The sequence below is a fragment of the Panulirus ornatus genome, chromosome 18 (assembly GCF_036320965.1).
Source record: "Panulirus ornatus isolate Po-2019 chromosome 18, ASM3632096v1, whole genome shotgun sequence".
Classification (NCBI taxonomy): Eukaryota; Metazoa; Arthropoda; class Malacostraca; order Decapoda; family Palinuridae; genus Panulirus; species Panulirus ornatus.
Window position 1 is genome coordinate 289158 of NC_092241.1, and position 110355 is coordinate 399512.

General features: G+C 42.1%; 1 protein-coding gene across 2 annotated transcripts; it reads right to left on the reverse strand.

Moving 5' to 3' along the window:
* Positions 1–473: 473 nt before the first annotated feature.
* Positions 474–90987, reverse strand: LOC139754950 (zinc finger HIT domain-containing protein 1-like). Of its 2 annotated transcripts, none has more exons than XM_071672772.1 (4): positions 81424–81550; positions 51499–51592; positions 23244–23466; positions 474–1935 (listed from the first exon to the last, which is right to left on the reverse strand). In XM_071672772.1, the coding sequence occupies exons 2-4, from the start codon at positions 51515–51517 to the stop codon at positions 1707–1709; spliced, it is 471 nt and encodes a 156-aa protein (XP_071528873.1). In that variant the 5' UTR covers positions 51518–51592; positions 81424–81550; the 3' UTR covers positions 474–1706. The 2 variants fall into 2 exon arrangements, with proteins under 2 accessions (XP_071528873.1, XP_071528874.1); XM_071672773.1 differs by lacking the exon at positions 474–1935 and adding an exon at positions 90863–90987 and having other exon boundaries at positions 23328–23466.
* Between the last annotated feature and the right edge of the window lie 19368 nt (positions 90988–110355).

The window sequence follows — 110355 nt, forward strand, 5'->3', positions numbered from 1 at the left end:
ACAAGTACAATAAAGCACTACTCTTAAGAGCATAAACTCTTATAACATCTCAAAAGAGTAAATGATCAAATGAAGTTCCATTTAAAAACTAAAAAATGAATGGTGCCCCCAAAAATAGGAATCATTATAGCAGACCAATTTCAACAATTACAGCAACATTACACAGTTCTTTAGATATACATGAGTGTCACAAACAGATAATTAGGGACTTTATTTCATTAATCAAATTAAGTATGCCAGAGTTAATCCTACTTTTATATCAAAGATAACCTGTGTCCACAGTCAGAGCTACCGCTTGAGTGAAAGTTCAGTTGAGCTCTTGTAGTTCAGAATTTCAGAACCAGAGGGAAAGCCAAGGTCAAGCAGTTTAAAAACTTGTTCTAGAAAAGAAGTCTCTCAATCATGTAATGGTATTTTTGTTCATGATTGTACTGTACAAAAACTGTGGTCCTAGGAACAAGAGTTAAAAGGCATTTTGAATTAAATCAAATCTTTTATTTACTTTCATAATAGCAATAAACAGTTCTTTCTTTGCCCCTCTGCTTAAGGCATTAAAGTAAAAATTCTCACAAATGGTTTTATTCAATAGTATCTTAATCATCATAAAGCATATGCAGTATACTGTTACATATTACTGATGTCTGCCCTCATGACAAATCTTTTATGCAAATAAGAATAAAAAAGGCAATACATATACAAATCAAAACTCTTTGATCAGAAAATCCTTTACTTATAAGGGTGTAAATGTTAACTAATGACTCATATTCACTTGGGTAATAACTGAATCTACAATACATCCCTTTTTATATATAAAAAAAAAGGCAATGGCACACATGTGATGATCAGCATTCACAGTTCTTGAGATAAGATAAGGTTCCAGGCCCAAGAAATTAGTCTTCTTAATTTCCTACATCAAGTATGCCACTCCATGACTGTGGGAGATAATGTGAACCATTTTGAATTCTAGCTTAACTGCTAGGTTCTTTCTTCTTGGTGATGGAGAGTTCAGTGGTATTTCATATTTCAAAAAGTGAAAGAAGGCGCACTCTTGATGAAAACCTTTAAACAATCCAACAGTATTTATCACAATTGTGCACAGTCTAGCAAACCAAGTATTTCATAATTCAACTGCTTTATCATAATTTATGATTTAGCCCTTTAAGCAATGAAGATGTACTGGAATGTCCATAATTACTGAACCCAATAAACATAAAAATTTAAAATACATTTCTATCCCTGAACTGAAAAAAATGTAATGTTTCAGGCAGTCTACTCATGCATCAAAGAACTCACTTCTAAGAGGAATGAATTACAAAAGTAGTAATGATGTATTCTCAATGACAAAGATCTCAATATCAAAATTTCTAAACAACCAAAGAGGACCAGCAACATTTTTTTCATTTTACCATACATCTTTAAAAATGTCAAACAAACAGAGGTTACAACATGACTGAACAAAGTTCAAAAGTATGTCCAAATAAGGATAAGAACAGAGAAAAAGTAAACATAGTTGTTACAGTAAAGAATGCATTACTGAGATGCTTTTGAACATGGAGAGGATGGAAGGAAAACCAAGAGTTAGGCTTATTCGGATACAAATATGGAAGACTTCTTAGAACTGGGAAAGATGTATATGCATTAAGGGGAAACAGCCAGAATGACCCTAATGGAAAGTGGGAGATGGTATATCAGATATAGAGAAAGGATTAAGCAGTCCACTTCAGACATCTTGTATCTTCATGCGTAGAGAGACATTTCGTGGAGCAGTAACGTGCACCACATGGTATACAAGTGTAGGGTGCAGGAAAACCACACACTGAACACAAATGTCGCTCAGGTAGTTTGGAAGGTGGTGCCTGCACAGTAAGGTAGTTTGGTCCTTCTGGATAAAGAGCCTGTTCTTCTTCAAGTAGAATGGGAAAATTCTTTCGAAATCTGTAAAAAAGAAAGGATTATTTTATTTCCCATGTGGTTCTGTTCTTTGGCTGTACAGTATTCAAACTGCAGCACCATTTAACTGTCTGGTTTACAATTCAATACTGCACATCCAAGATCACTATTTTCTAATTTGTACCCTTCACTCATTCCCCTACTTTTTCTCTAAATTATCCCTACTTTCCTAATTCTCCCTTCCCCTTACCACATGTCTGTTAATATAAATTTCATTCATTTAAACATACTTTTAACTTCTAAGAGAGATGCTGACTGCTGTACCTATATGAGAGTGGAAACACAACTCTATCATCAGGAGTACAGTCTCTTCAAAGAGACCTTTTTCACTCCAAAAGAATTTATCATTTCCCTGCTATTAAAAGAGATGCAGCCTTGGAGGTGAAGGAGTTCCTGGAAAAGGGGTCCTTGGAAAATTATGAATGAAATCTTAATTATCCATTTATTTTATACAACTTCTCAAATTATTTATTATATTTTTTTTATAATTTGTCGCTCTCTCCAGCATTAGTGAGGTAGCGCAAGGATTTAGATGAAAGAATGGCCCAACCCACCCACATACACAAGTACATACATACAAATCCACACACGCACATATACATACCCATACATTTCAAAGTATACATGTATGTATATACATACACAGACATAAACATATATACACATGTACATAATTTCATACATGCTGCCTTTTTTCATTCCTGTCGCCACCCCACCACACATGAAATGACAACCCCTTCCCCCCGCATGCGTGCGAGGTAGCATTAAAAAAAGACAACAAAGGCCACATTCATTCACACTCAGTCTCTAGCTGTCATGTATAATGCACCGAAACCACAGCTTCCTTTCCACATTCAGGCCCCACAAAACCTTCCATGGTTTACTCCAAATGCTTCACATGCCCTGGTTCAATCCATTCACAGCACGTCAACCCTGATATACCACATCATTCTAATTCATTCTATTCCTTGCACATCTTTCACCCTCCTGCATGTTCAGGCCACGATCACTCAAAATCTTTTTCACTCCATCTTTCCACCTCGAATTTGGTCTCCCACTTCTCGTTCCCTCCACCTCTGACACATATATCCTCTTGGTCAATCTTTCCTCACTCATTCTCTCCATGTGACCAAACCATTTCAAAACACCCTCTTCTGCTCTCTCAACCACACTCTTTTTATTACCACACATTTCTCTCACCCTTTCATTACTTACTTGATCAAACCACCTCACACCACATATTGTCCTCAAACATCTCATTTCAAACACATCCACCCTCCTCTCCACAACTCTATCTGTAGCCCATGCCTCGCAACCATATAACATTGTTGAAACCACTATTCCTTCAAACATACTCATTTTTGCTTTCTAAGATAGCCTCCTCAACTTCCATACATTTTACAACACTCCCAGAACTTTCGCCCCCTCCCCCACCCTATGATTAACTTCCGCTTCCATGGTTCCATCCACTGCCAAATCCACTCCCAGATATCTAATACAATTCACTTCCTCCATGCTTTCTCCATTCAAACTAACCTCCCAATTGACTTGTCCCTCAAATCATTTACCAAATCATTCTCGCTAACCCTCTCACTTTGCACACCACCTCGACCAAAACACCCTATATCTGCCACTCTATCATCAAACATATTCAATAAACCTTCAAAATACTCACTCCATCTCCTTCTCACATCACCACTACTTGTTATCACCTCCCCATTAGCCCCATTCACTGATGTTCCCATTTGTTCCTTTGTCTTACACACTTTATTTACCTCCTTCCAAAACATCTTTTCATTCTCCCTAAAATTTAATGATACTCTCTCAGCCCAACTCTCATTTACCCTCTTGCACCTTTATATCTTGACCTCCTACCATTCTTTTATACAACTCCCACTCATTTGCATTATTTCCCTGCAAAAATTGTCAAAATGCCTCTCTCTTCTCTTTCACTAATAATCTTACTTCTTCATCCGACCTCTCACTACCCTTTCATATCTGCCCACCTCTCAAGTTTCTCATGCCACAAGCATCTTTGGCGCAAGCCAACACGGCTAGCCTAAATACATCCCATTCCTCCCTCACTCCCCTTACGTCCTTTGTTCTCACCATTTTCCATTCTGTACTCAGTCTCTCCTGGTACTTCCTCACACAAGTCTCCTTCCCAAGCTCACTTACTCTCACCACTCTCTTCACCTCAACATTCTCTCTTATTTTCTGAAAACCTCTACAAATCTTCACCTTCGCCTCCACAAGATAGTGATCAGGCATCCCTCCAGTTGCACCTCTCAGTACATTAACATCCAAAAGGCTCTCTTTCATGCGCCTATCAATTAACACGTAATCCAATAATGCTCTCTGGCCATCTCTCCTACTTACATACGTACACTTATGTATATCTCTCTTTTTAAACTAGGTATTCCCAATCACCAAGTCCTTTTTCAGCACACAAATCTACAAGCTCTTCACCATTTCCATTTACAACACTGAACACCCCATGTACACCAATTATTCCATCAACTGCCACATTACTCACCTTTGCATTCAAATCACCCATCACTGTAATCCGCATTCCTCACGTGTCGTAGAAGGCAACTAAAGGGGACAGGAGTGGAGGGGCTAGAAACCCTCCCCTCCTTGTATTTTAATTTTCTAAAAGGAGAAACAGAAGAAGGAGTCACACAGGGAGTGCTCATCCTCCTCAAAGGCTAAGATTGGGGTGTCTAAATGTGTGTGGATGTAACCAAGATGAGAATAAAGGAGAGATAGGTAGTATGTTTGAGGAAAGGAGCCTGGATGTTTTGGCTCTGAGTGAAACAAAGCTCAAGGGTAAAGGGGAAGAGTGGTTTGGGAATGTCTTGGGAGTAAAGTCAGGGGTTAATGAGAGGACAAGAGCAAGGGAAGGAGTAGCACTACTCCTGAAGCAGAAGTGGCGGGAGTATGTGATAGAGTCTAAGAAGGTATGGGTAAAATTGAAAGTGGATGAAGAGGGATGGGTAATTATTGGCGCATATGCACCTGGGCATGAGAAGAAAGATCATGAGAGGCAAGTGTTTTGGGAGCAACTGAAAGTGTGTGTATATATATTTATATACATATACATATATATATATATATATATATATATATATATATATATATATATATATATATATATAAGGTAAGGTTATTTAATGTATGTATGACTCATGGTGAGGTGCCTGAGGATTGGCGGAATGCGTGCATAGTGCCATTGTACAAAGGCAAAGGGGATAAGAGTGAGTGCTCAAATTATAGAGGTATAAGTCTGTTGAGTATTCCTGGTAAATTATATGGGAGGGTATTGATTGAGAGGGTGAAGGCATGTACAGAGCATCAGATTGGGGAAGAGCAGTGTGGTTTCAGAAGTGGTAGAGGATGTGTGGATCAGGTGTTTGCTTTGAAGAATGTATGTGAGAAATACTTAGAAAAGCAAATGGATTTGTATGTAGCATTTATGGATCTGGAGAAGGCATATGATAGAGTTGATAGAGATGCTCTGTGGAAGGTATTAAGAATATATGGTGTGGGAGGCAAGTTGTTAGAAGCAGTGAAAAGTTTTTATCGAGGATGTAAGGCATGTGTACGTGTAGGAAGAGAGGAAAGTGATTGGTTCTCAGTGAATGTAGGTTTGCGGCAGGGGTGTGTGATGTCTCCATGGTTGTTTAATTTGTTTATGGATGGGGTTGTTAGGGAGGTAAATGCAAGAGTTTTGGAAAGAGGGGCAAGTATGAAGTCTGTTGGGGATGAGAGAGCTTGGGAAGTGAGTCAGTTGTTGTTCGCTGATGATACAGCGCTGGTGGCTGATTCATGTGAGAAACTGCAGAAGCTGGTGACTGAGTTTGGTAAAGTGTGTGGAAGAAGAAAGTTAAGAGTAAATGTGAATAAGAGCAAGGTTATTAGGTACAGTAGGGTTGAGGGTCAAGTCAATTGGGAGGTGAGTTTGAATGGAGAAAAACTGGAGGAAGTGAAGTGTTTTAGATATCTGGGAGTGGATCTGGCAGCGGATGGAACCATGAAAGCGGAAGTGGATCATAGGGTGGGGGAGGGGGCGAAAATTCTGGGGGCCTTGAAGAATGTGTGGAAGTCGAGAACATTATCTCGGAAAGCAAAAATGGGTATGTTTGAAGGAATAGTGGTTCCAACAATGTTGTATGGTTGCGAGGCGTGGGCTATGGATAGAGTTGTGCGCAGGAGGATGGATGTGCTGGAAATGAGATGTTTGAGGACAATGTGTGGTGTGAGGTGGTTTGATCGAGTGAGTAACGTAAGGGTAAGAGAGATGTGTGGAAATAAAAAGAGCGTGGTTGAGAGAGCAGAAGAGGGTGTTTTGAAGTGGTTTGGGCACATGGAGAGGATGAGTGAGGAAAGATTGACCAAGAGGATATATGTGTCGGAGGTGGAGGGAGCAAGGAGAAGAGGGAGACCGAATTGGAGGTGGAAAGATGGAGTGAAAAAGATTTTGTGTGATCGGGGCCTGAACATGCAGGAGGGTGAAAGGAGGGCAAGGAATAGAGTGAATTGGAGCGATGTGGTATACCGGGGTTGACGTGCTGTCAGTGGATTGAATCAAGGCATGTGAAGCGTCTGGGGTAAACCATGGAAAGCTGTGTAGGTGTGTATATTTGCATGTGTGGACGTATGTATATACATGTGTATGGGGGGGGGGGGGGGGGGGGTTGGGCCATTTCTTTCGTCTGTTTCCTTGCGCTACCTCGCAAACGCGGGAGACAGCGACAAAGTATAAAAAAAAAAAATATATATATATATATATATATATATATATATATATATATATATATATATATCCCTGGGGATAGGGGAGAAAGAATACTTCCCACGTATTCCCTGCGTGTCATGGAAGGCGACTAAAAGGGGAGGGAGCGTGGAGCTGGAAATCCTCCCCTCTCTCTTTTTTTTTTTTAATTTTCCAAAAGAACGAACAGAGAAAGGGGCCAGGTGAGGATATTCCCTCAAAGGCCCAGTCCTCTGTTCTTAATGCTACCTCGCTAATACGAGAAATGGCAAATAGTTTGAAAGAAAAGACTGCGCTACCTCGCAGACGCGGGAGACAGCGACAAAGTATAAAAAAAAAAAAAAAAAAAATATATATATATATATATATATATATATATATATATTTTTTTTTTTTTTTTTTTTTTTTTTATACTTTGTCGCTGTCTCCCGCGTTTGCGAGGTAGCGCAAGGAAACAGACGAAAGAAATGGCCCCCCCCCCCCATACACATGTACATACACACGTCCACACACGCAAATATACATACCTACACAGCTTTCCATGGTTTACCCCAGACGCTTCACATGCCTTGATTCAATCCACTGACAGCACGTCAACCCCTGTATACCACATGACTCCAATTCACTCTATTCCTTGCCCTCCTTTCACCCTCCTGCATGTTCAGGCCCCGATCACACAAAATCTTTTTCACTCCATCTTTCCACCTCCAATTTGGTCTCCCTCTTCTCCTCGTTCCCTCCACCTCCGACACATATATCCTCTTGGTCAATCTCTCCTCACTCATTCTCTCCATGTGCCCAAACCATTTCAAAACACCCTCTTCTGCTCTCTCAACCACGCTCTTTTTATTTCCACACATCTCTCTTACCCTTACGTTACTTACTCGATCAAACCACCTCACACCACACATTGTCCTCAAACATCTCATTTCCAGCACATCCATCCTCCTGCGCACATCTCTATCCATAGCCCACGCCTCGCAACCATACAACATTGTTGGAACCACTATTCCTTCAAACATACCCATTTTTGCTTTCCGAGATAATGTTCTCGACTTCCACACATTCTTCAAGGCTCCTAGAATTTTCGCCCCCTCCCCCACCCTATGATCCACTTCCGCTTCCATGTTTCCATCCGCTGCCAGATCCACTCCCAGATATCTAAAACACTTCACTTCCTCCAGTTTTTCTCCATTCAAACTCACCTCCCAATTGACTTGACCCTCAACCCTACTGTACCTAATAACCTTGCTCTTTTTCACATTTACTCTTAACTTTCTTTTTTCACACACTTTACCAAACTCAGTCACCAGCTTCTGCAGTTTCTCACATGAATCAGCCACCAGCACTGTATCATCAGCGAACAACAACTGACTCACTTCCCAAGCTCTCTCATCCCCAACAGACTTCATACTTGCCCCTCTTTCCAAAACTCTTGCATTTACCTCCCTAACAACCCCATCCATAAACAAATTAAACAACTATGGAGACATCATACACCCCTGCCGCAAACATACATTCACTGTGAACCAATCACTTTCCTCTCTTCCTACACGTACACATGCCTTACATCCTCGATAAAACTTTTCACTGCTTCTAACAACTTGCCTCCCACACCATATATTCTTAATACCTTCCACAGAGCATCTCTATCAACTCTATCATATGCCTTCTCCAGATCCATAAATGCTACATACAAATCCATTTGCTTTTCTAAGTATTTCTCACATACATTCTTCAAAGCAAACACCTGATCCACACATCCTCTACCACTTCTGAAACCATACCGCTCTTCCCCAATCTGATGCTCTGTACATGCCTTCACCCTCTCAATCAATACCCTCCCATATAATTTGCCAGGAATACTCAACAAACTTATACCTCTGTAATTTGAGCACTCACTCTTATCCCCTTTGCCTTTGTACAATGGCACTATGAATGCATTCCGCCAATCCTCCGGCACCTCAACATGAGTCATACATACATTAAATAACCTTACAACCAGTCAACAATACAGTCACCCCCTTTTTTAATAAATTCCACTGCAATACCATCCAAACCTGCTGCCTTGCCGGCTTTCATCTTCCGCAAAGCTTTTACTACCTCTTCTCTGTTTACCAAATCATTTTCCCTAACCCTCGCACTTTGCACACCACCTCGAACAAAACACCCTATATCTGCCACTCTATCATCAAACACATTCAACAAACCTTCAAAATACTCACTCCATCTCCTTCTCACATCACCACTACTTGTTATCACCTCCCCATTTGCGCCCTTCACTGAAGTTCCCATTTGCTCCCTTGTCTTACGCACTTTATTTACCTCCTTCCAGAACATCTTTTTATTCTCCCTAAAATTTAATGATACTCTCTCACCCCAACTCTCATTTGCCCTTTTTTTCACCTCTTGCACCTTTCTCTTGACCTCCTGTCTCTTTCTTTTATACGTCTCCCACTCAATTTCATTTTTTCCCTGCAAAAATCGTCCAAATGCCTCTCTCTTCTCTTTCACTAATACTCTTACTTCTTCATCCCACCACTCACTACCCTTTCTAATCAACTCACCTCTCACTCTTCTCATGCCACAAGCATCTTTTGCGCAATCCATCACTGATTCCCTAAATACATCCATACATATATATATATTTTTTTTCATACTATTCGCCATTTCCCACGTTAGCAAGGTAGCGTTAAGAACAGAGGACTGGGCCCCTGAGGGAATATCCTCACCTGGCCTTGTTCTCTGTTCCTTCTTTTGGGAAAAAAAAAAAAAAGCGCAAGGAAACAGCCGAAAGAATGGCCCAATCCACCCACATACACATACATACACGTCCACACACGCAAATATACATACCTATACATCTCAATGTCCACATAAATATACACACACAGACATATACATATATACACATGTACAAAATTCATACTGTTTGCCTTTATTTATTCCCATCGCCACCTCGCCACACATGGAATAACAACCCCCTCCCCCTTCATGTGTGCGAGGTAGCGCTAGGAAAAGACAACAAAGGCCACATTCGTTCACACTCAATCTCTAGCTGTCATGTAATAATGCACCAAAACCACAGCTCCCTTTCAACATCCAGGCCCCACAGAACTTTCCATGGTTTACCCCAGATGCTTCACATGCCCTGGTTCAATCCATTGACAACACGTCGACCCCGGTATACCACATAGTTCCAACTCACTCTATTCCTTGCATGCCTTTCACCCTCCTGCATGCTCAGGCCCCGATCACTCAAAATCTTTTTCACTCCATCTTTCCACATCCAATTTGGTCTCCCACTTCTCCTCATTCCCTCCACCTCTGACACATATATCCTCTTGGTCAATCTTTCCTCACTCTTTCTCTCCATGTGACCAAACCATTTCAAAACAACTTTGCATTCAAATCACCCATCACTATAACCCGGTCTCGTGCATCAAAACCACTAACACACTCATTCAGCTGCCTCTCATGATCTTTCTTCTCATGCCCAGGTGCATATGCACCAATAATCACCCATCTCTCTCCATCAACTTTCAGTTTTACCCATATAAATCTAGAATTTACTTTCTTACACTCTATCACATACTCCCACAGCTCCTGTTTCAGGAGTAGTGCTACTCCTTCCCTTGCTCTTGTCCTCTCACTAACCCCTAACTTTACTCCCAAGACATTCCCAAACCACTCTTCCCCTTTACCCTTGAGTTTCGTTTCACTCAGGGCCAAAACATCCAGGTTCCTTTCCTCAAACATACTACCTACCTCTCCTTCTTTCTCATCTTGGTTACATCCACACACATTTAGACACCCCAATCTGAGCCTTCGAGGAGGATGAGCACTCCCCGCATGACTCCTCCTTCTGTTTCCCCTTTTAGAAAGTTAAAATAAAAGGAGGGGAGGGTTTCTGGCCCCCCGCTCCCGTCCCCTTTAGTCGCCTTCTACGACACGTGAGGAATGCATGGGAAGTATTCTTTCTCCCCTATCCCCTAACCTAACCTAACCTAATCTAACCTAACCTAATCTAACCTAACCTAATATGTGTGCGAGGTAGCGCTAAGAAAAGACAACAAAGGCCAAATTCATTCACACTCAGTCTCTAGCTGTCATGTATAATGCACCGAAACCACAGCTCCCTTTCCACATCCAGGCCCCATAAAACTTTCCATGGTGTACCCCAGATGCTTCACATGCCCTGGTTCAATCCACTGAAAGCACATCAACCTCGGTATACCACATCGTTCCAATTCACTCTAATCCTTGCAAGCCTTTCACCCTCCTGCATGTTAAGGAGCCGATCACTCAAAATCTTTTTCACTCCATCTTTCCACCTCCAATTTGGTCTTCCACTTCTCCTCATTCCCTCCACCTCTGACACATATATCCTCTTGGTTAGTCTTTCCACACTCATTGATTCCATATGACCAAACCATTTCAAAACACCATCTGCTCTCTCAACCACACTCTTTTTATTACCACACATCTCTCTTACCCTTTCATTACTTACTCGATCAAACTCCCTCACACCACATATTGTCCTCAAACATCTCATTTCCAACACATCCATCCTCCTCCGCACAACTCTATCTATAACCCACGCCTTGCAATCATATAACATTGTTGAAACCATTATTCCTTCAAGCATACCCTTTTTGCTTTCCGAGATAATGTTCTCGACTTCCACACATTCTTCAACGCTCCCAGAACTTTCGCCTCTTCCCCCATCCTATGATTCACTTCCGCTTCCATGGTTCCATCCACTGCCAAATCCACTCCCAGATATCTAAAACACTTCACTTCCTCTAGTTTTTCTCCATTCAAACTTACCTACCAATTGACTTGTCCCTCAATCCTACTTTACCAAATAACCATGCTCTTATTCACATTTACTCTCAGCTTTCTTCTTTCACACACTTTACCAACTCAGTCACCAGCTTCTGCAGTTTCTTACACGAATCAGCCACCAGCGCTGTATCATCAGCGAACGACAACTTACTCACTTCCCAAGCTCTCTCATCCATAACAGACTGCATACTTGCCCCTCTTTCTAAAACTCTTGCATTCACCTCCCTAACAACCCCATCCATAAACAAATTAAACAACCATGGAGACATCACGCACCCCTACCACAAACCAACATTCACTGAGAACCAATCACTTTCCTCTCTTCCTACACGTATACATGCCTTACATCCTCGATAAAAACTTTTCACTGCTTCTAACAACTTACCTCCCAAACCATATATTCTTAATACCTTCCACAGACCATCTCTGTCAACTCTATCATAGACCTTCTCCAGATCCATAAATGCTAAATACAAATCCATTTGCTTTCTAAGTATTTCTCACATACATTTTTCAAAGCAAACACCTGATCCACACATCCTCTACTATTTCTGAAACCACACTACTCTTCCCCAATCGGATGCTCTGTACATGCCTTCACCCTCTCAATCAATAGCCTCCCACATAATTTCCCAGGAATACTCAACAAACTTATACCTCTGTAATTTGAGCACTCACTCTTCTCCCCTTAACCTTTATATAATGGCACTATGCAAGCATTCCGCCAGTCCTCAGGCATTCACCATGAGTCATACATACATTACATAACCTTACCAACCAGTCAACAATACAGTCACCCCCATTTTTAATAAATTCCACTGCAATACCATCCAAACCCGCTGCCTTGCTGGCTTCCATCTTCCGTAAAGCTTTTACTACCTCTTCTCTATTAACCAAATCTTTCATATATCCATTATTACTCAACATGACAGAGTTAAATCATCATCATTTCAATCTATGTTCCTTAGGGCATTACGTATTTGCAGTCCAGAGTATATTGATCATGAATTTAAGAAGAAATATTCTATTAGATCTAAGTTAAAATACCTTAGATCTTTCACTGATAAATCCCTTAAGTTAGCAAAGGAATCATTTTATAGAGTTCAGCCCAAACCTCCCACTGACACCAAGAATCTTTTAGGTCTCCCTTTTGATCATAATTCCACTTAACTTCCCATGTTGCTTAAATCCTTTAATGTAAATGTTGCCTTCAGCAACAATACTACTATAAAGAATATTTTAATCAGGAAGTCACCGGAAAATTCTCCTGGGTGCATTCATCATGTCCCATGTAGAAATTGTGATAACTTTTATGTTGGGCAGACTGGTAAGGATCTTTCTGTTAGACTTAAGCGACATAAATATAGTATAAGAACAGGACAAGAATCAAATGCCTCGTTTAATCATTGTATTGACTGGAGTAATGCCATCTCAGTTATTAACTCCAGTACCATGAGAAATATCAGTATCATGAGAATTATCACTGAATCTTCTATTATTAAATACACAAAGAATTACAATCTTAATATTAGTGATGGTCTATACAAATTGGATACCTTTATTGTTGATAGAATTTGTAAACAATTCACCCTCTTGTCCATACAATAGGTTTATGATATGCTCGTTGTCTGTCTTGGACAATCAAATGTTTACCAAATGGCGTCCTAGCTATGTGTCTTCATGGTATATCAAATGACTGATATATTTCTCTCGTGTCTCCCCTGATGATGTCATTATCACAAGAAAGTGCACTTGGGAACTTATCGTGTTTCATTTTCCCCCTGGACTCATAGGAATGTACTTGATCACGCGCAAAATTGTGATCCTTTCCAATGTACATATATATATACATTTCAATGTTTTTTTTTTTTTTTTTGCTTTGTCGCTGTCTCCCGCGTTTACGAGGTAGCACAAGGAAACAGACGAAAGAAATGGCCCAACCCACCCCCATACACATGTATATACATACGTCCACACACGCAAATATACATACCTACACAGCTTTCCATGGTTTACCCCAGACGCTTCACATGCCCTGATTCAATCCACTGACAGCACGTCAACCCCGGTATACCACATCGCTCCAATTCACTCTATTCCTTGCCCTCCTTTCACCCTCCTGCATGTTCAGGCCCCGATCACACAAAATCTTTTTCACTCCATCTTTCCACCTCCAATTTGGTCTCCCTCTTCTCCTCGTTCCCTCCACCTCCAACACATATATCCTCTTGGTCAATCTTTCCTCACTCATTCTCTCCATGTGCCCAAACCATTTCAAAACACCCTCTTCTGCTCTCTCAACCACGCTCTTTTTATTTCCACACATCTCTCTTACCCTTACGTTACTTACTCGATCAAACCACCTCACACCACACATTGTCCTCAAACATCTCATTTCCAGCACATCCATCCTCCTGCGCACAACTCTATCCATAGTCCACGCCTCGCAACCATACAACATTGTTGGAACCACTATTCCTTCAAACATACCCATTTTTGCTTTCCGAGATAATGTTCTCGACTTCCACACATTCTTCAAGGCTCCCAGAATTTTCGCCCCCTCCCCCACCCTATGATCCACTTCCGCTTCCATGGTTCCATCCGCTGCCAGATCCACTCCCAGATATCTAAAACACTTCACTTCCTCCAGTTTTTCTCCATTCAAACTCACCTCCCAATTGACTTGACCCTCAACCCTACTGTACCTAATAACCTTGCTCTTATTCACATTTACTCTTAACTTTCTTCTTCCACACACTTTACCAAACTCAGTCACCAGCTTCTGCAGTTTCTCACATGAATCAGCCACCAGCGCTGTATCATCAGCGAACAACAACTGACTCACTTCCCAAGCTCTCTCATCCCCAACAGACTTCATACTTGCCCCTCTTTCCAAAACTCTTGCATTCACCTCCCTAACAACCCCATCCATAAACAAATTAAACAACCATGGAGACATCACACACCCCTGTATATATATATATACACAGACGTATACATTCATATTATTATTTTTTTTATTATACTTTGTCGCTGTCTCCCGCGTTTGCGAGGTAGCACAAGGAAACAGACGAAAGAAATGGCCCAATCCCCCCCCCCATACACATGTATATACATACGTCCACACACGCAAATATACATACCTACACAGCTTTCCATGGTTTACCCCAGTCGCTTCACATGCCTTGATTCAATCCACTGACAGCACGTCAACCCCGGTATACCACATCGCTCCAATTCACTCTATTCCTTGCCCTCCTTTCACCCTCCTGCATGTTCAGGCCCCGATCACACAAAATCTTTTTCACTCCATCTTTCCACCTCCAATTTGGTCTCCCTCTTCTCCTCGTTCCCTCCACCTCCGACACATATATCCTCTTGGTCAATCTTTCCTCTCTCATTCTCTCCATGTGCCCAAACCACTTCAAAACACCCTCTTCTGCTCTCTCAATCATGCTCTTTTTATTACCACACATCTCTCTTACCCTTACGTTACTCACTCGATCAAACCACCTCACACCACACATTGTCCTCAAACATCTCATTTCCAGCACATCCATCCTCCTGCGCACAACTCTATCCATAGCCCACGCCTCGCAACCATACAACATTGTAGGAACCACTATTCCTTCAAACATACCCATTTTTGCTTCCCGAGATAATGTTCTCGACTTCCACACATTCTTCAAGGCCCCCAGAATTTTCGCCCCCTCCCCCACCCTATGATCCACTTCCGCTTCCATGGTTCCATCCGCTGCCAGATCCACTCCCAGATATCTAAAACACTTCACTTCCTCCAGTTTTTCTCCATTCAAACTCACCTCCCAATTGACTTGACCCTCAACCCTACTGTACCTAATAACCTTGCTCTTATTCACATTTACTCTTAACTTTCTTCTTCCACACACTTTACCAAACTCAGTCACCAGCTTCTGCAGTTTCTCACATGAATCAGCCACCAGCGCTGTATCATCAGCGAACAACAACTGACTCACTTCCCAAGCTCTCTCATCCCCAACAGACTTCATACTTGCCCCTCTTTCCAAAACTCTTGCATTTACCTCCCTAACAACCCCATCCATAAACAAATTAAACAACCATGGAGACATCACACACCCCTGCCGCAAACCTACATTCACTGAGAACCAATCAGTTTCCTCTTTTCCTACACGTACACATGCCTTACATCCTCGATAAAAACTTTTCACTGCTTCTAACAACTTTCCTCCCACACCATATATTCTTAATACCTTCCACAGAGCATCTCTATCAACTCTATCATATGCCTTCTCCAGATCCATAAATGCTACATACAAATCCATTTGCTTTTCTAAGTATTTCTCACATACATTCTTCAAAGCAAACACCTGATCCACACATCCTCTACCACTTCTGAAACCACACTGCTCTTCCCCGATCTGATGCTCTGTACATGCCTTCACCCTCTCAATCAATACCATCCCATATAATTTACCAGGAATACTCAACAAACTTATACCTCTGTAATTTGAGCACTCACTCTTATCCCCTTTGCCTTTGTACAATGGCACTATGCACGCATTCCGCCAATCCTCAGGCACCTCACCATGAGTCATACATACATTAAATAACCTTACCAACCAGTCCACAATACAGTCACCCCCTTTTTTAATAAATTCCACTGCAATACCATCCAAACCTGCTGCCTTGCCGGCTTTCATCTTCCGCAAAGCTTTCACTACCTCTTCTCTGTTTACCAAATAATTTTCCCTAACCCTCTCACTTTGCACACCACCTCGACCAAAACACCCTATATCTGCCACTTTATCATCAAACACATTCAACAAACCTTCAAAATACTCACTCCATCTCCTTCTCACATCACCACTACTTGTTATCACCTCCCCATTTGCGCCCTTCACATTCATATACCTGTACATATTCATACTTGCTGCCTTCATCCTTTCCCGTCGCCACCCTGCCACACACAGCACCCATCCTCCACATTTGTGCGTGAACAATTGGTAGTGCTAGTAAAAGACAAAAATGGCCACATTCAATCACACTCAGTCTCTAGCTGTCATGTGTAATGCACCAAAACCACAACTCCCTTTCCACAACCATGCCACACAAAGCTTTCCATGGTTTACCCCAGATGCTTCACATGCCCTGTTTCAATCCATTAACAGCATATCGTTCCATTTCATTCTGTTCCTTGCATAACTTTTGCCCTCCTGTATGTTCAGGCCCCGATCACTCAAAATCTTTTTCACTCTATCTTTCCACCTCCAATTTGGTCTCCTGCTTCTCCTCGTTCCCTCTACCTCCAACACATATATCCTCTACGTCAATCTTTCCTGATTCATTCTCCCCATGTATCCAACCATTTTAACATAACCCTCTTCTGCTCTCTCAACCACACCCTTTTTAATAACACACATCTCTCTCACCCTTTCATTACTTATTTTCATTACATACTGTCCTCAAACATTTCATTTCCAACACATCCACCCTCTTCCACACGACCCTATCTATAGCCCATGCCTCGCAACCATATAACATTGTTGGAACCACTATTCCTGCAAGCATACCTATTTTTGCTCTCCAAGAAAATGTTCCCATCTTCCACACATTCTTCAACCCTGTGATTCACTTCCACTTTCATGGTTCCACCTGCTGCTAAGTCCACTCCCTGATATCTAAAACACTTCACTTCCTCCAGTTTTTCTCCATTCACACTTACCTCCTAACTAACTTGTCCCTCAACCCTACTGAACCTAGTAACCTTGCTCATATTCACATTTACTCTCAACTTTCTTCTTTCATACACTGGGAAATTATATGGGAGGGTATTGATTGAGAGGGTCACGGCATGTACAGAGCATCAGATTGGGGAAGAGCAGTGTGGTTTCAGAAGTGTTAGAGGATGTGTGGATCAAGTGTTTGCTTTGAAGAATGTATGTGAGAAATACTTACAAAAATACAAGGATTTTCATGTAGCATTTATGGATCTGGAGAAGGCATACAACAGGGTGGATAGAGATGCTTTGTGGAAGATTTTAGGAGTAAATGGTGTGGGATGTAAGTTGCTAGAAGCAGTGAAAAGTTTTTACCAAGGATGTAAGGCATGTGTACAAGTAGGAAGAGAGGAAAGTAATTGGTTCACAGTGAATGTTGGTTTGTGGCAAGGGTGCGTGATGTCTCCATGGTTGCGCTGTTTGTTTATGGATGGGGTTGTTAGGGAGGTGAATGCAAGAGTTTTGGAGAGAGGGGCAAGTATGCAGTCTGTTGAGGATGAGAGGGGTTGGGAAGTGAATCAGTTGTTGTTCGCTGATGAAACAGCGCTGGTAGCTGATTCGGGTGAGAAACTGCAGAAGCTGGTGACTGAGTCTTGTAAAATGTGTGAAAGAAGAAAGCTGAGAGTAAATGTGAATAAGAGCAAGGTTATCAGGTTCAGTATGGTTGACAGACAAGTCAATTGGGAGGTAAGTTTGAATGGAGAAAAACTGGAGGAAGTGAAGTGTTTTAGATACCTGGGAGTGGATTTAGCAGCGTATGGAACCATGGAAGCAGAATGAGTCACATGGTGGGGGAGGCAGCAAAGGTTCTGGGAGCGTTGAAGAATGTATGGAAGGCGAAAACGTTATCTCAGTGAGCAAAAATTGGTATGTTTGAAGGAATAGTGGTTCCAACAATGTTATATGGCTGCGAGGCATGGGCTATAGATAGGGCTGTGCAGAAAAGGAGAGATGTGTTGGAAATGAGATATTTGAGGATAATATGTGTGAGGTGGTTTGATCAAGTAAGTAATGATAGGGTAAGAGAGATCATTCATTATACTTTGCCACTGTCTCCCGCATTAGCGAGGTAGCGCAAGCAAACAGATGAAAGAATGGCCCAACCCACCCTCATACGCATGTATATGCATACAAATCCACACACATGCATATACATACCTATACATCTCAATGTATACATATATATATACACACACACAGACATATACATATATACACAAGTACAAAATTCACACTATCTGCCCTTATTCATTCTCGTCGCCACCCCAACACACATGAAATGACATCCCCCTCCCCCCACATGTGCGCAAGGTAGCACTAAGAAAAGACAACAAAGGCCACATTCGTTAACACTCAGTCTCTAGCTGTTATGTATAATGCACCGAAACAACAGCTCCCTTTCTACATCCAGGTCCCAAAGAACTTTCCATGGTTTACCCCAGACGCTTCACATGCCCTGGTTCAATCCACTGACAGCATGTCTACCCTGGTATACCACATCGTCCAAATTCACTCTATTCCTTGCACGCCTTTCACCCTCCTGCATGTTCAGGCCCCGATCACTCAAAATCCTTTTCACTCCATCTTTCCACCTCCAATTTGGTCTCCCACTTCTCCTTGTTCCCTCCACCTCTGACACATATCCCCTTTGTCAATCTTTCCTCACTCATTCTCGCCATGTGACCAAACCATTTCAAAACACCCTCTTCTGCTCTCTCAACCACACTTTTTTTATTGTCACACATCTCTCCTACCCTTTCATTACTTACTAGATTAAACCACCTCACACCATTTATTGCCCTCAAACATCTCATTTCCAACACATCCACCCTCCTCCACACAACTCTATCTATAGCCCATGCCTCACAACCATATAACACTGTTGGAACCACTATTCCTTCAAAACAGACCCATTTTTACTTTCTGAGATAACGTTTTCGCCTTCCACACATTTTTCAATGCTCCCAGAACGTTCACCTCCTCCCCCACCCTATGATTTACTTCCGCTTCCATGGTTTCATCCGCTGCCAAATCCACTCCCAGATATCTAAAACATTTCACTTCCTCCAGTTTTTCTCCATTCAAACGTACCTCCCAATTGACTTGTCCCTCAACCCTATTGTACCCAATAACCTTGCTCTTATTCACATTTACTCTTAGCTTTCTTCTTTCACACACTTTACTAAACTCAGTCACCAGTTTCTACAGTTTCTCACCCGAATCAGCCACCAGCGCTGTATCATCAGCAAACAACAATTGACTCACTTCCCAAGTTATCTCATCCACAACAGACTGCATACTTGCCCCTCTCTCCAAAACTCTTGCATTCACCTCCCTAACAACCCCATCCATAAACAAATTAAACAACCATGGAGACATCACGCACCCCTCCTGCAAACCGACATTCACTAAGAACCAATCACTTCCTTCCTACTCGTACACATGCCTTACATCCTCGATAAAAACTTTTCACTGCTTCTAACAACTTGCCTTCCACACCATACATTCTTAATACCTTCCATAGAGCATCTCTATCAACTCTATCATATACCTTCTCCAGATCCACAAATGCTACAAACAAATCCATTTGCTTTTCTAAGTATTTCTCACATACATTCTTCAAAGCAAACACCTGATCCACACATCCTCTACCACTTCTGAAACCACACTGCTCTTCCCCAATCTGATGCTCTGTACATGCCTTCACCCTCTCAATCGATATCCTCCCATATAATTAACCAGGAATACTCAACAAACTTATACCTCTCTAATTTGAGCACTCACTTTTATCCCCTTTGCCTTTGTACAATGGCACTATGCAAGCATTCCGCCAATCCTCAGGCACCTCCCCATGAGTCATACATACATTAAATAACCTTACCAACCAGTCAACAACACAGTCACCCCCTTTTTTAATAAATTCGACAGTAATGTCATCCAAACCCGCTGCCTTGCCAGCTTTCATCTTCCACAAAGCTTATACTACCTTGTCATTGTCTCCCACGTTAGTGAGGTAGCGCAAGGAAACAGACGAAAGAATGGCCCAACCCACCCACATACGCATGTATATACATACACATCCACATACGCACATATACATACCTATACATTCAATATATACATATATATACATTTTTTTTTTTTTTCCGCTGTCTCCCGCATTTGTGAGGTAGTGCAAGGAAACAGACGAAAGAAATGGCCCAACCCACCCCCATACACATGTATATACATACGTCCACACACTCAAATATACATACATACACAGACATATACATATATACACATGTACATAATTCATACTTGCTGCCTTTATTCATTCCCATCGCTACCCCGCCACACAGGAAATGACAACCCCCTCCCCCCATATGCGCGCATGGTAGCACAACGAAAAGACAACAAAGGCCACATTCATTCACACTCAGTCTCTACCTGTCATGTATAGTGCACCAAAACCACAGCTCCCTTTCCACATCCAGGCCCCACAAAACTTTCTGTGGCTTACCCAAGACACTTCCCATGCCCTGGTTCAATCCACTGACAGCACATCGACCATGGTATACCACATCGTTCCAATTCACTCTTTGTTGTACACCTTTCACCCTCCTGTATCACTCAAAATCTTTTTCACTCCATCCTTCCATCTCCAATGTGGTTTCCCGCTTCTCCTAGTTCCCTGTACCTCTGACATATATATCCTCTTTGTCAATCTTTCCTCATTCGTTCTCTCTATGTGACCAAACCACTTCAACACACCCTCTTCTGCTCTCTTAACCATACCCTTTCTATTACCACATATCTCTCTTACCCTTTCATTACTTACTCGATCAAACCACCTCACATCACATATTGTCCTCAAACATTTCATTTCCAATATATCCACCCTCCTCCACACAACCCTATCTAAAGCCCATGCCTCACAACCATATAACACTGCTGAAACCACTAATCCTTCAAAAATACCCTTTTTTGCTCTCGGAGATAACGTTCTTGCCTTCCACACATTCTTCATCGCTCAGAGAACCTTCATCCCCTATCCCACCTTGTGACACACTTCCACTTCCATGGTTCCATCTGCTGCTAAGTCCATTCCCAGATGTCTAAAACACTTCACTTCCTCCAGTTTTTCTCCATTCAAACTTACCTCCCAGCTAACATGTCTCCCAACCCTACTGTACCTAATAACCTTACTCTTATTCACATTTACCCTCAACTTTCTTCTTTTGACACACTTTGCCAAACTCAGTCACCAACTTCAGCAGTTTCTCACCCAAATCAGCCACCAGTGCTGTATCATCAGCAAACAACAAATGATTCACTTCCCAAGCCCTCTCATCCACAACAGACTGCATACTTGCCCCTCTCTCCAAATCTCTTACATTCATCTCCCTAACCACCCCATCCATAAACAAATTAAAACAACCATGGAAACATCACACATCCCTGCTGCAAATTGACATTCACTGATAACAAATCTTTTTCCTCTCTTCCTACTCGTACACATGCTTTACATGACCTCTATCCCTGGGGATAGGGGGAGAAAGAATACTTCCCATGTATTCCCTGCGTGTCGTAGAAGGCAACTAAAAGGGGAGGGAGCAGGGGGCTGGAAATCCTCCCCTTCTCATCTTTTTATTTTTCCAAGGAAGGAACAGAGAAAGGGGCCTAGGGAGGATATTCCCTCAAAAGCTCAGTCCTCTGTTCTTAATGCTACCTCGTAAACTCGGGTAATGGCGAATGGTATGATGATGATGACTCTCTCACCCCAACTCTCATTTGCCCTCTTTTTCACCTCTTGCACTTTTCTCTTGACCCTCTCCTGCTTTCTTTTATACATCTCCCAGTCATTTGCACTCCTTCCCTACAAAAATCATCCAAATGCGAGTCTCTTCTCTTTCACTTACAATCTTACTTCCGCATCCCACCATTCACTACCCTTTTTAATCTGCCCACCTCCTACCTTTCTCATGCCACATGCATCTTTTGCGCAAGCCATCACTGCTTCCCTAAATACATCCCATTCCTCCCCTACTCCCCTTATGCTATTTGCTCTCAATTTTTTGCCATTCTGCACTCAATCTCTCCTGGTCCTTCCTCAGCCAGGTACCCATATTACTGACCAATCCCTAGGGGTGGATGAACATCTGGGTTCACTGTGGACCCACTGCAACAACCACAATTCAACCTATGCTCTCTACTACTTCAGTACTTCTTTCCATTCTTTCAAACTACTCTTCATTTTCTTGTTCAACACCATATTTCATTATTCTATCATCTATACCTGTTTGACTTGTCCTACTCTAACATGGTAGCATAAGAACAGATATATGAATGTTCAAGGAGAAACCCTCACTTGGCTCCTCTTCCTGTTACCCCATCTAGGAAGTAAAAATGCAGGAGGGAAGGATTTCCAAAACCCCTGCTCCTACCTCTCTTAGATGTTTTCTACAACAAGCAGGAGAAAAAAGGGTAATAATCTTTCTCGCACCTGAGAAAACATCTATCTTACACTTGCACATACTGCCATAAACTTCACCACTCAGCAAAATACAAAACTGGAATACTAACATTTTCCTTCTTTTTAATGTTTCTATGATCTATTAAGAACCATCAACTGCTTTGCCAACCTAAAAAAACAGACGCATAAAGCTCAATTAATTCTTCCCCTTTTTTACACCATTACTCACAAGGGCAAGTGATCTCGGTAAGTGATTTCAGACTGTTAAATTATTCCCCCAGTCCAATGTAATTTTATTCTATCAGCTTTGATTATTCCCCCAGTCCAATGTAATTTTATTCTATCAGCTTTGAACTAATTTGTTTATGCTTTTCCCATCTTCTTCACACTAAAATTTCAAAACAGCAAGTTGTGCCTCAAACCACAATACTCCACATACCTTTGTTTAAAATATTCAGTGCTTCTTGTCTTCCTTTTACGATCCTTCTGCCTACTACCATCCAATGATTCTTCAAATTTTGGTGCTTTCTTACTCATAACAAGATTAGCATGGGGGTCATCGTGAAAGTTGTCCTGTTCCAGTGCCTCCAAAGCCTTGCGTGCTCGCCTTCTCCTTGCACTTTCATCCAAGATACGCCGTGATGAGGCATCTTTCTGCCTACCTACAAGAAAAGTGCAAAAAAATGACAAAACCCCTCATTCAAGGACTTTCACCTCATTAACCATCCAGATAAAAGGGCTCACAAAACAAGAGAAAAAGTCGTCTCATTTGTCCAAACATCACACATAAATTCTGATAAGGATAATTCTTCCCATTGTCAGAAAATTCTAATCTGCTGCAAATGTACAATTTTCATGGAAGTTAGAATAAATAAAAATATTGAAAGGCAATCTTTACAAATGTGTAATTCAAATCCTGTACAATTTTCTCAGTCTAATCAACAGCAGCTGTCTGGAATATCCATCTCCCCTCAATAAAAAATAATAATAATACACAAAGACTATGCAAAACAAAAAACTCCTCATTTCCTAATTCTGTATTTAATATATCCTTCCACTGAAAGGCAACATTACAGAACAATCATCATACAAGAGACCACCGAGAACATTTGATATCTTTTGAACGAAATCCTACCAGAATTTTGTTTCTACTAAATCTAAGGAATGACAGCAAGAAAGGTGTGGTAGTAAGCATAAACTGACTAAAAGAACCAACAAGGGTGTGATGAAATGGTTTGCACAATGGAAAGGTTGAATGAAGAATGACTAACTATGAGGATCTACATTGTAAAAATTGAAGGGAGGACACCGAGAAGGAAATGGAAGGATGGAACGAAAGATTCTATGGCATCCAAGCCAGAACATTCAAGAGGGTGAGCGGCAAACATGAGAGAGAATGAAGAGGATCAATGTTGGGTGACATGCTGTTAATGGGCTGAACCACGGCATATGAAATGGTTGAGGCAAACCATGTTGTAGCCAGTAGGGCTAGGGTGTAAATGGCATGCGATTGGTTTGGTACATTGTATACACAACAGATTGAAAGTGTTTTTGTGCACATAAGGCCATTATTCATCTGCTCTAGATGACTCATTAATGAGGGATACACAAATAAGTATCAAATCTAAACACTAACTGACATCAATTAATATTCTCAAAGGAAACAGTAGGCATAAACTGATGTGCTAAGTTCTAACATATGTTTTAATATCAAGTTAACATCATACCATGAGGAGCCTACAGCAGTCTGCTATCTTCAGTACCCCTAAAACAACTACCAAGTCCATGGCCATCCACCTGGAAGTCCTGTGTACATAGAGATACTGCAGGTAGACTGCAGGACGATCTAAGATACTAGGAAGAACATTTGTTGAGGAAAGTAAAAAAAGAATAACATGAGAAATATGAAGAAAGAATTGAGTTACAGGGTGATTTTAGCTGGATTACATGAGGAAGAAGGCCTACAAGGGAAATGTCCCCACTGCACTCTTGCTGTGGGAGAAATTATGTAACATATGCAACTAATTTTCTCTTTATGTAATCCTACGGTAATGGAGGACTTTAGTAACATAATATGAAAAGAGCGAGAATATTTCCAATGAACAAGTTCTCAGCATACTCACACTTATCTGTAAAGTAAAAGGTGTAACATTTCTACTTATATCCATGTTAACCCCCAGTAACATTGTGCATGTGTATGTAATAAGAGTGTGTTTGAAATCTGAGTAGAGCAATTCTGAAAAGAATCAAATTCTTTTATATCCTTTAAACATTTGCCAGCCAATCTCCCTCACCTGGAATGTTTGTGAGAAAGATGCACTGTTTCTAAATATATTCATGTTATTTACCACTAAAGCTGTGCCTGTGTTTGAAATTAAAGTGCAGTCAGAAAGCAAGCTCAGCAGGCATAAAGAAACATCATCTCTAGGTCTTCCTGTCATACCAGGAATTGTCAAACATGTCATTCACATCCCCATCTAGGCACTCATTTATTTAGGTAAAGCCAAGACAGAGCAATTAATATAACATTCTGTGTTATGGCACAGTGGCAATATCGTAACCAATGAGGTTAGAGGTGTGAATCGGCAAAAATTGGGGAAAATCAAGTTTCAGTACCTAAAGGGGATACTCTAGTTTTCTAGAATATTCAAGTCTTATCCCATCTTCTCAGGATGATCTCATTACTACACCCTTAGGGATGGAGCTAAGGGGGAGGCACTGCCCAACTCCAGGCCAATCTCTTTAAATATAGACAAACACCTGAGGTGTGTTGGGACTTTTTGTTTTTTGGACAATTTTGGAGCCTCGCTGCCTCTGGAAACACTGCATTGGAGTTGCCCTCTGCAAGTGGCCTGTCAAGGGTGAGGCACAAAAGGCTATGATGTGGCACTGAAGTCTTCCATTTATGCCGAAGAGTAAAAGAAATGAGTAAATGAAGGTGATGGCACTGAATGTAAATGTGATGATGGGTGAGAGTAAATGGAGGGAGCTCGATGGTCTGACAAGGAGGTGGAGCTCCTCGCCAGGGCTGAGGCCGGGATGGCAGCTGGTCCCTCACTGGTTGCCGGGCAGGGCCTGAACCAGCGGTTACGGGAAATTGTCCCTTCTAGGACGGTCGAAACGATCAAAGGTCTCCGACGCAAAAAGTTGTATAAGACCAGGGTTCAGGAACTGACCTTGAACCTTAACCTCCTCCAGGAAACTGGCAAAGGCGAGGTGATGGATGGTGTGCCGAGTGAGAAGCATGTCCCATCCACAAGGCGAAGCAATACACGGAGTGGCACCCCAGAGGAAGCACCACGTACAGGGATGTACATGTGTGCGGAACCCAGTGATGAGAATACTCCCACGGTTTTAACTGTCCCCACTGCTCTGCACGTCCCCAAATCCCAATCAATTGCTTCCTTTGTGGCGGAGACTGTCACTTACCTCAACACATTAGGAGCTGGCCCCACAAATCCATCATGGGGCGAGAACATCCTAAATGCAGCCCTTGACCACTTACATCAGGGTGACAGCCTTGCTGCGATCAGGGCAGCCGAAGAGCACACCACACACGTGATAAACTCCTGTGGTTTGCCTGAAGACTGCCAGAATCATGGTGGAGAGGATTCAAGGCAGTCAGCGAACTCTGGCCGCGTACGCCGAGTGGAGGAGGATCCTTTGCGTGGAAACTGCCTTAGAAGGGAGCAATACCAAAAAGTTCAGAGACTCTATCGAGAGAATAGGTCTTTGGCCACTGGACTGGTCCTAAAAGGCGACTGGGAGGTGCCGCCAACTTTGGTTGGGCTGGAACGCCTCAATCCCTTTTGGGGGGCTCTCTTCTCTCGACCGTCTGAGCCGGATGAACGTGCCATCACCGACTGCGACCCAGCATATGGACAATTAGCAGAGGTTGTCACCGTAGGTGAGGTAGCACACCACCTCAAAGCCACCCGAACATCTGCCCCTGGTCCTGATGGAATGTTGACTCGATTACTGAAGTCCATTCCTCCGAGGATCCTGGCCAAAATGTTTAACCTGAGGCTAGCTAAGTCTGCTTTGCCAGAACCACTGAAGGCAAATAGAACGGTGCTGATACCCAAGGTACCTAACCCTACTGAACCCAAGGACTATAGGCCAATTACCGTCTCTTGTGCCATAGTCCGCCTGCTCCACAAAATCTTGAGCACCCGCATCTTGAGCCTCATCCAGATCGATGAAGCTCAAAAGGCATCCATCCCAATAGACAGATGCCTTGAGAACCTCACGATCTTGGACGCAATAGTCGGTCATGCGCGGGCACACACCCACGGTGTGCTCCTGGCATTCCTCGACATGGCCAAAGCATTCGATAGTGTTAACCATAGCACTATCAAGCGGGCCATGTCGCGAAAGGGCATCCCAGCCCCCATCAGGGCAATTATGTCATCGTATGACTGAGCCTTCACTCACATTGAAGGCAGCGACGGGATGTCAGAGAGAATTACTATGACTCATGGGGTCAAACAGGGCAACCCTTTATCACCAATTCTCTTCAACCTTGTGATTGACAAGGGGATTGCAAAGGTGAAAGAAACTGGTGTAGGGGTTAGGTTGGGTGACCAAAAGGTATCAGCACAGGCGTTTGCCGATGATTTGGTTCTGGTAGCGCAGACGCCCACTGGCTTGCAGCAGGCAATGAACGTGATGGCTGAGACCCTCGTGGGGAGTGGACTTCAAGTCAATCCAGGGAAATGTCGCACCCTCAGCATGGAGGTCAATGGCGAGCAAAAGACTTGGTACGTCAATAAAAATAGGACGTTCCAAGTCTTGGGCAGCACTGTTGGATCCATGAGCCCTGAGGATGAGTATAAGAACCTTGGCGTTCTTGTCGGGCTGGGGGTCAGTGAAAATCCTACGGCACCCTGCTAGAAGATGGGCTCCGCAACATCACCAGAGCCCCTCTAAAACCTCAACAGCGGATTGCGCTGCTTGTGGGACATCTGGTGCCCGAGCTCACACATTGACTGGTGTTGGGGGAAGTGTATAAGACAGAGCTAGCACATATGGACAGGCAAGTGTGAGTGGCGGTTCGCCGCTGGCTGCGCCTAGCCCATGACGTGCCCTGTGCATACTTCCAATCGGCAGCTGGAGAATGTGGGCTGGGTATACCGAGGTTTGTCTCAACCATCCAACTAAATAAACAAGCACGGTTCGAGAAATTGCTCACCTCAACCAACCCGGTGATTCATGCGGCTGTCCGCAAGCCTGCAGTGATGAGCAAGCTGCAGTGCTGGTCTGGACCCATGTGCATTGCTAGTCCCCAGGCGGGCAAATAAACCTGAACGCCTACGCATATGGAGGGCCAATCAGTCAGCACCATTGACGGAGCAAGTCTCGCTCCATCTGCTGCTGTGCCTCAGGTTAGCAGATGGGTGAATAGCAGGAACCGCTTCCTGTCTGGTTCTGATTATGTGAAGGCCATCCAAGTGAGGATAGGCGCATTACCCACCCCTGCCAGGGCGTCCAGAGGCCGGCCCGAAATAAACGGCCTTTGTGACACCTGTCAGAAGCCGGGTACACTGGGGCACATCACCCAGATGTGCCCCCGTACACATGGCAGGAGGGTAAAGAGGCACGACAACATCAGTGCCTATTTGGCCAGACGATTGAGGCAGAGGGGTTACGAGGTGTCCTGCAAGCCACGCATTCCCGTTGTGGGGTCCTTTCGGAAGCCGGACATCGTGGCTTCCAAAGGTACAGAGACCTACATTATTGACACCCAGGTCTCTGGTGTCCATTTTGCGCTTTCAGCTGCACACCAGCATAAGTGCAGCTACTACGGTACCCCGGAAGTCTTGCAAGGTGTACGGGAATTCACCGGGAAAGGCACCGTGCATGTGACATCAGCCACTTTGAATTGGCGTGGCGCATGGTGCCAAGAAAGCGCGAGTGCTCTCCGGGGGTTAGGGCTGACATACCAGGACCTTGAGGTGTGCTCCGTCAAAGCCCTAACCTGGACCCATTCCCTTCACAGGATGTGGTCCAAGAGCACAGGCTAGCAATCGGACCTGCCTTGTACATCTGGTGTCGGCAACCAGGCAGGTTGAAGGTCATCTCCCCTTTGTTGGCTTGGGGTGTGCGGGATTCGGCTGTTCTCCCATGGCTCCAAGGGCAGGTACCAGTTCATGAGGTCGGGTTGTCGGACAGGCGGTGGACGCCTTGGCAGGGTTGCCCATTGCTTCCGTGCAACAGGCAGTACTAGAACGTTGAGCGGTGCTGGAGGGTCGTTATGTCTTTAGTTGGTAAGGTAATGGTATTCGAACCATCATCCTACTGCCACCTCTCAACTTACTTCTACCTATGCTATCAGCAGTCTGATCTTAAATTTTCCTCTTATTGTGTCCATATGGTCTTCCTTCAATTAACAACTTCTTTCACTATCTACACGTAGTTAGGCCGCCTACCGGCAACCACCCCTGTTGTTTGTAGAAATATAAAATAACAAAAAAAATTAACAAAAAAAAAAGAATGCACATTAGAAATAGTAGTTAGACCTTTCCTGCACGGCCCAATCACTAATTGGGAATCTGTGAAGAGTTATAGCTTTGATGTGCTGGGTATTAGGAAACCCATATCCTTGAGCAGGGTGTATAAAGTGAAAATGGAAATGATGCCTGCAAGCTATGGGAAGGCATGGAAGGAGGACTGGTATGAACAGGATTGAATGAAAATTATCAGGGAAGAGGGAAAGAAGGATGTGCAATTCTGCTATCACCAAGTGTGGGAGGGTGTCACAGAGCATGGATCAAATGGCTCAAGGATAGTGGTGGTGAAAGGAAAGATTGGAACTGTGAAGTATGTATGCACCTGTGAATAAGAAGACTGTGTGAGGTAAAGATGAAATGAAGCATTTCTGGAGAAATTTGAATATGCTTAAACGGTTTTGAGAATGAGAGAAGCGTAGTGGATGATATGAATGCGAAAGTGGGATGAGATGAAATTGACGAGATAGATGGTAAATGGGGAATGCCTGGAGCAAATGAAAATGGAAGATATCTTGTGGATGCTTGTGCTGAGAGGGGTTTATTCCATGCAAACACCTTTTTTCGTTAAAAGATGATCCATGGGTATACATAGATGAGGAATGATGGAGGAGAAAAGTAAAAGGCTTTGACTAACTATGTGCAGTGGATGAAAGATTGAAAAAGGCTGTGCTAGATGCTATAGTTGAGAGAGGATCCTTTGAAGAAACAGACCATTTTGCAGTTCTTGTGGGGTTGAGGATCAGGAAGAAGTGAGGTATGGTGTAAGGGAAAATGGAGACGTAAAAGTGATGGCAAGCAAGAAGATGAATCAGAAAAAATGCAGGGAGGAGTATGAAAGGAAGGTAACTGAAAGCTTAGATTGAAGTGCAGTACTAAGTAGGGTGCTGTCATGAGGTGTTTAAAATGTTTAGAGAAAACTTAAAGGTTGTCAAATTTGTAGTTGGATATAGGGTCATGAGATATAGAAATAAAAAGAGCAATGAATGGTGGACAGAAGAGATTAGAAATGCTGTGGAAGAGAAGAAAAAGGCATGTGGTAGATTGCTTGAAAGGAATGTAAGAGTGGAAGTTCAGCAAAGGAGGTGGAAAAAATAAAATGTGTATGTGGAATGTTAAGAAGCTGATAGAGGAAAGCAAAGGAAGAGTACATGAAGATTCTGGAAGAAAGTGAGTGAAAAGTATCAGGAAAATAAGAAACTATACTGAAAGGAGGTGAAAAAGGAAAAAGGTGGATGTAAGAGTGGAAAAGTTAACATGAAAAGCAAGGAAGGGAAGTTGCTGAATCAAAAGGAGGAAGTGAAAGGAAGATGGAAAGAGTACTATGATGAATGTGGAAGAGGGTGAGGCAGCATCAGAGCTGTTACATGCATGGGTATGGAGGATGGAAGAAAGAGGATACAAGTGTTAGGGCCTATATCAAAAAGGGTGGTAAGAAGGGCATTAATAAGCCTAAGGGTAAGAAAGGAACCTGGAGTGGATGGGACTACAGCTGAAATGCTGAAGTATGGAGGAGAAAGTGTGATAGAGTAAGTGCATCTGATACATAATTCGGCATGGAAACAGAAGGTTCTGTCTAAGGATTGGATGAAAAGTATTATTGTTCTTTCATTCAAAGGAAAAGATGCAATAGGTGTATGTAGAAATTATAGGGGAATAAGTCTGTTAACTATACCAGGAAAAGTGTATGCAAGAATGATAATTGGTAGAGTGATGGAAGTGATTGAAATAAGAGGGGAGCAAGAGGGTTATAGGAGTAGAGGATGTGTGTATTATATCTTTGTGGTAAAGATGACCATAGAAAAGTATCTAGCAAAAGGTAAGAAGACATATGCAACTTTTATGGATCTGGAGAAGTCGTATGACAGAGTCAAGTTGAATGCTTTACGGGCCTGTGTTATGGATATATGGGGTAGGGGGACAACTGTTAGATGGTGTGAAAACCTTATAAAGAGGAGCAAATATATATGTACATGTGGATGGCAAGTTGAATGAAAGTTTCCGTACACATGTGGGTATGAGACAGGGCAGTGTGATGTCACCATACACTCTCATACATATTCCTCTTACTAACACACCTATATCTTACCCTTTCATTTCTTATCTGATCAATATTCCTCATACATCTTGTCCTCAAACATTTCATTTCCAACACATTCACCCTCTTCCATCTTTGCCATCTCTGACCCACACCTTACATCAATACAACACCACTGGGACTAATATATTAACAAAATCATACCCATCTTTGCTCTCACAGACAGTAGTGGCCAAGGGAAGGTTTGAGTTTAACTCTATAATTTCTTTGCCAATTTAAGTGACTTATATATGAAAGATCTAGGATCCTTTAACTTTGATCCAATAGAAAATATCTTTCCAAACTCATCATCAATAAATTCTGGATTCCATATACGATATGCCCTAAGGAACATCAACTAGAATGATGAAAGTTTAACTCAGTCATGTTAAGCTGAGTAATAATGAATATAAGAACAAACACTGGTGGGTTATCTGTATATGCTAAACTTAAACATGTATCTATCCCTAAGAATCATGCAATCTAAAAATGGCAACGTGCAATAATTTTCCATTTCCACAGCAAAGTTGATAGAAGGTACTCAATTGTTAAGTATGGGGAGAAATGTTTGTAATTTTTTGTTTCTTGACCAAACACAAAGAACATCATCTACATACCAAGGCCAGATTGCCTTAGAGGGTAAGATATCCCTTAATAATTTTATCCCATTTATACTTATTTATCATACTTAGCCGCTGTCTCCCGTGTAAGCGAGGTAGTGCAAGGAAGCAGACAAGAAATGGCCCAACTCACCCACATACATATGTATATACATAAACATCCACAGACACACACATACATACACATACATTTCAATGTATACATACATATACATACACAGACCATATATACACATGTACATGTCCATACTTGCTGCCTTTATCCATTCCCGTTGCCAGCCCTCCACACACGAAATAGCATCCCCCTTCTTCCAGAGAGGGCAGTGCCAGGAAAAGACAAAAAAAGCCTCATTCATTCACACTCAGTCTCAAGATGTCATGTGTAATGCACTGAAACCACAGCTCCCTTTCCACATCCAGGCCCAACAGACCTTTCCATGGTTTACCCCAGATGCTTCTCATGCCCTGGTTCAATCCATTGACAGCAAGTCGACCCTGATATACCACATTGTTCCAATTCACTCCATGCCTTGCACGAGTTTCACTTTGCTGTATGTTCAGACCACAATCACTCAAACTTTTTTTCACTCCATCCTTCCACCTCCAATTTGGTCTCCTGCTTCTCCTTTCCTCCACCTCTGACACATATATCCTCTTTGTCAATCTTTCCTCACTCATTCTCTCCATGTGTCCAAACCATTTCAACACACCCTCTTCTGCTCTCTCAACCACAATCTTTTCATTATCACACATCTCTCTTACCCTTTCATTACTTAATCAAAGCACCTCACACCACACATTGTCCTTAAACATTTCATCCCCAACATATCCACCCTCCTCCACACAACCCTATCTATAGCCCATACCTCACAACCATATAACATTGTTGGAATCATTATTCCTTCAAACATACCCATTTTTGCTCTCCACACATTCTTCAATTCTCCCAGAACCTTCACTCCTTCTCCCACCCTGTGACTCACTTCTGCTTCCATGGTTCCATCCGCTGCTAAGTCCACTCCTAGATATCTGGATTTTGTTCCAAAGAATGCAATGTAAAGATTACTTAATTGGTGAAAAATGGTTACCCAACACCATACCAAATTTTTGAGCATAATATTCTCAATTAAACTGAAATACACACTCTTCTATACACAATTTTAACAATGAGATAGACACAGTTCAAACTTTGAAACAGGTAAATCAGTATTATCCAAGACATCACCCAAATATTCTAAGAGGTCATCAACTGGAAACTTTTGTGAACAAGGATGAAACATGAGAACTTACCAGTTTGAAATCAAAATCAACATCGATATCATAAAGCTTGTTAGGTAAATCTACATTGTTCATGATATTAGAATTTGATATCTTACCTACTAGTGGGCTTATTAACGAAAGTAACCATTTTGATAATTTATATGTGATGGAGCCCACTGAACTCACTATGGATCTTTGCTGGAAAATGTTTTAATAAGTCCAAACATATACAACAATGAAGGCAACAATGATGAAAATCTTCTGATGCGAGAATAATTAACTTTCAACAACTTCAGTTCTTTATCAAAGTGAGAATTAACTGCTGCTAGGAGATTTCTAACGAGTCTAAAGTATGTTGTATCATCATATGAAAGGTCATTCAATTTTGATGAATTATTAACTTTATAGGAAAAGACAAAAAGGCCACATTTGTTCACACTCAGTCTCTACATGTATAAAGCAAATAAACCATAGCTCCCTTTCCACATCCAGGCCCCACAAAACTTTCCAATGGTTTACCCCAGACGCTTCACATGCCCTGGTTCAATCCATTGACAGCACGTCAACCCCCGGTATACCAAATCATTCCAATGCACTCTATTCCTTGCACGACTTTCATCCTCCTGCATGTTCAGGCCCAGATCACTCAAAATCTTTTTCACTCCATCTTTCCACCTCCAATTTGGTATCCCACTTCTCCTCGTTCCCTCCACCTCTGACTCATACATACTCTTGGTCAATCTTTCCTTACTCATTCTCTCCATCTAACCAAACCATTTCAAAACACCCTCTTCTGCTCTCTTAACCACAGTCTTTTTACCACCACACATCTCTCTTACCCTTTCATTACTTATTCGATCAAACCACCTAACACCACATATTGTCCTCATCAAACCACCTCACACCACATATTGTCCTCAAACATCTCATTTCCAGCACATCCACCCTCCTCCGCACAACCATACCCATTTTTGCTTTCCAAGATAACATTCTCGACTTCCAAACATTTTTTAAGGCTCCCAGAACTTTCTCCCCTTAAACCCCACCCTATGATTCACTCCCCCTTCCATGGTTCCATCCACTGCCAAATCCACTCCTAGATATCTAAACCACTTCACTTCCTCCAGTTTTTCTCCATTCAAAATTATCTTCCAATTGACTTGTCCCTCAACCCTACTGTATCTAATAACCTTGCTCTTTATTCACATTTGCTCAGCTTTCTTCTTTCACACAAACTCAGTCTCCAGCTTCTGCAGTTTCTCACCCGAATCAGCCACCAGCGCTGTATCACTGATGTTCCCGTTTATTCTCTTATCTTATACACATTATTTACCTCCTTCTAAAACATCTTTTTATTCTCCCTAAATTTCAAGGGTACGTTCTCACCCCAATTCTCATTTACTATCTTTTTCAATTCTTGCACCTTCCTCTTGACCTCCTGCCACTTTCTCTTATACATCTCCTGGTCATTTGCACTCCTTTCTTGCAAGTATTGTCCCAATGCCTCTCTTTTCTCTTTCACTAACAACTCTACTTCTTCATCCCACCACTCACTACCCTTTCTAATCTGCCCAACTCCCATCTTTCTCATGCTACATGCATCTCTTGCACATGCAATCACTGCTTCCCTAAATACTTCCCATTCTCTCTACCCACTCCCCTAACATCTTTTGCACTCACCTTTTGCCATTCTGCAATCAATCTCTCCTGGTATTTCCTCACACAAGTCTCCTTTCCAAGCTCAATTACTCTCACCATTCTCTTCTCCAATATTCTCTATTCTTTTTTGAAAACCTCTACAAATCTTAAATATCTATTTATCTACTATATTTGATCACTGTTTCCTACTTTAGTGCCAGGAAACAGACAAATAAAGACCCATCCACTCATATACATACACATATATATGTACACACACATATATCTATTTATTTTGCTTTGTCACTGCCTCCCGCGTTAGCCAGGTAGCACAAGGAAACATACAAAAGAATGGCCCAACCCACCCACATACACATGTATATACATACACGTCCACACACACAATATACATACCTATACATCTCAACATATACATGTACATACACACACAGACATATACATATATACACGTGTACATAATTCATACTGTCTGCCCTTATTCATTCACATCGCCACCTCGCCACACGTGCAATAACAACCCCCTCACCCCTCATGTGTGCGAGGTAGTGCTAGGAAAAGACAACAAAGGCCCCATTCGTTCACACTTAGTCTCTAGCTGTCATGCAATAATGCACCGAAACCACAGCTCCCTTTCCATATCCAAGCCCACAGAACCTTCCATGGTTTACCCAAGATGCTTCACATGCCCTGGTTCAATCCATTGACAGCACGTCGCCCCAGTATTCCACATCGTTCCAATTCACTCTATTCCTTGCACGCCTTTCACCCTCCTGCATGTTCAGGCCCCGATCACTCAAAATCTTTTTCACTCCATCTTTCCACCTCCAATTTGACCTCCCACTTCTCCTCGTTCCCTCCACCTCTGACACATATATCCCCTTGGTCAATCCTTCCTCACTCATTCTCTCCATGTGACCAAACCATTCCAAAACACCCTCATCTGCTCTCTTAACCACACTCTTTTTATTACCACACATATCTCTTACCCTACTATTACTTACTCGATCAAACCACCTCACACCACATATTGTCCTCAAACATCTCATTTCCAGCACATCTCTCCTCCTGCGAACAACTCTATCCACAGCCCACACCTTGCAACCATATAACATTAGTGGAACCACGATTCCTTCAAACATACCCATTTTTGCTTTCAGAGATAATGTTCTCGACTTCCACACATTCTTCAAGGCTCCCAGAATTTTCATCCCCTCCCCCATCCTATGGTTCACTTCCACTTCCATGGTTCCATCCGCTGTCAAATCCACTCCCAGATATCTAAAACACTTAACTTCCAGTTTTTCTCCTTTCAAACTTACCTCCCAATTGACTTGACCCTCAACCCTACTGTACCTAATAACCTTGCTCTTATACACATTTACTCTCAGCTTTCTTCTTTCACACAATTTAACAAACCCAGTCACCGGCTTCTGCAGTTTCTCACATGAATCAGCCACCAGCGCTGTATCATCAGCAAACAACAACTGACTCACTTCCCAAGCTCTCTCATCTACAACAGACTGCATACTTGCCCCTCTTTCCAAAACTCCTGCATTCACCTCCTTAACAACCCCATCCATAAACAAATCAAACAACCATGGAGACATCATGCACCCCTTCCGCAAACCTATATTCACTGAGAACCAATCACTTTCCTCTCTTCCTACACGTACACATGCCTCACATCTTTGATAAAAACTTTTCACTGCTTCTAACAACTTGCCTCCCACACCATATATTCTTAATACCTTGCACAGAGCATCTCTATCGACTCTATCATATGCCTTCTCCAGATCCATAAATGTTACATACAAATCCATTTGCTTTTCTAAGTATTTCCTACATACATTCTTCAAAGCAAACACCTGATCCACACATCATCTATCACTTCTGAAACCACACTGTTCTTCCCCAATCTGATGCTCTGTACATGCCTTCACCCTCTCAATCAATACCCTCCCATATAATTTACCACGAATACTCAACAAACTTATACCTCTATAATTTGAGCACTCACTTTTATCCCCTTTGCCTTGCCTTTATACAATGGCACTATGCAAACCTTCCGCCAATCCTCAGGGCACCTCATCATAAGTCATACATACATTAAATAACCTTACCAACAAGCCAACAATACAGTCACCCCCTTTTTTAATAAATTCCACTGCAATACCATCCAAACCTGCTGCCTTGCCGGCTTTCATCTTCCGCAAAGCTTATACTACCTCTTCTCTGTTTACCAAATCATTTTCCCTAACCCTCTCACTTTAAGCACCACCTCGACTAAAATACCCTATATCTTCCACTCTATCATCAAAGACATTCAACAAATCTTCAAAATACTCACTCCATTTCCTTCTCAGATCACCACTACTTGTTATCATCTCCCCATTAGCCCCTTTTACTGAACTTCCCATTTGTTCCCTCGATTTATGCACTTTATTTACCTCCTTTAAAAACATTTTTTTATCCTCCCTAAACTTTAATGATACTCTCTCACCCCAACTCTCATTTGCCCTCTTTTTCACCTCTTGCACCTTTCTCTTGACCTCCTGCCTCTTTCTTTTATACATCTCCCAGTCATTTGCATTATTTCCCTGAAAAAATCGTCCATATATATTATATATTTATCTATTCACTTTATTTTGCTTTGTCGCTGTCTCCCGCGTTAGCGAGGTAGTGCAAGGAAACAGACGAAAGAATGGCCCAACCCACCTACATACACATGTACATACACGTCCACACACGCAAATATACAAACCTATACATCTCAATGTACACACATATATATATACACACACAGACATATGCATAAATACAGATGTACATAATACATATTGTCTGCCTTTATTTATTCCCATCACCACCTCGCCACACATGGAATAACAACCCCCTCCCCCTCATGTGTGCGAGGTAGCGCTAGGAAAAGACAACAAAGGCCCCATTCTTTCACACTCAGTCTCTAGCTGTAATGTATTAATGCACCGAAACCACAGCTTCCTTTCCACATCCAGGCCCCACAGAACTTTCCAATGGTTTACCCCAAACGCTTCCCATGCCCTAGTTCAATCCATTGACAGCACGTCGACCCTGGTATACCACCACATCGTTCCAATTCACTCTATTCCTTGCATGCCTTTCACCCTCCTGCATGTTCAGGCCCCGATCACTCAAAATATTTTTGCACTCCATCTTTCCACCTCCAATTTGGTCTCCCAATTCACCTCGTTCCCTCCACCTCTGACACATATATCTTCTTGGTCAATCTTTCCTCACTCATTCTCTCCATGTGACCAAACCATATCAAAACACCCTCATCTGCTCTCTAAACCACACTCTTTTTATTACCACACATCTCTCTTACCCTATTATTACTTACTCGATCAAACACCCTCACACCACATATTGTCCTCAAACATCTAATTTTAAGCGCATCCACCCTCCTCTGCACAAGTCTATCTATAGCCCACACCTCACAACCATATAACATTGTTGGAACCACTATTCCTTAAAACATATCCATTTTTGCTTTCCGAGATAATGTTCTCGACGTCCACACATTCTTCAACGCTCCCAGAACTTTCGCCACCTCCCCCATCCTATGATTCACTTCCGATTCCATTGTTCCATCCACTGCCAAATCCACTCCCAGATATCTAAAAACACTTCACTTCCTCCAATTTTTTTCCACTCAAACTTACATCCAATTGACTTGTCCCTCAACCCTACTGTACCTAATAACCTTGCTCATATTCACATTTACTCTCAGCTTTCTTCTTTCACACACTTTACCAAACTCAGTCACCATCTTCTGCACTTTCTCACATAAATCAGCCACCAGTGCTGTATCATCAGCAAACAAAAACTGACTCACTTCCCAAGCTCTCTCACCCACAACACACTACATACTTGCCCCTCTTTCCAAAACTCTTGCATTCACCTCCCTAACAACTCTATCCATAAACAAATTAAACAACCATGGAAACATCAAACACCCCTGCCACAAACCTACATTCACTGAGAACCAATCACTTTCCTCTCTTCCTAAACGTACACATGCATTACATCCTCGATAAAAACTTTTCACTGCTTATGACAACTTGCCTCCCACACCATATATTCTTCATACCTTCCACATACCATCTCTATCATCTCTATCATATGCCTTCTCCAGATCCATAAATGTCACATAGAAATCCGTTTGCTTTTCTAAGTATTTCTCACATACATTCTTCAAAGCAAACACCTGATCCACACATCCTCTACCACTTCAGAAACCGCACTGCTCTTCCCCAATCTGATGCTCTGTACATGCCTTCACCCTCTCAATCAATACCCTCCCATATAATTTGCCAGGAATACTCAACAAACTTATACCTCTGTAATTTGAGCACTCACTCTTATCCCCTTTGCCTTTAAAAAAGTGCAATGGCACTATGCAAGCATTCTGCCAATCCTCAGGCACCTCACCGTGAGTCATACATACATTCAATAACCTTACCAACCAGTCAACAATACAGTCATCCCCTTTTTTAATAAATTCCACTGTAACACCATCCAAACCTGCTGCCTTGCCAGCTTTCATCTTCCACAAAGCTTTTACTACCTCTTCTCTCTTCACCAAATCATTCTCCCTAACCCTCTCACTTTACACACCAACTCAACCAAAACACCCAATATCTGCCACTCATCATCAAAAACATTCAACACAAACCTTCAAAATACTCACTCCATCTCCTTTTCACATCACCATTACTTGTTATCACTTCCCCATTAGCCCCCTTCACTCAAGTTCCCATTTGTTCCCTTGTCTTACACACTTCATTTACCTCCTTCCAAAACATCTTTTCTTTTCTTTTATTTTGCTTTGTCGCTGTCTCCCGTGTTTGCGAGGTAGCGCAAGGAAACAGATGAAAGAAATGGCCCAACCCACCCACATACACATGTAGATACATACACGTCCACACACGCAAATATACATACCTATACATCTCAATGTACACATATATATACACACACAGACATATACATATATACACATGTACATAATACATACTGTCTGCCTTTATTTATTCCCATTGCCACCTCGCCACACATGGAATAACATACCTCTCCCCCCTCGTGTGTGCGAGGTAGCTTTGTCGCTGTCTCCCGTGTTTGCGAGGTAGCGCAAGGAAACAGATGAAAGAAAGGGCCCAACCCACCCACATACACATGTAGATACATACACGTCCACACACGCAAATATATATACCTATACATCTCAATGTACACATATATATACACACACAGACATATACATATATACACATGTACATAATTCATACTGTCTGCCTTTATTTATTCCCATCGCCACCTCGCCACACATGGAATAACATACCTCTCCCCCCTCGTGTGTGCGAGGTAGCGCTAGGAAAAGACAACAAAGGCCCCATTCGTTCACACTCAGTCTCTAGCTGTCATGTAATAATGCCCGAAACCACAGCTCCCTTTCCACATCCAGGCCCCACACAACTTTCCATGGTTTACCCCAGACGCTTCACATGCCCTGATTCCATCCATTGACAGCACATCGACCCCGGTATACCACATTGATCCAATTCACCCCACTCCCTGCATGCCTTTCACCCTCCTGCATGTTCAGGCCCCGATCACTCAAAATCTTTTTCACTCCATCTTTCCACCTCCAATTTGGTCTCCCACTTCTCCTTGTTCCCTCCACCTCCGACACATATATCCTCTTGGTCAATCTTTCCTCACTCATTCTCTCCATGTGCCCAAATCATTTCAAAACACCCTCTCCTGCTCTCTCAACCTGCTCTCTTATTTCCACACATCTCTCTTACCCTTACATTACTTACTTGATCAAACCACCTCACACCACATATTGTCCTCAACATCTCATTTCCAGCACTTCCACCCTCCTGCACACAACTCTATCCATAGCCCATGCCTCGCAACCATACAACATTGTTGGAACCACTATTCCTTAAAACATACCCATTTTTGCTTTCCGAGATAATGTTCTTGACTTACAAACATTCTTCAAGGCTCCCAGGATTTTCGCCCCCTCCCCCACCCTATGGTTCACTTCCGCTTCCATGGTTCCATCCGCTGCCAGATCCACTCCCAGATATCTAAAACACTTTACTTCCTCCAGTTTTTCTCCATTCAAACTTACCTCCCAACTGACTTGACCCTCAACCCTACTGTACCTAATAACCTTGCTCTTATTCACATTTACTCTTAACTTTTGTCTTTCACACACTTTACCAAACTCAGTCACCAGCTTCTGCAGTTTCTCACATGAATCAGCCACCAGCGCTGTATCATCAGCAAACAACAACTGACTCACTTCCCAAGCTCTCTCATCCACAACAGACTTCATTTTTGCCCCTCTTTCCAAAACTCTTGCATTCACCTCCCTAACAACCCTATCCATAAACAAATTAAACAACCATGGAAACATCAAACACCCCTGCCACAAACCTACATTCACTGAGAACCAATCACTTTCCTCTCTTCCTAAACGTACACATGCATTACATCCTCGATAAAAACTTTTCACTGCTTATGACAACTTGCCTCCCACACCATATATTCTTCATACCTTCCACATACCATCTCTATCATCTCTATCATATGCCTTCTCCAGATCCATAAATGTCACATAGAAATCCGTTTGCTTTTCTAAGTATTTCTCACATACATTCTTCAAAGCAAACACCTGATCCACACATCCTCTACCACTTCAGAAACCGCACTGCTCTTCCCCAATCTGATGCTCTGTACATGCCTTCACCCTCTCAATCAATACCCTCCCATATAATTCCCCAGGAATACTCAACAAACTTATACCTCTGTAATTTGAGCACTCACTCTTATCCCCTTTGCCTTTAAAAAAGTGCAATGGCACTATGCAAGCATTCTGCCAATCCTCAGGCACCTCACCGTGAGTCATACATACATTCAATAACCTTACCAACCAGTCAACAATACAGTCATCCCCTTTTTTAATAAATTCCACTGTAACACCATCCAAACCTGCTGCCTTGCCGGCTTTCATCTTCCACAAAGCTTTTACTACCTCTTCTCTCTTCACCAAATCATTCTCCCTAACCCTCTCACTTTACACACCAACTCAACCAAAACACCCAATATCTGCCACTCATCATCAAAAACATTCAACACAAACCTTCAAAATACTCACTCCATCTCCTTTTCACATCACCATTACTTGTTATCACTTCCCCATTAGCCCCCTTCACTCAAGTTCCCATTTGTTCCCTTGTCTTACACACTTCATTTACCTCCTTCCAAAACATCTTTTCTTTTCTTTTATTTTGCTTTGTCGCTGTCTCCCGTGTTTGCGAGGTAGCGCAAGGAAACAGATGAAAGAAATGGCCCAACCCACCCACATACACATGTAGATACATACACGTCCACACACGCAAATATACATACCTATACATCTCAATGTACACATATATATACACACACAGACATATACATATATACACATGTACATAATACATACTGTCTGCCTTTATTTATTCCCATTGCCACCTCGCCACACATGGAATAACATACCTCTCCCCCCTCGTGTGTGCGAGGTAGCTTTGTCGCTGTCTCCCGTGTTTGCGAGGTAGCGCAAGGAAACAGATGAAAGAAATGGCCCAACCCACCCACATACACATGTAGATACATACACGTCCACACACGCAAATATATATACCTATACATCTCAATGTACACATATATATACACACACAGACATATACATATATACACATGTACATAATTCATACTGTCTGCCTTTATTTATTCCCATCGCCACCTCGCCACACATGGAATAACATACCTCTCCCCCCTCGTGTGTGCGAGGTAGCACTAGGAAAAGACAACAAAGGCCCCATTCGTTCACACTCAGTCTCTAGCTGTCATGTAATAATGCCCGAAACCACAGCTCCCTTTCCACATCCAGGCCCCACACAACTTTCCATGGTTTACCCCAGACGCTTCACATGCCCTGATTCCATCCATTGACAGCACATCGACCCCGGTATACCACATTGATCCAATTCACCCCACTCCCTGCATGCCTTTCACCCTCCTGCATGTTCAGGCCCCGATCACACAAAATCTTTTTCACTCCATCTTTCCACCTCCAATTTGATCTCCCACTTCTCCTTGTTCCCTCCACCTCCGACACATATATCCTCTTGGTCAATCTTTCCTCACTCATTCTCTCCATGTGCCCAAATCATTTCAAAACACCCTCTCCTGCTCTCTCAACCTGCTCTCTTATTTCCACACATCTCTCTTACCCTTACATTACTTACTTGATCAAACCACCTCACACCACATATTGTCCTCAACATCTCATTTCCAGCACTTCCACCCTCCTGCACACAACTCTATCCATAGCCCATGCCTCGCAACCATACAACATTGTTGGAACCACTATTCCTTAAAACATACCCATTTTTGCTTTCCGAGATAATGTTCTTGACTTACAAACATTCTTCAAGGCTCCCAGGATTTTCGCCCCCTCCCCCCACCCTATGGTTCACTTCCGCTTCCACGGTTCCATCCGCTGCCAGATCCACTCCCAGATATCTAAAACACTTTACTTCCTCCAGTTTTTCTCCATTCAAATTACCTCCCAACTGACTTGACCCTCAACCCTACTGTACCTAATAACCTTGCTCTTATTCACATTTACTCTTAACTTTTGTCTTTCACACACTTTACCAAACTCAGTCACCAGCTTCTGCAGTTTCTCACATGAATCGGCCACCAGCGCTTTATCATCAGCAAACAACAACTGACTCACTTCCCAAGCTCTCTCATCCACAACAGACTTCATTTTTGCCCCTCTTTCCAAAACTCTTGCATTCACCTCCCTAACAACCCCATCCATAAACAAATTAAACAACCATGGAGACATCACACACCCCTGCCGCAAACCTACATTCACTGAGAACCAATCACTTTCCTCTCTTCCTACACGTACACATGCCTTACATCCTCGATAAAAACTTTTCACTGCTTCTAACAACTTGCCTCCCACACCCTATATTGTTAGTACCTTCCACAGAGAATCTCTATCAACTCAATCATATGCCTGTCTCCAGATCCATAAATGCTACATACAAATCCATTTGCTTTTCTAAGTATTTCTCACATACATTCTTCAAAGCAAACACCTGATCCACACATCCTCTACCACTTCTGAAACCACACTGCTCTTCCCCGATCTGATGCTCTGTACATGCCTTCACCCTCTCAATCAATACCCTCCCTTATAATTTACCAGGAATACTCAAACTTATACCTCTGTAATTTGAGCACTCAATCTTATCCTCTCTGCCTTTGTACAATGGCACTATGCAAGCATTCCCCCAATCCTCAGGCACCTCCCCATGAATCATACTTACATTAAATAACCTTACCAACCAGTCAACAATACAGTCACCCCCTTTTTTAATAAATTCCACTGCAATACCATCCAAACCTTTTTATTCTCACTAAAATTTAATGATACTCTCTCACCCCAAATCTCATTTCCCCTCTTTTTCACCTCTTCCACCTTTCTCTTGACCTCCTGCCCCTTTCTCTTATAAATCTCCCACTCATTTGCATTATTTCCCTGCAAAAAACGTCCAAATGCCTCCCTCTTCTCTTTCGCTAATAATCTTACTTCTTCATCCCAACACTCACTACCCTTTCTAATCTGCCCACCTCCCACGCTTCTCATGCCACAAGCCATCACTGCTTCCCTAAATACATCCCATTCCTCCCCCACACCCCTTACCTCCTTTCTTTTCACCTTTTTCCATTCTGTACTCAGTCTCTCTTGGTACTTCTTCACACAAGTCTCCTTCCCAAGCTCACTTACTCTCAACAACTCTCTTCACCCCAACATTCTCTCTTCTTTTCTAAAAACCTCTACAAATCTTCACCTTCGCCTCCAAAAGATAATGATCAGACATCCCTCCAGTTGCACCTCTCAGCACATTAACATCTAAAAGTCTCTCGCGCGCCTATCAATTAACACATAATCCAATAACGTTCTCTGGCCATCTCTCCTACTTACATACGTATACTTTTATATATCTCTCTTTTTAAACCAGGTATTCCCAATCACCAGTCCTTTTTCAGCACATAAATCTACAAGCTCTTCACCATTTCCATTTACAACACTGAACACCCCATGTACACCAATTATTCCCTCAACTGCCACATTACTCACCTTTGCATTCAAATCACAATAACCCAGTCTCATGCATCAAAACTACAAACACACTCACTCAGCTGCTCCTAAAACAACTGCCTCTCATGATCTTTCTTCTCATACCCAGGTGCATATGCACCAATAATCACCCATCTCTCTCCATCCACTTACAGTTTTGCCCATATCAATCTAGAGTTTACTTTGTTACACTCTATCACACACACACACACACACACACACACACACACACACATTATATATATATATATATATATATATATATATATATATATATATATATATATATATATATATATATATATATATATATATTTTTTTGCTTTGTCGCTGTCTCCCACGTTTGCGAGGTAGCGCAAGGAAACAGACGAAAGAAATGGCCCATCCCACCCCCATACACATGTATATACATACGTCCACACACGCAAATATACATACCTACACAACTTTCCATGGTTTACCCCAGACACTTCACATGCCCTGATTCAATCCACTGACAGCACGTCAACCCCGGTATACCACATCGATCCAATTCACTCTATTCCTTGCCCTCCTTTCACCCTCCTGCATGTTCAGGCCCCGATCACACAAAATCTTTTTCACTCCATCTTTCCACCTCCAATTTGGTCTCCCACTTCTCCTCGTTCCCTCCACCCCTGACGCATATATCCTCTTGGTCAATTGTTCCTCACTCATTCTCTCCATGTGCCCAAACCATTTCAAAACACCCTCTTCTGCTCTCTCAACAATGCTCTTTTTATTTCCACACATCTCTCTTACCCTTACGTTACTTACTCGATCAAACCACCTCACACCACACATTGTCCTCAAACATCTCATTTCCAGCACATCCATCCTCCTGTGCACAACTCTATCCATAGCCCATGCCTCACAACCATACAACATTGTTGGAACCACTATTCCTTCAAACATACCCATTTTTGCTTTCCAAGATAATGTTCTTGACTTACAAACATTCTTCAAGGCTCCCAGGATTTTCGCCCCCTCCCCCACCCTATGATCCACTTCCGCTTCTATGGTTCCATCCGCTGCCAGATCCACTCCCAGATATCTAAAACACTTTACTTCCTCCAGTTTTTCTCCATTCAAACTTACCTCCCAATTGACTTGACCCTCAACCCTACTGTACCTAATAACCTTGCTCTTATTCACATTTACTCTCAACTTTCTTCTTTCACACACTTTACCAAACTCAGTCACCAGCTTCTGCAGTTTCTCACAAGAATCAGCCACCAGCGCTGTATAATCAGCGAACAACAACTGACTAACTTCCCAAGCTCTCTCATCCACAACAGACTTCATACTTGCCCCTTTTTCTAAAACTCTTGCATTCACCTCCCTAACAACCCCATCCACAAACAAATTAAACAGCCATGGAGACATCACACACCCCTGCCGCAAACCTACATTCACTGAGAACCAATCACTTTCCTCTCTTCCTACACGTACACATGCCTTACATCCTCGATAAAAACTTTTCACTGCTTCTAACAAATAAGGGAAATAAAGCGTTTTAGATATCTGGGAGTGGATCTGCTTGTGGCATGAGAAGAGTGGGAGGTGGGTTGATTAGAAAGGGTAGTGAGTGGTGGGATGAAGAAGTAAGAGTATTAGTGAAAGAGAAGAGAGAGGCATTTGGACGATTTTTGCAGGGAAAAAATGCAATTGAGTGGGAGATGTATAAAAGAAAGAGACAGGAGGTCAAGAGAAAGGTGCAAGAGGTGAAAAAAAGGGCAAATGAGAGTTGGGGTGAGAGAGTATCATTAAATTTTAGGGAGAATAAAAAGATATTCTGGAAGGAGGTAAATAAAGTGCGTAAGACAAGGGAGCAAATGGGAACTTCAGTAAAGGGCGCAAATGGGGAGGTGATAACAAGTAGTGGTGATGTGAGAAGGAGATGGAGTGAGTATTTTGAAGGTTTGTTGAATGTGTTTGATGATAGAGTGGCAGATATAGGGTGTTTTGGTCGAGGTGGTGTGCAAAGTGAGAGGGTTAGGGAAAATGATTTGGTAAACAGAGAAGAGGTAGTGAAAGCTTTGCGGAAGATGAAAGCCGGCAAGGCAGCAGGTTTGGATGGTATTGCAGTGGAATTTATTAAAAAAGGGGGTGCTGTATTGTGGACTGGTTGGTAAGGTTATTTAATGTATGTATGACTCATGGTGAGGTGCCTGAGGATTGGGGGAATGCTTGCATAGTGCCATTGTACAAAGGCAGAGAGGATAAGATTGAGTGCTCAAATTACAGAGGTATAAGTTTGAGTATTCCTGGTAAATTATAAGGGAGGGTATTGATTGAGAGGGTGAAGGCATGTACAGAGCATCAGATCGGGGAAGAGCAGTGTGGTTTCAGAAGTGGTAGAGGATGTGTGGATCAGGTGTTTGCTTTGAAGAATGTATGTGAGAAATACTTAGAAAAGCAAATGGATTTGTATGTAGCATTTATGGATCTGGAGACGGCATATGATTGAGTTGATAGAGATTCTCTGTGGAAGGTACTAACAATATAGGGTGTGGGAGGCAAGTTGTTAGAAGCAGTGAAAAGTTTTTATCGAGGATGTAAGGCATGTGTACGTGTAGGAAGAGAGGAAAGTGATTGGTTCTCAGTGAATGTAGGTTTGCGGCAGGGGTGTGTGATGTCTCCATGGTTGTTTAATTTGTGTATGGATGGGGTTGTTAGGGAGGTAAATGCAAGAGTTTTGGAAAGAGGGGCAAGTATGAAGTCTGTTGGGGATGAGAGAGCTTGGGAAGTGAGTCAGTTGTTGTTCGCTGATGATACAGCGCTGGTGGCTGATTCATGTGAGAAACTGCAGAAGCTGGTAACTGAGTTTGGTAAAGTGTGTGGAAGAAGAAAGTTAAGAGTAAATGTGAATAAGAGCAAGGTTATTAGGTACAGTAGGGTTGAGGGTCAAGTCAATTGGGAGGTGAGTTTGAATGGAGAAAAACTGGAGGAAGTGAAGTGTTTTAGATATCTGGGAGTGGATCTGGCAGCGGATGGAACCATGGAAGCGGAAGTGGATCATAGGGTGGGGGAGGGGGCGAAAATTCTGGGGGCCTTGAAGAATGTGTGGAAGTCGAGAACATTATCTCGGAAAGCAAAAATGGGTATGTTTGAAGGAATAGTGGTTCCAACAATGTTGTATGGTTGCGAGGCGTGGGCTATGGATAGAGTTGTGCGCAGGAGGATGGATGTGCTGGAAATGAGATGTTTGAGGACAATGTGTGGTGTGAGGTGGTTTGATCGAGTGAGTAACGTAAGGGTAAGAGAGATGTGTGGAAATAAAAAGAGCGTGGTTGAGAGAGCAGAAGAGGGTGTTTTGAAGTGGTTTGGGCACATGGAGAGGATGAGTGAGGAAAGATTGACCAAGAGGATATATGTGTCGGAGGTGGAGGGAGCAAGGAGAAGAGGGAGACCAAATTGGAGGTGGAAAGATGGAAAGAAAAAGATTTTGTGTGATCGGGGCCTGAACATGCAGGAGGGTGAAAGGAGGGCAAGGAATAGAGTGAATTGGAGCGATGTGGTATACCGGGGTTGATGTGCTGTCAGTGGATTGAATCAAGGCATGTGAAGCGTCTGGGGTAAACCATGGAAAGCTGTGTAGGTATGTATATTTGCGTGTGTGGACGTATGTATATACATGTGTATGGGGGGGTTGGGCCTTTTCTTTCGTCTGTTTCCTTGCGCTACCTCGCAAACGCGGGAGACAGCGACAAAGTATAAAAAAAAAAAAAAAAAAAATATATATATATATATGTGTGTGTGTGTGTGTGTGTGTGGGTTGGGGCTTTCCTTGTCTGCTTCCTTGCATTACCTCGCTAATGCGGAAGACAGTAATTAAGTATAATAAATAAAAATCAAATAAATAATTCATATTCTTACCTCCTCCTTTGTTGAGCTTTCCTTGGTACCTTACTGTCAAGAAATCGACCACATGCTTTTTTCTTCTCTTCTACAACATTTCTAATCTCTTCTGTCCACCACGTATTGCCTTTTAGTCCTATATCTCACGATCTTATATTCAACTACTGATTGTACATCCTTTAATAGTATTTTTCTAAACATTTTGAACATCTCATTCACACATGACTGCACCCTACATTCACTGCACTTCCATGTAAGCTTTTAGTTACCTCCCTTTCATACTCCCCCTGCATTTTTCCTGATTTATCTTCTTGCTTGCCAACACTTTTACCTTTCCATTCTTCATTACTCCATACTTCCACTTCTCTCCAACCCTCATTACTACAAGGACTGCAAAATATTCAGGTTCTCCAAAGAATCCTCTCACAACTCGAGAATCTAGCATGGCCTTTCTCAATCTTTCATCCAATGCCACAGTCAATCAGAGCCTTTTGTTCTTCTCTTCCATCATTCCTCATTCAAGTATGTCTGTGGACCATCTTGTGCTGAAAAAAGCATTTGCAAGGAATAAACCGCTCTCAACACAAATAATCACAATATAACTTCCATTCACATTTACTCCAGCCACCCCCTATTTATCAACTATCTCACCAAGTTCATTCCATTCCACTTTTTCACTCATATCACCCATTAAAACTATCTAAACATACATTCAAATTATTCCAGAGGTGCTTAATTTCATCCTTACTTCATTCAGTCTTCATATTCACTTCATGATTCCAGACTTTCGTTTCAACCACACTATTCTTGATCCATTCCATCCATGTTCAGCAAGACCCTCCCACACTCTTAATGACAGCAAAATTGTACATCCTTCTTTCCTTCTCCCCTGATAAATTTCACTCCTTCCTATCCATATCACTCCTCCTTCCATGCCCTCCCATAACTTGCATTGATCATTTCCATTTTCACTCCACACACACTGCCCAAGGATATGGGGTTCCCCAATCCCTAACACATCCAAGCTGTAACTTTTGAACTTCTCCACAAGCTCCATCCTTTTAGTTTCATCAGTCATCCCATTTACATTCAGTGCCATCTCCCTCAATCACTCATCTCTTTTATTTCTTGGCATAACTGGTAGACTCCAGTAACACTTCTTAGCCTTTTTTGCCTCAACCTAAACAGGCCACCGGCAGAGAGCAACTCCGGTGCAGTGTTTCCAGAGGCAGTGAGGCTCCAAAATTGTCCAAAAACTAAAAAAAAAACAGCAAACGTCAGGTGTTTGTCTGGTAGAGTTGGGCAACACCTTTAGTTCCTCCCCTAAGGGTGCATTAACAAGGTCACCACAAGAAGGCAAGTTGAAACCTGGATACTCTAGAAAACTAAAGTATCTCCTTGAGATACTGAAACTTGACAACTTTTCCCAATTTCAAGCCTATTCACAGTAGCAGCACCTCCTAAACTCATAGGTTACAATACTGACACTGCATGGTAAGACAGAAATAAATATTATAACAGTGGAAAAACTACAGTACTATCAAATAAAAAATACTATCAAACATATAGTGCAATGAATTCTATCAATAAGAACAGAAAATAACAAACTTTGAAGCCTGATGCAATTTTCTCTTCACAGGAAATATATGTTCTCAATGGCATTCTCTTCTAAAATAATCCAGTCTTGTCACAGTTAAAAATCTACTTAGGAATATAATTACATTCCTCAATGATGCTCTTGTGGGTTTCCAGGAAATTTTCAGGAGTAATATTACCAAATGCAGCCTTTCTGAGCCTTTGCATGTATCATAGACATGCTATCATGAACATTTTTATGAGTTTCACTACTAGCAATCTCCTAGTTCTTCTCTGCACTGTTCCACTCTTAGCACTCTCCTAGATCTCTGCACTATCACAAGTAGTTATAAAATAAATTCATTAAGAATAAGGCCACACTTAATATCAGCAGTTTATTCACCTCTCATAATGCTTTAGCAAATCCATCTTAACCTCAAGGGTGATAGCCTTATATTACTTAGAACTACTGGTACCAGAAGAACTTAAATGATGCTGTGGTGACATGATGCAAGGGCAAAACACATACAAATAAATTATGCTGCAGCACAAAATACTTTAGAACCCCATGACTACAGACTGTGTGTATGCCATGTGTATGTGCACTTCCTGCAAAGCACTGGCAATGCCATTCCACAGCATTGCTAAACCAATAATGATTGCATCATTCCATGTTCATGTCCGTGTGAAATGAAAAAAAAAGGTGTAAATGGACCATAAGCATTATTCTAAAAATGGGGTAAATAAAATATGCAGAAATCACAAAGTACCTGTATTCATGGAGCAACATAAGTCCTCATTTCATTTCAAACTTATCTTATATCAGCTGAAAAATTTTACAAATGTTGCAAAAAACGTCTCACCTGACTCACGTGACGTCATAATTAAATTAGTATATTATTCCAGGCTGCTCTTTTGATTGTAGTATACCTTCTCGTACTGCTCATCAATAAGGGTCTGAAAAAATAATAACAATCCTAAGAAACAGTCAACAGTAACAAAGTAATGATATTAATGATGATTACCTACACAGTTCACAAATTTGTATCGGAAGTTCTGACAGAAACTGATACTGAATAATTTTATTCCCCACTGCTGCTATGCACATACATCTAGCTGCTCAGCAAAAAACCTTGATTAATTTCACCAATACGTAAGAGGTGTTAGCCAAAGTAGCCTTGAAAATAAGCCTTTGGTACACCATGCTAGCTCATAAAGCCTGCTGGCAAACTTAGCCATTTCATTCAGTCACCTCCAACCACAACAACTATCCACCATCACAAACAATTAAACAGTTCTCTAAGTTCACTCCCAAAACTTTAACAGTGTTCAAGTGAACAACAGTCATCCATCTTATCAGTGGTCTTCCCTGGCTTTTAAATCTTTTCCAATTATATTTCTGTTATTAGCTACTTCTGATGTATCTACTACTATTGGCTTTGAGAACTTGAGACACCCACAATATCCACGCAAAATGAAGTAAGTTTGATACCAATGTACCAATGGTTGGACTTGTGCAGTCACAGACTTTTCTTTGCACAATCAAACCTTATATTGTGGCAGTCCTAATAACAATTATACCACCTGATATTCTCAAAAAAAATCCCCATAAGTTTATTAGTATGATCTTAAACATTATCAAATAAAATGATATACAACTCAAACCAGTGATGCAGTGTTTACATATGCTACATATGCTTTAACTTATGCTACTCCACCAACAGTGATGAGAAGTATGCCATGGGCACCTGTCAGGCATATGCAATGAGATGTATTAAGTTTTGGAAGTGTTTTGGTTGCAAATATAATTACTAAGGCTTATCATTACCAATATCTTGTACTTGATAAGTGTCACAGCTTCATAAATTACTATTAATCTATACCTATTATACTTTGTCGCAGTCTCCCGCGTTAACGAAGTAGCGCAAAGAAACAGACGACAGAATGGCCCTACCCACCCACATACACATGTATATACATACACGTCCACACACGCAAATATACATACCTATACATCTCAACGTAAACATACATATACACACAGACATATACATATATACACATGTATACAATTCATACTGTCTGCCCTTATTCATTCCCATCGTCACCTTGCCATACGTGAAACGAGAACCCCCTCCCCCGCATGTGCATGAGGTACCACTAGGAAAAGACAACAAAGGCCACATTCATTCACACTCAGTCTCTAGCTGTAATGTATAATGCACCAAAACTATAGCTCACTTTCCACATCCAGGTCCCACAAAACTTTCCATGGTTTTACCCAAGACAATTCACATGCCCTGGTTCAATCCACTGACAGCACGTCAACCCTGGTATACCACATCATTCCACTTCACTCTATTCCTTGCATGCCTTTCACCTTCCTGCATGTTCAGACCCTGATCACTCAAAATCTTTTTCACTCCATCTCTCCACCTCCAATTTGGTCTCCCACTTCTCCTTGTTTCCTCCACCTCTGACACATATATCTTCTTGGTCAATCGTTCCTCACTCATTCTCTACATGTGACCAAACCATTTCAAAACACCCTCTTCTGCTCTCTCAACCACACTCTTTTTATTACCACACATCTCTCTTACCCTTACATTACTTACTCGATCAAACCACCTCACACCAAATATTGTCCTCAAACATCTCATTTCCAGCGCATCCACCATCCTCTGCACAACTCTATCTATAGCCCACGCCTCGCAACCATATAACACTGTTGGAATCACTATTCCTTCAAACATATCCATTTTTGCTTTCCAAGATAATGTTCTCAACTTCCACACATTCTTCAAGGCTCCCAGAACTTTCACCCCCTCCCCCACCGTATGATTCACTTCTGCTTCCATGGTTCCATCTGCTGCCAAATCCACTCCCACATATCTAAAACACTTCACTTCCTCCAGTTTTTCTCCATTCAAACTTACCTCCCAATTGACTTGTCCCTCAACCCTACGGTACCTAATAACTTTGCTCTTATTCACATTTACTCTAAGCTTTCTTCTTTCACACACTTTACCAAAATCAGTCACCAGCTTATGCAGTTCCTCACACGAATCAGCCACCAGCGCTGTATCATCAGCGAACAACAACTGACTCACTTCCTAAGTTCTCTCATCTACAACAGACTGCACACATGACCCTCTTTCCAAAACTCTTGCATTCACCTCCCTAACAACCCCATCCATAAACAAACTGAAACAACAATGGAGACATCACAAACCCCTGCCACAAATCAACATTCATTGAGAACCAATAACTTTCCTCTCTTCCTACACGTACACATGCCTTACATCCTCGATAAAAACTTTTCACTGCTTCTAACAACTTGCCTCTCACACCATATATTCTTAATACCTTCCACACAACATCTCTATCAACTCTATCATATGCCTTCTCCAGACCCATAAATGCTACATACAAATCCACTTGCTTTTCTTAGTATTTCTCATATACATTCTTCAAAGCAAACACCTGATCCACACATCCTCTACCACTTCTGAAACCACACTGCTCTTCCCCAATCTGATGCTCTGTACATGCCTTCACCCTCTCAATCAATACCCTCTCATATCATTTCCCAGGAATACTCAGCAAACTTATACCTCTGTAATTTGAGCACTCACTTTTATCCCCTTTGCCTTTCTACAATGACACTATGCAAACATCCCGCCAATCCTTAGGCACCTCACCATGAGTCATACATACATCAAATAACCTCACCAAGCAGTCAACAATACAGTCACCCCCTTTTTTAATAAATTCCACTGCACTACCATTAAACCCGCTGCCTTGCCGGCTTTCATCTTCCGCAAAGCTTTTACTACCACTTCTCTGTTTACCAAATCATTCTCCCTAACCCTCTCACTTTGCACACCACCTCAACCAAAACACCCTATATCTGCCGCTCTATCATCAAACACATTCAACAAACCTTCAAAATACGCACTCCATCTCCTTTTCACATCACCACTACTTATCACCTCCCCATTAGCCCCCCTCAATGATGTTTCCATTTGTTTCCTTGTCTTACACACTTTATTTACCTCCTTCCAAAACATCTTTTTATTCTCCCAAAAATTTAATGATACTCTCTCACCCCAACTCTCATTTGCAGTCTTTTTTGCCTCTTGCACCTTTCTCTTGACCTCCTGCCTCTTCCTTTTATACATCTCCCAGTCATTTCCATAATTTCCCTTCAAAAATCGTCCAAATGCCTCTCACTTCTCTTTCACTAATAATCTTACTTCTTCATCCCACCACTCACTACCCTTTCTAATCTGCCCACTTCCCACGCTTCTCATGCCACAAGCATCCCTTGCGCAAGCCATCACTGCTTTCCTAAATAAATCCCATTCCTCCCCCACTCCCCTCACGTCCTTTGTTCTCACCTTTTTCCATTCTGTACTCAGTCTCTCCTGGTACTTCCTCACACAAGTCTCCTTCCCAAGCTCACTTACTCTCACCACTCTCTTCACCCCAAAATTCTCTCTTCTTTTCTGAAAACCTCTACAAATCTTCACCTTCGCCTCCACAAGATAATGATCAGACATCCCTCCAGTTGCACCTCTCAGCACATTAACATCCAAAAGTGTCTCTTTCGTGCGCCTATCAACACGTAATCCAACAACGCTCTCTAGCCATCTCTCCTACTTACATATGTATACTTTTGTATATTTCTCTTCTTAAACCAGGTATTCCCAATCACAAGTCCTTTTTCAGCACATCGACGTGCTGTCAATGGATTGAACCAGGGCATAAGAAGCGTCTGGGGTAAACCATGTAAAGTTCTGTGGGGCCTGGATGTGGAAAGGGAGCTGTGGTTTTGGTGCATTATTACATGACAGCTAGAGACTGAGTGTGAACGAATGGGGCCTTTGTTGTCTTCTCCTAGCGTTACCTCGCACACATGAGGGGGAGGGGGCTGTTATTCCATATGTGGCGAGGTGGCAATGGGAATAAATAAAGGCAGACAGTATGAATTATGTACTTATGTTTTTTTTTTCTTTGTCGCTGTCTCCTGCGTTTGCGAGGTAGCGCAAGGAAACAGACGAAAGAAATGGCCCAACCCACCCCCATACACATGTATATACATATGTCCACACACGCAAGTATACATACCTACACAGCTTTCCATGGTTTACCCAGGCGCTTCACATGCCCTGATTCAATCCAATGACAGCACGTCGACCCCGGTATACCACATAGTTCCAATTCACTCTATTCCTTGCCCTCCTTTCACCCTCCTGCATGTTCAGGCCCCGATCACTCAAAATCTTTTTCACTCCATCTTTCCACCTCCAATTTGGTCTCCCACTTCTCCTCGTTCCCTCCACCTCCGACACATATATCCTCTTGGTCAATCTTTCCTCACTCATTCTCTCCATGTGACCAAACCATTTCAAAACACCCTCTTCTCCTCTCTCAACGACACTCTTTTTATTTCCACACATCTCTCTTACCCTTCCACTACTTACTTGATCAAACCACCTCACACCAAATATTGTCCTCAAACATCTCATTTCCAGCACAGCCACCCTCCTGCACACAACTCTATCCATAGGCCATGACTCACAACCGTACAACATTGTTGGAACTACTATTCCTTCAAACATACCCATTTTTGCTTTCTGAGATAATGTTCTCGACTTCCAAACATTCTTCAAGGCTCCCAGAATTTTCGCCCCCTCCCCCACCCTATGATTCACTTCCGCTTCCATGGTTCCATCCGCTGCCAGATCCACTCCCATATATCTAAAACACTTTGCTTCCTCCAGTTTTTCTCCAATCAAACTTACCTCCCAGTTGACTTGACCCTAAACCCTACTGTACCAAATAACATTGCTCTTATTCACATTTACTCTCAGCTTTCTTCTTTCACACACTTTACCAAACTCAGTCACCAGCTTCTGCAGTTTCTCACATGAATCAGCCACCAGCGCTGTATCATCAGCGAACAACAAGTGATTCACTTCCCAAGCTCTCTCATCCACAACAGACTGCATACTTGCCCCTCTTTCCAAAACTCTTGCGTTCATCTCCCTAACAACCCCATCCATAAACAAATTAAACAACCATGGAGACTACACACCCCTGCCGCAAACCTACATTCACTGAGAACAATCACTTTCCTCTCTTCCTACACGTACACATGCCTAACATCCTCAATAAAAACTTTTCACTTCTTCTAACAACTTGCCTCCCACACCATATATTCTTAGTACCTTCCACAGAGCATCTCTATCAACTCTATCATATGCCTTCTCCAGATCCACAAATGCTACATACAAATCCATTTGCTTTTCTAAGTATTTCTCACATACATTGTTCAAAGCAAACACCTGATCCACACATCCTCTACCACTTCTGAAACCACACTGCTCTTACCCAATCTGATGCTCTGTACATGCCTTCACCCTCTCGATCAATACCCTCTCATACAATTTACCAGGAATACTCAACAAACTTATAATGCTGTAATTTGAGCACTCACTCTTATCCCCACTGCCTTTGTACAATGGCACTATGCAAGCATTCCACCAATCCTCAGGCACCTCACCATGAATCATACATACATTAAATAACCTTACCAACCAGTCAAGAATACAGTCACCCCCTTTTTTAATAAATTCCACCGCACTACCATACAAACCTGCTGCCCTGCCGGGTTTCATCTTCCGCAAAGCTTTTACTGCCTCTTCTCTGTTTACCAAATTTTGAAAGTTTGTTGAATGTGTTTGATGATAAAGTGGCATACATAGGGTGTTTTGGTCGATGTGGTGTGCGATGTGAGAGGGTTAGGGAGAATGATTTGGTAAACAGAGAAGAGGTAGTAAAAGCTTTGCGGAAGATGAAAGCTGACAAGGCAGTGGGGTTTGGATTGTATTGCAGTGGAATTCATTAAAAAAAAGGAGGTGACTGTGTTGTTGACTGGTTGGTAAGGACATTTAATGTATGTATGACTCATGCTGAGGTGCCTGAGGATTGGTGGAATGCTTGCATAGTACCACTGTACAAAGTCAAAGGGGATAAAAGTGGGTGCTCAAATTACAGAGATATAAGTTTGTTGAGTATTCCTGGGAAATTATATGGGAGGGTATCGATTGAGAGGGTGAAGGCATGTACAGAGGATCAGACTGGGGAAGAGCAGTGTAGTTTCAGAAGTGGTAGAGGATGTGTGGATCAGGTGTTTGCTTTGAATAATGTATGTGAGAAATACTTAGAAAAGGAAGTGGATTTGTATGTAGCATTTATGGATCTAGAGAAGGCATATGATAGAGTTGATAGAGATGCTCTGTGGAAGGTATTAAGAATATATGGTGTGGGAGGCAAGTTGTTAGAAGCAGTGAAAACTTTTTATCGAGGATGTAACGCATGTGTACATGGAGGAAGGGAGGAAAGTGATTGGTTCTCAGTGAATGTAGGTTTGTGGCAGGGGTGTGTGATGTCTCCATGGCTGTTTAATTTGTTTATGGATGGGGTTGTTAGGGAGGTGAATGCAAGAGTTTTGGAGAGAGGCGCAAGTAAGTATGCAGACTGTTGTGGATAAGAGAGCTTGGGAAGTGAGTCAGTTGTTGTTCGCTAATGATACAGTGCTGGTGGCTGATTCGTGTGAGAAACTGCAGAAGCTGGTGACTGAGTTTGGTAAAGAGTGTGAAAGAAGAAAGTTGAGAGTAAATGTGAATAAGAGCAAGGTCATTAGGTACAGTAGGGTTGAGGGTCAAGTAAATTGGGAGGTAAGTTTGAATGGAGAAAAACTGGAGGAAGTGAAGTGTTTTAGATATCTGGCAGTGGATTTGGCAGCAGATGGAACCATAGAAGCGGAAGTGAATCATAGGGTGGGGGAGTGGGCGAAAATTCTGGGAGCATTGAAAAATGTGTGGAAGTCGAGAACATTATCTCGGAAAGCAAAAATGGGTATGTTTGAAGGAATAGTGGTTCCAACAATGTTGTATGATTGCGAGGCGTGGGCTATGGATAGAGTTGCGCGGAGGAGGGTGGGTGTGCTGGAAATGAGATGTTTGAGGACAATATGTGGTGTGAGGTGGTTTGATCGAGTAAGTAATAGTAGGGTAAGAGAGATGTGTGGTAATAAAAAGAGTGTGGTTGAGAGAGCAGAAGAGGGTGTTTTGAAATGGTTTGGTCACATGGAGAGAATAAGTGAGGAAAGATTGACCAAAAGGATATATGTGTCAGAGGTGGAGGGAACGAGGAGAAGTGGGAGACCAAATTAGAGGTGGAAAGATGGAGTGAAAAAGATTTTGAGTGATCAGGGCCTGAACATGCAGGAGGGTGAAAGGCATGCAAGGAATAGAGTAAATTGGAACAATGTGGTATACCGGGTTCGACATGCTGTCACTGGATTGAAGCAGGGCATGTGAAGCGTCTGGGGTAAACCATGGAGAATTTTGTGGGGCCTGGATGTGGAAAGGAAGCTGTGGTTTCGGTGCATTATTACATGACAGCTAGAGACTGAGTGTGAACGAATGTGGCCTTTGTCATCTTTTCTTAGTGCTACCTCGCACACATTAGGGGGTGGGGGTTCTCATTTCATGTGTGGTGGGGTGGCGATGGGAATGAATAAAGGCAGACACTATGAATTATGTACATGTGTATATATGTATATGTCTGTGTGTGTATATGTATTTATACGTTGAGATTTATAGGTATGTATATTTGCGTGTGTGGACGTGTATGTATATATGTGTGTATGTGGGTGGGTTGGGCCATTCTTTCGTCTGTTTCCTTGCGCTACCTCGCTAATGCGGGAGTCAGCGACAAAGGAAAATAAATATATACATAGACTCATGGTGTCATTGAAGGTGACTAAAGGGGATGGGAGTGGGGGGCTAGAAACCCTCCCCTCTTTGTATTTTAACTTTCTAAAATGGGAAACAGAAGAAGGAGTCATGCGGGGAGAGCTTATCCTCCTTGAAGGCTTAGATTGGGGTGTCTAAATGTGTGTGGATCTAACCAAGATGAGAAAGAAGGAGAGATATGTAGTATGTTTGAAGAAAAGAACCTGGATGTTTTGGCTCTGAGCAAAACTAAGCTCAAGGGTAAAGGGGAAGAGTGGTTTGGGAATGTCTTGTGAGTAAAGTCAGGGGTTAGTGAGAGGACAAGAGCAAGAGAAGGAGTAGCACTACTCCAGAAACAGGAGTGGTGGGAGTATGTGATAGAGTGTAAGAAAGTAAACTCTAGATTGATATGGGTAAAACTGAAAGTGGATGGAGAGAGATTGGTGATTATTGGTGCATATGCACCTAGGGATGAGAAGAAAGATCATGAGAGGCAAGTGTTTTGGGAGCAGCTGAGTGGGTGTGTTAGTAGTTTTAATGCACGATACCAGGTTATAGTGATGGGTGATAAGAAAGATCATGAGAGGCAAGTGTTTTGGGAGCAGCTGAATGAGTGTGTTAGTAGTTTTGATGTACAAGACAGGGTTATAGTGATGAGTGATTTGAATGCAAAGGTAAGTAATGTGGCAGTTGAGGGAATAATTGGTGCACATGGGGTGTTCAGTGTTGCAAATGGAAATGGTGAAGAGCTTGTACATTATATGCTAAAAAATTACTGGTGATTGGGAATACCTGGTCTAGAAAGAGAGATATACATAAGTAATCATATGTAAGTAGGAGAGATGGCCAGAGAGCGTTATTGGATTACTTGTTAATTGATAGGCACGCGAAAGAGAGACTTTTGGATGTTAATGTGCTGAGAGGTGCAGCTGGAGGGATGTCTGCTCATTATCTTGTGGAGGCAAAGGTGAAGATTTGTAAAGGTTTTCAGTAAAGAAGAGAGAATGTTGGGGTGAAGAGAGTGGTGAGAGTAAGAGAGGTTGGGAAGGAGACTTGTGTGAGGAAGTACCAGGAGAGACTGAGTATAGAATGGAAAAAGGAGAACAAAGGACATAAGGGGAGTGGGGGAGGAATGGGATGTATCTAGGGAAGCAGTGACGGCTTGCACAAAAGATGCTTGTGGCATGAGAAGCATGGGAGGTGGGCAGATTAGAGAGGGTAGTGAGTCATGGGATGAAGAAGTAAGGTTATTAGTGAAAGAAAAGAGAGAGGCATTTGGGCGATTTTTGCACGGAAATAATGCGAATGACTGGGAGATGTATAAAAGAAAGAAGGAGGAGGTCAAGAGAAGGGTCCAAGAGGTGAAGAAGAGGGCAAATGAGAGTTGGGGTGAGAGAGTATCATTAAATTTTAGGGAGAATAAAAAGATGTTTTGGAAGGAAGTAAATAAAGTGCATAATGGGGAGGTGATAACAAGTAGTGGTTATGTGAGAAGGAGATGGAGTGAGTATTTTGAAGGTTTGTTGAATGTGTTTGATAACAGAGGAGCAGATATAGGGTGTTTTGGTTGAGGTAGTGTGTAAAGTGAGAGGGTTAGGGAGAATGATTTGGTAAACAGAGAAGATGAAAGCCGGCAAGGCAGCAGGTTTGGATGGTAATGCAGTGGAGTTTATTATAAAAGGGGGTGACTGTGTTGTTGACCTGGTTGGTAAGGTTATTCAATGTATGTATGACTCATGGTGAGGTGCCTGAGGATTGGCAGAATGTTTGCATAGTGCCATTGTACAAAGTCAAAGGGGATAAAAGTGAGTGCTCAAATTACAGAGGTATAAGTTTATTGAGTATTCCTGGGAAATTATATGGGAGGGTATTGATAGAGAGGGTGAAGACATGTACAGAGCATCAGACTGGGGAAGAGCAGTGTGGTTTCAGAGGTGGTAGATGATGTGTGGATCAGGTGTTTGCTTTGAAGAATGTATGTGAGAAATACTTAGAAAAGCAAATGGATTTGTATATAGCATTTGCAGATCTGGAGAAGGAATATGATAAGAATTGATAGAGATGCTCTGTGGAAGGTATTAAGAATATATGGTGTGGGAGGTAAGTTGTTAGAAGCAGTGAAAAGTTTCTATCGAGGATGTAAGGCATGTGTATGTGTAGGAAGAGAGAAAAGTAATTGGTTCTCAGTGAATGTTGGTTTGCGGAAAGGGTGCGTGACGTCTCCATGGTTGTTTAATTTGTTTATGGATGGGGTTGTTAGGGAGGTGAATGCAAAAGTCTTGGAAAGAGGGGCAGTATGCAATCTGTTGTGGATGAGAGAGCTTTAGAAGTGAGTCAGTTGTTGTTCGCTGATGATACAGCACTGGTGGCTGATTCGGGTGAGAAACTGCAGAAGCTGGTGACTGAGTTTGGTAAAGTGTGTGAAACAAGAAAGGTGAGAGTAAATGGGAATATGAGCAAGGTTATTAGGTACAGTAGGGTTGAGGGACAAGTCAATTGGGAGGTAAGTTTGAATGGAGAAAAACTGGAGGAAGTGAAGTGTTTTAGATATCTGGGAGTGGATTTGGCAGCAGATGGAACCATGGAAGCAGAAGTGAATCATAGGGTGGGGGAGGGGGCAAAAGTTCTGGGAGCGTTGAAAAATGTGTGGAAGTCGCGAACATTATCTTGGAAAGCAAAAATGGGTATGTTTGAAGGAATAGTGGTTCCAACAATGTTATATGGTTGCGAGGCGTGGGCTATAGAGAGAGTTGTGCGGAGGAGGGTGGATGTGCTGGAAATGAGATGTTTGAGGACAATATGTGGTGTGAGGTGGTTTGATCGAGTAAGGGTAAGAGAGATGTGTGGTAATAAAAAGATTGCCGTTGAGAAAGCTGAAGAGGGTATTTTGAAATGGTTTGGTCATATGGAGAGAATGACTGAGGAAAGATTGACCAAGAGGATATATGTGTCAGAGTTGGAGGGAAAGAGAAGTGGGAGACCAGATTGGAGGTGGAAAGATGGAGTGAAAAAGATTTTGAGCGATCGGAGCCTGAACATGCAGGAGGGTGAAAGTCATGCAAGGAATAAAGTTAATTGGAACGATGTCGTACACCCGGGTCGACGTGCTGTCAATGGATTGAGCCAGGGTATGTGAAGCGTCTTAAGTAAACCATGGAAAGTTTTGTGGGGCCTGGATGTGGAAAGGGAGGTGTGGTTTCGGTGCATTATACATGACAGCTAGAGACTGAGTGTGAACAAATGTGACCTTTGTTGTCTTTTCCTCGCGCTACCTCGGACACATGCCAGGGGAGGGGGTTTTCATTTCATGTGTGGTGGGGTGGCGACGGGAATGAATAAGGGCAGACAGTATGAATTATGTACATGTGTATATATGTATATGCCTGTGTGTGTATACATATGTATACGTTGAGATGTATAGATATGTATATGTGCTGTGTGTGGACGTGTATGTATATACATGTGTATGTGGGTGGGCTGCGCCATTCTTTCATCTGTTTACTTGCGCTACCTTGCTAACATGGGAGACAGCAACAAAGTATAATAATAAATATATATTATACTTAGTTGCTGTCTCCCACGTTAGCAAGGTAGTGCAAGGAAACAGATGAAAGAATGGCATAACCCACCCAAACACACATGTATATACATAACCACCCACACACGCACATATACATACCTATACATTTCAACGTATACATATATATACATACATAGATATATATATATATATATATATATATATATATATATATATATATATATATATATATATATACACACATGTACACATTCATACTTGCTGCCTTTACCCATTCCAATCACCACCCTGCCACAAATAAAAAACAGCACCCCCTCCCCTCATGTGTGCGAGGTAGCGCAAGGAAAAGACAACAAAGGCCACATTCATTCACACTCTGTCTCTAGCTGTCATGTGTAATGCACAGAAACCACAGCTCACTTTCCACAACTAGGCCCTACAAAACTTTCCATGGTTTACCCAAGACGCTTCACATACCCTGGTTCAATCTATTGACAGCATGTTAGCCCTGGTATACCACAACGTTCCAATTCACTCAATTCCTTGCACACCTTTCACCCTCCTGTATGTCCAGGCTCCAATCGCTCAAAATCTTTTACACTCCACCATTCCACCTCCAATTTGGTCTCCCACTTCTCAATCCCTCCACCTTTGACACATATATCCTCTTTGTCAATCTTTCCTCACTCATTCTCTCCATGTGACAAAACCATTTCATTAAACCCTATTCCGCTCTCTCAACCACACTCTTTTTATTACCGCACATCTCTCTTACCCTTTCATTACTTAATCAAACCACCTAACACTATATATTGTCCTCAAACATTTCATTTCCAGCACATCCACCCTCCTCCGTACAACCCTATCAATAACCCAGTCCTTGCAACCATATAACATTGTTGAAACCACTATTCCTTCAAACATACCCATTTTTGATCTCTGAGATAACGTTCTCGCCTTCCACACATTCTTCAATGCTACCAGAACCTTCATCCCCTCTCCCACCCTGGGACTCACCTCCACTTACATGGTTCCATCCACTGCCAAATCCACTCCCAGATATCTAAAACACTTCACTTCCTCCAGTTTTTCTCCATTCAAACTTACCTCCCAATCAACTTGTCCCTTAACCCTACTGAACCGAATTACCATGGTCTTATTCACATTTACTCTCAGCTTTCTTTTTTCACACACTTTACCAAAGTAAGTCACCATTTTCTACAGTTTCTCACCCAAATCAGCCACCAGTGCTGTATCATCAGCAAACACCAACTGACTAACTTCCCCAGCCCTCTCATCCAAAATGTGTTTGATGATAGAGTGGCAGATATAGGGTGTTTTGGTTGGGGTGGTGTGCAAAGTGAGAGGGTCAGGGAGAATGGTTTGGTAAACAGAGAAGAGGTAGTGAAAGCTTTGCGGAAGATGAAATCTGGAAAGGCGGTGGGTTTGGATGGTATTGCAGTGGAATTTATCAAAAAAGGGGTTGACTGTGTTGTTTATTGGTTGGTAAGGATATTTAATGTATGTACAGATCATGGTTAAGTGCCTGAGGATTGGCAGAGTGCATGTATAGTGCAAGTGTACAAAGGCAAAGGGGATAAAGTTGAGTGTACAGATTTCAGAGGTACAGGTTTCTTGAGTATTCCTGGGAAATCATATGGCAGTGTATTGATTAAGAAAGTGAAGGCATGTACTGGGGATGTGGTAGAAGGAAATGGTAGAGGAAGTGTGGATCAGGTGTTTCTTTTGAAGAATATATGTTTGAAATACTTAGAAAAACAGATGGATTTGCATGTAGCATTTATGGATCTGGAGAAGGAATATGATAAGGTTGATAAGAGATGCTTTGTGGAAGGTTTTAAGAGTATATAGTGTGGGACTTAAGTTGCTAGAGGCAGTGAAGAGTTTTTACCAAGGATGTAAGGCATGTGTATGAGTAGGAAGAGAGGAAAGTGATTGGCTCCCAGTGAATGTCGGTCTGCAGCAGGGGCGTGTGATGTCCCCATGGTTGTTTAATTTATTTATGGATGGGGTGGTTAGGAAGGTAAATGCAAGGGTTTTAGAGAGAAGGGCGAGTAAGCAGTCTGTTGTGGATGAGAGGGCCTGGGAAGTAAGCCAGTTGTTGTTTGCGATGATACAGCTCTAATTACTGATTCATGTGAGAAACTTCACCGGTTGGTGACTGAGTTTGGAAAAGTGTGTGAAAGAAGAAAGCTGAGAGTAAATGTGATTAAGAGCAAGGTTATCAGGTTCGCTGCAGTTCAGGGACAAGCTAACTGGGATGTAAGTTTGAATGGAGAAAAATTGGTGGAAGTAAAGCGTTTTAGATATCTGGGAGAGGACTTAGCAGCGGATGCAAGTGGGACTGGGTAACAGGGTGGGGGAGGGGGCGAAGGTTCTGGGAGTGATGAAGAATGTGTGGAAGGAGAGAATGTTATCTCTGAGAGCAAAATTGGGTATGTTTGAAGATACAGTCATTCCAACAAAGTTATATGGTTCTGAGGCATGGGATATAGACAAGGTTGTATGGAGGTGGGTGGATGTATTAGAAATGAAATGTTTGAGGATAATATGTAGTGTGAGGTTGTTTGACTAAGTAGTAAAAGGTTAGGAGAGATGTGTGGTGATAAAAAGAGTGTGGTTGAGAGAGCATTGGAGGGTGTGCTGAAATCATTTGGACACATGGAGAGAAAGAGTGAAGAAACATTGACAAAGAGGATAGATGTGTCAGAGGTAGAGTGAAAAAGGAGAAGTGAGAGACCAAACGGAAGGTGGAAGGATGGAGTGAGAAAGATTTTGAGCAATCAGGGCCTGGAAAGGTCTGTGGGGCATGGATGGGGATAGTGCATTAAACATGACAGCTAGAGACTGAGTGTGAACAAATGTGGCTGAAACCACAGGTCCCTATCCATATCTAGGCCTCACAGACCTTTCCACGGTTTACCCAAGAAGCTTCAAATGCCTTGATTCAGTCCACTGACAGCATGTCGACCTTAGTTTACCACTTTGTTCCAATTTACCCTATTCCTTGCATGCCTTTCAGTCTCATGTATGTTCAGGCCCCGATCACTCAAAATCTCTTTCACTCCATCCTTCCATCTCCAATTTGGTCTCCCACATCTTGATCTCTCCACCTCTGACATATATATCCTCTTTGTCAATCTTTCCACACTCATTCTCTTCATATGTCCAACCATTTCAACATACACTCTTCTGCTCTCAACAACACTTTTTTATTACATCTCTCTTACCCTTCCATTACTTACTCGATCAAACCACCTCACACCACATATTCTTCTAAAACATTTCATTTCTAACACATCCACCCTCCTCTGTAAAACCCTACCTACAGCCCATGCCTCACAACCATATAAATTTGTTGGAGCTAGTTATGCCTTCAAACATACCAATTTTTGCTCTCCGAGATAATGTTCTATCTGACCACAATTTCTTCATCGCTCCCAGAACCTTCACCCACTCTGCAATCTGTGACTCACTTCTGCTTCCATTCCCTGCTAAGTCCACTCCCAGATACCTAAAACACTTCACTTCCTCCAGTTTTTCTCCATTCAAACTTACATCCCAATTAACTTATCCCTTAACCCTATCAAACCTAATAATCTTGCTCTTATTCACATTTACTCTCAACCTTCTCCTTTGACACACTTTCCCAAACCTAGTCACCAACCTCTGTAGTTTCTCACCTGAGTCAGCCACTAGAGCTGTATCATCAGCAAACAACAACCGACAAACTTCCCAGGCCCTCTCATCCACAACAGAATGCATGCTTGCCCCTCTTTCCAAAACTCTTGCATTTACCTCCCTAACCACCCCATCCATAAACAAATTAAACAACCATGGAGACATCATGCACCCCTGCTGCAAACCAACATTCACTGAGAACCAATCACTTTCCTCTTTTCCTACATGTATACATGCCTTACATCCTCGATAAAAACTTCTCACTCCTTCTAGCAACTTACCTCCCACACAATATGTTCTTAAAACCTTCCACAAAGCATCTCTATCAACCCTATCATATGCCTTCTCCAGGACCATAAATGCTACATACAAATCCATCTGTTTTTCTAAGATATTCTCACATATATTCTTCAAAAAAACATCTGATCCACATATCCTCTACCACTTATGAAACCACACTGCTCTTCCTCAATCTGATGCTCTGTACATGCCTTTACCCTCTCAATCACTACCCTCTCATGTAATATCCCAGGAACACTCAACAAACTTATGCCTCTGTAGTTTGAACACTCACCTTTATCCCCTTTGCCTTTGTACAATGGCACTATGCATGCATTCCACTAATCTTCAGGCACTTCAAAATGATCCATACATACACTGAATATCCTCACCAACCCATCAACAACACAATCACTCCCTTTTTCAATAAATTCCACTGCAATACCATCTAAACACATCGCCTTTCCTGATTTCATCTTCTGCAAAGCTTTCACTATCTGTTCTCTCTTTACCAAGCCATTCTCCTGAACCCTCTCACTTTACACACCACCCAAACCAAAACATCCTATATCTGCCACTCTATCATCGAAGGCATTCAACAAACCTTCAAAATACTCACTCCATCTCCTTTTCACTTCATTAATACATGTTATAACCTCCCACTTGCCCCCTTCACTGTTGTTCCCACTTGTTCTCTTGTCTTACGCACGTTATTACCTCCTTCCAAAGCATCTTTTCATTCTCCCTAAAATTCAATGATACTCTCTCACCCCATCTCCCATTTGTCCTCTTTTTCAACCCTTGCATCTTTCCCTTGACCTCCTGCCACTCTCTTTTATACATCTCCCAGTCATTTGCACTACTTGCCTTTCTAATCTGCCCACCTCCCATTTTTCTCATGCCACATGCATCTTTTGCATAAGCTATCAATGCTTCTCTAAATACATCCCATTCCTCACCCACTTTTCATCACATCATTTGCTCTCACCTTTTGCCATTCTACACTCAATCTCTCCTGGTAATTCCTCACACAAGTCTCCTTTCCAAGATCACTTACTCTCACCACTGTCTTCTCCCAATAATTTTTGAAAACCTCAACAAATCTTCACCTTCATCTCCACAGGATAGTGATCAGACATCCCTCCAGCTGCCCCTCTCAACACTTTAACATCCAAAAGCCTCTCTTTTACTCGCCTATAAATTATCATGTAATCCAATAACGCCCTTTGACCACCTTTCTTACATACATATACTACATATATCTCTCCTTCTAAACCAAGTATTCCCAATCACCAGACTTTTTCCAGCATACAAATCCACAAACTCTTCACCATTTCCATTTACAACACTGAACATCCCATGAACACCAATTATACCCTCAACTGCCAAATTACTCACCTTCACATTTAAATCACCCATCACTATAACCCTGTCTCGTGCATTAAAGCTGCTAACACACTCACTCAGCGGCTCCCAAAACACTTGCCTTTCATGATCTTTCTTCTCATGACCAAGTGCACAGGCACCAATAATCACCCACCTCACTCTGTCCACTTTCAGTTTTACCAACATCAATCTAAAATTTACTTTCTTACACTCTATCACATTACTTTTAGTGTTACTCCTTCCTTAGCTCTTGTCCTCTCACCAAACCCTGACTTTACTTCCAAGACATTCCCAAGACACTCTTCCCCTTTACCCTTGAGTTTCATTTCACTCACAGCCAGAACATGCACGTTTCTTTCCTCAAGCATACTACCTATCTCTCCTTTCATCTCATCTTGGTTACATCCACACACATTCAGACACCCCAAATCTGAGCCTTCGAGGAAGATGAGCACTACCCGTTTGACTCTTATTCTGTTTCCTTTTTAAGAATTATAAACAGAAGCACTACTCCTGAAACAGGAGTGGTGGGAGTATGTGATAGAGTGTAAGAAAGTAAACTCTAGATTGATATGGGTAAAACTGAAAGTGGATGGAGAGAGATGGGTGATTATTGGTGCATATGCACCTGGGCATGAGAAGAAGGATCATGAGAGGCAGGTGTTTTGGGAGCAGCTGAGTGAGTGTGTTAATAGTTTTGATGCACAAGACCGGGTTATAGTGATGGGTGATTTGAATGCAAAGGTGAGTAATGTGGCAGTTGAGGGAATAATTGGTGTACATGGGGTGTTCAGTGTTGTAAATGGAAATGGCGAAGAGCTTGTAGATTTATGTGCTGAAAAAGGACTGGTGATTGGGAATACCTGGTTTAAAAAGAGAGATATACATAAGTATATGTATGTAAGTAGGAGAGATGGCCAAAGAACGTTATTGGATTTCGTGTTAATTGATAGGCGCGCGAAAGAGAGACTTTTGGATGTTAATGTGCTGAGAGGTGCAACTGGAGGGATGTCTGATCATTATCTTTGAGTCGCGTCGGATTATCACTCACTTTTATAAAGCCTTAAAGCGGAATAACTCGAGTGATTGCGCACTTTAAGCCCTAGCTCCATTGGTTGGTTATCCACTACATACCAGCCAACAGCTGAGAGTCGGAAGTTGTCCAGCTACATTTACTGGGATAGTAGGGCAACTACCATAGGGAAATCCCCAGGACTGAAGCACAGCGGCAGTGTCCATCGTCTGACTGCAGTCCTCTGCTTCCTTCAGGCGGCAGCACTGTGCGACCAAAGCCGAAGTGTCTACCCTTGTCATGAGTTTTCGCTATTCCTTAGGAACAGCGTACCAGCCTTTGTTGGTATGTCGGGTACCAGCAACAGCCACGAGGGAATGGCCGACAACCGTTTTCCCTCTTGCCCACATTGTGGGAAGACCTTCACCAGCTTTCGGGGCCATGGTGTCCACGAAAGGCAGGCACATGCTGGCTCCCTCCACCAGGAGCTGGCTACCAGGCACGTTATATCCAAGGCTCAGTAGTCTGATGAGGAGATTGAGCTCCTCGCCAGGGCTGAGGCTGGGATGGCAGCTGGTCCCTCACTAGTTGCCGGGCAGGACTTGAACCAGCATTTGCAGGAAATTGTCCCTTCTAGGACGGTCGAAGCAATCAAAGGTCTCCGACTCAAAGCGTCATATAAGACCATGGTTCAGGAACTGACCTTGAACTTAAACCTCCTCCAGGAAACTGGTGAGAGCGAGGTGCGGGATGGTGCGCTGATTGAGAGGCGTGTCCCAGCCACAACAAGAAGCAACACGCGGAGTGGCACCCCAGGGGAAGCACCACATACAGGGATGTACGCGTGTGCGGAACCCAGTGGTGAGACTACTCCCACGGTTTTATCTGTCCCAGCCACTCCGCGGGTCCCCCAATCCCAATCAATTGCTTCTTTTGTGGCGGAGACTGTCGCTTATTTCGACGCATTACTACTCATCCCCACAAGTCTATCGTGGGGTGAGGACGTCCTAAATGGAGCCCTTGACCATTTGCGTCGGGGTGACAGCCTCGCCGCAACCAGGGCAGTTGCAGAGCACGCATCACAAATGCTAAGCTCCTGTAACTTGCCCGAAGACCGCCCGAATCGTGGTGGAGGTGGTTCAAGGCAGTCAGTGAACTCTGGCCGCGTACGCTGTGTGGAGGAGGCTCCTTTGCGTGGAAACCAGCTTAGAAGAGAGCAATACCGCAAAGTACAGAGACTCTTATTGTGAGAATAGATCTTTGGCTGCTGGACAAGTCCTCAAAGGCGATTGGGAGGTACCGCCATCTTCAGTTGGGCCGGAACACCTCAATCCCTTCTGGGGGGCTCTCTTCTCTCGACCATCTGAGCCGAATGAACGTGCCATTACCAATTTTGACCAAACACGTGAACAACTAGCAGAGATCATAACTATAGACGAGGTAGCACACCACCTCAAAGCCTCTAGAACATCTGCTACTGGACCTGATGGAATGTCAACTCGTCTGCTGAAGTCCATTCCTCCGAGGGTTCTGGCCAAAATGTTCAACCTCTGGATAGCTACGTCTGCGTTACCAGAGCCATTGATGGCTAATAGAATGGTGCTGATACCTAAGGTACCCAATCCAACCAAACCCAAGGACTATAGGCCTATCACCATCTCCTGTGCCGTAGTCCGCCTGCTCCACAAAATCCTGAGCAGCCGCATCTCGAGCCTCGTCCAGATCGATGGAGCTCAAAAGGCATTCATTCCAGTGGATGGATGCCTTGAGAACCTCACAATCTTGGATGCGATCGTCAGTTATGCGCGGGCACATGCCCACGGTGTGCACCTGACATTCCTCGACATGGCCAAAACATTCGATAGTGTTAATCACAGCACTTTCGAGCAGGCCATATCGCAGAAGGGCATCCCAGCCCTCATCAGGACATACATTATGTCGACGTACGACGAGCCTTCACTAACATCGAAAGCAGCAACGGGATGTCGAACAAGATAGGTATGACTCGTGGGGTCAAACAGGGTGACCCATTATTACTGATTCTCTTCAACCGTGTGATTGACAAGGGAATCGCAAGGGTGAAGGAGACTGGTGTAAGGGTTAAGTTGTGTGACCAAAAAGTGTCAGCATTGGCTTTTGCCGATGATCTGGTCCTGGTTGTGCAGACGCCCACTGGCTTGCAGAAGGCAATGGACGTGATGGCTGCAACCCTCGCGGGGGGTGGGCTTCAGGTTAATCCAGGGAAGTGTCGTACCCTCAGCATGGAGGTCGATGGCAAGCGCAAGACTTGGTACGTCAATAAGAACAGGACGTTCCAAGTCTTGTGTAGCACTGTCGGATCCATGAGTGCTGAGGATGAATACAAGTACCTTGGGATTCTTGTCGGGGCCGGAGGTCGGTGTAAGTCCTAGCTCTGCTAGAAGAGGGGCTCCAAAACATCACCAGAGCCCCTCTAAAACCTCAACAGTGGATTGTGTTGCTTGTGGAGCATCTGATGCCCAAGCTCATGCATCGACTGGTGTTGGGGGAAGTATTTAAGACTCAGTTAGCACGCATGAACAGGCAAGTGTGAGTGGTGGTCCGCCGCTGGCTGCGCCTAGCCCATGACGTGCCATGTGCATTCTTCCACTGGGGAACTGGAGATGGTGGGCTGGGTATACCAGACTTTGTTTCAACTGTCCAGCTAAATAAACAAGCGCGGTTCGAAAAACTACTCACCTCGACCGATCCAGTGATTCAGGTGGCTGTCCGGGAGCCTGCAGTGTTGAGCAAGCTGCAGTGCTGGTCTGGACCCGCATGCATTGCTGATCGACAGGCGAGTAGTAAATCTGAACGCCAGCATGTATGGAGGGCCAACCTGGTCAGCACCATCAATGGTGCGGCTCTTGCTCCATCTGCCACTGTGCCTCAGGTGAGCAGATGGGTGAATAGTGGGAACCGTTTCCTGTCAGGCGCTGATTATGTGAAGGCTGTCCCAGTGCGGATAGGCGCATTACCCACCCCTGCCAGGGCGCCCAGAGGCCGGCCCGAGATCAACGGCCTCTGTGACACCTGTCAGAAGCCAGGTACGCTTGGGCACATTGCACAGATGTGCCCTAGTACACATGGTGGGAGGGTAAAAAGGCACGACAACATCTGTGCCTATTTGGCCGGGCGACTGAGACAGAGGGGTTATGAGGTGTCCTGCAGGCCGCGCATTCCGATTGTGGGATCCTTTCGGAAGCCGGACATCGTGGCTTACAAAGGCACAGAGGCCTATATCATTGACACGCAGGTCTCTGGGGTTCACTTCCCGCTTTCAGCTGCACACCATTACAAGTGCAGCTACTATGGTACCCCGAAATTCTTACAAGGAGTATAGGAATACACCGGGAAAGACACCGTGCACGTAACATCTGCCACCTTAAGTTGGCGTGGTGCATGGTGTCAAGAAAGCACGAGGGCTCTCAGAGGGTTAGGGCTGACATACCGGGACCTTGAGGTGTGCACGGTCAAAGCCCTAACCTGGACTCACTCACTTCACAGGATGTGGTCCAAGAGCACAGGTTAAAAATCGGAGCCTGCCTTGTACATCTGGTGTCAGCCACCAGGCAGGCATAAGGTCATCTCCCCTTTGTTGGCTTGGGGTGTGCGGGATTAGGCTGTTCTCCCGTGGCTCCCAATGGCAGGTACCAGTTCCTGAGGTCAGGTTGTCGGGCAGGGTGGTGGACGCCTTGGCAGGGTTGCCCATTGCTCCCGTGCGACAGGCCACACTGGAAGGTGAGCTGTGCTGGAAGGTCGCTGTGTCCAAGTGGGCAATCCAAATCAGAGATCCAATTATATCAGAAACATCATCTAACTGCCATCTCCTAACTTATTTCTAACTATGCTATCAGCAATCTGACCTTCAATCTTCCTCTTATAGTGTCCATACACTTTTTCCAATTAACAACTTCTTTCACTGTCAACATGTAGTTAGGTCGGTTTGCCGACAAATAAACATCCCAGCACAGCACATGTAGATAGACCTTCCCTCACTTCACACTACTAACTGGCAATAGTAATACAAAAAAAAAAAAGGTGGAGGTGAAGATTTGTAGAGGTTTTCAGAAAAGAAGAGAGAATGTTGGGTAGAAAAGAGTTGTGAGAGTAAGTGAGCTTGAGCTTGGGAAGGAGACTTGTGTGAGGAAGTACCACGAGAGACTGAGTACAGAATGGAAACAGGTGAGAACAAATGGCGTAAGGGGAGTGGGGGAGGAATAGGATGTATTCAGGGAAGCAGTGATGCTTGCGCAAAAGATGCTTGTGGCATGAGAAGCGTGGGACATGGGCAGATTAGAAAGGGTAGTGAGTGGTGGGATGAAGAAATACGATTATTAGTGAAAGAGAAGAGAGAGGCATTTGGACGATTTTTGCAGGAAAATAATGCAAATGACTGGGAGATGTATAAAAGAAAGAGGCAGGAGGTCAAGAGAAAGGTGCAAGAGGTGAAAAAGAGGGCAAATGAGAATTGGGGTGAGAGAGTATCATTAAATTTTAGAGGGTGTTTTGAAATGGTTTGGGCACATGGAGAGAATGAGTGAGGAAAGATTGACCAAGAAGATATACGTGTCGGAGGTGGAGGGAACGAGGAGAAGTGGGACACCAAATTGGAGGTGGAAAGATGGAGTGAAAAAGATTTTGTGTGATCGGGGCCTGAATATGCAGGAGGGTGAAAGGAGGGCAAGGAATAGAGTGAATTGGATCAATGTGGTATACCGGGGTTGACGTGCTGTCAGTGGATTGAATCAGGGCATGTGAAGCGTCTGGGGTAAACCATGGAAAGTTGTGTGGGGCCTGGATGTGGAAAGGGAGCTGTGGTTTCGGGCATTATTGCATGACAGCTAGAGACTGAGTGTGAACGAATGGGGCCTTTGTTGTCTTTTCTTAGTGCTACCTCGCACACATGAGGGGGGAGGGGGATGGTATTCCATGTGTGGCGATGGGAATGAATAAAGGCAGACAGTGTGAATTGTGTGCATGGGTATATATGTATGTGTCTGTGTGTGTATATGTATGTGTACATTTAGATGTGTAGGTGTGTATATTTGCGTGTGTGGACGTGTATGTATATACATTGTGTATGGGGCTGGGTTGGGCCATTTCTTTCGTCTCTTTCCTTGCGCTACCTCACAAATGCGGGAGACAGCGACAAAGCAAAATAAATAATGTTAATGGATGTTAATGTGTTGAGAGGTGCAACTGGAGGGATGTCTGATCATTATCTTGTGGAGGCTAAGGTGAAGATTTGTATGGGTTTTCAGAAAAGAAGAGTGAATGTTGGGGTGAAGAGGGTGGTGAGAGTAAGTGAGCCTGGGAAGGAGACTTGTGTGAGGAAGTACCAGGAGAGACTGAGTACAGAATGGAAGAAGGTGAGAACAATGGAATTAAGGGGAGTGGGGGAGGAATGGGATGTATTTAGGGAATCAGTGATGGAGTGCGCAAAAGATGCTTGTGGCATGAGAAGAGTGGGAGATGGGCAGATTAGAAAGGGTAGTGAGTGGTGGGATGAAGAAGTAAGATTATTAGTGAAAGAGAAGAGAGAGGCATTTGGACAATTTTTGCAGGGAAAAAATGCAATTGAGTGGGAGGTGTATAAAAGAAAGAGACAGGAGGTCAAGAGAAAGGTGCAAGAGGTGAAAAAGAGGGCAAATGAGAGTTGGGGTGAGAGAGTATCATTAAATTTTAGGGAGAATAAAAAGATGTTCTGGAAGGAGGTAAATAAAGTGCGTAAGACAAGGGAGCAAATGGGAACTTCAGTGAAGGGCGCAAATGGGGAGGTGATAACAAGTAGTGGTGATGTAAGAAGGAGATGGAGTGAGTATTTTGAAGGTTTGTTGAATGTGTTTGATGATAGAGTGGCAGATATAGGGTGTTTTGGTCGAGGTGGTGTGCAAAGTGAGAGGGTTAGGGAAAATGATTTGGTAAACAGAGAAGAGGTAGTAAAAGCTTTGCGGAAGATGAAAGCCGGCAAGGCAGCAGGTTTGGATGGTATTGCAGTGGAATTTATTAAAAAAGGGGGTGCTGTATTGTGGACTGGTTGGTAAGGTTATTTAATGTATGTATGACTCATGGTGAGGTGCCTGAGGATTGGTGGAATGCGTGCATAGTGCCATTGTACAAAGGCAAAGGGAATACAAGTGAGTCCTCAAGTTACAGAGGTATAAGTTTGTTGAGTATTCCTGGTAAATTATATGGGAGGGTATTGACTGAGAGGGTGAAGGCATGTACAGAGCATCAGATTGGGGAAGAGCAGTGTGGTTTCAGAAGTGGTAGAGGATGTGTGGATCAGGTGTTTGCTTTGAAGAATGTATGTGAGAAATACTTAGAAAAGCAAATGGATTTGTATGTAGCATTTATGGATCTGGAGAAGGCATATGATAGAGTTGATAGAGATGCTCTGTGGAAGGTATTAAGAATATATGGTGTGGGAGGCAAGTTGTTAGAAGCAGTGAAAAGTTTTTATCGAGGATGTAAGGCATGTGTACGTGTAGGAAGAGAGGAGAGTGATTGGTTCTCAGTGAATGTAGGTTTGCGGCAGGGTTGTGTGATGTCTCCATGGTTGTTTAATTTGTTTATGGATGGGGTTGTTAGGGAGGTGAATGCAAGAGTTTTGGAAAGAGAGGCAAGTTTGAAGTCTGTTGGGGATGAGAGAGCTTGGGAAGTGAGTCAGTTGTTGTTCGCTGATGATACAGCGCTGGTGGCTGATTCATGTGAGAAACTGCAGAAGCTGGTGACTGAGTTTGGTAAAGTGTGTGAAAGAAGAAAGTTAAGAGTAAATGTGAATAAGAGCAAGGTTATTAGGTACAGTAGGGTTGAGGGTCAAGTCAATTGGGAGGTAAGTTTGAATGGAGAAAAACTGGAGGAAGTGAAGTGTTTTAGATATCTGGGAGTGGATCTGGCAGCGGATGGAACCATGGAAGCGGAAGTGGATCATAGGGTGGGGGAGGGGGCGAAAATCCTGGAAGCCTTGAAGAATGTTTGGAAGTCGAGAACATTATCTCGGAAAACAAAAATGGGTATGTTTGAAGGAATAGTGGTTCCAACAATGTTGTATGGTTGCAAGGCGTGGGCTATGGATAGAGTTGTGTGCAGGAGGATGGATGTGCTGGAAATGAGATGTTTGAGAACAATGTGTGGTGTGAGGTGGTTTGATCGAGTAAGTAACGTAAGGGTAAGAGAGATGTGTGGAAATAAAAAGAGCGTGGTTGAGAGAGCAGAAGAGGGTGTTTTGAAATGGTTTGGGCACATGGAGAGAATGAGTGAGGAAAGATTGACCAAGAGGATATATGTGTCGGAGGTGGAGGGAACGAGGAGAAGTGGGAGACCAAATTGGAGGTGGAAAGATGGAGTGAAAAAGATTTTGTGTGATCGAGGCCTGAACATGCAGGAGTGTGAAAGGAGGGCAAGGAATAGAGTGAATTGGATCGATGTGGTATACCGGGGTTGACGTGCTGTCAGTGGATTGAATCAGGGCATGTGAAGCGTCTGGGGTAAACCATGGATGTGTAGGTATGTATATTTGCATGTGTGGACGTATGTATATACATGTGTATGGGGGTGGGTGGGGCCATTTCTTTCGTCTGTTTCCTTGCGCTACCTCGCAAACGCGGGAGACAGCGACAAAAAAAAAAAAGAAAAAAAAAAAAGGTTTTGGAAGGAGGTAAATAAAGTGCGTAAGACAAGGGAGCAAATGGGAACTTCAGTGAAGGGGGCTAATGGGGAGGTGATAACAAGCAGAGGTGATGTGAGAAGGAGATGGAGTGAGTATTTTGAAGGTTTGTTGAATGTGTTTGATTACAGAGTGGCAGATATAGGGTGTTTTGGTCAAGGTGGTGTGCAAAGTGAGGGTTAGGGAAAATGATTTGGTAAACAGAGAAGAGGTAGTAAAAGCTTTGCAGAAGATGAAAGCTGGCAAGGCATCGGTTTTGGATGGTATTGCAGTGGAATCTATTAAAAAAGGGGGTGACTGTATTGTTGACTGGTTGGTAAGGTTATTCAATGCATGTATGACTCATGGTGAGGTGCCTGAGGGTTGGCAGAATGCTTGCATAGTGCCATTGTACAAAGGAAAAGGGGATAAAAGTGAGTGCTCAAATTACAGAGGTATAAGTTTGTTGAGTAATCCTGGGAAATGATATGGGAGGGTATTGACTGAGAGGGCGAAGGCATGTACAAAGCATCAGATTGGGGAAGAGCAGTGTGGTTTCAGAAGTGGTAGAGGATGTGTGGATCAGGGGTTTGCTTTGAAGAATGTATGTGAGAAATACTTAGAAAAGCAAATGGATTTGAATGTAGCATTTATGGATCTGGAGAAGGCATATGATAGAGTTAACAGAGATGCTCTGTAGAAGGTATGAAGAATATATGGTGTGGGAGGCAAGTTGTTAGAAGCAGTGAAAACTTTTTATCAAGCATGTAAGGCATGTGTACGTGTAGGAAGAGAAGAAAGTGATTGGTTCTCAGTGAATGTAGGTTTGCGGCAGGGTTGTGTGATGTCTCCATGGTTGTTTAATTTGTTTATGGATGGGGTTGTTAGGGAGGTGAATGCAAGAGTTTTGGAAAGAGGGGCAAGTATGCAGTCTGTTGGAGATGAGAGAGCTTGGGAAGTGAGTCAGTTGTTGTTTGCTGATGACACAGCGCTAGTGGCTCATTCATGTGAGAAACTGCAGAAGCTGGAGACTGAGTTTGGTAAAGCATGTGAAAGGAGAAAGCTGAGAGTAAATGTGAATAAGAGCAAGGTTATTAGGTACAGTAGGGTTGAGGGTCAAGTTAACTGGGAGGTCAGTTTGAATGGAGAAAAACTGGAGGAAGTGAAGTGTTTTAGACATTTGGGAGTGGATCTGGCAGCAGATGGAACCATAGAAGCGGAAGTGAATCATAGGGTGGGGGAGGAGGCGGAAAGCAAAAACGGGTATGTTTGAAGGAATAGTGGTTCCAACAATGTTATATGGTTGTGAGGCGTACGCTATGGATAGAGTTGTGCAGAGGAGGGTGGATGTGCTGGAAATAAGATGTTTGAGGACAAAATGTGGTGTGAGGTGGTTTGATCGAGCAAGCAATAATAGGGTAAGAGAGATGTGTGGTAATAAAGAGAGTGTGGTTGAGAGAGCAGAAGAGGGTGTTTTGAAATAGTTTGGTCACATGGAGAGAATGAGTGAGGAAAGATTGACCAAGACGATATATGTGTCAGAGGTGGAGGGAAAGAGAAGTGGGAGACCAAATTGAAGGTGGAAAGATGGAGTGAAAAAGATTTAAGTGATCGGGGCCTAAACATACAGGAGGGTAAAAGGCATGCAAGGAATAGAGTGAACTGGAACGATGTGGTATACCAGGGTCGATGTGCTGTCAATGGATTGAATCAGGGCATGTGAAGCGTCTGGGGTAAACCATGGAAAGTTGTGTGGGGCCTGGATGTGGAAAGGGAGCTGTGGTTTCGGTGCATTATTACACAAAAGCTAGAGACTGAGTGTGAACGAATGTGGCCTTTGTTGTCTTTTCCTAGCGCTACCTCGCACACGAGGGGGGAGGGGGTTGTTATTGCATGTGTGGCGGAGTGGCGATGGGAATGAATAAAGGCAGACAGTATGAATTATGTACATGTGTATATATGTATATGTCTATGTGTGTATATGTGAATAAGAGCAAGGTTATTAGGTACAGTAGGGTTGAGGGTCAAGTCAATTGGGAGGTGAGTTTGAATGGAGAAAAACTGGAGGAAGTGAAGTGTTTTAGATATCTGGGAGTGGATCTGTCAGCGGATGGAACCATGGAAGCGGAAGTGGATCATAGGGTGGGGGAGGGGGCGAAAATTTTGGGAGCCTTGAAAAATGTGTGGAAGTCGAGAACATTATCTCGGAAAGCAAAAATGGGTATGTTTGAAGGAATAGTGGTTCCAACAATGCTGTATGGTTGCGAGGCGTGGGCTATGGATAGAGTTGTGCGCAGGAGGATGGATGTGCTGGAAATGAGATGTTTGAGGACAATGTGTGGTGTGAGGTGGTTTGATCGAGTAAGTAACGTAAGGGTAAGAGAGATGTGTGGAAATAAAAAGAGCGTGGTTGAGAGAGCAGAAGAGGGTGTTTTGAAATGGTTTGGGCACATGGAGAGAATGAGTGAGGAAAGATTGACCAAGAGGATATATGTGTCGGAGGTGGAGGGAACGAGGAGAAGAGGGAGACCAAATTGGAGGTGGAAAGATGGAGTGAAAAAGATTTTGTGTGATCGGGGCCTGAACATGCAGGAGGGTGAAAGGAGGGCAAGGAATAGAGTGAAATGGAGCGATGTGGTATACAGGGGTTGACGTGCTGTCAGTGGATTGAATCAAGGCATGTGAAGCGTCTGGGGTAAACCATGGAAAGCTGTGTAGGTATGTATATTTGCGTGTGTGGACGTGTGTATGTACATGTGTATGGGGGGGGGGGTTGGGCCATTTCTTTCGTCTGTTTCCTTGCGCTACCTCGCAAACGCGGGAGACAGCGACAAAGTATAAAAAAAAAAAAAAAAAAAAAAAAAAAAAAAAAAAATATATGTATACGTTAAGTTGTATAGGTAGGTATATTTGCATGTGTGGATGTGTATGTATATACATGTGTATGTAGGTAGGTTGGGCCATTCTTTTGTCTGTTTCCTTGCGCTACCTTACTAACGCAGGAGACAATGACAAAGCAAAATAAATAAATAAATAGATAAATAAATAGAAGGAGGAGGGGTTTCCAGCTCCCCCCAGCCCCCTTTAGTTGCCTTTTAGTATATTAATACTTGCTTGCTGCTTCTGGGGTTAATGAAGTAGCACAAGTAACAGACAAAGAAGAGGCTACATATGTTTACATCGATTCTCTATCTGTCAAGTGCAATTCACCACAACCGCAACCCACTATCCACAACCAAGTCCCATAGGCTTTTCCATGGTTTCCCCCAGCTGTTTCACATGCCTGGTCAGTTCACTGATAACACATCGAACCCTGTACATCATCTCATTCCAATTCACGCTATCCCATATATGTCTTTAGTCCTTCTGCATGATGACTGATTATTCAAAATCTTTTTCACGCTATCCTTTTGTCTCTGATGTGGTCACCCGTTTCTTGTCTCCTCCACTTCTGACACACATGTACATCCTCTTTCTCGACTTTTACTTACTCATTCTCTCCATTTGTCCATTTCAACACACCCTCTTCAGCTTTCTTAATCACACTCTTCTTTTACTCACAACTCTCTCTTACCCTTTTATTACTTGCTCAATTAAACCACCTCACACAAAACATTACCCTCAGACATGTCACTTCTAACATATCCACTCTCTCCCTCAAGTTTTCAACTGCAGCCTATACCTCACATCCATATAACATCATTGGGATTCCTAAAGCTTCAAACATACCCATTTTTTGCCCTGCTTCTGACAACCAGTTAACTTTTGAACAGCTTAAGAAATCTGCTCACCATTCACAGTAGATAAGTTACATATCAAATTTCCTTAAGGCAATGATCACTGTCATGGACAGTTGCAACAGGTTCAACAAGAATCATCAATTTATTGTACATTTTCCTTTGCCGAGGTATCTTGAGACTATTTTCAGAATGAATGGAGAGTTTTCTTTGCATTTTCAGACATAGTAGAAAAATCTGTTATTATTTCCCTGCTGTTTAGGACACATGAAACATCACCATAGATGTTTGCTGGGCCTTTTGTGAGATTCAATTGAAACCCCAGAAACCCATCTGGATACACCATATTCTTTTAGTGTATAGATGATGTTCCATGGGAGAAGATACAAGATATGTATGTGCATAACCATAAAACTATGCAGCTCTTGTGTATCATGCCTTAGATTAACTTAAAATATATTAAGAGTAATTAGTAACTATATTTTAGCTTTTCTTTCATATCCTTGATAAAAAAAAAATTCTGTTACTAATTTCTGAGTTTGTGGGAATTCTTGGTTAATCCAGGATCTGGAAATTCAATATTTTTCAACTTGCACTTCATGAACCCTGAAACTGTCTGAACAAACAATGCAGTTAATTCAATATCAACTTTTACCTTTAAACTGTTATATACTTCAGGTTGTACAAAAAGATGACATTCATCCAAGTCGACTAGCACAAACTTTGAGCCCAGTTTCATAGTCTCATCAAGGTGTAGAAGAAACTGCTTCATTACAGGATCACTGGAAAGGAAAAAAATATCAAATATCTTATGTGAATTATCTGCATGATAGGGCTGTCAGCTAATTCCAAATTATGATGGCACTAACTAAACTAGCTAACTGCCTATCTATCTATATCTCAGGCCCATCAAGGAGATGGCCAAAGCAAAAGAGTCTCCACTTATCCCTGTACTTACATGCCTCACTCACATACACCATTCCAAGCATACTTCTACCATTTCTCTCCCTTCAATATTCTTCCACTCTATTAGCCCATGTCATAAGTGCTCTTTCTCTCACACTAACACCTGCACTATATCATCATACATTCTCCTTGTAAACTCCCAGTCTTGCATTCTTTCCACATGTCCATAGCACCTCAAAGTATAATGTTTCATCCACTCTACAAGTCATTCCCTTTACATTCCCTTATATACTTCATTTCTTTCCTCATTCCACTCATACAACATGCTCCCCTCAAATAGCTCATTTCCAATGCCTGGATTCTTGACCTCTTTATCAACTTTTACTTACCCATTCTCTTTATCTGTCCATGTTCATGTTTCAGCTGCATAAGTAGGGATGGGAGGACTATGTTGTCCCTCAATCCACTCTTCATTTTCATTATTCTACTACAGGACCCAGTCCCTTCTCTACCCTGTACTGCTCTTTCCCTTATCTCCCTTTCCATAACACCTAACTTGCCCAAGACTGCTCCTAAATACTTAAATTCTCTCAACTCTTCCAGTCTTTCTCTGCCCATTTCCAAAACACAGTTTAGTACACGTTCTTTTTTCACTCTATATGGTTTTGCAGAATCTATACTTTCACACTGTTTCCTTTCAAACACCATTCCTTTATTTTCATTTGCATTTACTTTTAATCATCTATGCATACACACACGATAAAGTACACTTACAACCTTCTGCAACTCCTCTTCACTCAGCAAACAACAAGTATTTTCTGCAAACAGGATTGCCACTAGCCACCATACCTCACAGCCACACCCCATCTCTGCACCCCCATTCCCTAGTCTTGCTTTCATCTCCCTTATCACTCCATCCACATATACAGGTTGAGTATCCCTTATCCGAAATGCCTGGGACCAGAAGTGTTTCAGATTTTGGAATATTTGCATATACAACATAATGATTTATGGAAAACAGTATGGTATGGAGACAAATGGGTTAGAGCGGAGACATACCTCAATGTCTCATTCGTTCAACGGTCTTCCACTGGAGATACCGATTCCAGCATTGGGTAGGACCATATTCCCCAGCAAGTGATGGTTACCAGGTCATACGCCTTGGCGTGTTGCTTTATGATTGGATCGGTTGCCCTGCTACCTCAACTTGTTCACAGTGATCTCTGCTGCCTGATATAACCAGCGGATGAACCCAGACCTAGTGTTAACGTTGTCTTTGCAGTGATGAGTTTTGCTCTGTTTACAGCGTGCTGAGACTTGCACGACATAAAAAGAGCAGAATTTATCACTGTAAATCCATGTAGTGGGACAAGGCAAGAATACTGCACAAGTGCCTAAGCAAACAAATTAGTAAGACATTAGAAGCAACTTACATTGCTACCAAAGACAACAGTAACACAGGGTCTAGGTTCATCTGCTGGTCACATCAGGCAGCGGAGATCGCTGAGAATGAGTGGAGATAGCAGGACAAGTGTTCCAATCAGAGAGCGACATGCCAAGGTGCTGGGGAATGTGGTCCTACTGAAAGCTGGAATCAGTATCTCCTAAGGAAGACCATTGATTGGTTGAAACATTGAGGTATGTCTTGGCTCTAACCCATTTGTTTCCAAACCATCCTGTCCTAAACATTTGTCATGATGCATAATAGATAATGAGATATCTTGGAGATGGGAACTAAATCTAAATACAAAATCCATTTATGTTTCATACACACCCTATACACATAGCCTGAAGATAATTCTTACAATATCTTTAATGGTTTGCACATGAAACAAAGCTGTGTAATGCTGAACCACCAGAAAGCTAAGGTGTCACAACCTCAGCTGTTTTCAAATGGCTTTTCTAAATATTTTCTCCAGTTATCTGCCTCATTAACAATGGATTTTGTCTAGAAGTCTCTCTTTGATTTAGTAACTCACATGATTTCTTGTTCTGTTATGAATGCATGCTGCCCTAGTCCTTCAATAAGTCCACACATTTTTACCATGTTGTCTATAATCACTGTTTCTGTAGATTTAACAAAATCCTTCAACATCTCTTATCATGATCAACCCCGGTATACCATATCGCTCCAATTCACCCCACTCCCTGCACGCCTTTCACCCTCCTGCATGTTCAGGCCCCGATCACTCAAAATCTTTTTCACTCCATCTTTCCACCTCCAATTTGGTCTCCCACTTCTCCTCGTTCCCTCCACCTCCAACACATATATCCTCTTGGTCACTCTTTCCTCACTCATCTTCTCCTTGTGACCAAACCATTCAAAACACCCTCTTCTGCTCTCTCAACCACACTCTTTTTATTACCACACATCTCTCTTACCCTTACATTACTTACTCGATCAAACCACCTCACACCACATATTGTCCTCAAACATCTCATTTCCAGCACATCCATCCTCCTCTGCACAACTCTATCTATAGCCCATGCCTCGCAACCAAATAACATTGTTGGAACCACTATTCCTTCAAACATACCAATTTTTGCTTTCGGAGATAATGTTCAAGACTTCCACACATTCTTTAATGCTTCCAGAACTTTCGCCCCCTCCCCCACCCTATGATTCACTTCCGCTTCCAAGGTTCCATCCGCTGCCAAATCCACTCACAGATATCTAAAAATTGCACTTCCTCCAGTTTTTCTCCATTCAAACTTACCTCCCAGATGACTTGTCCCTCAACCCTACTGTACCTAATAACCTTGCTCTTATTCACATTTACTCTTAGCTTTCTTCTTTCACACACCTTATCAAACTCAGTCTCCAGCTTCTGCAGTTTCTCACATGAATCAGCCACCAGCGCTGTATCATCAGCGAACAACAACTGACTCACATCCCAAGCTCTCTCATCCACAACAGACTGCACACTAGCCCCTCTTTCCAAAATTCTTGCATTTATCTCCCTAACAACCCCATCCATAAATAAATTAAACAACCAAGGAGACGTCACACACCCCTGCCGCAAACCTACATTCACTGAGAACCATTCACTTTCCTCTCCTCCTACACATACACATGCCTTACATCCTTGATAAAAACTTTTCACTGCTTCTAGCAGCTTGCCTCCCACACCATATATTCTTAATACCTTACACAGAGCATCTCTATCAACTCTTTCATATGCTTTCTCCAGATCCATAAATGCTACATACAAATCCATTTGCTTTTCTAAGTATTTCGCACATAATTCTTCAAAGCAAACACCTGATTCACACATCCTCCACCACTTCTGAAACCACTCTGCTCTTCCCCAATCTGATGCTCTGTACATGCCTTCACCCTCTCAATCAATACCCTCCCATATGATTTACCATGAATACTCAACAAACTTATACCTCTGTAATTTGAGCACTCACTTGTATCCCCTTTGCCTTTGGACAATGGCACTATGCAAGCATTCCGCCAATCCTCAGGCACCTCACCATGAGTCATACATACATTAAATAACCTTACCAACCAGTCAACACTACAATCACCCCCTTTTTTAATAAATTCCACTGTAATACCATCCAAACCCACTGCCTTGCCAACTTTCATCTTCCGCAAAGCTTTTACTACCTCTTCTCTGTTTACAAAATCATTCTCCATAACCCTCTCACTTTGTACACCACCTCGACCAAAACACCCTATATCTGCCACTTTATCTTGAAACACATTCAAAAAACCTTCAAAATACTCATTCCATCTATTTCTCACATCACCACTACTTGTTCTCACCTCCCCATTTGCCCCCATTGACTTACTCTCACCATTCTCTTCACCCCAACATTCTCTCTTCTTTTCTGAAAACCTCTACAAATCTTCACTTTTGCCTCCACAAGATAATGATCAGACATCCCTCCAGTTGCACCTCTCAGCACATTAACATCCAAAAGTCTCTTTTTCGCACACCTATCAATTAACACATAATCCAATAACATATATACACACAAATACATACAAATGAACATATTCATATTTGCTTGGCTTCATCCATTCTCGGAGCCACCCCTCCCCATAGGAAACTTCAGCATCACCTATCCCCTGCGTCAGCGAGGTAGCTTCAAGAAATAGACAAGAAAAGGCCACATCCAAACACATCATGTGTAATGCACCGAAACCACAACTCCCTATGCCCCACAGATCTTTCCTACTGTAAGCCATGTTAATAATCTATCAACCTGCCTCTAATGCAGAAGCTGGTGACTGAGTTTGGTAAAGTGTGTGAAAGAAGAAAGTTAAGAGTAAATGTGAATAAGAGGAAGGTTATTAGGTACTGTAGGGTTGAGGGTCAAGTCAATTGGGAGGTAAGTTTGAGTGGAGAAAAACTGGAGGAAGTAAAGTGTTTTAGATATCTGGGAGTGGATCTGGCAGCGGATGGAACCATGGAAGCGGAAGTGAATCATAGGGTGGGGGAGGGGGCGAAAATCCTGGGAGCCTTGAAGAATGTGTGGAAGTCGAGAACATTATCTCGGAAAGCAAAAATGGCTATGTTTGAAGAAATAGTGGTTCCAACAATGTTGTATGGTTGCGAGGCGTGGGCTATGGATAGAGTTGTGCGCAGGAGGATGGATGTGCTGGAAATGAGATGTTTGAGGACAATGTGTGGTGTGAGGTGGTTTGATCGAGTAAGTAATGTAAGGGTAAGAGAGATGTGTGGAAATAAAAAGAGCGTGGTTGAGAGAGCAGAAGAGGGTGTTTTGAAATGGTTTGGGCACATGGAGAGGATGAGTGAGGAAAGATTGACCAAGAGGATATATGTGTCGGAGGTGGAGGGAACGAGGAGAAGTGGGAGACCAAATTGGAGGTGGAAAGATGGAGTGAAAAAGATTTTGAGTGATCGGGGCCTGAACATGCAGGAGGGTGAAAGGCGGGCAAGGAATAGAGTGAATTGGATCGATGTGGTATACCGGGGTTGACGTGCTGTCAGTGGATTGAATCAGGGCATGTGAAGCGTCTGGGGTAAACCATGGAAAGTTCTGTGGGGCCTGGATGTGGAAAGGGAGCTGTGGTTTCGGGCATTATTGCACGACAGCTAGAGACTGAGTGTGAACGAATGGGGCCTTTGTTGTCTTTTCCTAGCACTACCTCGCACACATGAGGGGGGAGGGGGATGGTATTCCATGTGTGGCGAGGTGGTGATGGGAATGAATAAAGGCAGACAGTGTGAATTGTGTGCATGGGTATATATGTGTGTCTGTGTGTGTATATATATGTATACATTGAGATGTACAGGTATGTATATTTGCGTGTGTGGACGTGTATGTATATACATGTGTATGGGGGTGGGTTGGGCCATTTCTTTCGTCTGTTTCCTTGCGCTACCTCGCAAACGCGGGAGAAAGCGACAAAGAAAAAAAAAAACCCTCTAATGGAGAAATGACTGAGGACAGACAGCTGCAACCAAAGTTCAAACACATAGAGGTTCCAACTGCTACTCCAAAGAGGTGTGTTTGTTACCTCTGTTACCTACTGGTAATGAGAGTAGGGGATGAGACTTTTGCTTGCAGTCCATGTGCTTAGAAATATTTTTGCTACTTCTTTTCAGGGTAATTCTTGCTTGTAAATAAGAAAATTGTCTACAAGTGAGATTTCAAGATGTACTGGCAGCATTGTTTACCATCTGGGCATGTTCTTTTTATCTTCCTTCTAACTTCATCTCTCCCTGAAATGCCGGTTTTAGTACCTAGGAAGATTAGTAAGGTGACAAAACCTAAAAGGGTTAGGTTTTTCAATAGCTCATGCTTCATTTGGTTATCATTTGCCTATGAGTCTTCCTAGTTTGACCAGACCCAGCTCTTAGGGGAGGGAATGCTGTTAGGAGGAAAAAGTGTCAATAATAGTTAACTTAGCCCAGCCAGTATGTTTTGAAATTTCACTTGAAGACTCATTTTCTTGCTTCCAGGTAAAAATACAGAAATTTTCTTCCTGGAACAACTTTTTTGGACCCATGGTTAGATACTGGTAGAAGACAAATCTCAGCCTTAACATAAACATCAAAAATATCACTGACTTAAGGACAGTGAGCTAAAGTTGAATCCTTCCTCTCTCAGTATCAAGTGGTAAATGACTTGGCAAATCATGTCATTTGACTTGAGACTGTACCATGATTCTCGACAAATGACATCCCTATAGTTAACTTAGCCCAGCCAGTATGTTTTGAAATTTCACTTGAAGACTCATTTTCTTGCTTCCAGGTAAAAATACAGAAATTTTCTTCCTGGAACAACTTTTTTGGACCCATGGTTAGATACTGGTAGAAGACAAATCTCAGCCTTAACATAAACATCAAAAATATCACTGACTTAAGGACAGTGAGCTAAAGTTGAATCCTTCCTCTCTCAGTATCAAGTGGTAAATGACTTGGCAAATCATGTCATTTGACTTGAGACTGTACCATGATTCTCGACAAATGACATCCCTATCACAAGCAAGTACAAGGATTTGTTCCACAAATAAAATCAATTGCATGAAAACTTTCCCACTAGGAATTGTTCCACAAATAAAATCAACTAAATGAAAACTTTCTTTTACATAGTTATAACAAATATTTTTGTGGAAACTGGATTTCAATGTGATTTTAAGAATATTACAAAATATAATTTGAAGCATCATTCTTTACTGAATAATGTCATTAATGACAGAAAGGGTTATATGTATTAAAGATACAGGTCAATTACTGGAAAAGTAGGTAATACACTTGTACAGTATCAAAAGAAACTCAACAAAATCACATAATCGCCAAAATGATGGTAGAAATATAGCTGCATTTGTCTGCCGCTGGAAAAGATGGTTGCTCACTGTTATGTGTTGACATCTAGCACCAAGTTAGAGGAATACTTTCATGTGTGACATATATTTCAACCATAATACTGAAAATGAAGATAAATCTTGACAGTCTAGGAGGTTTTTAGAGGACCTCAATTACCTACTTTTACGTGAATGTTGTCCAACACATACTACCGTTGCCTCATATATTGTTTAATAGTACAGTATGATTTAAAGTAAAAAACAACAAACCCCAAAAAACACTTTAAACATGTATCCAAGAAGAGGCATAAATGCTACCAGCAGCCCAGAAGACAGTTGCCACATAGGACAATTGTCCCACAACACAATACATAAAATGAAAACTCCTGGTCAATGTTTACCCTACCCTAACCTAACCCATCTCAAAATAACTTAAGGATGAATTTGAGGTGCAGTTTGGCTGTTAGCAAGCCGAAAGTTTTCATCATGTAAACTAAATGAACTAGAACAGATTTTTACAAAGTCCACTTTGGAGAGCATGATTAGGGATCTATATCTTATCAAGTGATATATAATGAGGCACTAATAGTGAGGGTTATGTATACCAGGAAAAATGGGGGGGAAATCAATGCATACCTAAAAAAACACTTTTAAAACATCAACAGAATCTATGAAAACCACCATAAGTCCCAAGTGCACAGCAGATATACAGAAACATTAAAAGCCAGTCTGCTGCCAGACTTCACGAACGCTGCATCAATCATCTGCTTGTTGATCTTTGATGGCATTCACACAATACTCAGTCATAGATGTAACACTAAGGAGGTCAGGTGAGGGCTTTCATAGGCTCTGTTGATTTCTTCTACAAGTGCGAGGTTTTCATAGGCTCTGCTGATTTCTTCTACAAGTGCAAGGTTTTCATAGGCTCTGTTGATTTCTTCTACAAGTGTGAGGTTTTCATAGGCTCTGTTGATTTCTTCTACAAGTGAGAGGTTTTCATGGGCTCTGTTGATTTCTTCTACAAGTGAGAGGTTTTCATAGGCTCTGTTGATTTCTTCTACAAGTGTGAGGTTTTCATAGGCTCTGTTGATTTCTTCTACAAGTGCAAGGTTTTCATAGGCTCTGTTGATTTCTTCTACAAGTGCAAGGTTTTCATAGGCTCTGTTGATTTCTTCTACAAGTGTGAGGTTTTCATAGGCTCTGTTGATTTCTTCTACAAGTGAGAGGTTTTCATAGGCTCTGTTGATTTCTTCTACAAGTGAGAGGTTTTCATAGGCTCTGTTGATTTCTTCTACAAGTGAGAGGTTTTCATAGGCTCTGTTGATTTCTTCTACAAGTGCAAGGTTTTCATAGGCTCTGTTGATTTCTTCTACAAGTGTGAGGTTTTCATAGGCTCTGTTGATTTCTTCTACAAGTGAGAGGTTTTCATAGGCTCTGTTGATTTCTTCTACAAGTGAGAGGTTTTCATAGGCTCTGTTGATTTCTTCTACAAGTGCATTGCCTTTATATTCCCCCCCCCCCCATAATAATACATTTAATATCGTCCAACAAGAAACAAAGATCCAAGTTAAGCTCCGCAGTGGTTATGGTCTTCTTTAAACACAACTCAAGCACTGTAGAACAAAATCAATTAATATCTATGGCTAGCAGCGACCTGCCGTTTAACTACGATTTTTCCCCAGGCCATTGCTCGCTGAGGGGAAAACATTATATAAGGCGATGGAAATAGTTTTATGTTAGTTATATGATCAACAGGGTCTAAAAATGATATGTATTGTGTATGGAATCATATACTAGTTTTCTGATTTCATACATATTAGTCTTCCTTTCATCATCAGAATTTAATCATAAACAAGTCAGCTATATAACGTTCGACCCATCGGTGCAAACTAGTCGGCAAAATTAGCATTACGTTCCCATATAACTTGTGCGAGTATTCATAAACACATTACACTCTTACCATTTTATCAAAATTCCTTTAATTACATTCACCATAATTGATGCTATAAAATGCTCCAGAGAAATTGGCTGCTGATGTACGAGTGGTAAACTAGGCAGTTATTGCTAAGTTCACAACATCACCCAACCGACTCCCTCAGCCACCATGTCAACACTAACATAATGACGTCATCAGGCAACAGCTCTGTGTGTGTGTGTGTGTGTGTGTGTGTGTGTGTACTTGCAATGGCCGTACGTGTATCATCCAGGTAGGGAGTTTTACACTCGTGGGTTTCCATGTGTTGGACACTGTACTATCTATCATACATCCTCCTAAGTCTGCATTACCAATGTCTTCACTCAATCTGCCCCATTCTTCCATCATTCTTATACAGTAAAATTATTTCAGTGCATCTTCATTTGCAAGTTTCTTACTTAATTTCACAGTAAGTCGTCTGGTTACCTGGTTCCTACATTTCGTCGACCTCTTAAAAACTCTACGGCTGAGATGATGGCAACCATCAAGTCTTTCTCTTCCATGATGTGTAGATTTCAAGTGTCCAGCCTTCCCCTCTACCTTAAAACTCTCTTAAATCTGAAAACATCATTGTTGGCCTCCCTGGGACCTTCATGATGCGCTGCATGTGCTTCTTAATGAGCTGTTTGTGCTTGTTTAGGTGGGGTGACCAAACCTGATGAGTATATTCTAGTTTTGGCCTTATATATAATACGGTATAGCTTGCTAGATATTTCCTTATCCATATATGCGTCAAGAGTGTTCTGTAGGTGTGTATCAACACAGTTACATCGGACTGAGGCAATGTAGCCAGGAGTCAGGAGTCAGTCATGACCGTTCTTGTTCGTTATATTTGTTAACGATTTGGATATGGAAATAACCAGCGACTTCAGTAAATTTGCCGATGATACAAAAATAGTGGCCGTACTTGACTCAAAAGAAAATTCAGTGAATTTGCAAAGGGACTTAAGTAGATTATCAGAATGGGCGGGTACATGGAAAATGGAATTCAACATAGATGAATGCACAACACGTAGTGTAGGTAATGACAGGAACACTGATTACAAACTGTTACTATTGGTAAAAAAAGAATGTGACGGACATTTAGGGGTAATGGTGAACAAGGATGTTAAGCGGCGGCAACAATGTATTAAAATGTGTAATAAGGCTAATAATGTTACGGTTTATTAATAGGATGCTAGCAATAAAACTCCAAGAGTATTATTGCAACTTGCGTTGGTGAGACCACATTTGGATTATACGGTACAGTTTTGGGTTCACTACTATGCAGTTGATATAGATTATTTAGAGTACAAACGCTTATGAAGATAGGTTAAAAAAAAGACTGAATTTACACTCACTTAAGAGCAGGGCTAGAGGGGATATCATTGAAATTTTTAAAATGTACGAAGGGTATTAATAAAGATTACATAAATAAACTTCTTAAAATGGCGCCACCGCATGATATAAGAAATAATGTATTGAAATAGATAATGATAAAAATATAGATTCAGTTCGGAAATGGGTTAAAATATTGGTTCGGAAATAGGGTAGTAGATTTACGGACCAAGCTGCCAAGAACAGTAGCGGAAGCTAGGTGGGACTTAAGGTATTTTCAAACAAAGGCTGGATGTATGTATGGGTTCAGGTGGTTGGTTGTGGGACGGTGGTTCCCAAACTTTTATGGACGTGACCTTGAACCCAAATTTTTTTGGCCGAGCGACCATCAGGACGACTACAAAATTTCACTGTTTCTTCATTTAGTTTTCAATAGATTTTTACTGATTTATACTTTGATTTGATAATCAATAAATTTCGGTATTTCTTATATTGATGGAAAAAATGAAAGGTAATCTATTGCAAAATTAGACAAGCAAAGAAAAACAAACTTTTAATGGCAAGTATGACGCTGCTTCATGAATGAGCCATTCTGTCTATTGATTCTTTGCTTATATATATAATACACAAAAATTATAGTTACGTTGATGATACTTTTCTATGATCACACAAATGACAGGAATTTGATAGCCTCTTTCTTCAATCGGACTTCATTGCAAAAATCTAAAAGGAAGAAAGCATTAGTATTTGTTACCGTGATGATCCTTCCTTTTGGGTGAGTTCTTCAAGATTCGGATTTATGTTGATAGAATAAAGTGCAAAGCCTGCTGAGGATTCAGATGGTTCCCTGCATTATCCCTGACTGTCACAAGAGTCATAATAGGATTAACCTTGAGTTGAGCTCAGAATTCAGTGTGCGAGGGACTTTCAGAGCGTTCGTTGTTTCTGCACCTAATTTTCATGGAAATCTACAGGTTTTTGAAAACCAGGGATATCTTTTCCAACTTCACTGACGTTCACAATGAACACATTCCTAACCTATGTTCACATTTCGACATTTTCTGGCAAATATCTGTCCATTTCCTCCTGAAGTTTCTTCAAATGAAAAAACACATTAACTTCAGTAAGGGCTATTTCCCACGAATCTTCCAGCACTGCTGCACTCACTTCTGGAAAAGCAGCCCTTCTTCCCCTGACTGTAGTAACATTTCTCTCCAAAGTGCAAGTTTATTCTTAAATGAGGCATCTTTTTTTTATGTCCATCATACTTTGATTTTTACTAATGTTCATCATACTTTGATTTCGGCTTTCCATGTTTGAGTTCAGTTCATTCAGGTGCCAGAAGATGTCGCCTAAATAAGCTAACATTGCCACCCAAGCAGGATCTTGGAAGCAGTAGGCCAGCTAATGCTTCTTCTCTTGGAGGAAAACTTCTGTATCAGTTTTCGTTCAATAGTCCGTCCAAAATGTGCCCTCGAGACAGCCAGCGGACATCAGAGTGGTAAAGTAAGTCCTGGTGATGTGATCCCATCTCTTCCCGTATTCTATAGAAAATGCGTGAGTTCAAAGCTCTGGCCTTGATGATATTTACAATTTGGATAACATCATTCAGAACCACATGAGGGTTCCGACTGGAGACGTTGAGAGACCAAGTTTTCTCGATGTAAGAAACAGTGAATTATTATGACATTAGAATTTTCTCTTTTAATTCGAGCGACAAAACCTAAATGACCCCATCAGTGATGAAGCTCCATCAGTACACACAACCAAACAACTCAACCAGTCTAAGTTGTGTTTCTTGAAAACTTGTCCATCATAACAAAGATGTTTCCTCCAGTGGTGGTTGTGGACAAGGCACTACAGAACAGAAATTCCTCCAGAATTCTGTTACAAAAACCATGAGTTGAGGGTCATGGGTCGCCACAATGTCCACAGATTCATATATCTGCAATGAAAATTGTCCTGCTTTTTTCAGCGCCACAACTAACAGATCCAAAATATGTAATGACATGGAGATCAGTTCGACGTTTGATGCTGTTTTCAGAAGGTGGCACCAATTCAACCATCTCAACAACATCTTCTCCTCAAGTAGTTTTCATCATAGCTACAGCCACTGGTTTTACCAGCTCCTCTCCAATGTTATGAGGCTTTTTGCGTCTTGCAATACGCCAGGCCACTTCGACGTCAAGGAAGCTTTCTACAAAGAAAAAGCTGAGCCAGAAGGAGCATCAATCCGACTTCATTTACCTGTTCTTCCTCAACTTTCCAGTAACTTTGCTGTATTTCAACAAAGTTTGGATTAACATAACACAAGTAACGTTTCAGTTTGTTTTCCTTCAAAGATTCGTTGTCGAGCACATTCGGGCACTGAACACACTGAGGACGCACATGCCCCGATCACTCTCTCATCTCAGTGAAGCCATATTTAAGAAACAGGTTTATATTGCACTGGTGTTCCGTTGAGCCATCCTTCCCTCTGAGATTCAAACATGAAATGAATATATATATATATATATATATATATATATATATATATATATATATATATATATATATATATATATATATTTATATATTATTTATTTTGCTTTGTCGCTGTCTCCCGCGTTTGCGAGGTAACGCAAGGAAACAGACGAAAGAAATGGCCCAACCCACCTCCATACACATGTATATACATGCACGTCCACACACGCAAAAATACATACCGATACATCTCAATGTACACATATATATACACACACAGACACATATATATATACCCATGTACACAATTCACACTGCATTTATTCATTTCCATCGCCACCTCGCCACACATGGAATACCATCCCCCTCCCCCCCTCATGTGTGCGAGGTAGCGCTAGGAAAAGACAACAAAGGCCCCATTCGTTCACACTCAGTCTCTAGCTGTCATGCAATAATGCCCGAAACCACAGCTCCCTTTCCACATCCAGGCCCCACACTACTTTCCATGGTTTACCCCAGACGCTTCACATGCCCTGATTCAATCCACTGACAGCACGTCAACCCCGGTATACCACATCGATCCAATTCACTCTATTCCTTGCCCTCCTTTCACCCTCCTGCATGTTCAGGCCCCTATCACTCAGAATCTTTTTCACTCCATTTTTCCACCTCCAATTTGGTCTCCCACTTCTCCTCGTTCCCTCCACCTCCGACACATATATCCTCTTGGTCAATCTTTCCTCACTCATTCTCTCCATGTGCCCAAACCATTTCAAAATACCCTCTTCTGCTCTCTCAACCACGCTCTTTTTATTTTCACACATCTCTCTTACCCTTACATTACTTACTCGATCAAACCACCTGACACCACACATTGTCCTCAAACATTTCATTTCCAGCACATCCACCCTCCTGCGCACAACTCTATCCATAGCCCACGCCTCGCAACCATACAACATTGTTGGAAACACTATTCCTTCAAACATACCCATTTTTGCTTTCCGAGATGATGTTCTCGACTTCCACACCTAAAACACTTTACTTCCTCCAGTTTTTCTCCATTCAAACTTACCTCCCAATTTACTTGACCCTCAACCCTACTGTACCTAATTACCTTGCTCCTATTCACATTTACTCTCAACTTTCTTCTTTCACACACTTTACCAAACTCAGTCACCAGCTTCTGCAGTTTCTCACATGAATCAACCACCAGCGCTGTATCATCAGCGAACAACAACTGACTCACTTCCCAAGCTCTCTCATTCACAACAGACTTCATACTTGCCCCTCTTTCCAAAACTCTTGCATTCACCTCCCTAACAACCCCATCCATAAGCAAATTAAACAACCATGGAGACATCACACATCCCTGCCGCAAACCTACATTCACTGAGAACCAATCACTTTCCTCTCTTCCTACACGTACACATGCCTTACATCCTCGATAAAAACTTTTCACTGCTTCTAACAACTTGCCTCCCACACCATATATTCTTAATACCTTCCACAGAGCATCTCTATCAACTCTATCATATGCCTTCTCCAGATCCATAAATGCTACATACAAATCCATTTGCTTTTCTAAGTATTTCTCACATACATTCTTCAAAGCAAACACCTGATCCACACATCCTCTACCACTTCTGAAACCACACTGCTCTTCCCCAATCTGATGCTCTGTACATGCCTTCACCCTCTCAATCAATACCCTCCCATATAATTTACCAGGAATACTCAACAAACTTATACCTCTGTAATTTGAGCACACACTCTTATCTCCTTTGCCTTTGTACAATGGCACTATGCACGCATTCCGCCAATCCTTAGGCACCTCACCATGAGTCATGCATACATTAAATAACCTTACCAACCAGTCAACAATACAGTCACCCCCTTTTTTAATAAGATCCACTGCAATACCATCCAAACCTGCTGCCTTGCCGGCTTTCATCTTCCGCAAAGCTTTTACTACCTCTTCTCTGTTTACCAAATCATTTTCCCTAACCCTCTCACTTTGCACACCACCTCGACCAAGACACACTATATCTGCCACTCTATCATCAAACACATTCAACAAACCTTCAAAATACTCACTCCATCTCCTCACATCACCACTACTTGTTATCACCTCCCCATTTGCGCCCTTCAATGAAGTTCCCATTTGCTCCCTTGTCTTACGCACTTTATGTACCTCCTTCCAGGACATCTTTTCATTCTCCCTAAAATTTAATGATACTCTCTCACCCCAACTCTCATTTGCCCTCTTTTTCACCTCTTGCACCTTTCTCTTGACCTCCTGTCTCTTTCTTTTATACATCTCCCACTCAATTGCATTTTTTCCCTGCAAAAATCGTCCAAATGCCTCTCTCTTCTCTTTCACTAATAATCTTACTTCTTCATCCAACCACTCCTTACCCTTTCTACTCAACCCACCTCCCACGCTTCTCATGCCACAAGCATCTTTTGAGCAATCCATCACTGATTCCCTAAATACATCCCATTCCTCCCCCACTCCCCTTACTTCCATTGTTCTCACCTTTTTCCATTCTGTACTCAGTCTCTCCTGGTACTTCCTCACACAAGTCTCCTTCCCAAGCCCACTTACTCTCACCACCCTCTTCACCCCAACATTCACTCTTCTTTTCTGAAAACCCATACAAATCTTCACCTTAGCCTCCACAAGATAATGATCAGACATCCCTCCAGTTGCACCTCTCAGCACACTAACATCCAAAAGTCTCTCTTTCGCGCGCCTGTCAATTAACACGTAATCCAATAACGCTCTCTGGCCATCTCTCCTACTTACATACGTATACTTATGTATATCTCGCTTTTTAAACCAGGTATTCCCAATCACCAGTCCTTTTTAGCACATAAATCTGCAAGCTCTTCACCATTTCCATTTACAACACTGAACACCCCATGTATACCAATTATTCCCTCAACTGCCACATTATTCACCTTTGCATTCAAATCACCCATCACTATAACCCGGTCTCGTGCATCAAAACCACTAACACACTCATTCAGCTGCTCCCAAAACCTTTGCCTCTCATGATCTTTCTTCACATGCCCAGGTGCATATGCACCAATAATCACCCATCTCTCTCCATCAACTTTCAGTTTTACCCATATTAATCGAGAATTTACTTTCTTACATTCTATCACATACTCCCACAACTCCTGTTTCAGGAGTACTGCTACTCCTTCCCTTCCTCTTGTCCTCTCACTAACCCCTGACTTTACTCCCAAGACATTCCCAAACCACTCTTCCCCTTTACCCTTGAGCTTCCTTTCACTTAGAGCCAAAACATCCAGGTTCCTTTCCTCAAACATACTACCTATCTCTCCTTTTTTCACATCTTGGTTACATCCACACACATTTAGACACCCCAATCTGAGTCTACCCATTTTTAGAAAGTTAAAATACAAGGAGGGGAGGATTTCTGGCCCCCCGCTCCCGTCCCCTCTAGTCGCCTTCTACGACACGTGAGGAATGCGTGGGAAGTATTCTTTCAGGGATAATATATATATATATATATATATATATATATATATATATATATATATAGTCATTTATCATACTTGGTCGCTGTCTCCCGCGTTACCGAGATAGCGCAAGGAAACAGACGTAAGAATGGCCCAACCCATCCACATACACAAGTATATATATAAACACACGCACATAACATACCTATACATTTCAACGTATATATATATATATATATATATATATATATATATATATATATATATATATATATATATATATATATATATATATATATATACACACATATATATATATATATACACACATATATATATATATATACACACATATATATATGTATATATATATATATATATATATATATATATATATATATATATATATATATATATATATATATATATATATATATATATATATATATATATATATATATATATATATATATTTTCTTTCTTTCTTTCTTTTAAACTATTCGCCATTTCCCGCGTTAGCGAGGTAGCGTAAAGAACAGAGGACTGGGCCTTTTTTGGAATATCCTCACCTGGCCCCCTCTGTTCCTTCTTTTGGAAAATCAAAAAAAAAGAAGAGAGGGGAGGATTTCCAGCCCCCCGCTCCCTTCCCTTTTAGTCGCCTTCTACGACACGCAGGGAATACGTGGGAAGTATTCTTAATCCCCTAACCCCATATATATATATATATATATATATATATATATATATATATATATATATATATATATATATATATATATATATATATATATATATGTATATATATATATATATATATATATATATATATATATATATATATATATATATATATATATATATATATATATATATATTTTATATCATTATTATTTTCCTTTATCGCTGTCTCCCGCGTTTGCGAGGTAGCGCAAGGAAACAGACGAAAGAAATGGCCCAACCCACCCCCATACACATGTATATACATACACGTCCACACACGCAAATATACATACCTATACATCTCAATGTACACATATATATACACACACAGACATATACATATATACACATGTACAAATTCATACTGTCTGCCTTTATTCATTCCCATCGCCACCTCGCCACACATGGAATAACATCCCCCTCCCACCTCATGTGTGCGAGGTAGCGCTAGGAAAACGCAACAAAGGCCCCATTCGTTCACACTCAGTCTCTAGCTGTCATGTAATAATGCCCGAAACCACAGCTCCCTTTCCACATCCAGGCCCCACAGAATTGTCCATGGTTTACCCCAGACGCTTCACATGCCCTAATTCAATCCATTGTCAGCACGTCGACCCCGGTATACCACATCGATCCAATTCACTCTATTCCCTGCCTGCCTTTCACCCTCATGCATGTTCAGGCCCCGATGACTCAAAATCTTTTTCACTCCATCTTTCCACCTCCAATTTGGTCTCCCACTTCTCCTCGTTCCCTCCACCTCCGACACATATATCCTCTTGGTCAATCTTTCCTCACTCATTCTCTCCATGTGACCAAACCATTTCAAAACACCCTCTTCTGCCCTCTCAACCACGCTCTTTTTATTTCCACACATCTCTCTTACTCTTACATTACTTACTCGATCAAACCACCTCACACCACATATTGTCCTCAAACATCTCATTTCCAGTACATCCACCCTCCTCCGGACAACTCTATCCATAGCCCACGCCTCGCAACCATATAACATTGTTGGCAGCACTATTCCGTCAAATATACCAATTTTTGCTTTCCGAGATAACGTTCTCGACTTCAAAACATTCTTCAAGGCTCCCAGGATTTTCGCCCCCTCCCCCACCCTATGATTCACTTCCGCTTCCATTGTTCCATCCGCTGCCAGATCCACTCCCAGATATCTAAAACACTTTACTTCCTCCAGTTTTTCTCCATTCAAACTTACCTCCCAGTTGACTTGACCCTCAACCCTACTGTACCTAATAACCTTGCTCTTATTCACATTTACTCTTAACTTTCTTCTTTCACACACTTTACCAAACTCAGTCACCAGCTTCTGCAGTTTCTCACATGAATCAGCCACCAGCGCTGTATTATCAGCGAAAAACAACTGACTCACTTCCCAAGCTCTCTCATCCACAACAGACTGCATACTTGCCTCTCTTTCCAAAACTCTTGCATTTAACTCCCTAAAAACCCCATCCATAAACAAATTAAACAACCATGGAGACATCACACATCCCTCCCGCAAACCTACATTCACTGAGAACCAATCACTTTCCTCTCTTCCTACACGTACACATGCCTTACATCCTCGATAAAAACTTTTCACTGTTTCTAACAACTTGCCTCCCACACCATATATTCTTAGTACCTTCCACAGATCATCTCTATCAACTCTATCATATGCCTTCTCCAGATCCATAAATGCTACATACAAATCCATTTGCTTTTCTAAGTATTTCTCACATACATTCTTCAAAGCAAACACCTGATCCACACATCCTCTACCACTTCTGAAACCACACTGCTCTTACCCAATCTGATGCTCTGTACATGCCTTCACCCTCTCAATCAATACCCTCCCATATAATTTACCAGCAATACTCAACAAACTTAAACCTCTGTAATTTGAGCACTCACTCTTATCCCCTTTGCCTTTTTACGATGGCACTATGCAAGCATTCCGCCAATCCTCATTCACCTCACCATGAATCATACATACATTAAATAACCTTACCAACCAGTCAACAATACAGTCACCCCCTTTTTTAATAAATTCCACTGAAATACCATCCAAACCTGCTGCCTTGCCGGCTTTCATTTTCCGCAAAGCTTTTACTACCTCTTCTCTGTTTACCAAATCATTTTCCCTAACCCTCTCACTTTGCACACCACCTCGACCAAAACATCCTATATCTGAGAAGAAAGATCATGAGAGGCAAGTGTTTTGGGAGCAGCTGAATGAGTGTATTAGCGGTTTTGATGAACAATACCGGGTTATAGTGATGGGTGATTTGAAAGCAAAGGTGAGTAATGTGGCAGTTGAAGGAATAATTGGTATACCTGGGGTGTTCAGTGCTGTGAATGGAAATGGTGAAAAGCTTGTAGATTTATGTGCTGAAAACGGAATGGTGATTGGGAATGCCTGGTTTAAAAAGCGAGATATACATAAGTATACGTATGTAAGTAGGAGAGATGGCCAGAGAGCGTTATTGGATAACGTGTTAATTGACAGGCGCGCGAAAGAGAGACTTTTGGATGTTAATGTGCTGAGAGGTGCAACTGGAGGGATGTCTGATCATTATCTTGTGGAGGCTAAGGTGAAGATTTGTATGGGTTTTCAGAAAAGAAGAGTGAATGTTGGGGTGAAGAGGGTGGTGAGAGTAAGTGAGCTTGGGAAGGAGACTTGTGTGAGGAAGTATCAGGAGAGACTGAGTACAGAATGGAAAAAGGTGAGAGCAAAGGAGGTAAGGGGAGTGGGGGAGGAATGGGATGTATTTAGGGAAGCAGTGATGGCTTGCGCAAAAGATACTTGTTGCAAGAGAAGCGTGGGAGGTGGGTTGATTAGAAAGGGTAGTGAGTGGTGGGATGAAGAAGTAAGATTAGTAGTGAAAGAGAAGAGAGGGTCACTTGGACGATTTTTGCAGGGGAAAAATGCAAATGAGTGGGAAATGTATAAAAGAAAGAGGCAGGAGGTCAAGAGAAAGGTGCAAGAGGTGAAAAAGAGGGCAAATGAGAGTTGGGGTGAGAAAGTATCATTAGATTTTAAGGAGAATAAAAAGATGCTCTGGAAAGAGGTAAATAGAGTGCGTAAGACAATGGAGCAAATGGGAACTTCAGTGAAGGGGGCTAATGGGGAGGTGATAACAAGTAGTGGTGATGTGAGGAGATGGAGTGAGTATTTTGAAGGTTTGTTGAATGTGTTTGATGATATATATATATATATATATATAAATATATATATATATATATATATATATATATATATATATATATATATATATATATATATATATATATATATATATATATACACATATATATATATATATATATATATATATATATATATATATATATATATATATATATATATATGCGAGGTGGCGCAAGGAAACAGACGAAAGAAATGGCCCAACCCACCCCCATACACATGTATATACATACGTCCACACACGCAAATATACATACCTACACAGCTTTCCACGGTTTACCCCAGACGCTTCACATGCCCTGATTCAATCCACTGACAGCACGTCAACCCCGGTATACCACATCGATCCAATTCACTCTATTCCTTGCCCTCCTTTCACCCTCCTGCATGTTCAGGCCCCGATCACACAAAATCTTTTTCACTCCATCTTTCCACCTCCAATTTGGTCTCCCACTTCTCCTCGTTCCCTCCACTTCCGACACATATATCCTCTTGGTCAATCTTTCCTCACTCATTCTCTCCATGTGCCCAAACCATTACAAAACACCCTCTTCTGCTCTCTCAACCACGCTCTTTTTATTTCCACACATCTCTCTTACCCTTACGTTACTTACTCGATCAAACCACCTCACACCACACATTGTCCTCAAACATCTCATTTTCAGCACATCCATCCTCCTGCGCACAACTCTATCCATAGCCCACGCCTCGCAACCATACAACATTGTTGGAACCACTATTCCTTCAAACATACCCAATTTTGCTTTCCGAGATAATGTTCTCGACTTCCACACATTTTTCAAGGCTCCCAGGATTTTCGCCCCCTCCCCCACCCTATGATCCACTTCCGCTTCCATGGTTCCATCCGCTGCCAGATCCACTCCCAGATATCTAACACACTTTACTTCCTCCAGTTTTTCTCCATTCAAACTTACCCCCCAATTGACATGACCCTCAACCCTACTGTAACTAATTATATATATATATATATATATATATATATATATATATATATATATATATATATATATATATATATATATATATATATATATATATATATATATATATATATTTATATATATATATATATATATATATATATACATTTATATATGCTCATCCTCCTCGAAGGCTCAGATTGGGGTGTCTAAATGTGTGTGGATGTAACCAAGGTGAGAAAAAAAGAGAGATAGGTACAAAGTTTGAGGAAAGGAACCTGGATGTTTTGGCTCTGAGTGAAACGAAGCTCAAGTGTAAAGGGAAGGAGTGGTTTGGTAATGTCTTGGGAGTAAAGTCAGGGGTTAGTGAGAGGAGAAGAGCAAGGGAAGGAGTAGCACTATGCCTGAAACAGTAGCTGTGGGAGCGTGTGATGGAATGTAAAAAAGGAAACTCTATATCGATATGGGAAAACTGAAAGTTGATGGAGAGAGGTGGATGATTATTAGTGCATATGCACTTGGGCATGAGAAGAAAGATCATGAGAGGCAAGTGTTTTGGGAGCAGCTGAATAAGTGTGTTATTAGTTTTGAATGCACGAGACCGAGTTATAGTGATAGGTGATTTGAATGCAAAGGTGAGTAATGTGGCAGTTGAGGGAATAATTGGTATACATGGGGTGTTCAGTGTTGTAAATGGAAATTGTGAAGAGCTTGTAGATTTTTTGCTGAAAAAGGACTGGTGATTGGGAATACCTGGTTTAAAAAGAGAGATATACATAGGTATACGAATGTAAGTAGGATAGATGGCCAGAGAGCGTTATTGGATTACGTGTTAATTGATAGGCGCGCGAAAGAAAGACTTTTGGATGTTAATGTGCTGAGAGGTGCAATTGGAGGGATGTATGATCATCATCTTGTGGAGGCGAAGGTGAAGATTTGTAGAGGTTTTCAGAAAAGAAGAGAGAATGCTGGGTGAAAAGAGTGGTGAGAGTAAGTGAGCTTGGGAAGGAGACTTGTGTGAGGAAATACCAGGAGAGACTGAGTACAGAATGGAAAAAGGTGAAAACAATGGAGGTAAGGGGAGTGGGGGAGGAATAGGATGTATTTAGGGAAGCAGTGATGGCTTACGCAAAAGATGCTTGTGGCATGAGAAGCGTGGGAGGTGGGCAGATAAGAAAGGGTAGTGAGTGGTGGGATGAAGAAGTAAGATTATTAGTGAAAGAGAAGAGAGAGGCATTTGGACGATTTTTGCAGAGAAATAATGCAAATGAGTGGGTGATGTATAAAAGAAAGAGGCAGGAAGTCAAGAGAAAGGTGCAAGAGGTGAAAAAGAGGGCAAATGAGAGTTGGGGTGAGAGAGTATCATTAAATTTTAGGAAGAATAAAAAGATATTTTGGGAGGAGGTATATAAAGTGCGTAAGACAAGGGAGCAAATGGGAACTTCAGTGAAGGGGGCTAAGGGGGAGGTGATAACAAGAAATGGTGATGTGAGAAGGAGATGGAGTAAGTATTTTGAAGGTTTGTTGAATGTGTTTGATGATAGAGTGGCAGATATAGTGTGTTTTGGTCGAGGTGGTGTGCAAAGTGAGAGGGTTAGGGAAAATGATTTAGTAAACAAAGAGGAGGTAGTAAAAGCTCTACGAAAGATGAAAGCCGGCAAGGCAGCAGGGTTTGGATGGTATTGCAGTGGAATTTATTAAAAAAGGGGGTGAGTGGTTGGTAAGGTTATTTAATGTATGTATGATTCATGGTGAGGTGCCTGAGGATTGGCGGAATGCTTGCATAGTGCCATTGTGCAAAGGCATAGGGGACAAAGGTGAGTGCTGAAATTACAGAGGTATAAGTTTGTTGAGTATTCCTGGTAAATTATATGGGAGGATTTCGATTGAGAGGGTGAAGGCATGTACAGAGCATCAGACTGGGGAAGAGCAGTGTGTTTTCAGAAGTAGTAGAGGATATGTAGATCAGGTGTTTTCTTTGAAGAATGTATGTGAGAAATACTTAGAAAAGCAAATGGATTTGTATGTAGCATTTATGGATCTGAAGAAGGCATATGATAGAGTTGATAGAGATGATCTGTGGAAGGTATTAAGAATATATGGTGTGGGAGGCAAGTTGTTAGAAGCAGTGAAAAGTTTTTATCGAAGATGTAAGGCATGTGTACGTGTAGGAAGAGAGGAAAGTGATTGGTTCTCAGTGAATGTAGGTTTGCGGCAGGGGTGTGTGATGTCTCCATGGTTAATTTGTTTATGGATGGGGTTGGTAGGGAGGTGAATGCAAGAGTTTTGGAAAGAGGGGCAAGTATGCAGTCTGTTATGGATGAGAGAGCTTGGGAAGTGAGTCAGTTGTTGTTCACTGATGATATAGCGCTGGTGGCTGATTCATGTGAGAAACTGCAGAAGCTGGTGACTGAGTTTGGTAGAGTGTGTGAAAGAAGAAAGTTGAGAGTAAATGTGAATAAGAGCAAGGTTATTAGGTACAGTAGGGTTGAGGGTCAAGTCAATTGCGAGAGTAAGTTTGAATGGAGAAAAACTGGAGGAAGTGAAGTGTTTTAGATATCTGGGAGTGGATTTGGCAGCGGATGGAATCATGGAAGCGGAAGTGAATCATAGGGTGGGGGAAGGGGCGAAAATTCTGGGAGCCTTGACGAATGTGTGGAAGTCGAGAACATTATCGCGGAAAGCAAAACTGTTTATGTTTGAAGGAATAGTGGTTCCAACAATGTTGTATGGTTGCGAGGCGTGGGCTATGGGTAGAGTTGTGCGTAGGAGGGTGGATGTGCTGGAAATGAGATGTTTGAGGACAATGTGTGGTGTGAGGTGGTTTGATTAAGTAAGTAATAATAAGGTAAGAGAGATGTGTGGTAATAAAGAGAGTGTGGTTGAGAGAGCAGAAGAGGGTGTTTTGAAATGGTTTGGTCACATGGAGAGAATGAGTGAGGAAAGATTGACCAAGAGGATATATGTGTCAGAGGTGGAGGGAACGAAGAGAAGTGGGAGACAAATTGGAGGTGGAAAGATGGAGTGAAAAAAATTTTGAGTGATCGGGGTCTGAACATGCAGGAGGGTGAAAGGCGTGCAAGGAATAGAGTGAATTGGAATATTAGAATAAATTAAAAAAAAAGAATATATATATGTATATATATATATATATATATATATATATATATATATATATATATATATATATATATATATATATATATATATATATATATATATATATTTTTTTTTTTTTTTATACTTTGTCGCTGTCTCCCGCGTTTGCGAGGTAGCGCAAGGAAACAGACGAAAGAAATGGCCCAACCCCCCCCCCCCCATACACGATGTACATACACACGTCCACACACGCAAATATACATACCTACACAGCTTTCCATGGTTTACCCCAGACGCTTCACATGCCTTGATTCAATCCACTGACAGCACGTCAACCCCTGTATACCACATCGCTCCAATTCACTCTATTCCTTGCCCTCCTTACACCCTCCTGCATGTTCAGGCCCCGATCACACAAAATCTTTTTCACTCCATCTTTCCACCTCCAATTTGGTCTCCCTCTTCTCCTCGTTCCCTCCACCTCCGACACATATATCCTCTTGGTCAATCTTTCCTCACTCATTCTCTCCATGTGCCCAAACCATTTCAAAACACCCTCTTCTGCTCTCTCAACCACGCTCTTTTTATTTCCACACATCTCTCTTACCCTTACGTTACTTACTCGATCAAACCACCTCACACTACACAATGTCCTCAAACATCTCATTTCCAGCACATCCATCCTCCTGCGCACAACTCTATCCATAGCCCACGCCTCGCAACCATACAACATTGTTGGAACCACTATTCCTTCAAACATACCCATTTTTGCTTTCCGAGATAATGTTCTCGACTTCCACACATTTTTCAAGGCTCCCAAAATTTTCGCCCCCTCCCCCACCCTATGATCCACTTCCGCTTCCATGGTTCCATCCGCTGACAGATCCACTCCCAGATATCTAAAACACTTCACTTCCTCCAGTTTTTCTCCATTCAAACTCACCTCCCAATTGACTTGACCCTCAACCCTACTGTACCTAATAACCTTGCTCTTATTCACATTTACTCTTAACTTTCTTCTTCCACACACTTTACCAAACTCAGTCACCAGCTTCTGCAGTTTCTCACATGAGTCAGCCACCAGCGCTGTATCATCAGCGAACAACAACTGACTCAATTCCCAAGCTCTCTCATCCCCAACAGACTTCATACTTGCCCCTCTTTCCAGGACTCTTGCATTTACCTCCCTAACAACCCCATCCATAAACAAATTAAACAACCATGGAGACATCACACACCCCTGCCGCAAACCTACATTCACTGAGAACCAATCACTTTCCTCTCTTCCTACACGTACACATGCCTTACATCCTCGATAAAAACTTTTCACTGCTTCTAACAACTTGCCTCCCACACCATATATTCTTAATACCTTCCACAGAGCATATATATATATATATATATATATATATATATATATATATATATATATATATATATATATATATGTTGTATGGTTGCGAGGCGTGGGCTATGGATAGAGTTGTGCGCAGGAGGATGGATGTGCTGGAAATGAGATGTTTGAGGACAATGTGTGGTGTGAGGTGGTTTGATCGAGTAAGTAACGTAAGGGTAAGAGAGATGTGTGGAAATAAAAAGAGCGTGGTTGAGAGAGCAGAAGAGGGTGTTTTGAAATGGTTTGGGCACATGGAGAGAATGAGTGAGGAAAGATTGACCAAGAGGATATATGTGTCGGAGGTGGAGGGAACGAGGAGAAGAGGGAGACCAAATTGGAGGTGGAAAGATGGAGTGAAAAAGATTTTGTGTGATCGGGGCCCGAACATGCAGGAGGGTGAAAGGAGGGCAAGGAATAGAGTGAATTGGAGTGATGTGGTATACCGGGGTTGACGTGCTGTCAGTGGATTAAAGCGGGGCATGTGAAGCATCTGGGGTAAACCATGGAAAGCTGTGTAGGTATGTATATTTTGCGTGTGTGGACGTATGTATATACATGTGTATGGGGGTGGGTTGGGCCATTTCTTTCGTCTGTTTCCTTGCGCTACCTCGCAAACGCGGGAGACAGCGACAAAGCAAAAAAAAAAAAAAAAAAAAAATATATATATATATATATATATATATATATATATATATATATATATATATATATATATATATATATATATATATATATATATATATATATATCTTTCTTCTTTCTTTTCTTTCATACTATTCGCCATTTCCCGCATTAGCGAGGTAGCGTTGAGAGCAGAGGACTGGGCCCTTGAGGGAATATCCTCACCTGGGCCCCTTCTCTGTTCCCTCTTTTGGATAGGGGAGAAAGAATACTTCCCACGTATTCCCTGCGTGTCGTAGAAGGCGACTAAAAGGGAAGGGAGCGGGGGGCTGGAAATCCTCCCCTCTCGTTTTTTTTTTTTTTTTTTTCCAAAAGAAGGAACAGAGAAGAGGTCCAGGTGAGGATATTCCCTCATAGGCCCAGTCCTCTGTTCTTAACGCTACCTCGCTATCGCGGGAAATAGCGAATAGTATAAAAAAAAAAAAAAAAAAAAAAAAAAATATATATATATATATATATATATATATATATATATATATATGTATATATATATATATATATATATATATATATATATATATATATATATATGTATATATATATATATATATATATATATATATATATATATATATATATATATATATATATATATATATATATATATATCCATACTTGCTGCCTTCATCCATTTCTGTCGCCACCACTCCGCCACACATGAAATGGCACACACCTCCACGCACGCGAGGTAGCACTAGGAAAACACAAGAAAGGCCACATTCCTTCACACTCAATCTCTAGCTGTCATGTATAATGCACCAAAACCACAGCTCACTTTCCACATTCAGGCCTCACAAAACTTTCCATGGTTTACCCCAGACGCTTAACATACCGTGGTTCAATCCATTGACAGTACGTCGACCCCGGTATACTATATCGTTCCAATTCACTCTATTCTTTGCACGCCTTTCACCCTACTGTATGTTCAGGCCCCGACCGCTCAAATGCTTTATCACTCCATCTTTCCACCTCCAATTTGGTCTCCTACTTCTCGTTCCCTCCACCTCTGACACATATATCCTCTTTGTCAATCTTTCCTCACTCATTCTCTCCATGTGACCAAACCATTTCAATACACTCTCTTCTGCTATCTCAACCATTCTTTTTATTACCACACATCTCTCTTACCTTTTCATTACTTACTCGATCAAACCACCTTACTCCTCATATTGTCCTTAAACATCTCATTTCCAACACATCCACCCTTCTCCGCACAAATCTATCTATAGCCCACGCCTCGCAACCATATAACATTGATGGAACCACTACTCCTTCAAACATTCCCTTTTTTGCTCTCTGAGATAACGTTCTCGGCTTCCACACATTCCTTAACGCTCCTAGAACCTTCGCCCCCTCTCCCACCCTGTGACTCACTTCCGCTTCCATGGTTTCATCCGCTGCTAAATCCACTCCCAGATATCTAAAATACTTCACTTCCTCCATGTTTTTCTCCATTCAAACTTACATTCCAATTAACCTGTCCCTCAACCCTACTGAACCGAATAACCTTGCTCTTATTCACATTTACTCTAAGCTTTCTTCTTTAACACACTTTATCAAACTCAGTCACCAACTTCTACAGCTTCTCACCTGAATCAGCCACCAGCGCTGTATCATCAGCGAACAACTGACTCACTTCCCAAGTCCTCTCATCCAGAACAAACTGCATACTTGCCCCTCTCTCCAAAACTCTTGCATTCACCTGCCTAACAACCCCATCCATAAACAGATTAAACAACCATGGACATTCACTGGGAACCAATCACTTTCCTCTCTTCCTACTCGTACAAATACCTTACATCCATGATAATAACTTTTTTTCTGCTTCTAGCAACTTACCTCCCACGCCATATGCTCTTAATACCTTTCACAAATCATCTCTATCAGCTGTATCATCTGCCTTCTCCAGATCCATAAATGCCACATACAGATCCATTTGCTTTTCTAAGTATTTCTCACATACATTCTTCAAAGCAAACACCTGATCCCCACATCCTCTCCCACTTCTGAAACCATACTGCCCCTCCCCAAACTGATGCTTTGTATATGCCTTGACCCTCTTAATCAATACCCTCCCATATAATTTCCCAGGAATACTCAACAAACTTATACCTTTGTAATTTGAACACTCACCTTGATCTTCTTTGCCTTTGTGCAATGGCACTATATATATATATATATATATATATATATATATATATATATATATATATATATATATATATATATATATATATATATATATATATATATATTTTTCTTTTTTTTTTTTTGCTTTGTCGCTGTCTCCCGCGTTTGCGAGGTAGCGCAAGGAAACAGACGAAAGAAATGGCCCAACCCACCCCATACACATGTATATACATACGTCCACACACACGCAAATATACATACCTACACAGCTTTCCATGGTTTACCCCAGACGCTTCACATGCCTTGATTCAATCCACTGACAGCACGTCAACCCCGGTATACCACATCGCTCCAATTCACTCTATTCCTTGCCCTCCTTCCACCTTCCTGCATGTTCAGGCCCCGATCACACAAAATCTTTTTCATTCCATCTTTCCACCTCCAATTTGGTCTCCCACTTCTCCTCGTT

Coding starts and splice junctions, on each gene's coding strand:
- LOC139754950 (XM_071672772.1), bottom strand. Junction 1,936..23,243: donor ACTGAATATTTTAAACAAAG/GTATGTGGAGTA, acceptor TCTTTTTTACAG/ATTTCGAAAGAATTTTCCCA.